General features: G+C 41.3%; 4 protein-coding genes across 5 annotated transcripts; 2 read left to right on the top strand and 2 right to left on the bottom strand.

Annotated features, from left to right (window-relative positions):
* The first annotated feature begins 27,117 nt into the window (after positions 1-27,117).
* Positions 27,118-34,976, top strand: hapln1a (hyaluronan and proteoglycan link protein 1a). Its single transcript, XM_083978237.1, has 4 exons — positions 27,118-27,384; positions 32,245-32,589; positions 33,927-34,223; positions 34,396-34,976. The coding sequence occupies exons 1-4, from the start codon at positions 27,294-27,296 to the stop codon at positions 34,680-34,682; spliced, it is 1,020 nt and encodes a 339-aa protein (XP_083834363.1). The 5' UTR covers positions 27,118-27,293; the 3' UTR covers positions 34,683-34,976.
* A 5,639-nt stretch (positions 34,977-40,615) lies between these two features.
* On the bottom strand, positions 40,616-86,769 carry LOC310991036 (versican core protein-like; the record flags this gene model as incomplete). Its single annotated transcript, XM_083978605.1, has 15 exons — positions 40,616-40,869; positions 41,005-41,187; positions 41,278-41,422; positions 43,366-43,448; positions 43,766-43,924; positions 45,916-46,029; positions 46,157-46,270; positions 46,377-51,973; positions 52,161-52,224; positions 78,054-79,220; positions 81,979-82,272; positions 84,216-84,343; positions 84,513-84,687; positions 85,848-86,231; positions 86,763-86,769. The coding sequence occupies 15 exons, from the start codon at positions 86,767-86,769 to the stop codon at positions 40,712-40,714; spliced, it is 8,772 nt and encodes a 2,923-aa protein (XP_083834731.1). The 3' UTR covers positions 40,616-40,711.
* Positions 86,770-96,939: 10,170 nt separating this feature from the next.
* On the bottom strand, positions 96,940-119,278 carry LOC310990895 (DNA repair protein XRCC4-like). Of its 2 annotated transcripts, none has more exons than XM_083978436.1 (8): positions 119,185-119,278; positions 115,044-115,207; positions 113,675-113,868; positions 105,762-105,928; positions 105,008-105,172; positions 103,916-104,016; positions 100,371-100,497; positions 96,940-98,094 (listed from the first exon to the last, which is right to left on the bottom strand). In XM_083978436.1, the coding sequence occupies exons 2-8, from the start codon at positions 115,180-115,182 to the stop codon at positions 98,088-98,090; spliced, it is 900 nt and encodes a 299-aa protein (XP_083834562.1). In that variant the 5' UTR covers positions 115,183-115,207; positions 119,185-119,278; the 3' UTR covers positions 96,940-98,087. The 2 variants fall into 2 exon arrangements, with proteins under 2 accessions (XP_083834562.1, XP_083834561.1); XM_083978435.1 differs by having other exon boundaries at positions 96,940-97,630.
* Positions 119,279-119,407: 129 nt separating this feature from the next.
* tmem167a (transmembrane protein 167A) lies at positions 119,408-122,664 on the top strand. The gene is made up of 4 exons (XM_083979506.1): positions 119,408-119,459; positions 120,683-120,792; positions 122,413-122,447; positions 122,550-122,664. The coding sequence occupies exons 1-4, from the start codon at positions 119,457-119,459 to the stop codon at positions 122,618-122,620; spliced, it is 219 nt and encodes a 72-aa protein (XP_083835632.1). The 5' UTR covers positions 119,408-119,456; the 3' UTR covers positions 122,621-122,664.
* The last annotated feature ends 21,515 nt before the right edge of the window (positions 122,665-144,179 follow it).

The raw sequence follows: 144,179 nt of genomic DNA, 5'->3' as shown, positions 1-144,179 counted from the left end.
CTGACGAAATTAGATCCAGCCAAGAGCCGCATATATAACACGAGTCTATCAGGCACTGGAATACAGCCTCTAAGTAACACATTATCTGCCGTGAAACTCGTTCATTTCACCAATGTTTTGTTATGATATGCTAGTGCTATTCCCCTCTGAGTCTGGGGTTAGCTGTTATCAACATCCGTGGTCTGTAGGTTGACCTATAACCTCTGACCTGGATGATATCATCTCCGACCGCCGCGTGGCACGGCTTGTTGCTACCGCTAATGCTATGGTTCGTTTCTGCGTGTTTCCGACTTGTCAGAACAATAATCCATTTGAAATTGAAAAATCACTCCTTAACTCATCATTAACTCAACAGTGTTACTGTGTTAGAGGAATTGATAGATTTTTTTTAACTATTTACAGAATAACAACACACTGCTGTGCATTAACTGTAAGTTTTGCTATGGACAATATTAGCAATATTAATATTTCCTTACCAGTCTAGTGTAAGGGCAGTCAGTGGTGGAGAACAATCTTCTTGCTTTGTTTCTTTATTTTCTTACTCTAAAATTAGCATGCTAACCATCTTGCACCAGCTCATTTGGCCTGTCTCGGCTCTTTCGAAAACTCAGTCATGGTAGCATCCAGTCTGACCTGAGAAGGTGTTGCTCAAAGAGTGTAATTATAACACATTGTAAATGCAATGATGGCTTAACTGGTAAATAAACAGCCATTCATGCTTAAACTGTAGCAATAGAAAAACATACAAATATCTGTTTTAAATTATAGAAAGAAAAATATATTGCACATAATAATTTTCATATTTTTGGACAGAAACAATTTTCAACATTTCAATCTACAACATTTGTCAAATATCATAAATACTATGATTTAGTGTAGATGGCCGTTATCAGATGCACGCTGCATCAAATTGTTGGTTCCCTGCTAGTGACAGTGCTGGCTGCACTGTGCGAATTGCTTTTTCAGAGCCAAACATACAATGAATCCAAATTGCTAAATTCTCACAGCCTAAGGCCATGGATAATATGTGTCAACAAATGAGACCGTAAAGACACTGGCTTATCATGGCTCTCAGCATCTGCAATTGTAAAAACTTCAGTACAGTTGTCTTGCATCCAACCCGTTATTTTATGGTTTGAGGGGGCTGCAGTATAGGGTTTTTCATTGAAGCCGTACCTAATTCTTGAGCACTTAAGACATTCAATTTTGTATCGTTCCATTCGCCAAAATCCTAATTCGGCTGTAGTACACTGGAAAAACTCTCTTTAAGACCAAAGACTTGTCAAAACACTTTCCCTAAACAATGAGAAAATCTCTGCTTGAATCCTGGTCGTATAATTTTCTGCAACAAACCAAGTGTAGCTGAAATTTCTCAAACTCTTTATTTCTTTGGAGACAGACGCCAACCAGAATTTGGAGCAGTGTGGCTGTCAAAGAGGTTGTCGAAGTGCACACATATGCTGTCAAAACACCTGGAAGAGAGAAAAGGGAGGATATCAAACACCAGGTCTTAACTCTTCCTCCAGCTGCTCTTCTAAACAGACTGAACTGCTCAGTTACTGCTGCTGGCATTATCGCACATAGAAACACTCCCGCTCACTTATCGTACCCACTTTCCAGCTCAGTGTCTCCCAGTGCATCACACTAAACCCCTCATCATCGAGTGCATTGGTGTGTGGCAGTGATTGGATAATGACTCAATTGTAAATACTTGAATATTTAAGCTTATGTTTTTTTTCCCTCTTCAGACTGTAGTACATGCTGCAGAAGTTCGCACACTGGCTTCTCAGAGCCAGAGTTTCCAGTACAACGTAACACAATGCGACCCATTTTTTGTGTCTGCTCTTGAATAGAGGCCAGTCATCCAAGCTCTGCAGATGGCACATTTATATTCATTTCACAAATGGTACACAATTTGAAGGATCTGTTGTGTTGTGTTGTGTTATGGGAGGTTTTCATTTGCATCATTTTGAATCCAAAATTGAATTAAACCAAAAAAGAAAAAGTTACAAAAGTAGAATGTGGCAAAATAATAGAGAGCTACTTGTAACAATAAGAGAAAGACGAAAACTGTATGGATTACAGTACAGTCCGTTTATAGTTTTCTCTTAAATTTCTGCTTCATTTTCCTTTGAAGCCATGAAATTCTGCCCATGTATGTCTCCCTGTGACCTAGAGGAGGTCACAAGATTAATTGCCTTGGCATTTCTGGTGATCCCTCTTCCACCTTAGGGTTCTTTAAGTATGGACTTCGCACAACCGACTGGAAAGTCGTGGTCTCAAAAGAGTGACCCCCCTGATATAAAACACCAAGATGAAAGAAAGAAGTAAGAGAAATTAGACATAAGGAAAGCTACAGGGTGACATTAGATGGCCTGTGCAGTGCAGATACTTCAGAATTCTGCCCCATGCAGGATATTGGATGGTTTGTCTACTCATGTGTGAAAGCATTGAAGGGCTCTGGGGGCTTTAGGAGAAAATGCTTGATGATCCACGTCTTGTAGGCCCATAGTTTAGCCTGGCAGCAGCACTGATAAAACAGGTGTTTTTTTCCTGGATTTTCATTGTCCTTGCCCGAAAATACAACACTAAGAGAAATCAATAGAATTATTAGAATCATGTCTTTTTTTGGGAAACCAAACACTCAATGAAGTGATGACCCAACATGGTTTTTGTTTCAATTTTTGTTTTTTGGGTGTATGTGTTTTCATTATCAGTGCTCATTTAACAGAACACCTTTACTTCATCGTCATCATTTCAGCCTCAAGAGACGAGTGCTAAGAGTGCTACACTGTGGTGCCCCACTCAAATACACAGGGTAGCCTACATTACTTTCCTCTTTTTGCAGATATAAAATAGATAATTTAGACAAAAAGTCAGCTAAAACGCTGTCACATCACAGCAAGAAGGTTCTGGGTTGGATGCCTGAGCTTGGGGCCTTTCTGTTTGCATGTTAATTTTTTCACCTATAGCATTTTTTTAAAAACTGTTTTTACAGATGAAAAAGAAATACTGTAATATCCTGGCTGTAAAAAAACACAACCAAAAAAACAAAACAATACACTTTCATCTGTTCTTGACTGTTAAACTCAGGCAAAGAAACCGATTTAGATCGAACTTTTTTCACTTTTCAGTTTCACTTTTCCCACTTGTCTTTTGGGGGTTTTGCACATAAAGGCTTCAGTATCGGTGTTTGATTTAAGACAAACAAAACAAACTGCAATAACTCTTTAATCTGGGTTTGTTGATTTGCAATGCATTTTCCCATTAACTCTTGTTGATGGGGATTAGGGCCCCTGAACTCAACATCAATGGTGTTAAAGGCAGACAGGATCCATTCAAAGATGATTAACAAATGGAAATGTGCTGCCTACTTGTCTCAGAACAGCCCTGACCCCGATTTAAATATAGCTTGTCCACTACAACTGATCCTGATTCTTTGACTGTGACCAGGTGCCTTGCCTTCTGTCCGTGCTGCAGCATGTTCAATAATGCAGGGCTAGAAAGCAGTGGTGGTGGAGTTAAGAGCCTTCTTCAGTACCACTTCACTCCTTCTTCAGCAAACAGAATAAAAGGTGAAAGGACCAGGCTGGAAGTGGGATCTCAACAAACACAAGACAAAAGACAACATGGGTATTGGGGAAGCTTCGATGTCCAAATATGTGGAGGGTAGCAAAAAAACAAAAAATGTTGACTTAAATCACCACAATAGATTTTCTCCCATGTGCATTTACTCCACAGTCCTCTGGAGAGAGTCTGAAAGGTTGCCATAAAGACCAAATCAACCGTGTACATTTGATTTCATGGTAAAAAAGAAAAAGAAAAAAAGAAGTAATTTCCTCTTACGACGCCATCTGAGATTTTGCTGGAGCCTACTGACCTCTCAGCTGTACTGTACTGAGCAGCGGGGTGATTTCAGTGGAGGAGCGCGCCGCGAGCACTGAGCATTGCTCCGTGTGCTCCAAACTGACCAGAGACCCACTGAGCCTAATTACTACCCTTACGTAGGATTTTAACAGCGAATGATGCAGTAATAGAATTCATAGTCACATTGTTTAAAAGCTGGAGATGTTGTTTTGGGTAAAAAACATTTATCAGATTGGCGCAAAGGTTTGCTTACAAAAAAAGACACCACCATGGATGAATAGAATGGCTTGTTGGGAAGAAAAAGAGACACCTCAGCTATAGCTCAACAAACCCTCACTGGAAACATCTCATGAGAGGAACATTTCCATACTTTAAATGTTTAAATCCCATTTTTTCATCTGTCCAGCATTCAATTTACAAGCTCCATTGGAAGAGGATTTTTACTTTCAAGCACAGATGACTTCTTCCCAAAGCCACTATTCATGCTCTTTTTCCTATTCATCCATTCACTATTATTAAGCCAATTTCCATTCAGCTTATTTTTTATTTTTTGCCTTTTCAAATAAACTCATTAACTGTATCTTTTGTTGTGTGGTCTCCTCAGAGAGGACATAAAAGCAAGGATATACCGTAGTTCCAGACACCACTGTTGCACTTCCAGGACGGCAGATTGAACAACACAATATTTCGCTCCCAAGTGTATCTGAATATCCAGAATTATCAAAAAGAAAAATATAAAGCCAGCTTCGGTACCGCACTCAGCAGTCACAATTCAGCAACACTCATCTCAAAAGACTTCACACAGATAAAGAGTTAGGGCCACATTCTTTGTGCATATAATGACATTAATTCAGGTAAAAAGCCATTATCTCTCAATGATTTTACAAGATGAAGACAGAAGTGTGAAGAAATTTTAGAAATGATGCTTTACAGTATGAAACAGCTGATACAAATTGTGGAAATTAATCTCTTTTAACTGATGTTTCATGACAGAGCCTCCCATACTCCAGACATAATAGTGGTACCTCACTGCCCCTATGGTGTTTGGCATGAGTCTGTGAAAAACAGCAAACCAAAAATCAGCATTTCTGAGTTTGCACCACACAAAACACAGAGCCTCTGTTAAACCCACTCAATTAAAAAAACATGTTAAGATCTGTTGGATTACATCTTTAGAGTGTATGCCATCATACTCTGACTTTCTTGCTGCATTGTTACAACACACATGTATTTATGTAATGAGTCATCCCAGTGCAATATTATGCAATGCACCACACAGTGGGTGTTTTTCAGTACACAGCCTAAGATGCAGTAAGTGTACATCCCCCATACCTACCCAACCCGCTTTTGTTTTTGTGCCTCTTTGATGTATTGTAAATTGTATTCCTGTGAGGACGCACATGAACTGCAGGTATCAAAGGCGCCGTTCGGACCATACATATCCATTTAGTATTATCAAAAAATTGGAAATTTAAATGCAATGTTAAGGTACAAAGGGTCAGGAGAGAGACTAGTGCATACATTATGAGCATACAAATATCATTGATTGGATCCAGCTTCCCTTTACCCTGCCTCCTTGCTCAGGCTCATTTGTATAAAAAAGGGAAAAGAGAGTATGAGTCCAATGGTGCTATCTGCTGTTCACTGCGTTAAACTGCACCAAATCACATCCTGCGCTCGGATGTTAGAAAGCATGTGGGTGGGAAATGGAAGCAAACATCCTCCCAAAATGCAGCATAATTTAACCTTCAGTGTCACAATGATCTTTTTGCTAATTTTTCAGATTTAATCAGCTGTCTTGCTGAGGATATAATTTTAGCCAGAGAGCTCCAGAGCCTCAGTTGCTTCTTATCCTGTTTCACAAGTTATTTAAGAGATTTCACAGAGGATCAGTTGAATTTCATGATCTATTTGTATTTTATGTGATCTACCGGTATTTTTTTAAAATCTCTATCCATGTTTCATGTATTTAATGCAATGTAATATTTTCTGTATACAGATATGCTCAAAGTTAAGTTCAAGTTCAAACAAGGGCAATTTATAAGCGCATGCACTGTGACTTCAATTTTCAGAAGAAAAAAGCCTGGTTCTTGGCCTGTTACCTGTACAGACAGCTCCACCTGCTGTTTAGACTTTATTTATTTCCTAGAGCAGCTCTGCTGGGGCCGAATAGATATCTTGATTTAAATGAATCTACTGCATCTATCTTCTTTAAATCCAGCATCCTTTGGTGGGCGATAAAGGAGTTGGATACAATCATCTTCAGCATAGAACAGCGCCTTTTGCAGCGAGCAGGCTGATAAATATCTTACTCAGTAGAGAGCAACAGTCCCTGATGTAACATAACACATACATCCCTAAATGGTCTGTTGTTTAATCCCCCCTGCTCTCCTTCTTGTTCTTGCATGTTCTTTATGTTCTCTCGTGTCTCACTACCTGAATGTGGGGGTGGTCCCACCCCATTACTGGCCCCCGTAGAGATGAACGATATCCCTATGGTGATATCCATCACGGCTTTGGCCCTTCAGAGACTAATAAGGGGAGAAAAACTGGGGCACCTGGAGGCGGCAGTGATTGATGATGTGCTGAGGTCAATGTGACCAGCCAATCATAGCTCAATAAGGCCTATACTGAGCACGATCGTCTCAGGCCTGTTGCTGTGCGGGTGAAAAAGAGAGGTTGTCAGGGTGTAACAGTTTAATTTGAATGTGGTTACTTTCATGTTTGGATATCCAGCAAGTGAAAACGGTGCCAAAAGGAATCAAATGCCCCGTGGCAGATCGGGTAGACAAAGGAACGAATGTTTACCTGCATTCACATAGCTATTCAGTCTATTTCCTGCTGCTATGCAGTGTCAGGATGTCTTTGATTTCCTTGTGCTGTCATTGTCTCTTCAAGAATATAAAAGACACACCTGTGTCTATTTGGGTATATGTGTGCAATATGTGTGTTTTTTCCCTGTCCTTTCTGGTGGACAAAGGCTTACTCATTCCTTTTTTCCACCTTTCAAGTTGTTCGGTTTTCTTTACTGCATAAGTCTCTTCAGTCCTCCCTCCTTTCATTAATACTCTTGACGATATACACAGAGACGAAAGGTCCAGAGAAAATCTGCTGTGCTGTTCTTGTATTGTCAGCCTCAGGTCTCCCAGTAGGAGGAATGTACGTACATAGAGAAAGTCAATATTGACCTGAGTCTGCTTTGTCACCTTCACAGAATGATGCTGGCTTTCTTTGACCTTTGACCTGTCTCTAGCTAGCTGCAGAATTTAACTTTCTCAGATGCCTGTGCCTGTGTGCGTACGTGACTGGGCTTGTCTGCTGATGTCAAGAATTGATTGCAAATGTAAATGGGGATTGGAAGAGAGTGCAAGAGGGGTGACTAGATTATATAACCAAAAACTTTTCACAAACAAAACCTGTCACACAGAGAGAGTATTTCCAAGTCTAAGTGTTGTCAATGAATGGACAAAACAGGTCTAGCATGCTGATATATTATATTCCTTACAAAGCAACATACATGATAAAAGATAAAAACTGTGAATTTTAGAAATCCAGCAGCTGTCAAAGAAAACTTCTAGAGAATATATAAATAGTCTTAAACACATTAACGTGACTAAAGTTAAAGTGACTGTATTTATATAATTTTTTGTATTATTGAGAAAAAGTTTATCTATCTATATCTATATATCTCTCTCTATATATATATAGATATATATAGATATATATATACGTATATATGTAGGATATTCACAGCGAATGATGCACTAATAGAATTCAGTCATATTATTTATATATATATATATATATATATATATATATATATATATATATATATATATATATATATATATATATATATATATATATAAACTGCTTATTGAGAGCAATTAACCACAATTTCCTCCCACTCATTACTATTATGTCTAATTGTCACACACCACTTTGCTTGGATGAAAGTTAAAAATGTTGGTGTTTGACCTTTGACCCTGACCAAGTATGAAGAGAATGGACTCATTCATGGACGTTGTCCCAAGTGTAGGCCTGGTGTTTCTCTTTTGCTCGAGTACCTCACACATGGACAGATATAAGTTAGTCCGGGGCCCAAAGTGGTAGTTCAAAGGAGGTTTATAGGATTCTAACGCCAGGTCATTTACAGCAGCTTCTGTGCCCAGAGCATTTCTCCATGTGATGAGGGTGGGGTAGACCTGAAGGGGGGGGATTGCTAAACAGTCTTTCAACTGCAAATTTCTTGTCAGCAGAAAACTTGTTCTAGTTATGGTTGAGCTTTGATCATGTTGGAAAACCATTGTATGATTGTCACGTATATACGGAAACAGCTTCAAAATAATCTCCACAGCCTGGACAGGCTCATTCATTGTCACAGTTAAACTGGTCTATGAGACATTAAAGACACTGCTGCTGTATGTTCTCTTTTTAATATTCCTCTCTTGTACATTTGCTATTTCTTTGCTGTCTTGTGACAGTAGCTCTATATATCTCAGCACAGGGGATTATTCCAGGCTTTGATGATAGCAGACAGTGTCCTATGTTAGGAGAGAAAACAAGTTGGTGCTGTTCAATCGACCTGTCAACAAACAGAAGCATAACCATAGATAATAATTCTCTTGTATCCCTTTCCTTTTCCCAAATCGTCTGTGGAGAGAGAAGAAGCAGAGGGGCAAAAAGGAGGGGAAAAAAATAAAGGAATAGTATGTTCCAGATCCTTTTTTAAACCAACATACGAGATGTACTTTTTGTCTGCTTTTTTTCCCAGAGAGAGTTAATTTCACCTTGTGAAGCTGTTTTGAGGAAACTACACTTCTATAATCCAGGAAAACTTATCAAAACCAGACCTATCATCAGGTGTACACATGGGAAATCAAATGCTACCATCCATTCCAGCTGCTTCCTCCCTCTGTTTGAAAAATGTGTCCAGGAGCCTCTCAACAGTGTGAAATTACTCCCCTGGGTGGGCAGAGAAAAGGCATTGAGCCAAAGAATGACACCTGGATTCCACTCAATGTCCCTTCATTTGTCATGACTCTGCTGCACAGCGCAGGCACAACTTACAAAAATGTCATTTTTTGTGGAGCACCATAAACTGTTGTTGCTGATGCTGTTTTTCGTCATGTTGAGAAACAATCTTGTAGTCTTCGGGGTTGTTTTGTCAAGGTTTCATGTCCATGCTTTCAGTTCCGCTAACAGTTTAGCAGTGTTTGGGAATACTTTTTACATTCACTTTTAACAGTGATGTGAGCTTTTTTCACCAACCTTACTAGGTAAACAGGATATGCATGTTCTTATTAGTTATTTCCTTTCGGACAGAAAATGTTGTTCTGTATGTGCACAGCATTACAATGAGTCTTTTGTCCTCGAAATAATACAAAATAAAATGCAAAGGGGGGTATGGCAGAAATGGGAAAAAGAGCAAAACAGTGGAAGTGGTTTTATAGCGTACTGAGTCTGATTGGTATGAAAGTCACATTTGCCTGAGGGGTGTGAAAGAGAGTCATTACATCCACAGAGGAAGCATGGGGAGGTTCTTTTTTTTTCTTTTTTCTTTTTTTTTAACCCTGTGCATTTGTTTTGAAGTTTGCTTCCAATTATCGTTACTAAGTCACTTCCTCAGGCTAACATTTGGTATTTAATGTGAACATGTCACACACATTTCCCAAACTGGTGCTCGCTTGTCCTGGCCTATCCTTCCATTTTTTATTTATCTATTTTAATAATGAATTTTGCTCCTATCTAATCTAATCTAATATTGTGTATCCATTCAGCCATTTTAAGACCTGATGTACGGAACCCATGTTAGTATTTTAGTATTCAAACATTATGTTGATCATCTACAAAAACAAAAACAAAACAAAAAAACAGGACACGTGCCGTTTCTGCGTGATGGGCGTTACGTAAAGTCTCTCATTACTAATAAAACCACACCGTATGTCTTTTGCCTTGAGTTAAAGAACAGCTGAGTCCACACAGCCTTTATGGGCTGTGCTTGCATCACCGTTGAACTCTACACATACGTATGTGCTCTGTGCATGTGTGTATGGTGGGCCAGAAAGATCAACACAAAACACATGCAAAACAGGAATGGCTGAAAAAAAATCACAACACATGCATCACACAGCATTGTGTCATTGTGCACGTGTTATAGTTGCAGTGAGTTGAGCTTTCAAGTCCACCATATGGGCATTAGTTTGACAAGGCCAGTTTTCTGTTATAGTAATAAACACTGTAAACTTACCAGTTCGCAGCCCTTAACCAGCTGAAGTCGCAGGTCCTCTCTTAACAAATTTAGACAATTTACGCAAAAGCACTTTTGCACTTTTGATGAAATCAAAATGATGTTTTTCAAAACTAACTGGGCATAGGAATGTGCGTGTGTGTTTGTGCGCACATCACAGACCACACATGTAAGGTTCATGCATGATGCCGTGTGTAAGTCTATGATTGTAGTGCAGCCTGTCTGTGCAGCCATGTAGCCTTGCTGAGTGTTTTGCAGGCTGTCACTCTGGGAATCCGTCCTGTCTCTTTACCTTGCTGCTGATTTGTCAAAAGCTACACAGAGTTTGCTGAAGAAATGACACAGGGGTTTAAGCCTAAATCTGACATGAAAATATCATATTTTGTTTGTTTTTTTTGTCATTGACTACACTTTCATGAAAAGCATTGTACTGCATCATTTTTGCTCTGTAAGTTATTGCTGTATGTCAGTCATTAGTGCAGACTTCTCTCTAAAACCACCTTGCATGTTTTGAAGATTACTTGGTTGAGCTCTGAGATACATTTTTAATATCTCTGAGGGAAAGTGCTGCAAAGATCTTTAGAAGTTTCCACCTCTAGTTTGGCAAAGAACCTAAAGTCTATGGTGAAATAAAGGGTGGTCATTGCCATACCATATGTTGTACATTACTTTGTACTCTCATACTGCAGCTATGCTTTCATAGGATGACTTCTAAAGCAGATTTTGCTGCTCAGAAACTCTTATAACTCCAGTAGCTAACATTTTATGTTAAGTTTTTATTTTCTACGTGTTTATGGATTCTCAGTTATTCGGAAATGTACTGTATATATAGTGTATATGGTCCTTACTATATTTTATCATACATTTACCACATGTTTCTAGTAGAAGAAGGCAGCAAGCTATAAGTCTAGGCAACGCCTGTGTTAGTTATGGTGTTGGCATCATGACAGAGGATGTGGAACAGAAGAAGACATGGCTACGTGCACAGCTGCACACACATAACCACCAAATACATGGTGCTCATGTTCTGCACATACTGTGGGACCATTGACCAAGAGCAATATAAACTGATCATTTCATTGTTCTGCTTCATTTGTCATCATTTCCCCACAATGCACATTGTTGATCCCATGGCCAGGATTTATTTGAACATGTGTTTTCAATCAGTACATTGAGTCATTCGACTCTCAGCAATAAATATTACATTGATTACATAATATTACACCATCCACACTATGTCATATCAACAGCCTACAGTCTCTCTGTGCAGTAATCAGTATCATTGTTAATCCTCTTGACACAATGTTAGTTGTATTAATGAGCAATGGTAGTTTAATGACATCAGCCATGACTGCATTGTATAGTATACTGTACATATAAATGTATACATAATATACATTAATACTACTAATAATAGCAAAACTAGAAGAACAAGAACAAGTAGAAGCAGTACGTTAGACCCACTCTCTTTGTAAGTAGAAGCTAATATGTTTCATCGGTGCTGTGACACTCTAGTTGACCTGGCCACTTGAGATCATATGGGCCATTCAGAGACCTAGAGAATATACAATAGAGACACAAAATAAATAATTCACAGACTATTACCCACAGACACAGCAAAATGTATGAGGAACCCCCTGAGTGAGGCAATTTGAGGGAATTACTACACATTGTAAAAGGGTCATTTTGTCATTTATTGCACATTCAGGGCCAGTTGACTGCATGAAGCGAGAACTACTATGCTAGTAATTTTTTGAAAAATATGAATGTATTTATCTCTAATATACAAACATATTAATACATTTAGTTATGTGGCAGCACAGGCTGGGGAATCTTTGGAAATCAACGAGCATTATATTGATTATTTGCGTTTCATTATATAGTAGTCTGTGTTTTAAATCTGACTTAAGTTTTAAAATATGAATATAGCTACATGTTTGTATTGAATGGCTGTTCTATAATCAGGGTCAGCTTCTATTTGAGACATTAGCAACTCTAGAAGCAGATCTACCTTCAGATGAACATGTATACATAAACGAAAAAACATACTTGTCGTACAGAGGTGCTTTCATTTTCTCTGTAGTGGGAATATGATCAGCACGGATATTTGACATTTTAAAATTAAGCAGCATATTCTACTCACATTGACAGTATGCTATACCATTCATACAATTTCAGATACTGTGTCAGTTAGGGGGATGACTATACAGTAATATACAATGTGTCCAAAAGATGATTGTGTCTTTAATCTTCCTGTCTGTTGCTGTTACAATTCAATAATTTTCTGACTTCTTTTCTCTGGCAGGGAACCAGCTAGGATAAAGATGAAATTAGTTGCATTCTAGACATGGAATCATATGAGATGAACATATATGTCTTTATTTACTATTTATGTGCATCTCATAAGTGTTTTATATTTATTTCACTGCTTTATATTCATATAGCTTGAGAAAAATAAACTATGGGTCAAAGGAGAAAAAAATAACATTTGCCGTTCTCTGTTTTCAATCAGGCAACATGCTGTTAATGCTGTTAACATGCTGCAGGATTAGTAAACCTACGTGGGATCTCTATTAGCCATGCTGAAGCTGTGTCATTGACACCACTGGAAATATAGTCATAGTCTACATAATAATATTTTACCCAGTTGTCCACTGATGATGTAAATTAGATGCCCAGTCTGTGAGTGAGCGCAACCACTTAAGTGCTGTGCTCCAATTAGGCCAGTAGAGGCCAGGGCACATTAATAGTTGTTTCTTGCTTGTACAAAGAAGTATTCTGGTAGATTCAGTTGAATGTATGGTTACTATAGTGTCAATACAGTTTCAGGTGCTAACTTGTGAAATAAGCATGTCCTGGTTCTTTATCTAAATGTTTTTTATTTCATGTGCATCTCTTAAATGTAATTAATTATGACTTTAGGTTGTGTGTTGGTTGGCATCCTTACCTCAAGAATCCTCCATGTGGAGCTTTGGTTTACATATTGTCCCTGTGTGTAGGAGGGTTATGTAATTGAATTAAATGTGTGAATATTAGACTGAATAGTTTCCTGTCTACAGTCTGTACTGGTTGTGCCCTACCTCTTGCACATGGGATAAAGTGGGTTCAGACGACAAATGGGATATTTATCATTTCTTCAGTAGGCTAATAAAAAACCACCCTTGGTTTTGGAGTTAACATTATGAGAGGTCTATAAATGAGAAATATTTGGCAACTACCCCAACAAAGCAGTGTGCCTTTACCAAATCCTGCAGCACAATATCTGCAGGCTGTCATTAGATGAACAATACACGTCCTGGTCTCTGTACCTGAATGACTAAGAAAACAGCAGCCTTCTCCAAACTGAGAGTTCAGAGCCCCTGCTGTGAAAAGAAGAGTTTGAATTTTCTATTTGTGTGTCACATGCAAAGTAAATATGGGATGCCCTGAATGACTGGAATCCTCCACACTGAGAAATTCCTCCCTGCCAAGTTTAGTTTTACTTTCCATTATATGGGTCCTGCCAGCATGTGAGTATGCACAGTAGACTCCATCCAAAAAAAAGCTCAGTACTGTATGTCAGCAACCACAATAATTAAAGTTTACTATAAACCCAGTTAGTTCAATATACCATACACATTCACGTGTGTGTGTGTGTGTGTGTGTGTGTGTGTGTGTGTGTGTGTGTGTGTGTGTGTGTGTGTGTGTGTGTGTGTGTGTGTGTGTGTGTGTGTGTGTGTGTGTGTGTGTGTGTGTGTGTGTGTGTGTGTGTGTGTGTGTGTGTGTGTGTGTGTGTGTGTGTGTGTGCGCGCGCGCCAGGCAATGAGCCAGGAAGAGCTGTTGTTGGATTGTAGGATTTGAGTTGTTGGAGCACATAAGAACCACTGCAGACTGGTTATGATTCAGGCTTGAGGATGAATTGGTACAACATTTTTGTCCAACTCTGTTCTAAAACCCCATCAGATACACTGTAAATATTCCCACAGAACATTATCAGATAAGGACAAATCTCAGGTGTCTCTCCTTCAAGCCTCAAATTATTGAGGAAGCATATGGTACCCCTCAGAAATAAGTGGGACCAAATGTTTCCTCCCCATTAACAATAGGTCAGTGTTGAGCCGAATCATTTGCAGCAGAGCAGCAGAGCAGAGGCTGTTTCTAAAGTCAAAGCCAACAAATCTTAGAACATTAAAAAGCCCCTTCATCATCAGAGGGCTGCATCAATAGGCTTTCAAGACTATCACAAATCATACAAAATACATATTGTACAGAAAATCTTCTGTCTGTCCTTTTTTTTGTATACAGATTGATACCCAGTGCTATGAAAGGATGAAACATCGATCTAAGGGCTTAAAACACTGGCCATCTGTCATTACCTTTCATTTGAAGTAGAGATTTGTCATATTCATTCTGCTCAACACAGTATAGAGATTTTGTCCTTTCTGTATTTTTAACCATATGTTACCTGTTAAGGTTCCATTTGGTCTGCTAACTGGAACCAGGAGACATACATTATAATCCTGACAGTGTAAATGGCTGGGTTACTGGGTGACATACATCTTGCTAAGGCCTGCTGGGATCCACTTGTTACTGAAAGCAGTGCATGCCCCCCCTTAAAGCGAGCTCCCGCAGAGCATGTGACAGGACAGACTTAACACAGCTTTGACTTCTGTGTCTGCTGAATCAGCATTATGCTACAGATAGGATACCTTGATCCAGGTCCTGCTGGCTTCTGCTGAGCAAACTCTCCTCAGTGTTGTAGACGGGTCATTAATCAAAACATCCATGGGGTGGTAAATGTGTAGAGTTTCTGTTTGACTTAAGCCGGTTGAGGATCTGAGTTACTGTTTCTTTACATTTTAGTGGAGCACATATGGCAAAGAGAAATAATTTAAGACCAGAGGATAGCTAACACTGTGACTGGCTGTTTTCAGTGGAGTTTTGTGTTTACGTATAGAATTCTGAACTGCTACATTGTGCTGTTGTGTAAGTGATGGGGTCAAGTTTGGGGCTGACATTAAGCCGTGAGAAGGAGCCCACACACGTGTGGGTGAAGCTTTTGAAATGGCAGAGGAGGGCCAAACTAAGTTGTGTCAAGACTCCAAAATGAATAAATCTGTCCATACTGCAACTGCAACGACTCAATACATCCTGCACAACACAGGGAATTGCTGGTCTTGATGTTTCATAATTTCATACTTCTTGTGACATGTTGCCACAAACTCAAAGTTTACAGCGTTTAACATACATCATGTCAAACCAGCCCTCCATAGTGCAGCGCTCACATGTGGAGCTGTTGAAATACAGTAGGTTGGTTGTAAAAACTATGCACAGTTCAAGTGCTGGCATAAGAAAGAATAAAAATTATATATTCTTACATAGATGGAGGGAAGACTGGGCGAAGAGTCACTCACCACACTTCAGTTTACTGCCAGATTTAAAACATTATGCTGCATTTTTTTTTTTTTGAGATATTGATAGTAACCAAGGGTACATTCAAAGTTTCCATATTGCATCATAAGGCTCTTAAAGTAAAAGCACCTCAGCATTGCTAAGTTGACAGACTCTTACCAAAACTTACAATGAAACAAGACAGATGACAATACCAGATTTGAATATTTCGCCTTTTTCTATTTCTCTCAGCTGACAATTTTGAGGCTGCACAGGTTTTCCAGGATTTCTGTGTTTCTGTCACAGTAATGCCGGCTGGTGGGAAAGACAAAGGAAATGATTGAAACCAGCTTGATGTTCAGTAGCCAAAGAGCTTTATTACCCAGCAGGGAACATGGCAAGCACATGGTGCAGTTCAGGGGAAAAGTATAGACCCCATGGAGGAGAATAATCATGTCAAGGTGAATGTTTTTACTTTCAGCCTGTTAAAGGCTAAAATGAACCACTGTAGATGAGGAATATCTTATGAATTCCCTTAGGTAAATTCAACCTATAGCAGACTCTGTGGTCATTTTGGTGTATCCTGTTTTCTTCTGCCGCAGCATCTGGTTTATTATACAAAACAGATGAGAGATTGTTAATATGAACTCTCTGTGCACAAATCCAATCTCCACCCATCTTTACACATAACAAAAGTTATGGTTTCACAGCGATTCTTTGAAGTGAACTGTGTGCTGTACACAACAGCAGCTTTAAAGAACAAAGAACTCTACTGTTTGAAAGTATTGATTGGCTTTACAGTTTTTCCCATAAAACAATAAGGATGGGGGAGGTGGTGGGTGTGTGTGGGGTGCGGGGGACTGCGTCACTGCTGCATGAGGACAGACACACATTGGTTTCCCCAATTCTGATTACAGTATACTTTTTTTTGCCATTAAATGAGTGAAAGCTGTGATGCATGCACTAATCAGACTTAACAATGCACTAATGATTGTTGTGATAAGTTTGAAGAGCCCTGATGATGCTGTGTTTTTCTTTTAAGAAGATAATTAGCACACATGTGGTTTGTCTGCATTCACTTACATTTGTTGCTGAAGCAGCTGACGCAAATGTAGTGTTCGGCCATATGCTAGAGGAAATATGATTATTTGGAACATGCTGAGCGTACAGATGGGCAGAAAAGAGGTGGAAGAGTGGAACTTGAGTGGATGTCAAGATACTTTCTACTACTGGACACAACTGTAGCACTAATTCAAGATGACTGCGCTCTATGAAAGACAAAACAACACTTTTTAAAGTATTTTCTTGGAGGAGATTTTTTACTTCAGTCCCCTTTGAATACATCTTGTCCTCAGTGTGGTCCCAGAGTTAGTACACCACATGTCTTATTAGTTATTATGTTATTAAATCAAAAACACAAATAAGCATGGACCAAAAGAAGATTCTAAAGGCAATCGTACTGAAATGATTCTTTTCCACTCTTAATCCCTCTATTGTTCTCGTTGCCCTCTTCTGTAGACAACATATGGAAGCTATTCCCATGTAGACTCCAGAGCTGGGAAGCAGCTAGAGGCAGCTGCACATCACTGTTGTGATGGCAGCACAGTTTGACAGGCTGATTTAGAGCAGAGATACACAAGAAGGAGCTGTAAAATGATTTCATTTGGTGGACAGCAGTGGATGAAAAGACTGTTTTATTCAAGACCTCATGAGACATACTATGCCCGATTTTCATCTCCTTTTCCACCCTTGCATGTTTTCTGTATGATGACCTTGGCAGTTTTGATAAAGTGAGACTTTTTGAATTGTAATATTCATCTAATGAGCAAGCAAGGAGGAGCAGTGCAGCGCTAATAGTGGAGAAGAAAGGAGGTGTTAGGGGCCGAGGGTAGACATGAAACAGACTGAGGAGAATTAAAGAGAATGGGCATGAAGAGACCATTACACAGTCCAGCTATAAAACAGAGCTGTTACATTGCCCAGAACACACCAGTGTTGGACTAAGCTGTGTCTGAAATCTGATCCGTCTTGGATCTGATTGCAGAACAAATCCTGGATCATAGCTTCTGTGCTTTAGATTTCGCTACACTTTGGGAAAATATATCTTTCTTGTCAGAAAAAAAACAAAACAAAAAAAACATATGCTAAGCGTTGCAAAGACGAATACGTCTGGGATCTTTACCTTGGCAGAAAATACAGCAACAGTCAATTCCAACTGACAGACATTTATAATTTGTCGCATTTTGAAATGAAACAAGTGGGCATTATGGAGAAGGTTAGGTCACTGCTACAGAATGCAGGAGAGAACAGAACTGTGACCCACTTTAAAGTCTCCATTAAACCCACATGTTTCCTCAGTTGTTGAAAATCTAGGGAACCACATAAACAGGAGCAGCTGGGCGCTATACCATAACGCTGTCCCTGTACCCATTTGAGGTTTGGAGGAGTGGCCTACAAGTCTGTACTGGTGTTTTAGAAATGTAGGGTGGTCCTGAAAACTTGAGCTAGCCCACCTCTGGTCCCTTCACTGGGACTTAAAGGCACTAAATGCAGTGTTTACATAGCAGCATCAGGAGAAAACAAGATATATATCTTGCTCTGTCAGTGCACACATGGAAAGTTTATAGATACACCCAAAACACTGAGGAAATGTGGGGGTTTGTTCCCACCAAAAGGATTCATTCCCCCATTTCCTACTTAGTCATTCATTTGGGTGGGTGCCGGGTGGAGTGTATGAAGACGCCCTTGTAAAGAGTCAAATAATTGTTCTTTTGTTGAACGTTGATACTTCAAAAACGGCTGAAAATTTTCATTAGCATTTTACACTCTGTCATGTTGTGTAACGTACGTCAGCGTCTCCATGACTCATTGACCTTAAATCATCATACTTAACCTTGGAGTGTGATCACAGCCACTCTGACTTTGCCACAAATATAAAACTGCAGTTCCTGTGCCTCCTAAAGTGTTGGGAAAAAGCATTTCTCTAGTGGTGAGAGAAAGAATCTGAATGTTTAACAATAACTGTCTTGTGGTTGTGAGACTTTTTCTTCTTCTTCTCGTCATTGTCATTATCACATTTTTTCTGTTATTATGGATAACCATTCATCCTGATTCTTTTTGAAATTTCTACACCACATATTTCCTTCCACATTTTCCCCAGAGGGAAACACAGAAGTGGTAAAAGATTTACAGTAAAAAGAGTGAGAGCAGAGTGTATGAAGCAGGCAGCTAAACTCTAATCCCCTAGCCCATTGGAATATTAATCAACATCTAATAACAGGTGGACAAGAGAGAGATCATTGTAATGATCACTCTAGCACCGCTGGGAGATTAACAGTGTTTACAGGCATCACTCCATCCAAGGATTATTTCCTGTCAGAGATCTGTTCAGCAGGATCAAGAAAAGAAGACGGTGGAACAAATTCACTCCTCTCCCATTTATTCCCTCTTTTCACACTGCTTCCTTTTACACAAAGGATCCTCTGTGAGTGGAGATGGTGTGTGTGGCAGGGGTGGTGAGAGGGGGTGGGTGATGGGTTTCTGGGGAGAGGGGCAGGCGCAAAAGGGGGAACCTCATTGGATACTATTACAATCTAAACATATTGTTTATTATTTTTGACCTTCTTCCTAGATAGATAAATAACTGACAGAGGGAGCAAATGTTGAATACATTTTTACTGAAGCTTTGACTTGTAAAACTAAGTTAAAGTTCTTATACCAAGATATATATCATGTCCCCTTGCCTAAAAAAGTTTTTAATGTCAATGATGATAACAAAGAAATAAAAAAAAATATATATATCTTTAATTATGATTCACATTTTGATCTTGTTCGTAATGTAGAAGTTATGTAATTGTTTTTGCTTGCCTGGGAAATAATAGAGACGTACAGTAGAGTTTGATTACTGCCAATTAATTCCAGATTGACAAGTCTGGGACAAATCACAATTAAAGAGATTTATTGAAAACGTTGTATTGCCTTAAAACAGATCACTTTGGACATGGTTCTCACTTCATATACTGTATAGAAACACACATAAGTCTATTTTTGCACAGTCATAATACTACGATCTAAAATTCAGATTACAACTGATGCAGTAACTGATATAACCACATGTAGCATAGAGGAGCTCTTATTCCAAACAAATTGTTGTTGAAAGTTTAATGTCACTAACCTTCCAGCTGAAGTGCACTTGTATCAAACATGTGGAAAAATCTCTTTTTTATTGTACCAAAGGCTCTGCCATGGTGCAAATGATCGGTGTGATGATTGAGTTTTTGTTATTATTGCATGAAAATGTGTTCGTGTGATGAATGTAAAGTGGCATTATTAAATAAATCTCTGCAAATTCTTAACAACATTGCTCTCATACACATGATTTTTCCATTTGATATCAGGTAATTAAAGCGTGAAGTTCTGTCCATGTTTTTGGCATTTTTATGAGTGCTAATGAGTGAGAGACTTCCCCAAACATCTGCAGAGGCAGTTTTCATCAGAGAGCTTGGGACATGTTCATCAGTTTTTCCTCTGCGTTTGGCTCACCAAGTGGGTTTTATGTCTAATCGATTACAAATGAAGAGCTGCTCTGGAGTAATTAGTTACACAGGCCTTGAAACTGTTTATCTGGAAGCTTGTTCTCAACATGGTCTAAGTGTGTGATCGTTCGTTCAGTTTTTTACTGGTAGAAATCTTTACATTGTGCTTTTTGGTAAATTAACCATATCAGTGAGGGAGCTTGTGTCACTTGAAGTCTTAAAGCCACCGAGCCTTGAAATTGTCCTCTAAAGACATTTATTGTGTAAGCATCATATAGTTTTGATCAGGTTGGACTTTGATTTTGGATTCCGTCTGTTTTCACTTTGCAAATGAATGATAACAGCCTGCTTTTTTCAACTGGAAACAGATAACCACAGAACTCCATGCTGTGCTAGTTTATTCACTTTAACAAAAAAGCATGTTCCAAATTAAATGTAAACACTGTGCCAGAGAACTGATTGAAGTTGATAACCGTCTTTTGTTAACATTGCCAGGTGGCTGACTGACCCCGCCAGTGTCCTTGGCCGGAGCTCCGGTTGGGACCGTGAAGTCTGCATGGATTGTATGACATTTTATGGCGTCTTAAATCAATCATGAATAAAAAGCACATGTGGCTGTAGCGCTGTCTCCTGGGTTATTCATCAAATCGGTAAGGGTGCAATAATTTGACATAAATCCATCCAAACTATCTCCCTACACTCCAGCCCTTAATATCTCAATTGTCATTCGATACTGATTTTTTCCTCAGTTAAAGTAGCGTTCAACCACATCCTGGCGTTCAGCCTCAGCAAGGCAATTCACAATTCAATGTTTCTCTCAACTTCAACTCCAGTTATAGATCTCTTTAACTACAATGAAGTCGGTGATGATTATTTTGTAGGAATAAAAATAAATTGAATGAAGACACTCAAGACTGTATTACTGTAACATAAGGACAACATGCGTTTTTCCATCCATACTTACTCATACATATGGTCCTTTTTAACTACACAGGATCTCCATACTACTTACACGTCTATCAGTGAGTCTGACTTATAGTTCAGGAAGTGTGGTTTCATTTACTGATGAGTAATAATGAAGAACATAGCCTGCAGGATCTGGGACCAGGGGAAACCAATTAATGTTATGGATGGTGACACACCACCAGTCACAGCATTAGTGTCAACTCTTTTGTTGTTGTTGTTGTATTTTTAATAGAAGAAACTCAAATGCAGATTGGTTTCCCATAAATGATGTCTCTACTGAATATCACTCATTTCCCAGAGTGTCAGTAAATTCTTCTCCAACTCTGCCAAGTGCCAATGCGGTCTATGAATGCATCCCAGAAAAACCTAAAGAGAAATGTGCGAGCTTGGACAACATACTATAATTACATCGAAGTTTCCATGGCTCCCTTTTGTTTATCTTTACACTGCTCCATCAGTGTGGAATTTATAGCTTTCCATTCAAAACATTTAAGGAGACACATTGTTATTCTTTTAAAGGACCACAGCAGTGGTTTTAGGTTTACAATATATTTTATCAGAGACCATGTTACTGCTAATATTTTATTCAGAAAATGATAATAAATGATGCCTCTGACTTTCTTGGTAGTCACTGAGTTGCGCTAACTTGGGTTTAAGAATCTATTCTCCATGAATGGCTTTGGAAAAGAAATGGAAACTCCAAACCTTTATTATGTCTCACTGATATGATGATGGCCCAAAGACAGTGGAGCATAGTGGCTCAACTCCTAATGTGGTCACTGCCTAGGGGACAGCTAAGGATGAACAGAAAGCACATTAGAACACCTTATAACCAAGATTGTGATAAAAGTGACCCAGGAATGGCCAGGGACACCCCCCTCCCACCCCCCTGTAAGGCCTTTATAAGGCATGCATAGGACACCTTCCATAACATAAATGCGGACTCTATTCGTAAAAGCTTTGTCATCTTTCCCAATTCCTGGAAATGATGGAGACTTAGAGTTTTGCCCTGTATGACTGCAGGATGGCAATCTCTATGTGTTACTCACTTTGTTATGGCTACCAAGACTCCATTAGGTCACCTCAAACATAGGTCAAATTAATCTAGCTGCAGCTTCCAGTTATACCCCACTATGCATTCAGACCATGGGCCATTTGTTTTGTGAGATGTGACTCAGACATACTATATACGTATGCTGCTCTGAGTCATAAGTACAGTGTAGCGGGACTAAGTGTACTTTTGGTGTCTATTCTGCACCATTTACTTTTTCTTTTGTGTGTGTGTGTATGTGTGCCAGCAACTTGTATAACAGTCTACTTACACTGCTTCACTCTCTCACTTGTGAAGTTTTTTTTTTTTTTTTTTTTTTACAACGGATGACGTTTTAAGAAAATTTAAGACAAACTGTTTCCATTACAAGCCATCTGCATTTTCACCAATATAGTTAAAAGAAAGATGGCTTCAAGAGAAGTCAGGAATAAATATCACATGGGTGGTTCTACTGATGAAAATCATCACTTGTTTTCCATAGAAACCAATCCCATATTGATACAATGAATTTGATCGATTCTGTTAGAAACGTGTGGCCAATTATTGAAAGTGTAATCATCTTGCCAATATCCAGGCACAGTGAACAACCGCTCTTGACAATATGATTTAATATTATGGTGACATAACTGGTGTGATTGCACAAGTTATGTTACTGTTGTGATTCTCCCACACTTCTCTGCAGCTGCAACATACAGCCATACACCCACATACCCCCCTGTTGAGAGCTTGGCAGCCAAGCCCTAGAGCAAGGCCAACCATCAGATGGAAAATGGAGAGGACGCAGGCACAAACAAATGACTGCCTGTGTCATAATTTGCTCAAGATGCAAATCTATCCAAGGTGTTTTGATCAATGGTTTCAGAGATGACTTTTGCTTCATACCAAGGAAAAACAGCTGTATGAAGTCTGTAAAGTTGTTTTTTGTTTTTTGTTTTTTTGTCATGTGCAAGACATGTTGAGAACTTTTATTTACATTTTCACTTAAACATAACCATGAACCTATACATCTCCAACATTCTGCTTCTTCACTTAAACTTACAGTAAGTTTTACATACTGAACCATATCATTACAGGTAAAAGCACTCAGTCAAAGTGTTAATTTTGCTGCCGATTGGCTCATTTTAGTGCCATCGTTATTATTTTCACTTATGCATGGACCGCCCTGGTAATGTTTGCAACCTCAGTGAGATTTTTGATTGTAACTCAACATTAGCAATGCACACAATCTTGGTGATTCTTACTTTACAGTATGTCTATTTTTGGGATTAAACATCTCTGTCTGTTGATAATCGTGTAGCAATGATAAAGAAAAATATGTATGCATGTAGGAAATTCTCTTGCACTGCCACCAATGTAACCTATGCCACAGGCTGCCTCTGTGTCATTGTGTAAGCACCATTTCAGTGTTTTCACTGGGCAAAATCGGGCTCCCTTTAACTACCTTGGTTTATTCCTGTATTGTATATTTTAATCTATAAAAAACATCACTCCCTACTCATTTAAAAGCTTGATCTTCATAGTGACCATATGTGTATGTTCCACAGCTGGATGCCAAAGTCAACAGAGAAAGAAAATAATAAATTCCCATCACCCCAGAAAAGAAAATTGCTAAATAATGTTAAAACATGTAGCCAGGTCCCAGTATAAGTCATCAAACACAAGTTAGATTACATAAATGACAAGTGATATCTCAGTGCTTTCATTTTCTCATTTATTATTAATTTATTTTTTGTTGCTTGAACATACTGGGTTACTTAACTGCTGCTGCATTGATGTTTGTGTGTTTCCATGTTGAAAGCCAACAGGATGAGTCCCAACACCCAAGCACAGTAGTCATTGCACTTAGTCATCGCACACAGATGGCACACAAAACGTCCAGAGAAGCTGAGCAAAGGCCACCATGTGTGGAGCCAATTCTGATCAGAATCTGATAACAAAGAGGATAAGTTACAAAACGCATGTTTTGTTCCTCCCTTGATTCGATATGGAGGGGATGAGACTATGACACACCAGCTGTGTGGCGTCAGACCTGCTCCGCTCACGCACATACCCATTCAGCACATTTACTTTCTCATCCCACCCAAACCCTTTAAAGCCCCAGTTTCTCCCTTTTTGTTTCATCACTGCTTTATTACCAGGAGCCAACTGTGTATTATCCCCATGTCATCTTCAGAGATGTTTCCAAGTCTAATCACGTGTTGTATTGGGGCAGATAACGAGAAACACATGTTTGGCGATGGCTAATGGGAATATGGCTAACATGGGATTGCCCGTGCTTGTTCAGCGTCAACCTTTTCCTGTCTAGCCTTATGAGGACATTTATATAATAGACTCTCAGAGGTCCTGATAGTCACTTCTTGCATGCTACGTACCCAAAGAGCTATTATGTTAAAAGGTATACCAGCCAGTCAAGAGCCGTGAGCTTATCCTGAAGTGAGCCAGCTGTGAATGTGCTCATGGCCCAGAGACTTGGCCTTGACGCAGCAGACTTGAAGGAGTCTCTGGGTGGGTCTCCAAACCCTCTCAGCCTTGAGACATTCAATATACACCTAAACAGGCCAGTACATTCTGTACTCCCACATGTGCAGATGCACAGATGCATACAGTATTGAAATGTGCAATAATGGTTATGCACGTGTTTGCTACAGTGAAGTGAAAATGTATGATTTGTATGAACAGACTGACTTACTTACTGACAATGATGGTGCCAGAAAGTAGAAATTATTCTAATGCTCTTTACTAAGCTCAACCGCTCCTTGATTTGCAACAGAGATTTGGGCAAGCTAAAGTTTAGTTTCCATAATTCACTTTCTCATCACTAAGAAGTTAACCCTTTGACATCACATGTAAGAGAATATCTATCTATCTATCTATCTATCTATCTATCTATCTATCTATCTATCTATCTATCTATCTATCTATCTATCTATCTATCTATCTATCTATCTATCTATCTATCTATCTATCTATCTATCTATCTATCTATCTATCTATCTATCCTCCATTGATTCTTAGGAATTAGTCACACCATTGTATGTATTTCCTTGCCATTATATAACATTTCATCAGTGAAACTCTTCAGTGCCCTATTCAGCAGGGAACTCAAGAGTTTCTTTTTGCTGATCTGAAATCCCACAAAATGCACAAGGCCTTTCTCCAAACCCATAGTTGCACACTAGCTCTCACATGAGCGGCCAGGCTCTTTCTCATACAATTATGTTGACTTCACAAATATTTACAGTTATATTTGGATGAATTGTCAGCCTGCATTAAACCAAGCAACACTTTTTGCTGATTGTATTGTATTGTATTGTATTGTATTGTATTATACACCTCAAGCATTCATGCAAGCTGAGTCTACCCTGTAGAAAACTTGCCAGTGCTGCTTCAACCTATTCTTCTTTGTATTTGTTTGTCACTTATGACTGAATAAGCATATTGGGCAAAATCGAAACACATGTTTGCCAGGCTATTGTGTTCTCAGAAATGACTGGTTACTCAGAGGGGAGGAAGTTATTTTGCTTTTATGTAACTATTTTGCCATGAACAGTACATTTGAGGAGTATAAGTTGGCCCTGACCTCCACACATCATCTCACAGTTGTTACCATGGTGCAGGAGGCGATGACATCTCTGGTTTGACCTCTGTCTGTGTCAGGAGTAAATGTGCCTTTACTCTGGAGCCGTGTATGTTTATGATTTCACAGTTTACTGGGCCTTTGGCCGTGTTACATAAGAGTTCCTCAGATCCCCAGAGGATCGGAGGATCCACCACAGGGTGGATGTGCCCAGGGCAAGTTAGGACTTTAGAATAGACAATAGACCTGGCTACCACATTATCTGTTGTCATCTCTGTGGGACTTGAAGAATTGACAGACAGGGCAGAGGATAGGAAGAGAGAGACTGAAAAAGAAAACAGTTTAGGTTGTTCCAGCTGTAATAACTCTAGTGATGGAGTGGTCCAGAGCAGCATCTGCAGCCTGTTGCTCCCCTCCCGGCCTCACCATCATTCAAAGAGAGTCTGGACGGCTGAGAAAACATTTAGGAGAGACCACACAGGTCCCCTATGCTCATGGCTGGTCACAAATCCATGTCCACCCTCCCAAGAGCTATGCTCTGCTGTCTCCTCTCTCCTGCAAAATCAGAATTACAACCTGAGCGAAACATGCTCAGTTAAAAGTAACCGTGAAAGAGTCCAAATGTAGGGAGGGTGGGTATTAGCTGACTTGATTCCTTACCTTCTTAGTTACAGATGTTTAACACAAATGTAAACACATTTAAACAGGAAGAGAGACTGAGAAGAAATGTAGCCTTGGATAAACGTACAGAGTAAACTCTATGGGGGAACGAAAAAGACAGATGGGGGAGAGGGAGAACAATAAATAAACGAAGCAAAGGATGATAAAGCAAAGTATGACTTGTAGAAAGACCTTCTGTCTACATCATTTAATGACCCTTTTACACTTAATGGTCTTCCATCAAAAGTAAGTACATCATACCTCTTCACAAGTTTGCATGTGTGTGTGTGTGTGCGTGCGTGTGTGTGTGTGTGTGTGTGTGTGTGTGTGTGTGTGTGTGTGTGTGTGCGTACGTGTATGTGTGTGTGTGCTTGTATGTCAGGATGTGGGAAGTATTCAGGTCCTTTACAGACTTCAGAGTTGATACATTACTTGAACTACAGAACTAAGAATATGAACATCATTGAAACTTGATACAGAGATTGTAAAAGTAGAAATAATAACAGAGTGAAAACATACCAAGGCTGCAAGACATGAGATGATGCATGTAATGCAAGAAGAAAAGTTTCACTCATTGAGGTTTTTAGTGATACTTATCTAATTACTGTACAGGATTCATAATAGCTCCACTTATACATCTATCCCAGGATGATTATCTGCAGGTTAATTGTCTGGAGTTTTGCTTCTCCCAAAGGAGAATAATGTGGCAAAGAGGAGCCAGTATAGAGCTGTGCGTGGTGATGGGCTGATGGGAGGGGGAGTGGTCTTAACCATGCAAGGATACAATAAAAGCCACTTGTCTGGACCTCTGAGGAGCCCAAACTTTCCAGTAGCACCACAGGCGGCTGCTGCACAAAGACAGGAAGCGGGACTGCCAGATGAATAAAAATTAAAAGAGAAGAAATATTGTTTGGGCTCTCTTCAAATATTTAAAGTTTAGATAACTTAGTGCAGTTTTACTTCAAAGTTCAATATTTATATTTTTACTGAAGAGGGTTATTTGTGAAAATAGAGAAAATGACGAGCCTGCTGTGCATCACAATAATCTCCCTGAGCCTGGCTGCCAGTGTGTACAGTCAGGGGACGAGCCCTCCCTTTCAAGCAACAGGTAAGAATACATTTCTGTAAAAAAGAAATGATACCACCCACTAATTTATATTATAAATTGTGTGCACTTGTTACTTTTTTTGTGAATGCATGTTTGTGTGTGTGCTTGAGTGTGCATGTAGGAAAAAAAAGACCAAGAAGGAGGATGAGCTGTGTAAGAGACCTAAGTAAAGTGGTACCACAGCTCAGGCTTCTCTAACAACAGGGTCATTGTAGGAGTAGGTAACAGAGTCGTCTCTGGGGCAACACATACACTGCCACAGTGTGACTCACCATTGACTCATTGACTCGCTGCAAACTGGCCACCACAGCATGGACCGGCTGCTGAATAAATCACCCTGTCATTCACAGAGGCTCTCTGCCCACGCTACTGAATGAGGACCACATCACTGATACTACTGGCTGTTCTCTTAAAATGGGTCACAGGTGTCTTAGTGGCTGAAACAAGCCTAGTAGTAGTCTTTACAAGAGTGTGAAAATAATCCACTTTCCCACGGTTAAATCTTGAACTTTTGATCTTTTTTGTTTTGCTTTTCTGTTTTGTCATTTCATAGTTTTTCTATCTTCTTTTTTCCTCATTGTCAACAGAAGATAAAAACCTAGAAAGAAGTCTTATCAGAGAGCGCCTGCACTTCTTTATGATGCTGTTATAATTCAAATTCACACCTGCCCACAGAATGGCACACTGAGGGAGTTGCTGCAACTGCAAGCTTGGAAATACTAGAATAGATCTATTGCTGTGGTGGGGGGAAAAATGGTAGCTAGAAGCCTTTGTGTAATAATATGTGCTGAGTGATATTTAATGTGCTTTCAGCAGCCCCTGCGAGCTGACTCAGTGAATGTCAAATTAGGGATGTGTCAGCTCTTCTCTTTTCCAAGATGGGAGGAAATAGCTCGTCTGTAGGGAGAACAGTTTCACTCTGGGACGAAATTATGCTTTTTTATCCAAACATTGAAATAACCACTGGCCAGTGATGTGAGCATATGTGTGTATCGTGCACATGTGTTTTATACTGCATATGACCTCACTGTCTGCATCATGTGAAAGCTCACTGGCGCAGCTCTGGCCAGCTCAATTGCAGTTCCATACAGTATAGCTTTTATTGGCAACGTGAGCAGTGTGTTCTCTGTCTGTTCACGGGGCGTTGCCTGTCCATATACCAACTGACTCACTCTGGCACTGAGGATTTTTGGAAACCCGCTACGGTTACAGGCAGTCTGACAGGAGCAGAGTTAAGATTAATGATCCGCAGCCAAACGTATAGAGCCCTATGCTGAACAGCAGCCAAATGACTCTGCCTTTCCCTGTGAGGTAATAGCCTGTTAAGTCTAATGCTTACTGTGGTTGTTGGTTACTGAGGCTTGGCCCCTGTTGCTAGGGCTGGGTGGGGAAAAGGGGCCTGGCTGGAGATGGGATGACGATGGGGGCTGCAGAGAAAATATGTTTAGGCTAGGGGGACATTGACGGAGTCACGTTCAGTCCCATTGCACATATGTTAATTCAATCTGAGAGAACTTTAACAAATGACTCCGTTGACAGCCCACTGTACATGTGGGCTGTAAGGGACTGCATATACATTTTCCCATGTGAGCACTACACACCTGCGCTTTGTGTTTGTGCCTGTTCTGCATGAGAGACAACAGGAAGCAGTTTATTGGAATTAGTGTGTCGGAGTTGGCTCGCTCTGTTTGTCGCAGCTGTGCTTGTTAATTCTTTCTACATATTGACACATGTGGGCCAGCAGCGGAGGAGAGCAAAGCAGCGGGATGTTGTAAAGCTTCACATGTCTAGTTGCTTTGTCAGAGGGTGTGGCACATTGTGCAGACACACTGATTTAAACACGTAGCAGCTGCTCTCTGTAGATTTCAATCCTTTCCATCCTTTCATATGACAGATTTGAGCAAATTAAGCATTTGGTTCATTTAATAAATTAAAGCGCAAAATGTGCTTTGGGGTTTCACACCGCAATTACACTCTGGTAATTCCAGAATATGTGGGTCACTGAGCAGATCTGGACCACTGTAATGCTGTTAATTTACAGTTTGGTGTTACAAAGAAGCAGATGGTTCCAATCACTTGCTAATACAAGCTTTTACAGAGTGAGAGAGAATTGTGCTCGGTCATAAAATGGCAGTAGGTCTTGGCTGCAGCTGCACAGCGCTTTTATTGTCATGCGCACGTGTTCATTTACGTCTTTGCTGTAGTTCCATTCCCAGTTGCACTCTTAACAGAATCTTCAGATAGGAACCATTGAGAATTTGTCGACGGCACATTTTTATGCTAAACATGACCATTTGGCACCACCTTCGACCCCGGAGGGGTTCTTGTATAAATAGGATGTTGTTTGCGGTATGACAAAGAAAAGAAAGACTTCCTTGTTTTCCTGAAAGGCTAAGTACACACAACAGGCTGTTGCTTTATGAGCGTAGTGTGCCCCACATGGTCGGGGCCACATTCTCCTGTGGGACCTGAGTCTGCTGGCAACTGCAGGAACAGGAAAGAGTATGGAATTGCTTTCACCATGCCTGTCTCTCTGTCTGCTACCACTGGCACTCAGTCATCATTATCCTCACGGCTGTGCCTGAGTGTATGGGACAGAGTTCTTCATTATGCTTAAGGTATTAGGTTGGTATGTCTACAGTAATGAATTCAAAGCTCCTTTCTCAGCACTTTGTTGGCACACTGATGTTTAATCTACCCCCTCCTTCTGTTTCAAATTTCAGGGATTTAAACCACATCAAGTGGTCGGTATTCAGTCTGTGGACAGAACAATGTTTCCACAGGACAGTACAATGAAACTGTTTATCGTAACTACTCTATAAGCTTTTGGAATTTGGAAAAGTTTCGGCATAAATGTTGGGTGGCATCACATCTGCTGAGGTGATGTTGACGTCACCATCTCCTTCACCTTCGCCAGGGCTTTTGATGACCAGTTTCGTCATTCTGGATACTTTGGTCGCACTTGCAAACTGCTACCCATGCAGAGAATTTATGAGGCTATGAGTCATTTCTCACTGACAGAACGGTCAAAGCAGAATCTTGTCCAGACAGCTTTTAAACTCTGCACTGCTTTTAATGACATTAGTAATTAGCAACAGCAAAGGGTGTTACTCAGCTTGTAAAGTACCTGGCATCTTCCTGATCAGACAAGGGACGAGTAAGGCTGCTGGATGGAGAGACTCTTTTATGGAAGGATTCTCTGGGGTCTGCAGCTGTATGAAAGAAATGTAAAAATGAAGAGTAGAGTGGCACGAGATGGGTCTGAAGGGTAGATTAGTTCTGTCTGCAGTGCTTCTGCTAATTAAATCCTTCTGCAGGAGAGCTCAATACTAATGATCTGAGCACCACTGAACAAAGTCCAGACACACGTCTTCTGTGTAGTTAGAATGGAGAACTGTGACAGTTTAGGCATGGTGTTGATTAGAAGTCGTTTTAGTGTGACTCTTCTATGTATGTGTGTGTGTTTGTGTGTGTTGAAGGCAGGCTATGGGTTGAATAGAATATAAGGCAGCAAGCCATTGGCTCCTATTATTTCCTGCATTGCCCATGTGGGAAACATTTTCGCTCACAAAGAGCCAGTGACACAGTGCTTCAGTCACGGCTCTGATGTGGCTGCTTGAAGTAAGGCAGTCTCAACACAAATGTTGGCATCCTCAGTCAGAAAGCAGAGACAAACTGGCTCAGACACAGAACATACATCTTTAGTAAGTGGGGAGAAAAATAAATCAGAAACAGAGGATCTTAGGTTTGTCTCAGTGACTCACAGACATGGCACCAGACACTTGAAGGACAATGTTTAAGCTCTGACCCTGGATTCGGCCAAAAACCTGCATGGTTGCATAACAGTTATAGTTGCAGACTTCTTACAGCCAAAAGGTTGTTACTTTAGGAGTTCATTCAGTTATGTAATTGCCATATCATATGACGAGTCCTGTGTGGCACATAGTTGGACTCCACTGAAGGTTGGTTGTTCAAGGCTGTACCTGTGTGGGTGGAGGTTAGAGCTACTGTGCATCTCTCCATCTGGTACTTGTTATTGCCTGGCACAGGCCACCCCTCACTGGTTAGGGTCTTTTCAAATAAGCAAGCCCCCTGTGAGGTCTGAACATGGATGTTGAGGATATTTTAGGAACCCATGGTGAGAAACAAGCCATTTTGACTTAAAGTTATAAAATGGACAGGGAGGGTGCAGATATAACATACAAAAGAAAAAGTGATGATGACAGCTAGATTGTGTGTAATGGACTATATTATCAGCTTACTTGTATTGTATTGTAATGTTACTGACATTGTGCCTGATGTGTTTTACACAAATCAGATGGAACAGATGAAAGATAAGCACTTTGAGGGTTAATGCAGAGGAGCCAAAGGTTTATAAGAGCCAGGACTGACAAGAACAGGAAGGAGACTGAAGAGGATAACTGGCTCCAGAGGCTGAAGTTTGGCTGGTGTCCAATACTGTATCTAATAAACCCAACAGAATACTCCAAGACTTTGTTTTCTGTGAGAAAACACTTTTAACAGAAAGCCTTTGTGTATGTATGAGTATAGCTCAATAATAAATACACAGGACAGACATGCCAAAACAGGCGGCAGAGTTATATACAAAACAACAACGAGAACAATAAAGACGGAAGAATTGGGAAAAGCAGTTATCAGGCATTTTTCGTTTTTCATTTGGAGTTCTCAAACAGACCTTTCCTACATCAGCAAGCACAAAAGCAAAGCAACGACTTCTGTATGCAATCTTTATAATCAATGCAAAATATATATGAGGTGCTGATTTATGTAAACCTATATAAACACAATATTGCACAACTTCCGATGAGGTTATACCTTTATTTCCCCCCTCTTTTCCAGCCAAGGTTTTTGCTGGCTTAGGTGCCAACGTCACCCTGCCGTGTAGGCTCAAGCCCGCAGACTCCTTTTCCTTTGGCAGCACTGGCATTCGGATAAAATGGACCAAGGTGGCAGATGACGAGTCACTGAATGAGGATGTGCTGATGTCAATGGGATTCCTCAAGAAGACCTATGGAAGCTTTGAGAATCGTGCCTTCCTGGCAGGAACAGACGAAGAAGATGCCACTATCGTAATTACTGACGTCGCTGTGGAAGACACAGGAAGATACCGCTGTGAGATCATCAACGGGATGGAGGACAGCATGCAAGAGGTCTTCTTGGAGGTGCAAGGTGTTCTCATTGATGGTAAATCCTGTTTATTATATCTATTTAGAAAAGCTCAGAGACATTTTGCATCTCATCTCATGTAATTTCATATAATCTGTCGAAATTTTAATTCACTTGGCTTTATGCACAGCTCCACAACTTCCTGAAATAACCCAGCAACTAATTAATCCAGGTGTGCCTGACCACTGTTGTGAGGTCAGACACACCTGGATTAATCACTTGGTCCAATAATGTAAGACAGGAAATAAACGAGCTGGCTTATTTCAGGAAGTTGTGGAGCTGTGCATAAAGCCAATTGGCAAGACATATTGTGTATATTAAATGTTCCATGGTCATTTCACATATTTCATTGTTGAAAAAAAAATCATAATTTAGAATCAACAATTTTGCTTAACATTGCCTTTGTTTTTCTTCTCTTTTCTTGTGGAAAAGGAAAAACAAAAGAACAGACAGCTTGTGCTGATTTATACAAACCTCTGTAATGAGTCAGCCATGATTACATTTGAATACTGTTCAACAGCAGTAAACAGAAACACATTTTGTCTTTTTCCAATTCATATCCTCACACATTTGATTTACTCATCAGTTTTTTCAACAGAGGGACAATAATGTCTTTTTTGGAATACAAAAAGCAACAGCTTCTCATGCAAGCGTGATCATTTGCGTGTTTACTCATGCATTGTATTTCTAAAATCTTGCGTTGTGACACATTAGATATTTGCAAAATGTCACAGCACTTCTGTAGTAAAAGGCAGCTCCCACACAAATTCTGTTGATAGTTTTACATGCACAAATGATCAAACTGGGTGGATGTGGAATAGGCACATGAAATTTTAGACCAAAGAAGCATGAACACAATAATATCAACCTTCAGATGTTTTGATATCTGTTAAAAATTGTGTTTGGTAATCATGAAAAACAGTTGATATTGAAAAGGAAATTGTAATGAGACACCAAGATCAGTAAAATGTTTTACCACTAAGTTTGCACCACTGTCTACACTTGCTTAAACTGTAATAACATGGATATTTACTTCCAAATTATGATTTTTACAATTTCTTTGTTTGATCTTTAATGCAGCAAAGCTTAAGACCTAGTTTTCTAAAGACGAGGCAAGCACAATGTCTGGCTTCTGCAGACATTTATGCAAGCTGCTGGACCTGAAAGACTATTAGGCCTACATTCACTAACATAAAAAACAAAACATCCCATTGCATGCCAGCTAAGGCAACCTCCCTGGAGAATGGACTCCAAGACCACACACATTTTAAAGAAAGACATAACCTCTCACATCCCTTTTTTACTAGCTGGGTTGACATATTTATAACTCATTTAATCTCTTCCTCTTCTCACAGGCGTTGTGTTCCCATACTCGTCCAGTATGGGCCGCTACAGCCTGACCTTTGCCGAAGCTGTACAGGCCTGTGCAGAGCAGGATGCTGTGGTCGCCTCCTATGACCAGCTGTTTGAAGCCTGGAAGGGTGGTCTTGACTGGTGCAATGCGGGCTGGCTGAGTGATGGCACAGTGAAGTATCCAATCACCAAACCCAGAGAGCCTTGTGGTGGCTCCAGTACCCCTGGCCTCATAAGCTATGGTCATCAGAACAAACAGACCCGTTTTGATGTGTTTTGCTACGCTTCTGCATTCACAGGTGAGGTTTTAATTTGTACATCCACTGTACTGATATGTTCATTAGGGTGACAGTTGTTCAGGTGGTGTGCTTGCACCAAGAAACAAGTAACGGAAAATAGTGTATCATCTATTAATAATAGAATAAGGCCATCAAGTGCTTCTCTTGATCACCTGTTGCTTTCTGCCACCAGGAGATTTCTATTGGCTTGTCCAACCCAACAGCTTGACTTTTGATGAGGCTGTCCAGGCATGCTTAGATGACGGTGCCGAGATCGCCAAAGTGGGCCACATGTACGCCGCTTGGAAGCTCGAAGGCTACGATCGCTGTGATGCTGGCTGGCTGGCTGATGGAAGTGTCCGCTACCCCATCTCCAGGCCCCGTAAGAACTGCAGCCCCACAGAATCTGCAGTGCGGTTCGTTGAATTCCCAGACAAGATGCAAAAGGCTCATGGCGTCTACTGCTTCAAGCCACAGTGAAAGGGTAGACAGGGGTAGAGAAACCATAACCACCAAAGAGCTGCAACAACCACAACAAATAAAATCAACAATAAAGCAGATAAGCTTTGGATTTAAACTAGCATGAACTCAGTTTCAGAAGCTGTGATAACCCCTTTTTAACTCCTTAAAAAATACTGTACATCTTACATCCATATGCAATAAATGGCAAAATATTTTGTAGTCATTACATTTTGTTTTACTCTAACTGTGGGTTCATTATTTTTATACAGACTGTGGGGGAAATGGCAACAGTGTCAATGTATGAGTGATGTGACAGAGACAAGAACTTAATGGTCGTGAAACATCATCTAAGTTTGGTTTGTCTTCCACAGAAGGTTTAGATGTGTGAAGTTCAAGATTTAGAGCATTTCTGCACATGTGCAGATTATATTTGCTGCTTTAAAAATGTGTGGAAAGAACAAAAACATTTGATAGTTTATTTTATTTTATCAAGTACCACACCAGTGATAGACCCCTAAATTGGTGAAAGTAATGAACATGACTTGTCTACTACTGTTGAGCGACCGACATCAACATGTTATATTGCAGTAAGTAAGTAACTGGAATCCTTTTTCACGCTCTGAGATTTTTTGACCTATCAAACATTGAGCTGTGATCCAATTTACTGTTTAATACAAAATGAATGTATATGTTTTTGACTGTGATCTTCTCTACATTGATATTTCCCATTAGTCCAACTCCCATCCCAGCATTTCTTTTTTTTCTCTTTTTTTTTTTTTTTTTTTTTTTTTTTTTTTACATTTTTTGTAACCTTTTGATTATGTTTGTTTAACATTTGTGGGACTTTTTTAATGTTTGTCACTTTTTCGTTTTTTTTTTTTTTTTTGATGTCCGCTCTAAATAAAAATTCAGATTCAGTTTGACACATGCTGAGTTTTTGTGAAGTGTAATTTGTAAACAATTTATATGCATCACATGGAAAACAACATTTTTTTTAGCAGGTTAGAGAAGAAGTAGGTTAACATTTTTCATATTTGCCATAACACCGTTTCACATTTTGTCACGGAGGTTATGAGCTGTACATTTTTAATGGCACCTGTACTATGGTTTCATTGGTAAATACCCATTGAGTTGTTGAAATACTGTAGTGACACGATGCGAGTGAATACTGCATGTATTTGACAATGAAGTAGAAATCAAATCCAGTAAATCTTTTTTTTTGATTCACAAAGACAAGAAGAAGAAGAAAACACATAATTTAGGTATCACTTGTAAAATTTTGACATTTGATATTATCTCTTTTTTATTTTTTCTAACCATGGGCACTGATATGTGGTACTTACTGCAGGTTACATGTGGTATTATGGTGATGCATTCTTTGTCAACACTTGTGCATTTGTACACACTTGCGCATGAGTAATGGTGGAGGTGGAGGTGTTTTGTTTTTTATATATATATCTTATCGCCATGTACCTTTTTCAACAAACTGCTCAAAATAAAGACCATAACTTTTAAAAACAATATTTGAACCTGCTCCTTTTTCCAACAATAAACATTTTAATTTCCACTGGAACCAAATCAGCGTGCATTATGTGCTGATACTGAGGTTTAAGCAGAGATTTAAGCAGCATTGTTTAAGATGCCAAATTAGGGGCCATGTATCTGGCATGAACCCATGCCGTTGAGAGGATTTAAGATTAGACTCTCCTCAATTTGTTCTTTGGCATGTTTTTAATTCAGTGCCAGCCTGCCAGCCCACCACTAAGTTAGACAAAGGAAACAGTAAGACAGTCTGTAAGAGCGTTGTGGGAGTGCATGGGAATGGGGTCAGATTTAGGTAGATACAGCAGTGAAACACCAGACAAATGTAGATGTGTGTTATGGTGAAAGCTTTTTGTTTGGTGGATGCTGCAGAGAGCAGAGAGCAACAGAGAACAGAGAGAGAATGTACAAAAATGTTCACCAGTTTTTCAGCATATAAAATGTGAATAATGATAAAAGAAACCTTAATTTGAATCCGTGGACTATTAAGCACTTGCAGTAAATTAACAAAACATTTATGTTTCTGCACACTTGGAGAGTTTTTCTTTTTCTTTTTTCTCCAGGTTTATTTATGCTGAAAATTGAGAGTTTAATTGATCAGCGGTTGCTGTTGTAACTAACTGTCCTTGGCTGATCCTGCAGGAGTAAGGCTGAACATTTAATTTGTTTGCTTTCTATGGTTTCAACCTATCAAAAGTTTTGCTGACACTCAGTACTAACATCCCAAGTTGTCACTCACAGGTATCCAGATTAAGTTACACGTGGTAGGAAAATAGCAGGGCAATAAGTGGATGATAGACACACTGCTTCAGGGTAGACAGAGTCTCAGGCGCCTGTCAACCTAAGAAATCAGCAAGAGCCAGGATGCATTTCCTTTCTGAAACAAACCTAGAAAACCTGTGAAATACCTCAACAGGCAGAGAGGTTGAGGTTTTTCCACTGATCACCCATGAGGCATCTGCATTTCATGAGGTGTGATTGTAGACTTTACTCTCGCTGGGGAATCTAGGGTCAGCCTTTGATCACATAACTTAAGTTTTCTCTAATGACAGAGCAGGCACTCACAGTGAAAATGCAAGGCAAATTTAGACAAAAATTACATCAAACAACTTGATGTTATTATCTATGTAATGGTGTTTTGTGCTACTAAGGAGTGTCAGTGTGAACTTCAAGGCACTGCTGTGTAAAGGGGTGCTCTGGGAACAGTGGTTAAGGGTAATGTACTCAAAAAGCTTCTGTTTTCACACCAAGGGAATTAATCTTCTTACTTTATGCACCACCATGTAGGCATAAGAAGTGTTTGACATTCAAGAAGAGCCACCTTCAGCCACGCTATTGACTACAAATGCAGTGCTATGCAATTATATGCTGATCCAGTTGAGCAGCATCAGCCATTTCATCATGAGTGTCACTTATGATCCCTTATCCACTTCTTAATATGTTTGCTATAATTCACATGCACTGCTTCCTGCCTGTTCCCCCTCAAAATGTAATCTGTCTACCAACAGTTTTTTGCAGAGCATGTCTGATAGGCTCTTCAGTTTGATGTATATGAAAGACACTTTGAAATGAGACGATGTTCTACAGTGCGATTCAGGGAATTCAGTTTAAAAGGATTCACATTATGTTCAGTGTTTGCATGAATTGTGTGGGTGCTATAAGGACAGAAATGAATATCTACCCTTTCCATGAGCAGACAGAAACCATGACTTAGTCTGACAGCACTACCTGCTGGTGAAACCACAACATTATTTACTCTGTACACAATTTACTCGAGTGCAAAAGGACCTAATTTTTCATTTATGCATGCTCTTTACCAGCATTCTCCACTTCTGAGGCACTTTGCAGGCATGAAACTGAAATCCTGTTAAAAGTTTGCTACATCATTGAAGCAGAAAGACAAACCATACACAGTTTACACCATCCACTACACAGTAAAATGTAAGTTTGATCCTTAGGAATGATGTTAACTAATGTGTTTTTAATTGTTTTTGACTCTCCTAGCTTGCACTTAGTTAATACAACGTCCTGGAGCAGAAAGCAATTAAACTCATCAGGCTAAAGTAAACTTAGCTGAAAAGTATGCGTGAGAATTAACCATCCTCAAAGAAAGATGGTGGCCTTTAAAACTGGTTGCCACCATGGCTGCTAAGCACCAAAAAAACAGAAAAAAGAAGAAGAAGAAGAAAAAGAAGATGATGAAGGAGAGGAAGGAAGAAGAACCATCCTCTGGAGAAACTTGACAGAAATCGTGATTCACTCGGCAGCATTTTGCACTTTCTACATGAGGCAATATTGGATACCCTTAATTATTTGTAATTATGTTTTTAATTATTTATGTGTGTGTGTGTGTGTGTGAATGTGACTTTGTTAATATGAGTATAGTTTTAAGAGGCTGCAAAAGTACATTTCGTTGTGTACTGTACAATGACAATAAAGTCTGAACTTGAATTTGAATTAAATTTAACTGGCTGCTAAGTTTTTTTAAGGAGTAATTATAATTTACATTTTTCAGTTTACATCGAAACACCAAATCTGGGGAAAACCTACACAAACACAGAAAAAACATGCACAGCACTCAAAAACATATTTCCAAACATTTCTTTAAAAATTCAAAATGTCCTTAGTATATAATATCATTATATTTATTTTATTTCTTTGGAGATTCAAAGCAGGAAAAAATGGTTTGATTTTCTTAAAAAAAAATATTTAAAAAAAAATTCACAAACATCCCGGACATTCACATTGTAAAACAAAAAATAAAATAAACTGTTATAAATATAAAATGATATTATGTGCACATTAAGGCTGAAACACACACACAGACATTCACAGGCAGACAAAACAAAACAACATTTCTCCGTAAAATAAAAATGGCTTGAGACACACATAGCCATCCACATGTACAAATATTTTGTTAAAGTTAAAGAACAACATTATTGCAGCCGATGGGGCCCTCCTTATTTTTTGGTCCACTGTTTGCATTAAAGATGTAAAAAGACGTGTAAATCCATCATATTGTTAGAAAGTCTTTCATCCTCAGTGCATCCCATTTAGACAGTCTGTAAATTGTGGCTCCTTTGGACGTACAATAAAAATACATGAAGAGCACTGCTGGGATATGTGACAGCATCATATTACAGAAGTAAGGAGATCCAAGAGCAGCTTGAGAATAAATTGTATTTCTGCCTAAAAAGCCATTATGTTCAAGTCTTTTTGAGTGTCTCACAAAATACATTCTCTCAATGGTTGATTTCAATTGACCACAATGACAGAAAGAAGAAGCAAAGAGAGAGCTGACTCTTTGATGTGTGATTATGAACAGCATTAAAATTATTGTAAACATGCTGCAGCAACTATTGTATGTTATGAACTATCGTAAGTTATTGTAAGTATTGTAACACGCATTAGCACAAAATACATGTTACTGGAGCCACACTTCCCTTCTTTCATTTTAAAGCAGATGATGGACATTGATTTCCATTGTGGATAAAGGCATCGTCGATACTGGGTAGACCCATCTCTCATAATAAATTGCAAAAAAAAAAAATCAAAAGAAATGTCAGTAAGTTTTTTTTTTTTCATTCTCTATAGAAAACTATCAATAGACATTTATCTGGACAAGACAGTGATGACATCCAGTGAAGGCTGCCACCACAGAACAGGTCTCCAGTAGCTGACTGAACAATCTGGCGCATTTTCCCCAGTCTGGGGTGTGTCATTAACCTGGAATCTGGACAACTACCTCTTGCAAAGCTATGCAACTCTGGTTCAAAACATGATTTGTATCTCTGCTGATTATATTTGAAAACTGAAATTTGATTCTTCATAAAAGTTTATAGTTGTACACATGTGAAATAATAGTCTACCAATATAGGAGCTACTGATGCTTCCATTTGTGTTTTGAGAAACCAAACCTGGATCTCCTAACTAATAATTAATATAGTTAAGGGTTGAGGGTCTAAATATATATGCATATGTATGCATGCTCATTAAAATGAAGTCCAGCTTAAAACAGCACAACAACATAATCGATTCCTTTACATAACATAAGCGCTATAATTTCACAACAGTTTTTTTCTTTGAAAGGATTTATGGTGATTTTTAAATAGCACAGTTGGTGTAAAAAGGTATAAGACAACAGTCATGGTTGTATTATCTGATATGTGATGGACAAAGACAAAATGTCCTCAGTTTAAAAAGGACTGATCAGATTTTTTTTTTTTTTTTGCTTTTCCAGTAGCCAGCTGAAAGTATTTTATCCACATTGGCATTGGTACAAAACAATGCCTCTTGATAAGAAAAGTCATGTGTCAACATCTCTTTAAAAGGCACTGTGTGAGATTCCATTGTCGTCCAAAAGGCAAGAAAACTGCAGATTATCCTCTTGGATTCTTTGATGTGTTTTCTCTTGTGCTTCTCCTTTGAGAATATTTTCCCACTTTCCTCACAAGCCCCAGCCATGTGTTCTTGTCTTAGGTAAGATGTGCCATGTTGCACGATAATCACTGTCTCTTCTGCCTATGTTCAGTCCTGTCTCTTCTTCCCCGGAAGCGCTGGTGGAAAACAGGGATGGCCTCATCCGGCCATCTTTGGAAGTTGTTGACGCTATAGAGACTAGTATGTTGATGTCTTCTCATAAAAGTCCTCCGATAGCTAGATGCTGTCAGAGAAAAAGTATATGTTGCAATAAATCACTCATATATTAGTAACGCGTAACTGTCAAAATAAAATCCAGTTCAGTGTGAGACAAGCAAAGGAATGTATGTATATCTTGAGATGCACTAGCTGTACTTACGGTTCATGCAGGTGATTTTAGGGACATCCCATTGTCCATTCCCGCGACAACGGATGATTGGGACGTGCCTCTGAATAAAGCCTGTCTGGCACTGGTACCTCACCAGCGAGTTGATCTCATACCTCTCACGCCTCTTACCAAAGGTTCGTGCATTCTCCACCAGAGGGGGCTGGCTACAGGCCACTGAGAAACAAGTGACAATATAATATTACTCTCCAGAGTTCTGTATTTTCTCAGTAAAGTAAGAAATGATTTGTGCCTGCATCTTATTACCTGTGCCTTTCTTGCAGGTGAAAGTGAGGTGATAGTTGCAAGGAACATCGTTCCACTGGCCATCCTCATGCCAGATCATCACAACACAATCCTCGCCAGAAGAGAAGAAGCTGTCAGGCTGGTTTGGCCTCCAATTTTCATATTGCTGAAAAAGAGATAAAAAGGCAGAGACATGATGATAAATTTAGGGTAATCTTTATTTGAATGTACCTTACTAAACCCATCACAAAGTGTGTTAGTGAAACCCCTGGCATACAGATGTTTATTTCCTATTTTAGAAGTAGTGGAAACTATTTATGTATATCTATTGCCTGATAAACTGAATGCCAGATTACTTAATGAGAACATGTGTTGTTACCACCTATCTTCTTCCACAGGCTGAAAAGGGAGATGCTGTTCTGTTTTGGCAGCAGCTTCATGTCACTGTAATTTTAATTAATGGCCACAAGAGGGAACAACTGTTTCTTTCAAGGAGCCAACATTAACTCAGCAGCTATTACATCATCATAGTTCAGCTGTGAGGGACAGTTGCAGGCTCCATATGATTTACACAAGACACAAAATGGGCTTATAAACAATGTCACATGCAGCTACATTACTGTGCTGCAAATCTCACAGCAAGCCACAATATGTCTAAATATAATAGTACAGTATACTGAGTAGGATTTCTTAAAGTGTTCTGAACACACCACAGAGCAGTGGCTTATATCAGACAGTGATATGTAATAAGATAGTTGGCATGCTCGGCATCCATGTTCCAGGTACTGTGTGTTTAGGAATAAACAGCTTTGTGATAATAGACAAACATACGTTTTCGTCATTTCATCACACAGTCTGCATACCTGGCGTTACACGTGTAATTCTGCAGGCACAGGATTCCATACACACAGCTGTACATCGTCACACTTGTACAGTATACACACAGCTGTAGCACAGGAATTGATGCTACCTGCAGTCTTTCAGCGCACTCTAGGTTCAAACGGTTTCTTCAAAGCTGTGAACCCCCCACTCCTCCAATCACGCCCCGAGGCTCTGCTACTCTGTCATTATGGTTAACAAACACACACACCGGCTTCCTGCTTTGCTCACTTCACGTTAACAAATATGTGACCCATCAATTGCACAGCGGGCCTACATCTTCCTCAAAATAATCAAACAAACTTTGATCACCCACAGACACACACACGCACACTCAATCCAAAGACACGTCAGATTGGGGGTTTCAGTGTCCTACTGCTGAAATAAATCTTTTTTTTTTTTTAAGTAGTCTTATTATTATTCTTAAATCCACTGAAGGTGACCACCCACCCAGACCCCCTGGGCTCTCTTTCTGCAGCTGAACACAGGTGCTGTCCATCTGTGTCTAGCTGCCTGTCTGATGGCCCTTCCCCCGGGTAGCTTCCTGCTGGCTGGCCCCCCTGATGTGTATAGGGGTTAAAGGGGGTCCATACCTGTCCACGCCTGCCAAACTCCCCTCCACACAACTTCACTCACACCCTCCTCACCCCTTAATCTCTCAGCTGAGGAAGGGTCCCCAAAGGCGGTCCGTGCTTATCTTTTAACCCTGAGGCTCTCTCTATACTTCCTCTATCTTTGGTCCTGGAGAATTATCTTTGAAGTGAGGACATCAGTCTGTGCAACACAGATGCACATGGTAATTAGCCACTTTCCTGTCTTGTGAGGGGGATCTTCAGCAGCTACACACACTATAGCAATCACAGACTTTTGTGCTGCTTCATAAACACTACAGTTTGCATTTGTCTCCCGGGCATAACACTGGACTGTCATCGTCTTTGCTTTGTTGCAGCTACTTCCTTTCCTGTGCTGGACTCACACTGAATAAAAGGATTCAGTGGTGCCTTGACAGCATGGTCCACATCAGATTTATGACCACAGCAGTCACCCAGCAGGGTGTAGCGATATGAGGTGGAGGAGAGTACGTCATGAGAAAGTCACCACAGCCCCTGAAAAGAACGACTCTCCCTCCTAGATGACTGTATCTGTCACCAGCATCTAACCCAAATATTTACACTGTCTCTGTGCCATGTTTGTTGAGACGGAAATATGTGAGAAAGGAACCTATCTTACCATAAGGCTGCCATCAGTCCAGCGGAAGTCACTGTCAAACATCTTATCATTCAGGCCGATCCACTGGTAGTCCTGTCCAAGACCTGCCATACAGGGTAGAGTGAGACACAGCAAATTACATTTCACTGTTGCCATATGTCCTTTTTAGGACTGCTCAGTTACACAAAGTGTGAGTGGAAACAAGAGATAGTGGTGGCATTTTTCTTGCCTGATTCATTTTCTTGCAGTTACAGTACATAGTTTACTCTACAACTACCTTTGTATACTGTATCTGATGTGGCTTCAACAAAAGTACTTTAATTTTTTCAATCTTATCATGTAGGTTTTCTAAATCAGGGTTTGATTCTGTTCTTGCGCTTATGGACATTTATCTACAATTACAGTAGGATCTTTAACTTACGATTGACAAACTGTTGCTCCTCGTGGGAGAGGACGCTGGTGAGATGAGCCCCCTGCATGCGGCACTCTCTCTCTGCTGTGTCCCAGTTTCTTCTGTGAGGGAAGTACTTGTAGCAGTGGCCTTGAAATTTATGCCAGCCGTAGTCACATACTTCTGTATCTGATGGTAGAGAGAACAAGAGCGAGAGTGAGGTGTACAGGAAGAACCACGGGTCAGCAGATGTGAAAAGCAAACATTTTCAAAGGAGGGTAAACTTCTAGCTGTTACTTACATCCGTGGATCTGTTTACCTCACCATCATGACATAATCTAATCTACTGCATCTCCAGTGCTCTTCACACCTGAGTATGCCAACCCTCAGGCCTGCTGTTATCTATTGCTGTCTATTGTCTCCAATAAAGATGAAAGGGTAACAAAGTGATGGATTAGTTCCTACAGCCCGTAACAATAGTGAAACAAAACAAGAAGAAATTCTATTAAGTACCATCTATTCAACGTGTCATTGTAATGCTAATGCTTCTTCTCAGATTGATAATTTATATGTATTCAAAAAGCAACATGAAATACTGATTATTTATTATGAAATCATTATTATTATTATTACAAATTACTGAGAAGACCAGGGTCCTTCAACATCTACAAAAAAAACTGCTAAGACTGGGAGGAAATAGCAAAAAGAGGGACTCAGCATGATTGGACAGACTGGTGAGGAGGGCTGGCTCTGTGATGGGAGAGCTGGACTAACTAGTAACAGTGGCAGAGAGGAGGACCCTGGAGGAACTTCTCTCCATTCTCCCACCATCCTCTACACAACACATTCACCAGGTATCAGTAGTGTGTTCAGTGACAGGCTCCTGTCACTATCCTGCTCCACACACAGACTTGAGAACTCTTTTGTCCCCCTGGCCATAAGACTGCACAACACTGCCCAGCTACGACATTGGAAACAATAATAACACATGTTTTTTCTGCACAGCCACATTTGCACAGTTTTCCTCCACAGGCACAGTTTACAATAATAATACATAATGCATATTTATATGGGAACAGATTATTTTCTATTTCAGTTGGCTTTCTATTTTCTCAATTCATTCTATTTTAGTATTTGATACCTAACATAGATGTACATGGTGTATATATATTTTACATTTTTTGTATATTTTCTTTTCTCTGTATTATAGTGCTATTTAATTTCTATTGGGATCAATAAAGTATCTTTAAGTCTAAGTATAAGTCTAAGACCCCTGAGAAATTTATGAAACATGCAGCTATAAAGAGGTCATGTACAACTCAAACTCTATAGCATTTCACTTTCATTTCCTAGATGTGCCCTACTTCCATCTCAAGTGTGTTGAACTTAGGGCATCATCTCCCTTGGCTGATTTTTACTGACCAGTGTCTACACCCTAAATTTTGTCAGAATCACTGAATCACAGTGAATCACACCCAGTTTGTGTACTCAGACACAGCTGCTTTCTCAGAAATGTCAGCCAAAGAAAAGGGAAAAAAGTAACTTTAAGAGGATCAACCCAGAAAAAAAAGCTTAGAATTCTGGGGCTAGATTGTGAATTCACACATACAATCACATCAAAGGGTAAAGATGACAGTGTTATCAAACACGACTAGGAAAAGCTACAGGGTATAGGAACTTCAGACCCTTTACTTCAGAAATACCTTTAGATAACCTTAACTTCTGAGTAACAGAAGGAACGTATGTCACGTACAATCTGCTAGTCTACTCCCATATGAAAATGTCAAGAAGTGACTGGCATACAGTGTAAACCACATTTGAGCTGGCAATAAAAAGTGGTTCATGGATGTTTGTATGATTATGGTGATGAGATAAAGACCATGTTTATTTCATTTGTACTTAGTAGCAATGGGAATCACAAAACACTACTTAATACAGCTGCACTGACAGTAATGATGTCTAATGTTTGCATGACACATGGTCTTTTTATTCTGGTTTATCTCTCCAAGGCAATTGATTAAATTACAAGTCCAATCATGTCATATAAAAATCATCTGAGCTAGACAGCTTATATGGGTACCTGGCACCCCTTACAACAATACTGAAATGGCACATTTTCATTAGTCTGAAAAAGAATATTTAGAGAAAAGTTAGGAGGAGAATCCATCACATCAACTTACCCTCCTCACAATACAGCCCAGAGTAGCTTGGTAGGCACACACATGTGAAGGAAGCCAGCCTGTCAATACATGTACCTCCATTGCGGCAAGGGTTTGACTGGCACTCATCAATATCTGTGTAAGAAACAGAAGCAATTAGTAATAGGGAATAGCCTAAATGAATTGTAGTCCCCTAGACCATGGATCTCATTTAAGATAAATGTTAGTGAAGTGAGATATTGCGAAAAGAAGTCTTTCCTACCTGTCTCACAGCGATCACCACTGTAACCAGGAGGACAGCTGCAGGTATGGAGGCTGCCAGTTTTATAGCAAGAGCCTCCATTCAGACAAATGTCCTCAGTGCATGTGTAAGTTCCTATTGTGAGATTAAAATTAAAGCAGAACAAAAGTTGTGTTTAACCAAAGATTATTCTGACTTCATCATTTGTTGTATTAAAGTTAAAGCCTTTAAAGAAACATACCTGGAATTTCAACAGTTTCACCAACAACGGTGTGGCCCAAATCCAGTCCTGTATCTGGCTGGGCAGTGGAGTTACTGTCTACTTTCTCATCCGCACCAGAGAAAGATGATGGAGTGGTAGCTTCAGATTCAACTGACACTGGCAGGCTTGGTGTCTGTGTTGGTAACATTGTTGTGAACTCTATTTGGGTCGTTGTGGGCATTTCAGTGTCAGGTGAGACATCTCGGTTAATTTTGTCTATGTCGTCCTCTTTTATAGAAGTGCTATCAACACTGGCAGACTCCACCTTTGAAGGTGTGGTAGCGTCTGCCTTGAAGATTGTCTGGATGTCATCAAAGGACAGAGATTGTTGCTCCATATTGGGGATCTTTGGTTTCTTTGTAGTCATCGACTCTCCAGACCCACTTCCAGAGCTGGCAGACCCAGTGTCGGAGGGGGACTTAGTCACAGAGGTGATTTTCTCAGTCTCATCACCACTCATCTTAACAGTGCTTGCGATGGTCATACTTTCCTCTGAGCTGCTGCTGCTTTCTGAACTACTCTCAGAACTAGAGGGTGATGATGCACTGACAGATGGCATAACAGTGATCGCTTCTGCTGCTCTAGGTGACTGGGTGACCTTGTCTTTTGAACTACTTTCAGTTCCACTCACTGAATCAACAGGCTTACTCTCAGATGTCTGCAAAACAGCTGGTGCTGCAGTTATTAACTGTGCTACTTTTTCTGGTGCTGTACTACCATTATATTTTGGAGCGGAGTAAACCATGTTGGTGTCACCGCCATCATAATCTGGGATTGAATAGTCATCATCTGGTATTGTTTCAACAGTTGCACCTGGAGATAGTTCAGTCTTTGTACTACTTGAAACCTGGTCAAGAGTGGGTTCAACTGTCCCATTTTCCACTGAAGCAGATACAGTTACAGTTGCTGATTCTGTAATCTGACTTGTTGCATGACCTGCATAACTAGGCTGAATTGTGGTCGATGGTGAATCCTGAGAGGAAAGATCTGTGTCAGGGCGGTGTGTAAGTGCTATCTCTGATTTGATTTGTTCAAATGATTCTTTGGGAGTTGTTAGGTCCTGTACAGTGGAAGATGTTGTGGCAAACTGGACTAAAACATCAGGATGTGAGGATGCTGATGTTAAAAGAACAGCTGGGACTGTAGTGGCTACTACTTCAGTGTCTGAGTTTGTAGATGTTTCTGTTGCATGTGAAATGCCAGAGGACTGATCGCTACTTAATGGGTCTGAATCTTGTTTCAAAAAATCTGAAGAATCAGAATCTGTTGATCCTGACTCATGAGAAGGCGATCTCTCAGTTGGATTGATCGTGCTGGACACAGCAGAGGATTGTGTTGCATATGTTTCAGTAATAAAGGTCTCTGGTGACTTCTGCCCTGAAGTTTGTTCATATGTAGATGATTCTGGTTCATCCGTTTGTGTGTGCGTTAAAGTACTGGTGATACTATCCATCTTAGCCGTACTAGACAAGGGTGAATCAGTTGCAGTGATAGATTCAGAAAGAACCGATGGCTCATCACCTGAACCTTCAGGCGAAATGATAATAACTGTTTCTGTTGATGCAGAGATCTCCCCTGACTCTGATGATGTTTTTTCGTAACTTGAGCCCTCTTTATCTGTTGAAGTGTCTGTTACAAGTGACACTGTAGTTGATTTCTCAGTGGCAGAGGTAGAAGTGACAGTTTGTTCACTCTCTTCTGACACAGTTTTGGGTGATGCTGTTGATGTCTCTCCAGAACCCTCTTGGCCAGTAAGATCTGAAGTTAGCAATGGTGTTTCAGTGCTGAACAGTGATGACACAGTTGGGGTCAGATTCTGTTTTGTTTCCTCTAGCGTGTGGTCAGTTGAAGTCTCCGATGTTTCCACTGAGCTTGACTCTGTTGAGGTCATTGGATGAACAGTTGTTGTTTCTGCTTCAGGCTTTACAGATTGGACGGTTTCTGATTTTTGGGTTATGGATTCATCCCCAGTCAACTCTGTAATTTTAGTGTCTTCTGTAACAGGGGAGGTCACTGTAGAAAAGGTAGTTGTTTCCTGAACTTCATCGTCTTTGTTTGAACTTCCCTCACCATCAGTTGGAACATCTATTGTTAGAGATGCTTGCCTTGGTGCTTCACTTGTCTTATCTTCCAGTGATGTGGCTGTAACTCCAGCCTGCAGAGTTTTGTCACTGGGTTCAAAATGCTGGCTTGATTCCTCAGTGGGCAATATTGGGCTGGTTGTGGCCAGTACAGTTTTCTCAGTGGAGATGTCAGTGTGGGGATGATGAGTGATTGCAATCTCAGACCTTGCTTGTTGGAAGGACACATCAGGTTGCGTCATCTCCGGTTCTGGGTCAAAAGTGGTGACAAACTGAACCATTATGTCAGGCTTAGAAGTTTCATCCTCTTGGGTCACTGTGGCTGGTTTCTCTGAACTGAACACAGGGAGCAATGGAGTAGCTACAGTATTTTTAGTCTCAGATGTTACTGTCAAAGGTGGCGCACTTGCGGTATCTTCTATCTCAACCCCAGAGCTCACCACTTCTGTAACATCTATGATACTTGCCACTGAATATGTATCTGTGCTTTTGGGAGGAGCTAATGTTGTCTGCATCAAGGGCTCTGTCACAAAAGTGTCTTGGGTGTCAGGAGAAGGTGTGGAAGTTGGCTTCTCAGTGCTGTAAAAACCTGAAACAGAAGATGAAGCTGAAGCTACAGCCGTTTCAGCCTCATCATCTCCAGTTACAGGTAAAGTTGGTTTCTCTGTGCTGAATAGTGAGGAGGCTGTGGATTTAACTAACTTGTCAGATGCTGTCCATCCATCCACAGAAGATGTTGTGTCTAATGTATCCACTGCAGAGCCTTCGTCAGAGTCATCACCACTGCTATCAGTATCTCCATCATCAGTTGCTTCACTGGTTTGTTTCATTGTGCTGGGTTTGGTGGACACTGTTGCATGTAGCGTGGCAGTGACAGAAGGCACAGGAGCTTGTGTGGAAACTACGGTCTCATCAGCTGTGTCGGGACTTGTGGTTGTTACAGCTGGTGGTGATGTGGTCATAGGTTTTTCTGCTTCATCCGTGGTCACCAAAAATTCCTCGCTGGACACTCGAGACACAGAGCTGGATTTGGTTGTTTCAGTTGAGACTTGAGAAGGCAAAGACGAGGATGTGGAGATCTCAGTGACTGACTCAGTGACTTGCCAAGAAACATCAGCAGGAGATGTGACAGTTGGCTTTTCAGTGCTATAAAGACTGGAAGCAGAACTTGGTATTGTTGTTTCAGTATCCCCAGTGGCAGCTTCAGGTGATGTAACTGACAATGGTTGGTTGGTTGGTTGCTCTGTGCTGAACAGAGAGGAGGCTGTAGATTTGATCAACTTTTCAGATGGAGTCCATCCATCCACAGGGAACCCTGAAGGTGTCTCTGAGATATCTAGTGCAGAGCCTTCCTCAATGTCACCGCTACCTGAATATCCCTCATCAGTTGCTTCACTGCTTGGTTTCACTATACCAGATTCAGTGGACACTGTTGTGTCTGGTGTTGCAGTGAATGACAGCACAGTACTTTGCGTGGAACTTAAGGTGTCATCACTTGTGTCATCTGTTGTGTCAGAACTTGTGGACGTTACGGCTGTGGGTGATGAGGTCACAGACTTTTCCGCTTCATCAGTGCTCACAAAATATTCCTCACTTGTCACTGTGGTGACCGCTGGGGTGGCATGTGGGGATAATGAAACCATCTCCTCAGTTGAAACACCTGCCGCTGGTGACGGCTGTGAGGTGGACAATGAATATTCAGAAGATGTTGAAGCTGGTGACAAATCAGTGATTGAAGCAGCTTGAAATGTCACTGGTGTTGGAGTAAAGAAGGTGGCATCGTCAGTCCCCGAACCTTCTGTGACTTCTGTCACCTCCAACTTTTGTGTCATGGTAACTGCTGTGATACCTCCAGCCTCCTCTGTCTGAATGGTTGGGTAAAATGAAGAGGACGGAACAATGGAGGTAACATCTGCATCAATGATTGTGTCATCTTTGGTGATAAGAACAGGAGTGTGGCTTTCCTTCATACTGTCTGTAACTGTTGAAAACAATTCATCGTCTTCTGTTACATCCTCTGTGAATATGGCAGTTGTGCTGCTTGATGTTTTTGAAACATGCAAGACCATGGTAGGTGTTTGTTCACTCAGGTCAGTTTTGGGTTGGCTGCCACTGGGGGTAATGATCACTACCTGTTGGTCAGTAACACTATGATATATAATGGAGGGAACTGGGGTGGACATTGATGTGAATTCATCTTGCTCATGTTCACTGATGGAGCTTACAGTAGTGTAGTCAACTGTAGCATGATCACCAACTGAGGCTCCAGCTCTATGAGAGGGAAACGTTGTATCAGAGGACTGTGTTATACGCTCAGATACAGATACTTCATCTTTCCCAGTACTTGAAACAGGAGGCTTTGTTGCTTCGGAAGTGATGGGGGTATCTGGAGTAGTTTCGCCCCCCTGTGAGGAAATCTGTTCATCAGAGGTTGGTGTAAGTGAAACAAATGTTTCAGTTTCACCTGTCACTTCTACAAATATTATGCTCTTAGTGGTCTGGTCACCAGAACTCTCCTCCTCTGTAAAAGTAAAATCTGGACTTTGTTTTGATATATCAGTTGTCGAGAGAGACATGTCAACTGACTGGGCAGGTGTAATAGTATATGCTGTTGTGATTTTTGCCTTCTCTGTGCTGTAGAGAGAAGAAGCAGCAGTAGATGTTGCAAAATCTGATGTTTCACTTTCATGTGGTGCTGGTGTCATTGTAGGTTTCTCTGTGGGTGTACTCAATGGCCCCTCAGGATACTCTGTGTTATAAGCATCTGAAGATGACGCTGAAGATGTGTGAGAGAACGTAACAGCTGAGCTCCCTGGGGGTGCTGAAGTAAGGACTTTGATAGACGCTGCAGTTGGTTTTTCAGTGCTATAAAGAGAAGAGGCTGTGGTATCCGAAGGTTTTCGAGTAATAACATCATCAGTAGACTTATCTGTTGTTTGGCCACTTGAGCTGTCCTCTGTGCCAGCAACAGCACTAGAAGAAAGTGTAATTTGTTCTGTGGCTGCGACTGTAGTTGGCATCATAGGAGGACTTGTGACTGGTACAACTGTACTTGATCCATCAAAAACGTAAGCCCCTGCACTACCATCCTCTGTCCCAGAGTCATCTGTGAGGACCCCACTACCCTCTGTATTGTAAATCTCAGTGCTTGTTATGTGTGTGTGTGGAGATCCGGTTGATGACATAAATTCCTTGCTAGGCTGTGTGCCGGAGGGACCCATGGATGTAGCACTCAACATGTCAGATGTACTCTCAGTCTCATCTGTTTCAGTCTCATCTGTGGCCACAGTAAATTTAACCTGTGGTTTTGTGGTAGTCTCAGTGGATGGCTGTGCACCAGACCCATCTGGACTTGATTCCAAGTCATCCTCTTCAGGTAAGCCACCAGAACTCTCCATATCAATGTAAGTAGAGGTTTCCTTTGAGGTAAACACAGAGACACTGGGTTGAGACGTTTCAAGTGTGTAGGGACTTCTTGTGATAGTTGTAGAGTCTCTGTCAGTTTTTTCATAAACAGTGGATGTAATTGATGGTCTAAATGATGTAGTTATTGCTGAGGCTGTTGGTTCCACAGAGGGCCATCCAGCTGCTGTTGGTGTTTCCAGGGGAATTTCATCTATAGATGGAGATTTGCCATCTCCTGAGATCTCTATGTCATCCATCAGTGTTGTCATTGTCTCACTTGTAGTTGATGAGCTGGGGGAGACAGAAGATTGGATAACCTTTGTAGACTCCTCTGTCATGAACTGTGGTGAGGCAGAGGTTGATGTTTTAAAACCAGGCTCTGATGTGCTTTCAGACGGGCTTCTGGTGCTTGTCACAAGTAATGGTGTTGATACTGCTGGTGTTTTTGTGCTTAACACTGAGGAAATGGCTGTTGGTGTTTGACTAGAAACTATGTTGCTAACATCAGGAGTTTGTTGAGTAAATTCAGATTCATCTATGAAAGGAATGGATGGCCTTGCTGAACTTGTAGATGTAGGGGCTGTTTCAAGTGAGCTGCCAATCAGTGTTGCTGAGCCGGTATCTGGATCCATCTGGTCTGTAGTTGGCAACAAAGGAATGTCAGATGTTTCCTCGATGAAAATTTCAGTTGACTGTCCTGGTGAAATATAATCTTCTGTAGTGATTGGAGAACTGGTGTCTGATTCATCAATTGGAATTATTGGAATGACAGTTTTTTCTGTGCTTATATGCTTTGGGGATTGATGTGTCATTGTAGTCTCAGATGTTGACTGCTGAGTTACTGATGGCTCTCTGGTTTGACTTGTGGAAAGAGTGTCTTGTGTTTCAGGTGACACTGATGTTGGTTTCTCAGTACTGTAGAGGGATGAAGCTATGGCCCCAGCAGTTGTTGAAGAATCACTTGTTCCAAGTTCATGTGATGATGTGACTGATGGTGACTCTGTGCTGAATTTTGAAGGCAAAGTTGCTGTAGTAAAGACTGACTCCTCAGAGACGCCAGTACTGCCGTCCCCTGAACTCTCTGTAAAAGTGACAGGAAGGAAGGATGGTGTTTCAGGTTCAGCAGTTGATCCACTGATTGAAGGAACAGACTCCACCATTGTAGTCTCACTACTAGTATCTTGTTCAAAAGTTTCTGGAAGAGTGGATGATATAAGAGAAGTCGAACTTGGAATCTCTGTTATTGAACTTGTTAATGTCTCATCTGTGATGGCAGAAACTGATGGTTCTACTGAAAGATGAGGTATTCTTGTTTTGTCTGTTTCAAAACTTGATGTTTCAGTAGATGTTGCTGTTGGTGCTTCAGTGCTGAACAATGATAAAGTTGTACCTACAACAGAGGAGGTTGGAGAGAACATGTCTGGGGTTTGGTCACCTGAGCCTTCTGGATCCACTGGAACAGTAACAGGTGATTTTTCTGTCTCATCAGTAACAGGGGAAACTGAGGTCTTGTCTGTTTGCACTGTGACGGTACCATCTTGTTTCTCAAGCGGATATTCTGTTGACTTCTCAGTGCTTAACAATGAAGATGCAGTTGGAGTTGCTCTTGGTGATTTGGTGCTGAATGATGATGAAGCTGTAGCAATGACAGAAGAGGTCAGAGTGAACATGTCAGTGGTTTGGTCACCTGAGCCTTCTGGATCCACTTGGACAGTGACAGAAGATCTTTCTGTTTCATCAGTAACAGGAGAAACTGATGATTGTGAAGTGTCTTCACTGAACGTGGCAGTTGTCTGTGTACCTGTGATCTCTTCGTCTGTTGATGTGAGAGCAGAACCTTCCTCTGGTGTTACTGATGGCTCTCTGGTCTGACTTGTGGAAAGAGTGTCTTGTGTTTCAGGTGACACTGATGTTGGTTTCTCAGTACTGTAGAGGGATGAAGCTATGGCCCCAGCAGTTGGTGAAGAATCACTTGTTCCAGGTTCATGTGATGATGTGACTGATGGTGACTCTGTGCTGAATTCTGAAGGCAAAGTTGCTGTAGTAAAGACTGACTCCTCAGAGACGCCAGTACTGCCATCCCCTGAACTCTCTGTAAAAGTGACCAGAAGGAAGGATGATGCTTCAGGTTCAGCAGTTGATCCACTGATTGAAGGAACAGATTCCACCATTGTCGTTTCACTGCTAATGTCTATTTCAACAGTTTGTGGAAGAGTGGATGATGTAATAGAAGTCAGACTTGGAATCTCTGTTACTGAGCTTGTTAATGTCTCATCCGTGATGGCAGAAACTGATGGTTCGATTGAAAGCGGTGGGATTCTGGTTTTGTCTGTTTCAAGACTCATTGTTTCAGTAGATGTTGCTGTTGGTGCTACAGTGCTGAACAATGATAAAGTTGTACCTACAACCGTGGAGGTTGGAGAGAACATGTCTGGGGTTTGGTCACCTGAGCCTTCTGGATCCACTGGAACAGTAACAGGTGATTTTTCTGTCTCATCAGTAACAGGAGAAACTGAGGTCTTGTCTGTTTGCACTGTGACGGTACCATCTTGTTTCTCAAGCGGATATTCTGTTGACTTCTCAGTGCTAAACAATGAAGATGCAGTTGGAGTTGCTCTTGGTGATTCGGTGCTGATTGATGATGAAGCTGTAGCAATGACAGAAGAGGTCAGAGTGAACATGTCAGTGGTTTGGTCACCTGAGCCTTCTGGATCCACTTGGACAGTGACAGAAGATCTTTCTGTTTCATCAGTAACAGGAGAAACTGATGATTGTGAAGTGTCTTCACTGAACGTGGCAGTTGTCTGTGTACCTGCGATCTCTTCGTCTGTTGATGTGAGAGCAGAACCTTCTTCTGATGTTACTGATGGCTCTCTGGTCTGACTTGTGGAAAGAGTGTCTTGTGTTTCAGGCAACACTGATGTTGGTTTCTCAGTACTGTAGAGGGATGAAGCTATGGCTCCAGCAGTTGGTGAAGAATCACTTGTTCCAGGTTCATGTGATGATGTGACTGATGGTGACTCTGTGCTGAATTCTGAAGGCAAAGTTGCTGTAGTAAAGACTGACTCCTCAGAGACGCCAGTACTGCCGTCCCCTGAACTCTCTGTAAAAGTGACAGGAAGGAAGGATGATGCTTCAGGTTCAGCAGTTGATCCACTGATTGAAGGAACAGATTCCACCATTGTCGTTTCACTGCTAATGTCTATTTCAACAGTTTGTGGAAGAGTGGATGATGTAATAGAAGTCAGACTTGGAATCTCTGTTACTGAGCTTGTTAATGTCTCATCCGTGATGGCAGAAACTGATGGTTCTACTGAAAGATGAGGTATTCTTGTTTTGTCTGTTTCAAGACTCATTGTTTGAGTAGATGTTGCTGTTGGTGCTTCAGTGCTGAACAATGATAAAGTTGTACCTACAACAGAGGAGGTTGTAGAGAACATGTCTGGGGTTTGGTCACCTGAGCCTTCTGGATCCACTGGAACAGTAACAGGTGATTTTTCTGTCTCATCAGTAACAGGAGAAACTGAGGTCTTGTCTGTTTGCACTGTGACGGTACCATCTTGTTTCTCAAGCGGATATTCTGTTGACTTCTCAGTGCTAAACAATGAAGATGCAGAAGGAGTTGCTCTTGGTGACTCTGTGCTGAACAATGATGAAGCTGTAGCAATGACAGAAGAGGTCAGAGTGAACATGTCAGTGGTTTGGTCACCTGAGCCTTCTGGATCAACTTGGACAGTAACAGAAGATCTTTCTGTTTCATCAGTAAAAAGAGAAACTGATGATTGTGAAGTGTCTTCACTGAACATCGTAGTTGTCTGTGTACCTGAGCTCTCTCCATCTGTTGATGTGAGAGCAGAACCTTCCTCTGGTGTTACTGATGGCTCTCTGGTCTGACTTGTGGAAAGAGTGTCTTGTGTTTCAGGTGACACTGATGTTGGTTTCTCAGTACTGTAGAGGGATGAAGCTATGGCCCCAGCAGTTGTTGAAGAATCACTTGTTCCAAGTTCATGTGATGATGTGACTGATGGTGACTCTGTGCTGAATTTTGAAGGCAAAGTTGCTGTAGTAAAGACTGACTCCTCAGAGACGCCAGTACTGCCGTCCCCTGAACTCTCTGTAAAAGTGACAGGAAGGAAGGATGGTGTTTCAGGTTCAGCAGTTGATCCATTGATTGAAGGAACAGACTCCACCATTGTAGTCTCACTACTAGTATCTTGTTCAACAGTTTCTGGAAGAGTGGATGATATAAGAGAAGTCGAACTTGGAATCTCTGTTATTGAACTTGTTAATGTCTCATCCGTGATGGCAGAAACTGATGGTTCTACTGAAAGATGAGGTATTCTTGTTTTGTCTGTTTCAAGACTCGTTGTTTGAGTAGATGTTGCTGTTGGTGCTTCAGTGCTGAACAATGATAAAGTTGTACCTACAACAGAGGAGGTTGTAGAGAACATGTCTGGGGTTTGGTCACCTGAGCCTTCTGGATCCACTGGAACAGTAACAGGTGATTTTTCTGTCTCATCAGTAACAGGAGAAACTGAGGTCTTGTCTGTTTGCACTGTGACGGTACCATCTTGTTTCTCAAGCAGATATTCTGTTGACTTCTCAGTGCTAAACAATGAAGATGCAGTAGGAGTTGCTCTTGGTGATTCGGTGCTGAATGATGATGAAGCTGTAGCAATGACAGAAGAGGTCAGAGTGAACATGTCAGTGGTTTGGTCACCTGAGCCTTCTGGATCCACTTGGACAGTGACAGAAGATCTTTCTGTTTCATCAGTAACAGGAGAAACTGATGATTGTGAAGTGTCTTCACTGAACGTGGCAGTTGTCTGTGTACCTGTGATCTCTTCGTCTGTTGATGTGAGAGCAGAACCTTCCTCTGGTGTTACTGATGGCTCTCTGGTCTGACTTGTGGAAAGAGTGTCTTGTGTTTCAGGTGACACTGATGTTGGTTTCTCAGTACTGTAGAGGGATGAAGCTATGGCCCCAGCAGTTGGTGAAGAATCACTTGTTCCAGGTTCATGTGATGATGTGACTGATGGTGACTCTGTGCTGAATTCTGAAGGCAAAGTTGCTGTAGTAAAGACTGACTCCTCAGAGACGCCAGTACTGCCGTCCCCTGAACTCTCTGTAAAAGTGACCGGAAGGAAGGATGATGCTTCAGGTTCAGCAGTTGATCCACTGATTGAAGGAACAGATTCCACCATTGTCGTTTCACTGCTAATGTCTATTTCAACAGTTTGTGGAAGAGTGGATGATGTAATAGAAGTCAGACTTGGAATCTCTGTTACTGAGCTTGTTAATGTCTCATCCGTGATGGCAGAAACTGATGGTTCTACTGAAAGATGAGGTATTCTTGTTTTGTCTGTTTCAAGACTCATTGTTTGAGTAGATGTTGCTGTTGGTGCTTCAGTGCTGAACAATGATAAAGTTGTACCTACAACAGAGGAGGTTGTAGAGAACATGTCTGGGGTTTGGTCACCTGAGCCTTCTGGATCCACTGGAACAGTAACAGGTGATTTTTCTGTCTCATCAGTAACAGGAGAAACTGAGGTCTTGTCTGTTTGCACTGTGACGGTACCATCTTGTTTCTCAAGCGGATATTCTGTTGACTTCTCAGTGCTAAACAATGAAGATGCAGTTGGAGTTGCTCTTGGTGATTCAGTGCTGAATGATGATGAAGCTGTAGCAATGACAGAAGAGGTCAGAGTGAACATGTCAGTGGTTTGGTCACCTGAGCCTTCTGGATCCACTTGGACAGTGACAGAAGATCTTTCTGTTTCATCAGAAACAGGAGAAACTGATGATTGTGAAGTGTCTTCACTGAACGTGGCAGTTGTCTGTGTACCTGTGATCTCTTCGTCTGTTGATGTGAGAGCAGAACCTTCCTCTGGTGTTACTGATGGCTCACTGGTCTGACTTGTGGAAAGAGTGTCTTGTGTTTCAGGTGACACTGATGTTGGTTTCTCAGTACTGTAGAGGGATGAAGCTATGGCCCCAGCAGTTGGTGAAGAATCACTTGTTCCAGGTTCATGTGATGATGTGACTGATGGTGACTCTGTGCTGAATTCTGAAGGCAAAGTTGCTGTAGTAAAGACTGACTCCTCAGAGATGCCAGTACTGCCGTCCCCTGAACTCTCTGTAAAAGTGACAGGAAGGAAGGATGATGCTTCAGGTTCAGCAGTTGATCCACTGATTGAAGGAACAGATTCCACCATTGTCGTTTCACTGCTAATGTCTATTTCAACAGTTTGTGGAAGAGTGGATGATGTAATAGAAGTCAGACTTGGAATCTCTGTTACTGAGCTTGTTAATGTCTCATCCGTGATGGCAGAAACTGATGGTTCGATTGAAAGCGGTGGGATTCTGGTTTTGTCTGTTTCAAGACTCATTGTTTCAGTAGATGTTGCTGTTGGTGCTTCAGTGCTGAACAATGATAAAGTTGAACCTACAACAGAGGAGGTTGTAGAGAACATGTCTGGGGTTTGGTCACCTGAGCCTTCTGGATCCACTGGAACAGTAACAGGTGATTTTTCTGTCTCATCAGTAACAGGAGAAACTGAGGTCTTGTCTGTTTGCACTGTGACGGTACCATCTTGTTTCTCAAGCGGATATTCTGTTGACTTCTCAGTGCTAAACAATGAAGATGCAGTTGGAGTTGCTCTTGGTGATTCGGTGCTGAATGATGATGAAGCTGTAGCAATGACAGAAGAGATCAGAGTGAACATGTCAGTGGTTTGGTCACCTGAGCCTTCTGGATCCACTTGGACAGTGACAGAAGATCTTTCTGTTTCATCAGAAACAGGAGAAACTGATGATTGTGAAGTGTCTTCACTGAACGTGGCAGTTGTCTGTGTACCTGTGATCTCTTCGTCTGTTGATGTGAGAGCAGAACCTTCCTCTGGTGTTACTGATGGCTCTCTGGTCTGACTTGTGGAAAGAGTGTCTTGTGTTTCAGGTGACACTGATGTTGGTTTCTCAGTACTGTAGAGGGATGAAGCTATGGCCCCAGCAGTTGGTGAAGAATCACTTGTTCCAGGTTCATGTGATGATGTGACTGATGGTGACTCTGTGCTGAATTCTGAAGGCAAAGTTGCTGTAGTAAAGACTGACTCCTCAGAGACGCCAGTACTGCCGTCCCCTGAACTCTCTGTAAAAGTGACAGGAAGGAAGGATGATGCTTCAGGTTCAGCAGTTGATCCACTGATTGAAGGAACAGATTCCACCATTGTCGTTTCACTGCTAATGTCTATTTCAACAGTTTGTGGAAGAGTGGATGATGTAATAGAAGTCAGACTTGGAATCTCTGTTACTGAGCTTGTTAATGTCTCATCCGTGATGGCAGAAACTGATGGTTCGATTGAAAGCGGTGGGATTCTGGTTTTGTCTGTTTCAAGACTCATTGTTTCAGTAGATGTTGCTGTTGGTGCTTCAGTGCTGAACAATGATAAAGTTGAACCTACAACAGAGGAGGTTGTAGAGAACATGTCTGGGGTTTGGTCACCTGAGCCTTCTGGATCCACTGGAACAGTAACAGGTGATTTTTCTGTCTCATCAGTAACAGGAGAAACTGAGGTCTTGTCTGTTTGCACTGTGACGGTACCATCTTGTTTCTCAAGCGGATATTCTGTTGACTTCTCAGTGCTAAACAATGAAGATGCAGTTGGAGTTGCTCTTGGTGATTCGGTGCTGAATGATGATGAAGCTGTAGCAATGACAGAAGAGATCAGAGTGAACATGTCAGTGGTTTGGTCACCTGAGCCTTCTGGATCCACTTGGACAGTGACAGAAGATCTTTCTGTTTCATCAGTAACAGGAGAAACTGATGATTGTGAAGTGTCTTCACTGAACGTGGCAGTTGTCTGTGTACCTGCGATCTCTTCGTCTGTTGATGTGAGAGCAGAACCTTCCTCTGGTGTTACTGATGGCTCTCTGGTCTGACTTGTGGAAAGAGTGTCTTGTGTTTCAGGTGACACTGATGTTGGTTTCTCAGTACTGTAGAGGGATGAAGCTATGGCCCCAGCAGTTGGTGAAGAATCACTTGTTCCAGGTTCATGTGATGATGTGACTGATGGTGACCCTGTGCTGAATTCTGAAGGCAAAGTTGCTGTATTAAAGACTGACTCCTCAGAGACGCCAGTACTGCCGTCCCCTGAACTCTCTGTAAAAGTGACAGGAAGGAAGGATGATGCTTCAGGTTCAGCAGTTGATCCACTGATTGAAGGAACAGATTCCACCATTGTCGTTTCACTGCTAATGTCTATTTCAACAGTTTGTGGAAGAGTGGATGATGTAATAGAAGTCAGACTTGAAATCTCTGTTACTGAGCTTGTTAATGTCTCATCCGTGATGGCAGAAACTGATGGTTCGATTGAAAGCGGTGGGATTCTGGTTTTGTCTGTTTCAAGACTCATTGTTTGAGTAGATGTTGCTGTTGGTGCTTCAGTGCTGAACAATGATAAAGTTGTACCTACAACAGAGGAGGTTGTAGAGAACATGTCTGGGGTTTGGTCACCTGAGCCTTCTGGATCCACTGGAACAGTAACAGGTGATTTTTCTGTCTCATCAGTAACAGGAGAAACTGAGGTCTTGTCTGTTTGCACTGTGACGGTACCATCTTGTTTCTCAAGCGGATATTCTGTTGACTTCTCAGTGCTAAACAATGAAGATGCAGAAGGAGTTGCTCTTGGTGATTCGGTGCTGAATGATGATGAAGCTGTAGCAATGACAGAAGAGGTCAGAGTGAACATGTCAGTGGTTTGGTCACCTGAGCCTTCTGGATCCACTTGGACAGTGACAGAAGATCTTTCTGTTTCATCAGTAACAGGAGAAACTGATGATTGTGAAGTTTCTTCACTGAACGTGGCAGTTGTCTGTGTACCTGCGATCTCTTCGTCTGTTGATGTGAGAGCAGAACCTTCCTCTGGTGTTACTGATGGCTCTCTGGTCTGACTTGTGGAAAGAGTGTCTTGTGTTTCAGGTGACACTGATGTTGGTTTCTCAGTACTGTAGAGGGATGAAGCTATGGCCCCAGCAGTTGGTGAAGAATCACTTGTTCCAGGTTCATGTGATGATGTGACTGATGGTGACTCTGTGCTGAATTCTGAAGGCAAAGTTGCTGTAGTAAAGACTGACTCCTCAGAGACGCCAGTACTGCCGTCCCCTGAACTCTCTGTAAAAGTGACCGGAAGGAAGGATGATGCTTCAGGTTCAGCAGTTGATCCACTGATTGAAGGAACAGATTCCACCATTGTCGTTTCACTGCTAATGTCTATTTCAACAGTTTGTGGAAGAGTGGATGATGTAATAGAAGTCAGACTTGGAATCTCTGTTACTGAGCTTGTTAATGTCTCATCCGTGATGGCAGAAACTGATGGTTCGATTGAAAGCGGTGGGATTCTGGTTTTGTCTGTTTCAAGACTCATTGTTTGAGTAGATGTTGCTGTTGGTGCTTCAGTGCTGAACAATGATAAAGTTGTACCTACAACAGAGGAGGTTGTAGAGAACATGTCTGGGGTTTGGTCACCTGAGCCTTCTGGATCCACTGGAACAGTAACAGGTGATTTTTCTGTCTCATCAGTAACAGGAGAAACTGAGGTCTTGTCTGTTTGCACTGTGACGGTACCATCTTGTTTCTCAAGCGGATATTCTGTTGACTTCTCAGTGCTAAACAATGAAGATGCAGTTGAAGTTGCTCTTGGTGATTCGGTGCTGAATGATGATGAAGCTGTAGCAATGACAGAAGAGGTCAGAGTGAACATGTCAGTGGTTTGGTCACCTGAGCCTTCTGGATCCACTTGGACAGTGACAGAAGATCTTTCTGTTTCATCAGTTACAGGAGAAACTGATGATTGTGAAGTGTCTTCACTGAACGTGGCAGTTGTCTGTGTACCTGCGATCTCTTCGTCTGTTGATGTGAGAGCAGAACCTTCCTCTGGTGTTACTGATGGCTCTCTGGTCTGACTTGTGGAAAGAGTGTCTTGTGTTTCAGGTGACACTGATGTTGGTTTCTCAGTACTGTAGAGTGATGACGCTATGGCCCCAGCAGTTGGTGAAGAATCACTTGTTCCAGGTTCATGTGATGATGTGACTGATGGTGACTCTGTGCTGAATTCTGAAGGCAAAGTTGCTGTAGTAAAGACTGACTCCTCAGAGACGCCAGTACTGCCGTCCCCTGAACTCTCTGTAAAAGTGACAGTAAGGAAGGATGATGTTTCAGGTTCAGCAGTTGATCCACTGATTGAAGGAACAGATTCCACCATTGTCGTTTCACTGCTAATGTCTATTTCAACAGTTTGTGGAAGAGTGGATGATATAAAAGAAGTCAGACTTGGAATCTCTGTTACTGAGCTTGTTAATGTCTCATCCGTGATGGCAGAAACTGATGGTTCTACTGAAAGATGAGGTATTCTTGTTTTGTCTGTTTCAAGACTCATTGTTTGAGTAGATGTTGCTGTTGGTGCTTCAGTGCTGAACAATGATAAAGTTGTACCTACAACAGAGGAGGTTGTAGAGAACATGTCTGGGGTTTGGTCACCTGAGCCTTCTGGATCCACTGGAACAGTAACAGGTGATTTTTCTGTCTCATCAGTAACAGGAGAAACTGAGGTCTTGTCTGTTTGCACTGTGACGGTACCATCTTGTTTCTCAAGCGGATATTCTGTTGACTTCTCAGTGCTTAACAATGAAGATGCAGTTGGAGTTGCTCTTGGTGATTCGGTGCTGAATGATGATGAAGCTGTAGCAATGACAGAAGAGGTCAGAGTGAACATGTCCGTGGTTTGGTCACCTGAGCCTTCTGGATCCACTTGGACAGTGACAGAAGATCTTTCTGTTTCATCAGTAACAGGAGAAACTGATGATTGTGAAATGTCTTCACTGAACGTGGCAGTTGTCTGTGTACCTGCGATCTCTTCGTCTGTTGATGTGAGAGCAGAACCTTCCTCTGGTGTTACTGATGGCTCTCTGGTCTGACTTGTGGAAAGAGTGTCTTGTGTTTCAGGTGACACTGATGTTGGTTTCTCAGTACTGTAGAGGGATGAAGCTATGGCCCCAGCAGTTGGTGAAGAATCACTTGTTCCAGGTTCATGTGATGATGTGACTGATGGTGACTCTGTGCTGAATTCTGAAGGCAAAGTTGCTGTAGTAAAGACTGACTCCTCAGAGACGCCAGTACTGCCGTCCCCTGAACTCTCTGTAAAAGTGACAGGAAGGAAGGATGATGCTTCAGGTTCAGCAGTTGATCCACTGATTGAAGGAACAGATTCCACCATTGTCGTTTCACTGCTAATGTCTATTTCAACAGTTTGTGGAAGAGTGGATGATGTAATAGAAGTCAGACTTGGAATCTCTGTTACTGAGCTTGTTAATGTCTCATCCGTGATGGCAGAAACTGATGGTTCGATTGAAAGCGGTGGGATTCTGGTTTTGTCTGTTTCAAGACTCATTGTTTGAGTAGATGTTGCTGTTGGTGCTTCAGTGCTGAACAATGATAAAGTTGTACCTACAACAGAGGAGGTTGTAGAGAACATGTCTGGGGTTTGGTCACCTGAGCCTTCTGGATCCACTGGAACAGTAACAGGTGATTTTTCTGTCTCATCAGTAACAGGAGAAACTGAGGTCTTGTCTGTTTGCACTGTGACGGTACCATCTTGTTTCTCAAGCGGATATTCTGTTGACTTCTCAGTGCTAAACAATGAAGATGCAGTTGGAGTTGCTCTTGGTGATTCGGTGCTGAATGATGATGAAGCTGTAGCAATGACAGAAGAGGTCAGAGTGAACATGTCAGTGGTTTGGTCACCCGAGCCTTCTGGATCCACTTGGACAGTGACAGAAGATCTTTCTGTTTCATCAGTAACAGGAGAAACTGATGATTGTGAAGTGTCTTCACTGAACGTGGCAGTTGTCTGTGTACCTGCGATCTCTTCGTCTGTTGATGTGAGAGCAGAACCTTCCTCTGGTGTTACTGATGTCTCTCTGGTCTGACTTGTGGAAAGAGTGTCTTGTGTTTCAGGCGACACTGATGTTGGTTTCTCAGTACTGTAGAGGGATGAAGCTATGGCCCCAGCAGTTGGTGAAGAATCACTTGTCCCAGATTCATGTGATGATGTGACAGATGGTGACTCTGTGCCGAATTTTGAAGGCAAATATGCTGTAGTAAAGACTGACTCCTCAGAGACGCCAGTACTGCCGTCCCCTGAACTCTGTGGAAAAGTGACAGTAAGGAAGGATGATGCTTCAGGTTCAGCAGTTGATCCACTGATTGAAGGAACAGATTCCACCATTGTCGTTTCACTGCTAATGTCTATTTCAACAGTTTGTGGAAGAGTGGATGATGTAATAGAAGTCAGACTTGGAATCTCTGTTACTGAGCTTGTTAATGTCTCATCCGTGATGGCAGAAACTGATGGTTCGATTGAAAGCGGTGGGATTCTGGTTTTGTCTGTTTCAAGACTCATTGTTTCAGTAGATGTTGCTGTTGGTGCTTCAGTGCTGAACAATGATAAAGTTGTACCTACAACCGTGGAGGTTGTAGAGAACATGTCTGGGGTTTGGTCACCTGAGCCTTCTGGATCCACTGGAACAGTAACAGGTGATTTTTCTGTTTCATCAGTAACAGGAGAAACTGAGGTCTTGTCTGTCTTCACTGAAACAGTACCATCTTGTTCCTCAAGCGGATATGCCGTTGATTTCTCAGTGCTAAACAATGAAGATGCAGTAGGAGTTGCTCTTGGTGATTCAGTGCGGAATAATGATGAAGCTGTAGCAATGACAGAAGAGATCAGAGTGAACATGTCAGTGGTCTGGTCACTTGAGCTTTCTGGATCCACTTGGACAGTGACAGAAGATGATGTTTCAGGTTCAGCAGTTGACCCACTGATTGAAGGAGCAGACTCCACTATTGTAGTCTCAGTGCTAATATCTTGTTCCACAGTTTCTGGAAGTGAGAATGATGTAACAGAAGTCAGACTTGGAATCTCTGTTACTGAGCTTGTTAATGTCTCATCCGTGATGGCAGAAACTGATGGTTCGACTGAAAGCGGTGGGATTCTGGTTTTGTCTGTTTCAAGACTCATTGTTTCAGTAGATGTTGCTGTTGGTGCTTCAGTGCTGAACAATGATAAAGTTGTACCTACAACAGAGGAGGTTGTAGAGAACATGTCTGGGGTTTGGTCACCTGAGCCTTCTGGATCCACTGGAACAGTAATAGGTGATTTTTCTGTCTCATCAGTAACAGGAGAAACTGAGGTCTTGTCTGTTTGCACTGTGACGGTACCATCTTGTTTCTCAAGCGGAAATTCTGTTGACTTCTCAGTGCTAAACAATGAAGATGCAGTTGGAGTTGCTCTTGGTGATTCGGTGCTGAATGATGATGAAGCTGTAGCAATGACAGAAGAGGTCAGAGTGAACATGTCAGTGGTTTGGTCACCTGAGCCTTCTGGATCCACTTGGACAGTGACAGAAGATCTTTCTGTTTCATCAGTAAAAGGAGAAACTGATGATTGTGAAGTGTCTTCACTGAACGTGGCAGTTGTCTGTGTACCTGCGATCTCTTCGTCTGTTGATGTGAGAGCAGAACCTTCCTCTGGTGTTACTGATGGCTCTCTGGTCTGACTTGTGGAAAGAGTGTCTTGTGTTTCAGGCAACACTGATGTTGGTTTCTCAGTACTGTAGAGGGATGAAGCTATGGCTCCAGCAGTTGGTGAAGAATCACTTGTTCCAGGTTCATGTGATGATGTGACTGATGGTGACTCTGTGCTGAATTCTGAAGGCAAAGTTGCTGTAGTAAAGACTGACTCCTCAGAGACGCCAGTACTGCCGTCCCCTGAACTCTCTGTAAAAGTGACAGGAAGGAAGGATGATGCTTCAGGTTCAGCAGTTGATCCACTGATTGAAGGAACAGATTCCACCATTGTCGTTTCACTGCTAATGTCTATTTCAACAGTTTGTGGAAGAGTGGATGATGTAATAGAAGTCAGACTTGGAATCTCTGTTACTGAGCTTGTTAATGTCTCATCCGTGATGGCAGAAACTGATGGTTCGACTGAAAGCGGTGGGATTCTGGTTTTGTCTGTTTCAAGACTCATTGTTTCAGTAGATGTTGCTGTTGGTGCTTCAGTGCTGAACAATGATAAAGTTGTACCTACAACAGAGGAGGTTGTAGAGAACATGTCTGGGGTTTGGTCACCTGAGCCTTCTGGATCCACTTGAACAGTAACAGGTGATTTTTCTGTCTCATCAGTAACAGGAGAAACTGAGGTCTTGTCTGTTTGCACTGTGACGGTACCATCTTGTTTCTCAAGCGGATATTCTGTTGACTTCTCAGTGCTAAACAATGAAGATGCAGTAGGAGTTGCTCTTGGTGATTCGGTGCTGAATGATGATGAAGCTGTAGCAATGACAGAAGAGGTCAGAGTGAACATGTCAGTGGTTTGGTCACCTGAGCCTTCTGGATCCACTTGGACAGTGACAGAAGATCTTTCTGTTTCATCAGTAACAGGAGAAACTGATGATTGTGAAGTGTCTTCACTGAACGTGGCAGTTGTCTGTGTACCTGCGATCTCTTCGTCTGTTGATGTGAGAGCAGAACCTTCCTCTGGTGTTACTGATGGCTCTCTGGTCTGACTTGTGGAAAGAGTGTCTTGTGTTTCAGGCAACACTGATGTTGGTTTCTCAGTACTGTAGAGGGATGAAGCTATGGCTCCAGCAGTTGGTGAAGAATCACTTGTTCCAGGTTCATGTGATGATGTGACTGATGGTGACTCTGTGCTGAATTCTGAAGGCAAAGTTGCTGTAGTAAAGACTGACTCCTCAGAGACGCCAGTACTGCCGTCCCCTGAACTCTGTGGAAAAGTGACAGTAAGGAAGGATGATGCTTCAGGTTCAGCAGTTGATCCACTGATTGAAGGAACAGATTCCACCATTGTCGTTTCACTGCTAATGTCTATTTCAACAGTTTGTGGAAGAGTGGATGATGTAATAGAAGTCAGACTTGGAATCTCTGTTACTGAGCTTGTTAATGTCTCATCCGTGATGGCAGAAACTGATGGTTCGATTGAAAGCGGTGGGATTCTGGTTTTGTCTGTTTCAAGACTCATTGTTTGAGTAGATGTTGCTGTTGGTGCTACAGTGCTGAACAATGATAAAGTTGTACCTACAACAGAGGAGGTTGTAGAGAACATGTCTGGGGTTTGGTCACCTGAGCCTTCTGGATCCACTGGAACAGTAACAGGTGATTTTTCTGTCTCATCAGTAACAGGAGAAACTGAGGTCTTGTCTGTTTGCACTGTGACGGTACCATCTTGTTTCTCAAGCGGATATTCTGTTGACTTCTCAGTGCTAAACAATGAAGATGCAGTAGGAGTTGCTCTTGGTGATTCGGTGCTGAATGATGATGAAGCTGTAGCAATGACAGAAGAGGTCAGAGTGAACATGTCAGTGGTTTGGTCACCTGAGCCTTCTGGATCCACTTGGACAGTGACAGAAGATCTTTCTGTTTCATCAGTAACAGGAGAAACTGATGATTGTGAAGTGTCTTCACTGAACGTGGCAGTTGTCTGTGTACCTGCGATCTCTTCGTCTGTTGATGTGAGAGCAGAACCTTCCTCTGGTGTTACTGATGGCTCTCTGGTCTGACTTGTGGAAAGAGTGTCTTGTGTTTCAGGCAACACTGATGTTGGTTTCTCAGTACTGTAGAGGGATGAAGCTATGGCTCCAGCAGTTGGTGAAGAATCACTTGTTCCAGGTTCATGTGATGATGTGACTGATGGTGACTCTGTGCTGAATTCTGAAGGCAAAGTTGCTGTAGTAAAGACTGACTCCTCAGAGACGCCAGTACTGCCGTCCCCTGAACTCTGTGGAAAAGTGACAGTAAGGAAGGATGATGCTTCAGGTTCAGCAGTTGATCCACTGATTGAAGGAAAAGATTCCACCATTGTCGTTTCACTGCTAATGTCTATTTCAACAGTTTGTGGAAGAGTGGATGATGTAATAGAAGTCAGACTTGGAATCTCTGTTACTGAGCTTGTTAATGTCTCATCCGTGATGGCAGAAACTGATGGTTCGATTGAAAGCGGTGGGATTCTGGTTTTGTCTGTTTCAAGACTCATTGTTTCAGTAGATGTTGCTGTTGGTTCTACAGTGCTGAACAATGATAAAGTTGTACCTACAACAGAGGAGGTTGTAGAGAACATGTCTGGGGTTTGGTCACCTGAGCCTTCTGGATCCACTTGGACAGTGACAGAAGATCTTTCTGTTTCATCAGTAACAGGAGAAACTGATGATTGTGAAGTGTCTTCACTGAACGTGGCAGTTGTCTGTGTACCTGCGATCTCTTCGTCTGTTGATGTGAGAGCAGAACCTTCCTCTGGTGTTACTGATGGCTCTCTGGTCTGACTTGTGGAAAGAGTGTCTTGTGTTTCAGGCAACACTGATGTTGGTTTCTCAGTACTGTAGAGGGATGAAGCTATGGCTCCAGCAGTTGGTGAAGAATCACTTGTTCCAGGTTCATGTGATGATGTGACTGATGGTGACTCTGTGCTGAATACTGAAGGCAAAGTTGCTGTAGTAAAGACTGACTCCTCAGAGACGCCAGTACTGCTGTCCCCTGAACTCTGTGGAAAAGTGACAGTAAGGAAGGATGATGCTTCAGGTTCAGCAGTTGATCCACTGATTGAAGGAACAGATTCCACCATTGTCGTTTCACTGCTAATGTCTATTTCAACAGTTTGTGGAAGAGTGGATGATGTAATAGAAGTCAGACTTGGAATCTCTGTTATTGAGCTTGTTAATGTCTCATCCGTGATGGCAGAAACTGATGGTTCGATCGAAAGCGGTGGGATTCTGGTTTTGTCTGTTTCAAGACTCATTGTTTCAGTAGATGTTGCTGTTGGTGCTTCAGTGCTGAACAATGATAAAGTTGTACCTACAACAGAGGAGGTTGTAGAGAACATGTCTGGGGTTTGGTCACCTGAGCCTTCTGGATCCACTGGAACAGTAACAGGTGATTTTTCTGTCTCATCAGTAACAGGAGAAACTGAGGTCTTGTCTGTTTGCACTGTGACGGTACCATCTTGTTTCTCAAGCGGATATTCTGTTGACTTCTCAGTGCTAAACAATGAAGATGCAGTAGGAGTTGCTCTTGGTGATTCGGTGCTGAATGATGATGAAGCTGTAGCAATGACAGAAGAGGTCAGAGTGAACATGTCAGTGGTTTGGTCATCTGAGCCTTCTGGATCCACTTGGACAGTGACAGAAGATCTTTCTGTTTCATCAGTAACAGGAGAAACTGATGATTGTGAAGTTTCTTCACTGAACGTGGCAGTTGTCTGTGTACCTGCGATCTCTTCGTCTGTTGATGTGAGAGCAGAACCTTCCTCTGGTGTTACTGATGGCTCTCTGGTCTGACTTGTGGAAAGAGTGTCTTGTGTTTCAGGCAACACTGATGTTGGTTTCTCAGTACTGTAGAGGGATGAAGCTATGGCCCCAGCAGTTGGTGAAGAATCACTTGTTCCAGGTTCATGTGATGATGTGACTGATGGTGACTCTGTGCTGAATTCTGAAGGCAAAGTTGCTGTAGTAAAGACTGACTCCTCAGAGACGCCAGTACTGCCGTCCCCTGAACTCTGTGACAAAGTGACAGTAAGGAAGGATGATGCTTCAGGTTCAGCAGTTGATCCACTGATTGAAGGAACAGATTCCACCATTGTCGTTTCACTGCTATTGTCTATTTCAACAGTTTGTGGAAGAGTGGATGATGTAATAGAAGTCAGACTTGGAATCTCTGTTACTGAGCTTGTTAATGTCTCATCCGTGATGGCAGAAACTGATGGTTCGATTGAAAGCGGTGTGATTCTGGTTTTGTCTGTTTCAAGACTCATTGTTTCAGTAGATGTTGCTGTTGGTGCTACAGTGCTGAACAATGATAAAGTTGTACCTACAACTGTGGAGGTTGTAGAGAACATGTGTGGGGTTTGGTCACCTGAGCCTTCTGGATCCACTGGAACAGTAACAGGTGATTTTTCTGTTTCATCAGTAACAGGAGAAACTGAGGTCTTGTCTGTCTTCACTGAAACAGTACCATCTTGTTCCTCAAGCGGATATGCCGTTGATTTCTCAGTGCTAAACAATGAAGATGCAGTAGGAGTTGCTCTTGGTGATTCAGTGCGGAATAATGATGAAGCTGTAGCAATGACAGAAGAGATCAGAGTGAACATGTCAGTGGTCTGGTCACTTGAGCTTTCTGGATCCACTTGGACAGTGACAGAAGATGATGTTTCAGGTTCAGCAGTTGACCCACTGATTGAAGGAGCCGACTCCACTATTGTAGTCTCACTGCTAATATCTTGTTCCACAGTTTCTGGAAGTGAGAATGATGTAACAGAAGTCAGACTTGGAATCTCTGTTACTGAGCTTGTTAATGTCTCATCCGTGATGGCAGAAACTGATGGTTCGACTGAAAGCGGTGGGATTCTGGTTTTGTCTGTTTCAAGACTCGTTGTTTCAGTAGATGTTGCTGTTGGTGCTTCAGTGCTGTAAAATGATAAAGTTGTACCTACAACCGAGGAAGTTGTAGTGAACATGTCTGGGGTTTGGTCACTTACGCCTTCTGGATCCACTGGAACAGTAACAGGTGATTTTTCTGTCTCATCCGTAACAGGAGAAACTGAGGACTCTTCTGTACGATCTCTTACATCACTTTCAGGTTCCTCACCTGGCTGTGCTGTTGGCTTGTTAGTGCTGGGAAAAAATGAGGTTGTAGGGGCTGCAGTGTCTTTGCCGGGTATTAAACTTGTTAGTTCACTTGAGCTCTCTTTGTCTATTGTTGGGGAAGTCGAGTCTGTTACAGAACGCACTGATTCTATTGTTGTTGGTTTCTCAGTGCTTAACATAGAGGATGCAGAAGCTGTATTAATTGGTGTACCGGTACTAGATGTTTCAGCTGTGTCCTTTTCTGAGCTTTCTCTGTCTGTATAGGTTTTAATTGAGGTTGTCTCTGCCTCACCTATAGATGTGATTAGTTGTGATGAGGCTGATGGTTTTTGTGTGTCTTCATATAATGTTGTTGGTTTCTCTGTGCTGTAAGTGGGTTGTGTGCTTTGAGTGATGTCGCCAACTGCAGGTTCCTTAGAACTGGAAGGTATTTCCATATTTTCTTTTGTCACCTCACTGGCTGTGCTGAGTTTTGAGGATGGTAGCACAGTAGTTGATACAGCAGCTTCTGTTGATGTCATCCCAGATGTTAGGATATCTGCACTCTCTCCATCAGTTCCAGGGTGCATGGAACCTGTCTCTGGAAAAATACTTCCTGGGGTCATTTTTGAAGCTTGTGTTTGGGTTGTGTCCTCAGTTACACTGGTGATTTCCACTTTTGATATTGCAGTTGAAATCAGGTAATCAGGTGAGTCAGTCATTACTGATGCACTTTGTGTTGAGTACTGACTGAAAAATTCAGTGAATGATGACATTGTTGTCTTAATAATTTCGATAGCACTGTATATGGGGGAGGCAGTGGTTGTAATTGATTCTTGAGTAGATATTTCATCTTCGCCAACTGTTTCTACTGTTTGTGATGTTTCTTCACTCTCCCCTGTCACTTGATCTGTTGTTTGTCTAGAGCTTATGCTTGAAGATGATGTTGTAGTCCCTACAGATGTATGGGATAGAGGCCTGGTTGTAAACGTGTCCACTGTTTGGATGCCTGAACCATCCTCCTCTGATGTAGACTTTGCATCTGTTGTACCTGTCCCCTCTGAAGTTTCAGCCAAGGAAGGTGCAACAGATGATGATGACTGAGTGCTGTCTACATCTTTGGCTGGTGTTATATCAGTCTTGGCTGTCTGCTCAGAAAGGGCGGAACCACTAGATACTAAAGGAATCATTGTGCTGAAGGCAAATTCTTTTGGGGTTTGGGTCACTTTTCCTCCCTCCACATCTTGAGTAGAGCTCTGTGACTCACTAATTGTTGATGTTGGTGTTTTCCAACCAGCGTCATCAGAGGCGGGAGTGGACATAGTCTGTAACGTAGACTGAGCACTGTCTTCCACAGCTGGAGTAGCAGATGTGCTCTCTGCCTCCTCTGTGACTTCTGCTTTATCTCTGGCTGTGTGAGGTTCGGTTGAAGAAGTGACAGAGAACTGGTCCTCAGCTGTTTTTGTCTGAGTCACTATTGAGTCACTTTTCACATAAATGGGAGTCCTCTCTGACTCATCTACCTCTTTTTGCACAAATGCTGTGGAGGTTTCTTGATTATCTTTTGCTGTTTGGGTTTCTCTAGTTGCTTTGGTGGTCCATGGCTTGGCTGTTACTGAAGGAAGAAAGTCAGCAGAGGTAGCTGTGACATCGTCCATCTCCTCTGTTGCATCTGTTGCAATTGGACCTGTAGTTTTTGCCTTCACTGTTGAGGCTGGAACAGAGGTTGAGTCTCTCTGTGTGGGGCCTTTTGTAGTCAGGTCCTCTTCTATAGGGAGTATTTGAGGAGGTGTTGATTCAACTATTGGGATTAAATAAGGGTCATAGCCATCAACATCTGGGATCTCTGTAGAGATTGGTACTTTTGTCTGTTTCTCCATAGAGTCAGTGGAGTTATCAACTGGAAGATCAGTCCAACTATAATCAAACATCGTGGTTATTTCATCGCCTAATCCCAGAGTTGACACATTAGTCAAAATCTGGGTACCTTTGGCCTCTATTTCTTTCTCTGGCTCCAATGTGATCTCTTGTTTACCATTTATAAAACTAACAGCTGGAGTGAGGGTTACAGCAACCTGTGGGAAAAGCTCTGGGTCTCCACTCTGCTGGATAGGCTCACTGTCAGCTATGGAGGGGGTGTGATGGTCATCCACAACCGGTATAGCAAGAGACTGAGAATCTTGTGGCTGTAGAACCTGGCCAACTGTAAAGAAAATAATGAAGAATATAAGTGCAGGCTGTAACAATATGATTTTAAAGTAAGCAAAAGTCTAGTTAAATAATACCAGAAAAACATTACAAATAAAAGTTAGCCTTTTATTTCTAAAATCACAGTCTGTTATAGCCAGTTATAGTATCATTATAGTATTTGCATCTTTAAATGTTTTATCAAGTTTTATCAAAATCTTTATGTACAAACTTATTCAAAATGACACATTATAACCTTTACCAAGTCAGCATTAACAGTGGTATTATTAACTTGGATAGCATTGTGTTTTGGTAGTATTCATGCCCCTGTGCCTGCCTGCCTTCTGTATTTTATCTACAAAGCGGTCCACAAGTTAAGTGAATTCAGATGTCAGCAGCTGTCTGCTCATAATTTTAAGTTAACACAGAAGCAGGGATCAATTCCCTTAACAGCATGCAATGGTATCATCATCTACCTATGCACTGCTGCCTCGGATGGGTTTATGTATTCATATACAGGATGTTGCCTGGCTGGAAACAATCTACCTTCACTGGACGTGAATTACTACACAAAGCCAAACTCCAGATATTGAATGCAGCTTAATTCAGTGAACTAGAGGCCAATCATAACATTTGAAACCAAGCAAATGTCCATGCCTATACCTGTACAGAGGAACGTGTGACATTTCAAGAGTAGCCCAAACAACATCTCTGTAACTCATGTGGCTATTCTTCCCTCTACAAAAATATGCTTTCCAGTTTTATTTTGCATACCCATAATTCATTAAAAAATGTGAAGGTGGGGCTTTGGTAATCGTAAAATGAACAGTTTGATCCTACTCAGCATGAACTGTTTACTAGTGTTTGTATTAGGATTTTATACAAGCAACGAGGAGGAAAAGTTTATTCACCCACAAAGACTTGAAATCCTTATCACATCTCTCTCCCTCTGTCTGCCTCTCTCTCTCTCTCTCTCTCCCTCTTGCTGTTGCTCTACCTCTTGTCTCCTCTCCCTCTGTTTCCCACAAATGGTGATTCAGAAAGATTATTGGTTGCAACCAAGAACACCTGCATCAGCTCAGCTCTGCAGAAAGACACCTGTTTAGAAGCCAGATCAAGCCTGGGAACTCAGGCAAATGAAGCCACCTAACTGACCCACACATACAGTATGTACACACAGAACCATTTCTCTTTAATCCTCACCACCTTGTAGCCTCAACTGATTATGCTGAAGCTCCCAAAGCCAAATCTAATCTCAGAAGCACTGACCACTGTTCTCATAGTGGGGTTAGCCACAAACACAGTTGGCAGTCATCTTAAAGTTGGGTTGTTGTTGTTGTTTTTATCTCAGCCAAACTACATAACCCCTTAGTAAACACAAATAATGATTAGCGTATGTGATTAAGTATGCTGCAAAGCAGAGACAATACTTATTTATGTACTATGACCCAACTGTCACTAAAAGGTATACCATGCAAGACAGTCAATAAAAACAAATATGGTCGTCATATTGACATTGACCATTAGGTGGTCTGGTTGATTGACAACTTCAACTCAAAAGAATTATTTCACTCATCATTATCTCCTCTGATAGTTGCTTTATTTGCATTGCCAGACAGCAAGTAGCTTCTCTTTTGATACCCAAATTTATTAGATGAGCTTGACATCTGCCATAACTGCAACTACTCTCAATAGATGTTTTGAACTCAACATAATTAAGTTAATTAAATAATCAAACAATAAATTATTAACTTATATTAATCATGCTTAATGACACTCTAATTGCAACCTACATCCATGGTGTCATATTACGATGGTTTGCCAGCAACACCAACCAGCTAGCTTAGCAACTAGAAACAGAAGTGAACAACTAGCTTCTGCCAACCAGTACCTCGTTTTTTATGCTGAAAGTAGATAAACACATTTCCCAAAATCTTTTGACTATTTCATAAAGTACTTGTTTAGCAAGCATTAGCCAAGTGACTATTAAATTCATGTTTATTGCACTAAGAATCTACTATCGGTGGTTCCATGCATTGTTTTGTGACATTTGTGGTTGACACGCCTCAGAATATCAATATTTCAACAAGTCATAACATGTCATATAAACACTTGGTAAACACTTTGTTAAATTGTCTAAAATTAATCTGAAACACATGGGCTCTGGTCACATGACCACTACACTAACAAGGTTTGGACAATAAATATTTATTCATTCACTGACTTTTTGAAATATCCTGATATTACTGTATACTTTGTTGCCATGTAGCCAGACAACACACCCTCCTACTGACACAATATTTTCCACAAGCTTTTCCCATACAGACTGGGAGGCTTTTCCCATACAGACTGGGAGGGCAGCAAAAGGCGTCAAGTGCCTCAGCTGAGCCACATCACATGATGTAACAGTAAAAGTAGCTATAATCACCCACTTTGGTCATCAGCCTCCAGCTGTCCTCACAGAGGGGAGACTTTGCGTTAGCAATGACATCACCTCTTGAGGTGGTGTCCAGTCTCTGCTCAAGACAGGCATCTGTGCTTACTCAGGTAGAGTGCCAACACACCTCTGTTATTGCCAGGCTGGCTGTCAGTAAGGTACATACACACAAAAGGAGAGAATACAGCGAATGCATAGTTGTTTGTAGCATCAATACGCATAGGGTATGCAGAGGGAGATTTCATATCTTATTTACATACAAAAAGTACTGATACTGTACCGAAACTACACTTGGCACCCAAACTGACCACTGTGTGTATGACCACATAGCCTACACACCAGGAGTACAGACTGCTGCTCTCTCAGGCAGACTTAATACCTACCGCAAAGCCAGACCAAATTCCAAAAACTGCCAAATGACCAATTCATTCACTTGTATATTTTCCAGTTCACTGGATCCCTCTCCTCCAGCACGAGCTGCTCTGCAGGGACAAGGAATGAGTCACCATGGCAATGTTTGCAGCTCAGATGGAGAGCAAATTAAAGGAGTAGAAAATGATGCAGCTGCTGTTTGCATGTGAGATCATGTCCTGTTGACTTCTCAGTTTTCTTTAACCAAGTCATGTCTATACCAACATAATTGAAACAACCCAAACAGAAACATTTTAGTTATCCCACAAAAATAAAGACCATATAATGTCACTATCAAATAAAAACCAGTTGATGAAACACATGACACACTGAAATGTAGACTGTAAAACTAATAGAAATATTTAATATAATGAGAATGTTGTTTTTATGATTGCATATTTTTTATGTGAGAAAGATGCATGAAAGAAGAAAATCTGGTGTTCATGCAAGGGCTATAGCAAACTTAATAAAAAATGATAATATTTCATATAAAGTTTTAAAACTTGTGATCCAGACTCCACTCCCCCCTACTGCTACCCTTTTTTCTCTTTCTTTATCTTTCCCATCACCTCTTGCTTGTCTGCATCAAAATAATTATCAGGACATCTGTTCATTCAGACTGAGAAAGGAGGTCCTAAGCTTTCACCGTCCTCCAATTTCACAATGAGAACACACATCAAAATGAGAACAAGGGAACAGGGGAAAAAAGTCCTTGTCAATTTAGTTGATATCTCTGAATATTATGTGCAACACAAGTTACTGAAACAAAAAACATCCAAATACCTCCATACTGCTCGTCTGTAATGTCCCTCTTGTATTGAAGCCCCGACATGAGAAATTGTTCAGAAAAAAAATTAAATAAGTCTATATTTTAAGCTTGTTTGTAGCGGAAGCTCCCAGTGTCTCAGTTCACTGCTCTTCCTGTGTCAGTGCACTGACCGGCGGAACAATTTCTCATGTCGGGGCTTTAATACAAGAGGGACATTACAGACGAGCACTATGGAGGTATTTGGATGTTTTTGGTGTGTCTTTTTGGACGAAGAAAAGTGGGCACCATTCACAACCATTATGTGGACACATACTGCATACATAATCTCCTCTCCTTCAGCACTCACGTTCTCACTACAGCTGTTCTGTTGTTGGTAAACACACACCGCTGCACGTCAAATTATCCAACGTTTTATTGGGCCGTTTTTTTTATTGCTGTGTGTGTGTGGCATGTGTATGTGGTCCTGCCGCCGCTTCTTAAAACAAAACATTGTAAAGTGACGTAAAAGTTACATCAAATCAGCCTTAGCTTTTGGAACAAATCAGATCTGAATCTGATTCAGTACCACATTTGAAAGTGGCCTGAATCTGATTTGAAAATGTCAGATTCAATGTGACTTGTGCTGTTCACACTGTCAAAAGCAAAATGGATATGGGTCGCATTTGAGCGAAAACATTTGATTCAGGTCACTTGTAACTTCAGTGTGAACGTGGTCTAACTCTCTTTTGTCAGAATGTCCAAAAACTCTCTAAAGAGTCTCCAGTTGGTCCATTGCAAGTTAGTGAGAGAGAGCACATCTCTCCTATTTCAGCCTCACTCCATTCTATATCCTGTAGGATATAGAGTATCCTAATGACAAAGCTCCATCCTATCTTATAGACCTCATTGTTCCTTATTGCCCTATTGGAACACTTTGCTTACAGAATGCAGGTTTGTTAGTGGTTCCCAGTGTCTCTAAAAACTGGCAGGTAGAGCCTTTAGCTACCAGGCTCCTCTACTGTGGAACCAGCTCTCTCCATTGGTCAGAGAGGCCGACACTCCCTCCACGTTTAGATCCAGGTTAAAAACTTTCCGCCATGATAGAGATTTTAGTTATGTCTCGCTCAGGTAACCCTGAACCATTTGTATAGCTCTGCTGCCATAGGCTTAGACTGCTGGGGGACACATCAGGTTACACGGAGCCTACTTCTCTCCTCATGCACATTTTTTGAACTGTCATTGTCTGTTGTACTTTGTAGTTTGGCCTTGGTGTTTTTCATAGATTTCTTCAGAGCTCCATCCCCTCTGCACCAACTGCTGCCTGCATCACCTCCTTACTATACAAATATACTTGCCTTGCCTTGCCTATACTGTATTTGCTATACCACAGTTTTCTCCAAGCACTATACATTCTCAAAATCAGACCTTCTCTCCACTTCAGCACCTTGGACAGCAGTCTCCCCCAACTCCCAGATACTGAACAGCAAAACTTGTTATCATATATCAGCCGAAACAATGCTGGGATGCATAGTGCCACATATTTGTGGCATCAGTCTATCTTGTCGTCATTGTGGCCAATTAAAGTAATGGTGCTGCCTACTCGCACAACAAAATCTGCATTACAATATTGTCATTGAATACATATGTCAAATGAAGCATCAAAGGTATAAAGTGTATAAAGTATTGTTTGTCCATCTTACCTGACACATTCTGCATCTGGATGACTGTGGTCACTTGAATGGACTGCTCATCAGTGACCGATGTACCTGGAGTAGTGGTCGTGACGGCCACAGTCGAAGCCATGGGAGCGGATGTAAAAAACTCTCTGTCAATCTCTGTTGCTGCGTTGTCCTCTGTCAGCGTGTTACCACTGTGCTCTGGTAGCCGAGTGGCAGACTCATCAAAAACACTCACTGACGATGTAATATCCTCAGCCGAGGTCCCACTGTCAATTGGGACAGTCGCAGATGTCTCAGTTGCAGTTGTGGTCTTTGCCTTGGTGACATCAGCTGGTGTCTCTACATCCTGCGTTGTCTCTGATAATCCTGTTTCGTGGCTCACTTCTTGGCCAGGTGGGGTGTTGAAGGTGGTATCAGTGGAAACTGTTGTGGGAACTGTTGTTCCATCAGTAATACTTGTACTGTCTGCTGAGGGGGGTGTGGAGTCCTCCTGAGGCGGTCGAGTAGGTGGAAGTACCTCTAGACGAAAAGGAGTCTCTGTTTCATCCACAATAAAACCATAGTCTGGGAATAGTGTTGTTGAATGAAGCTGATCAGGTGAGGGTGTTGCTTCTGTGGAGCTGAGCACTTCCTCACTAGTGAGTTCGCTTGATTTTGTTGGCGTGTCGGTGAAGTCAGAGGTCATCGCTGTGGTGATGTCAGGATCCACAATAGTTTCCTCAGTCTTACCTTTAGCAAACATGGCCTCTGTGTTGACAGAGGCATCAGGTATGGGGACATCAGGTCGGATTGTGCTGATCTCAATAACTGAGTGATCGTCTGGCTCCTCAATAGGCTCAGACACTGATTCTGTGGTACCACTACTTTCTGTTGTGTACTGGTCAGGTGCGATTGCTGTGCCATCAGTTTCCTCATCGTCCTCTTTGATTGTTGGTGCAACTGTGGTGATGAGCACTTCTTCTTGGCCTGCTGGAGTTGGGCGAGGTGGAGCCATACTGGTAGAGAACATAGATGTGGTATCTGAAGTAACGGGAGAGTCTGGAGATTCAGCTGCCTCTGATGCAGTTTCAGATGTTGGTGCAGACGTACTACTCTCCAGTAAAGGGGTGGAGGTAGTGAAGCCACTGGTGGTGGTTTCTACCACAGACACATCAACAAAGGATGTCTGGTTGATCCCCTCTCTCCTTCCTATAAAACACACATAAAACACATAGCATACACATCATTTAGAATCAAATGTTATACATTTTTGTTCTTGTAGGTACTTGAGCCAGTGTCTCAGATCAGCCTTGTGAGTCAAATAGCAGTCACAGGGCAATATGCCAGAGCTATAACAGCAGTCTGACACAAAGCACCTAAAGTTAAAGGTTTCTGAGAAGTCTTAATATGAAGGATTTCCTCTCTTAAAGGTTCAGTGCGTAATAATTGGCAAGGTTTATTGGCAAAATCTGATTATACTACCCATGAATATATTTGTATAAGTGTATATTCGCTATAAAATTTGGTTTTTGGTAGCCTTATAATTCTTCTTTCATAGATACATAGCAAGGGTCTTGCTTTAGAGAGTGTCACCATCTTGCACAGCCATGTTTGTACGGCAGCCCGAACCAAGTTTCGTGTTCATAAATAAACAAACGAAGAAGAAGGAAGGAAAGAAAAGGCAGGAGGAAAGAAGAAGGAGTAGGAAACAGCAGTCATATTGTAAAAAGGTTTAGATCTTCACCTCATCACTCCATGCTCCTGAAATACTCGCAGTCTTTCCACTGGTAAACATGTTTTTTTGTCCTCAGAGGCCAATTTTACCCCTGTGAACTAGCTGTCCTTCAACAGTTCATGTGAGTGTTAACTTGCATTTTTTGTGTGATCATTTAAGTCCCATCCTCTCTCAGCGCATGTTCTCAAATAGTCTGTATTGAACCTGTCTACATATTCTTCAAAGTTCAGGTAATTGTAAAGTTTTATTAAGAAAATCCCTTTGCCTGTTGAATGTGCCCCTTCCTCCACCCACGCACACACACACACATACCCATAAAAAGCAGTGTGACAGCTTTAGAAAGCTTTCCTCAGTGGTGCAGACAGATTGTGGAAAGCCAGCTGTTGGCCATTACGTTCTTCAAGGAACTATCTCTGATGTAAGGTGTGACATACGTTTTTCCCTAACAGGAAAAATAGGGAGTGCATTATCTCACCAATGCATTTGAGCTGTATAGTAACATGCTGTTTGGGCCTTTGTTTTTCTCCAGGCCAATTCAGAGACCAATCAGAGACCAATTGTATCCCTTTTCCTTTTGCACCTACCTCCTTTCCCCTGTCTCACTGTGTAGTCTAACTGACATAGGTTTACATAATACATTATTTTTTGAGATATTATTAGGAGTTAGAAAGCAGGAAATGATGGACTGAGTCCCACCAAACAAGGGTACTTGAAAAGCACTTAGAGGGGGGCGTAAATACAACATGACTGAGAGAGGTGACATGGAATACACAGAGCAGGAGGTGAGAGTGGCCTGTTTGCGTGCCCTCTGAACCCCATGAGGACTTATCACTGCGAGAGTTAACATGGCTCGGGGGCAGTAAATGGCCAGGCAGAGGACGGCTTATCTATCCAGCCTCTCATTTGTAAAGATGGAAAGGCCAGGTCAGGGGTCACCAAGGATGACTGAATTTAGAAGTCCAGCAGTAGCTTTGTCCATTATCCAAATGTCTGCTCTGATAAGTACAAGTGAGAATGACGGAGGTCGAACTCTGACAGCGGAAATGAGAGGAGAAAGGTGAAAAGGGAGTTAGATAGTGAGACTTAAAAGTCTGACAAGTGTATTAGTTACTTTTGCTGCTTCTCGAAATGGCAACTGTCATCTGTCATTTGGCTTTGCCCTGGGGATACTGATTAGTTAAGAACACTTCACATTTGCAGGCATCAGCCTAATTCTGCTAAGTTCCAATGAACCATGAAATGTCACCATTTATAGCGATCATTCGTTATAATATACTGACTTCCCATGGTCGGTAATCAGCAGAGTTTGTCATTCACATGCATAACTAAGTGTGTCTTAAATGCAAGTCCAAAGAAAGTTTAAAGAATTAATGAGTTAATGACTTACATCCCTCGGTCCACACCTTAGCTACTCAGCTCTCTTATTATGGATTATCATGATTGGAATTACAGTCAATTTGGTTAATTTGGTAATGGTTTAATTTTCTATTGTTAGTTAATTCCTGTTTTAGTTCGTTTCACATCAGTGGTGAGGTTGTATAAGACTTAAGATTTAGAGGCCTTAATTGACCCAGCTGGAAATAATAAAGAAAAAACACAAAGACAGGAGCCGAGTCTTCACAAGCTCTTAAGATAACTACTGGTCATTATTCTCCCCATTACAAGAACTGGCCAGCCTATTGCTTTAAGAGTAAACAGAGCTTACCAGTATGATTTTACCCTCCTTTTGGTTAATTTTATTGCAGCAGAAATGGGTGGGAAACTAAAATGTGAGAGAGTGAGGTCAACTGGACACTGCAATCTGCGAGACCAGTCTGGCACACAGCACGCAATTCTCATGAGAACATCATTCCTCTGCTTTGCTCCGGTTGTTGTTGTCATTGAAATACATCATGAAACAGAGAGACAAAGTGAATAGAACAATGGGCAAAGGATGAGACGGCCTGTAAACATTTTAAATTGTGGGTCTGGTTTAGATGTGGGAAAGTGCACAGTGGTGCAAAGACACAGAAAATCAAAGGGTGGGGAAGCAGGAGTGAATACATACAGGAGATGAGATCATAGCTCCTTACAGTCCAGGCCTGGTTTGACAGGGATGCTTTGTGCTTTCAATCACTGTCTGTCTTTTATAAACCAAAATATAAGCATACTCCCTGTGACCCACCATATGCAGGCAACACTTTGTTCCATGACATACTGTAAATGTACTGTATAGTAACAACAATAATTTACCTCTAAAACAGTAAGCTCCAAGCTTCTTATTTGGTTCAGGGAAGCCGGTCTGGTTTCTGTAGCGATACATGGTCCTGACACCAAGCAGACCTCCCCCGCACTGCATTTTGGGTACTGCAACAGGATGTCGTACACTGCCATCAGAGAGCCAGCCATAGTCACACCTATCCAGCCCCTGTCTCCAGGCTGCGTGCAGGTGGCCAGGGGTTGCCAAAACAGCATTCATCTTCTCGCACGCTTCACGGGCCTCTTCAAAAGTCATCTTATGGGCCACAGGAGCATAGAAAACTTCACCTGAATAAAAGAGCAAAATATAATACAGATTGAGTCATAACAAATGTGATCACATCGAACCAAATCTGATTACTCTAAGAACCAGTCATTTAGGGCAGAGGGTTTAATTCACTGTTGAACCCACGCAACAAACCTTGGGACAAATCAGTGCTGTATCACTAACTGATGGGCAGCCATCTCACATTTCATTTTAAATGATTTAAAATGAAAATCCCACTAAAAAGCCTGTCAACTGGAGTAATCACAACCACAGATTTTCAGACCATTTTGACCTTTTAGAAGAGAAATAACCAAAAAAAACAAAAAAAAAAACAGCTGACCAAAGTCACAGCTGTGCAGGGCATGGACCCAAAACATCTCCCACCGATCATATTTAGGACAACAGTAGTTCATTCATTATATTAATCTGAGGTGGGATAGCAATGCAGACAATGTGCCTGTCCTGTCAATGAATGTGTCTGTGCTTCAGGACATTAGGTTTCCCCTCGGGGGTGAGTGAACTAGACTACACCCTCAATCTTTCCGTCCTTTATGTTGTTTGTACAAGGATCTTACCTTCAGAATGGTCACTGCACTAGTACAACTTTAAATATTTGTCTTTGCCAACAGGAATAAACGAAAGACTACAGCAAGACAAGCTCTCAGTTGAAACCAAACAACATTATAGGAGAAGATGACTGACTGACTGACTGACTATATGTTTTCAGTTAATCTTGGGCGAAGCTTTTCAAATGTTGGATGTTGGTTTCATACCTCTGATTTACAATGAAATTATGAGATGTTTTCAACCCAGAAATATATTCCCTCTTAAAAAAACAAACAAAATATATGGTTCTGTGGTTTTACTGGACATTTTCTCCCCATTAAAGATCATATTGTAGATTACCAGTAAATTATCAGTAGCCACAGGTTTTACATGAGAAAACCCTATACTCCATATCTACATCTCAAAAGAGAGGAGGAAAAAAATGATTTGATATACATCAACATAAATCAAACTAATCATATGATTAATGTCCATGGCACTGTGACATGCCAGAAGCCTGGGACATATACAGATAGAGCCTAAATGTCCCAAGGAGACATCTGTTGTCCTACTTTCTATTACAAATAAATACAAACACTAATGATCCAAGAGACACTCAGTAAATCAAAGCAATTATATCTTGGGTTAAGTATTTTGGAGTATGTGTCTGACACAGTTTAATAACATCATGTGCAACAAGCACAGGGGTCAAAGGTGAATATATAATTTAATGGAGAGACTAGAGAGCTAGCTGGAAGATGTACTGTATGTGTTTGTCCCTGGTGGATGTGGGATGGGGTGATGTTCCCTGGCTGACTCTACCGACTACATCTGCTGATAACCCTAACAATTCAAATTTTACAATACTGACGGCAATGGTGGCTGCATATTTACACATTATTGGATGGTATTGTGTTCGGTAACAAGACTGCACTGTCAACATCCAAGAGAAGAGAAGCAACTACAGGGAGGGCGGGTTCTGGTACTTAAGTTGAGTAAAGGGGGATCTTAAAATTGGAACAGAGAGAAAAAGAGTTTTGGCTGAGAAGTGAAACTTCCCATAAGTAATACCAAAGATACTTAAAACCCCCATTATAACATTTTTGTTACTGACCACAGTCATGGTAAATCAAGAGTCAAGTCATATTATTAGGAGCTTCTCTCTAAACGTAACTATCTTTCGGCAACCTGTGGAACTGTTTTGTGCAACTAAATATAAAACAGATAACATGTTGTCAACAATGATATTTTCAAACAAAATACTGTGGTCTATTTCCACAGCAATTTTATAAGCTGTAAAAGTAATTTGCTTTGGCACTATGATAATTTCAAGCTTCGGTAACTCCAGCATGAGGGTGTGTCAGTGCCTTCAAACACCTCATTGAACTCAAAAGGCTTCATTTTGAAACTCACTTACCATCAAGTTTATCTGCGTAACAGTATACATCATAGGTCTCCGTGGGTTTCCTGGTTCCATATGACCTAATGCCAGGTTTAGCCTGAAGGTTTCCATAGCAGCCATTCCGTGGCCTTGTAATAGGGTACCTATGCAGAAAAAGAGAGAAAAAGCCTTTTAAACTCTCAAGTTTGTAGTAAAGTCACATCAAAGCTGTCACATCAAAGCTCAAGAAGATAAACATGCATATTACTGTACATAAAAAGCAATGTTGGTTAAAAGATATAACTTTTTACAGAGGATCAATACGCAGCTAACCTCACTGTCTGATCAGCAATCCAGCCAGCATCACATTGATCAAAGCCATCCTCATAGGCTGCCTTCAGTTGGTCGAATGTAGCGATGGTGGCGCCGATATTTTGACAAGTTCTGATGGCCTTCTGATAGTCCAGGGTATACCTGTCTGTGCTTGCTCGGTAGTGGAAGACAACACCTGCCAACAAATAAAAGAAGTTAGGAAAAAGACCAACCAGAAATGAAACATGATGAGTATTTGTGTAGAAACATGAATGCGGCGATCTGGAATCGATCAACATAATTTCAGAGGCATAAATTATGGCAAATGTCTTATAGAGCACACACCATGAGTGCAATAATTGTGTCTCTGCTTGTTTGGAAAGGGGGAACTTTGCAATAAACCAAGAGGATGAGCAAAATGATCATAATAAATTTCACCACAAATGAACAAGATAACTGCTGATGATGCCATGGCCCTGAAATCCTCATATTTGTGGACAGTAAACAGACACAGAAGACATGATTGATAGTCCTAATTAACATTGCAGATAGTTTGAGAGGAGGTTGCGAAGACAGTCAACCCATGCCCCCCCCCCCCCCCCCCCCAACACACACACACACACACTCCGCCCATGTTTTCTACATGCCCCAAACACGAGTTATAATTTACTAGAAATATTCTCAAGTGAGGAAATGTAGAATGCACCAAGGAGACTACAACAACATTTGACCTTTAAGGACTGCAATAGTGTTGCATTATCCTATACATAATTTAAACCTTGTGGAAAGTTAATGAGGGATGCTAATGTGGAATTCTGTCTGTGAAGGCAAAGTAAAAAAAAAAAAAAAAAAAAAAGACTTGGTAACACCCACTGAATGCCCAGCCAAAGAGAAGAATCTCCACTGACAAGGTGGCACCCTAAATGACGAGGAAAGATGAGGTTATGTAGCTTTTGTTTTGCCCATACTAACATCTGGAACGGCATCCATATATGGACTCTGATAGGTCATTTGGATACACAGATGAACACTGGAATTAAAACATTGCAACTCTTGGTATGGACAGGGACCCAAAGTCACATCTGATTTGCCTCTAAAATAAGACCAACTGAAAACTGTGGTTTGTTCTGCGTAACTACTGGGTAGCTGCTGCTATCAGAGTAAGCAGAAGGGCGCCCATAGCTCTCTCATATGTTTACATTTCTATCATCACTCGTATTGAATTTCACTATTATTAAACCCTTGCAGCACCCCCCCCCCCCCCCTCCCTTTGATGTTCAGAGAGTTGGGAAGTTATTTTAGAGTCTTTTTGTCTGATTCCAGTTTGATACAGGAAGGATATAATAAATGCCTTACCGTCGACATTGAGGTTAACTGTATCCTGGGTGTCTTCAATGCCGTACATGACCTCACAGCGATAAGTGCCTGCATCACTGGCAAGCAGCTTGACCATCGTCAGTGAGGCATCGCCAACATCCTCGGGGTGACTGGGCACTGACACACGGTTCCTGTAGCTAGAGCCTATCTTGATGACCCCACTTTGTGCCACCAGCACTGTGGATTCAATATTTCCCTCGATTTTGGTCCATTTGATCCGCAAGTAATCTTTGACAAAAATGGCTGTTCCATTGGGGCTGATGACTGGCGCTGACGTCGGGATGGTTGAAAAGAAGCAGGGAAGTGTTACCTTCCCTGAGAGCGAACCAGTGACTGGTCTGAATATCGATAATGTGTTGGATGCTGAAAGGCAAACCACAGAAGGGTTAAATGCAGCTTCAGTTTATATTCCCTTATTAATCACTGTTTTCATTCTGTTCTTCATCTTTTTTATGTATATTTTGTATACAAATGCATATATTTACTCTGACCCCAGCAGTTGCAAGTAGACACTATAAACAGCCAGACACATTTACATTAACAGGGTGTAACAACTACACCCAGCCTAATGAAGAAAACATGCATCACAGCCTGAAAATGGGTCTTGGAAAGTCAAACCTCATCCTTAAAATGATGGGTGTGTGAACACATTTGAACTCTGACTGTAGTACGTGTGCAGCATGTTTGTTGAAAAGAAAAACGTTCAAGATAATTGGTTAAACAGGGGAATCATGGTTGCATCACTCCCTCTTGCCACTGCTGAGATCTGAGCATACAGTATCTCCTCTCGAACAAGCTCTCCTTCACCTGCAGGATGACTAACTGATGGTGGCAGGTAGAGCCACACAAAACAAAGTCAGTGTGCCACACACTGGGCAAAATTATGTATCTCACCTCTCATGACCTGCTACTATACACCTATATTTCAGTACAGAGTAAGGATATCTTGTTTAACCCAATATCCCGCCTGCTATTACACTGCTTTCAGATCAGACAAGGTTAACTGTTTCTATGCTCAACCCCCCCAAGGCTCTATTCACATTTAAAGCTGACTATATCTGAGTTCACTACATCTCTATTTGAGGTATGTGGGATCTCAGACAGGATGTCAGACACAAATGAATGGTAACAGACTGAATCACTCTTAGCCCTGTGGAGAGGAAAAGGATTTTGCTTCATTTCTTTTTCTTTTCAAAGGGGGGTAGGTGGTTTTTCACAGGTAACAATGTGGGGAATTCTCTGGAAACAATGGTGGGACAGCCCCAGAGGCATGAGTGTGTGCTTTAATTGGGGGGCTTATTAGGATGTGGGGTGAAACCAGCTGTTTTTTCCAGACTGGGAGAGGATTCTAATTGAAAGGTATCCATCCATACTCAGAGACAGAGTCAGGGTCAACTTCACCTGTGGTTAAAATCAGTACAGGGCTTAGTCTTCAACGTTAACAATTAACATCAGATAGAAACCTTACTAGTGGCAATGACTTCACATTTGACAAAACACACAGAGCTGGACAGAGAGAGCGAGGGGTTGTGACAGAGGCAGGAAGATAAATAAAAGAACAGGGGGGGTGGAGAGAAAGAGGGTGGGAAAAAGAAGCAACTGAGAAAGAGAGAGGGGTAGAGGGAGGCACATTTATTCAGTGAAGACTTACCTGTTGCAGTTGCAGCTTCACAGAGACAACATAACCACAGGATATGCTTTACATTTAGTATCATCTGTTGGGGAAATCACATAGGTGAATTAGGAGACAGCTAACACAAGACTTTATTTCATGGTGTTTCTGATTTTTCTTTGCTATGGGAGACATAACCTATAGAAGTGACTGAATTTTAATAGACATGCCTGCTTAAGATCTTTTCTGTCAGGCATGGATTCTTCAGTGCAAACATTTACGTGGGCCCAGATTTTTTTTTTTTTTTTTCATCTAAATATGGCAAGCTAATGTTTTCAGGTAATTTTGTGGGTGGCAGGGCTGAGAGGTAAAACGTCCTGTGGGGTCGAGCTGCTAAGATTTTGGAGACAGACGCATCGAGCCCCTCCTGCCCTCACTTGCACCCCACTGTATAAACACAAGTGGTGGGTCACAGTGGGAGCGTAAAAGTGCTATTCTCTATATAAGAAAATAAATAAAAACGAGACACTCACTGTGAAATGGCAATTTGCAGTGATGAAGGAGCATCATCTACAGTATTTTAGGGTGGGTATCGTCTGTGACTGTGACTTAATGCCAGGACGGTGACACAAGTCTAACCCGAGTAAAGGGACCCACCCTTACGGAAACTAAATTAAATAAGACTATAGGGAGACAAAAAAAGAGCACGAGAACCATCAAGGTCTAATACTCTTAACATCTCCGACTGCGTATTTGTTTCGGATTTACGGTAAAGTGCGCGAGTGAGTGCGTAAACTACATTACAGCAGAGGGTTTTCTAGGAAACAGAAAAAAGTCATTCAAAGAAAAATCGGCAATGAGGCATCACACAGGCGTATAAGTGGTTACAGATTTTTGGAGCTAGTGACACTTTACACACAGCTCGGAGATGCTGTCTGCTATGAAACACAATCCCTGCTAGTGGGAGTTAAAATACCTTTACTGTCATCCAGGGAGCAATTTATTGAAACTTTGACAATTGGTTTGGTGCCGCTTCCATGACTTTTTTCCTTTTTTCCTCCCTCGAAACACCTGTTGCTTGCTCTCAACAAAATTCATGACAGGGGAACATACTATTGATTATTCTAATGTCCACTTGTTAGACGAGAAAAATGTGGAGTCCTCGGTCCGCAGTGCTGATTTTGGAATTTCACATGCGCGCACTGAGAAGCGGGATAGCGCGTTGTTATAGGTTGTTTAAGGACAACCAGGCATCACTGGATGCGTTCAGGTTAACTCGGTCATTTAAACAGATTGTGTGGTTGGCTCAATATCATAATAAATAGTTACATACTAAGAAATAACTAGACTGCTTATTGTGAGTCAAATCTATGTTTAAGTGCAATTATTAAGTGCAATTTGAATTTGAATAATGGGTAAATAACAGAATATACTTACGTTTAAATGTCTTTTATTCCATAAAATGTACATATATCTTTATAAGCCCTTAAATCCAGTTAGTCCCGATGCGTAACATGCATGCGTAAAAGTGTCCAAATACGTCCACTCCAAAACGGCGCAGCAGCACTGTCTCTTCTCCTTGATGCTCCAGAGTCGAAGGGTCCCAGTCCGGGATGATCCTGATTCTGTTCAGAGCGACAGAAACAGTGAAGTGCTGGCAAGCAACAAGTTCAAATTTGCCTAACGCACACTGTTATTTCGTCAGTGCTGGAGAGGTGGGGCAGAGTGCCCATCTGAAAAGTGAATGAGACACCTTGAAGAGGAGGGAAAAAACTTAATTTGGCCCTGTGCCTGTGAGGTGCATCCTCATCCAATCAGACTCTTCCAACACAAAGCCTCCTTTTTTTGGCACTTACATATCTATCATTTTAGAGCGATTTATTACCACATTTCAACTTCAGACTTAATGTTTTCTTGATTAGTATAAACGTAATAAGATTAAAAAAAAAAAAAAAAAAACTATTTAAAATAATAGAAACAATATTAACAAAAAAAGCGTTTAGTATAACGGTGCCATGTATAGTGATTGTTGTAAGCATGTGGATATAATCCACTTCTGATCATGAAGTCTCACTGGTGCTAGAACGCACCGTCCAGGGTGCGCGATGGAAACAGGGTGGTGCAGACATGTCTGTGAGGGGATCTGAGTCACGATCAACTGTTTATTGAAACAACACATTTCTGTCAATATTGCGACTTGCAAGTTTTTCCTATTCATCCAATGAATCACTTGAGACACTTTATGTGGTTGTGCACAAAATTATCTCATCAGGTCAGGGTAGGCTAAAAGAGTGTGTTAAACACAGATTTTAACTGCAGTGACTTCTGTGTTTATATTTAGAGAGTATACAGGAGAAACTCATCCACAGAAATTGATAAATTCAAGTGGAAATGCCTTATCTTTGATAAACATGACTGAATTGGCCAGGAGTCAGTGAACAGTGGTTAACTGTGCTTGGCTTTTCCACAGGGGGGAGAGGCTGGACCACAGTTTATCAGCTGTTGCCTAATAATCACCATGATTGGCTACTGCTAGATAGGGTTGGTAATCTGCTGTCTGACAGTGATTGTAACTCCAGGCAGTATGGGATAGCACACAATTGTCTTTTCCAGTTAGTCTTAACAAAAGAGCATTGCCTTTGAATGTTTAATATGTCAGTGAGATCATAAAAAACAACAATTCAATTTTGTGTATCTGTTAAAGCCATAATGGTTTGTAGTATGTACATGCTCATTTTTGGTATATAAGTCATTGTGTTTTTTGTTTGTTTTTGTTTATTGTTCCATTTTTGTTAGTTTGTTTTTACTAATTATATTGCGCATATTTGTTCAGACCATCAATGTCTTGCTCTATAATGAACTGCACTGTAATTAAATAACAATTGAGGTCCCGCATACTGTATAAGCAGTCCTCTCTGAACTGATAAAACTTAATCTTACAAGACAAACTCTCCAAAATGAGACTTGAATACCATATAATAAATAAACAATAATATATTGGTGGATCTGTTTAAGTTTTTAAAAGGTTACAAGATTAAAGCATGTGTGTGCAATTGTGGTATAATTTTTTCTTTAACATTGTGATGTAAGCCAGTGGTTTAATAGAAAGACTTCACAGCAATAGATGCAATGTATCACTGGTACAGTATCATGTCAATAGTGTTCCCTAACAGCAGCCTCCGAGAGACAAAGTGGCATCTGCATGTGAATCCAAACTGATGGATAGGTCTGACTGCTGACTCTGTTGGGGCGGTCTGATTGTTCCAAATCATGGTGCTGTCTGAAGCAGCAGAGGGCCAGAGCAGAGGTGATAAGCCCCTGATAGAGGAGACCGCCCCTTAAAGCCTGGGGGCCCTTGTAAAAAGTCCTAGGTGCCATTTCCATACCTGTGTGCATTGTAATCATCTTAGACCTCAGCAACAGTTACCCACAGTGCATCTTTCCTCTGCAAGGCTGGACTGGTCTGGACAGCCGGACCCTGAGAACATGAGGAGGTGAGGAAGAAAAGGAGGGAAGAATTTATTTTTTTAATTCTTAACTTCCTTTGTCATGTGTACAACCTGCCACTTATCACAGAATGTCTCTAATAAAAAAAAAAGAAACAATCGAAATAGACTAAATCACCAAAAATAAGGTTTTCAGATTTTCAACACCAGCAGTCTGAGACATGTTTGAACTCCTGGCAGGAGGAAACAAAGACAGATTGCATTCTGATGATACACCTCCAGGAAACAGGTTTCATAACTGGACACAGAGCTCAAACTGATCTGATCCTGAGTGGAATTTGCCACCTGACCCCAGCATAATTAACCACTACTCTGTTTTAGAGTTACACGTATCATTTAATCATTTTACTGCTTTGCCTTCTTGCCTGAGTCATCGTTAAGCCAAAAGTTGCAAGTCATTTACAGCCATGTAAAACATCTGTACTGTAGGCCTATGGGTAACCATGGAAGTCCTGTTGCTTCTCAGCACCCATAAATCAATGAGTCAAAGAGCCAATCAAAGAGTGTTTGATCTTGGCGATCCGCTGTGCAGGCCCCAAGATGACCCACATATCACATGACCTATAAAGGTGTTCCACCTCCGGCCCCATGCCACCTCAGACAGCATAAAAGGGGCATAAAATTTCTCTGAACCCAAAGGATCTGTCCCAGTGAAACTCACATTTTTTAAGGCCAAAGCTGCTGTGATTTTAATGTGTTTTATCAATTACACCAGGATTGTTGTGTGGGTCTGTAAAAAAAAAATACATCTGATGTCTACAAGCACCACTGGAGCAAAGGAAATCTGGAATCACTGTGAAGTCACCTGATGTGTTTGACAGTGTGTTTGCTCCTGTATAAATAAACTAAACCAAAACATCCAACAACTGGCACACATCGAAAGTACAAAATTACTCTTCAGAGCAGTGCACATAGGAGAAACATAAATTAATGAAAAATGGTGTGAAACAAAGTTTAACAATTTAGGTGTCAAACAAAAGCCAAGCCTGTAACACAGAGAGAGAGAGAGAGAAAGAGAGAGAAAACAGCTTGGCGTGATTTCCAAAGGTACGGGGAAATAAGCTTGTGGTGTATGCGTGTGTGCGGGTAAGTGTGTTTTTGTGTGTGTTTGTGAGCGAGCCGCCTGTTTAGGGCAGAAAATGTGGGAAAATGAACCTTTATGCCTCTGGGTACACATGAACCTTGATCCTTTAGAGCCAAACATGGAGGGCCAGACCACCAAAGCTGATCCCCTCAGCTTTAGTGAGAGGCCAAAAATATAAGTGTCAGCATGGGAACTCATTCAGGTATCATGTATGCTTAAATTGCTTTTTTTTCCCCCGAAACTGACTGGAGAAATTAATATAACGGAAGCTAAGTGGCGGTGCACAGAGGCTATCGAGTCTGATAGTGGACTTTTGAAGCTGACACTTTTCTTTTCTTTATTTGACACATTTCTGATTCAGAGTCATCAAATATGGACATTGTTGTTGTAAACATCAACACAAATCAAAAAAAAAAATCAAAAAATGTTAAATTCAATTTAGGGTTCAAAAATTGTCAAGATAAATCAAACTGAGCCAAAGAATTGCAATTTACATTCAAATAAGTGTAAAAAATAGACAGCAATAACAATATGTTGACAATATATAATTTGTTATATTTTTAACTAGATCCAATGCTGTGGTGTTACAAACAAAATTGCATTGTGTTCTATCTATCTATCTATCTATCTATCTATCTATCTATCTATCTATCTATCTATCTATCTATCTATCTATCTATCTATCTATACTGGCCTATTATTAATCAGTCAAGTTCTACTATCACTGTGGTTTGTGGTGTATAACATTTTGCCAAGTATAATTCCAAATGTTGTGTTCATGTTACAGAAACCATGAACTGTGCTTTAATGGAAAACCAGACAGCAACAGCAGAATGCCACTTCTTCCTAGCCAAGCACACCCCCTCATTTTGACAACTTCCGAACAACATAAAAATAAATGAAAGGAGAAAAAAAAAGAAAGGGGGGGGGGGCTGCACACTGCCATTGTGAGCACGACTGCACAAGTGCCACAACTGTCTGGAATCCACGATACCAGATGTCAATCAATGGGCAGGTGTTGGTCATAGCAGTGACAGCTGGTGGACTGTCAGGTGGTCTATAGGGTGCTAGAGACACACATACAGTCATGTGAAAAATGTATGACACCCCATTTCGTTTCACTCTCACTTCAACAGTCAGGAGCACACCAAACTAAATTTCTGAGGTTTAAATAGGACAAGCCTCCTTCAAAAAGCTGAGAAAAAATGTTAAGATCATGTGCACCTAATGTGATACACATTAAAGCAGAAGTAAGCGATCCGGTCGTTTTGGCTAACTTCTTGTCAGCCGATGGAGTTAGCAGTCCCCGCCCTCGTCCCTACGTCACCACATTCACGCGCATCCCTTGGCTGCACACACAGAGAGGACCGCCCCTTTATGCCGTTCTCTCTCCTCATTGGATAAAGGTTGTAGGATACAAGGAAAGTTTTCTCCTCGGCTTACAGCAGAGCAGAGTGACTGACAGACCCGTGTTTCTGACCAAACACTCTATATAAGTGATTGCTGAAGATATAACTAGTTAAAGGGACAACGAGGAGTTTCTATTCGGTTATAAAAAAGTATCACGTTAATGTGGATGAATCTCCGCTACCCACACTTGTTAATGGGCCCATTTTCGATAAATATATCGTTCTGTCTCTATCGCTATTTTGTTATTATTAGTGGTGGCGGAGATGCTGGTCGAGCCGACCGGCATTTTTTACTTTCGGTTTCGCAACGAATCATGACAATAACGCAGCTGAATCGCCGTTTATGGTCGGAACTACGACGGTATGTGAACCTCTTTGAACCTCTGACTTTAATTCTTGATGAATGAAAACATGAGTCCGTCTTGCGCCGGTCAAAAGAATTTTACGGTGCGCGCGGAGGCTCATAAATGTAGTGTGAAAACGCTTCGCTTTTCCAAAACTCCTCGTTGTCCCTTTAAGACTTATATTAACACAAACATTCCGCTTACTTCTGCTAAATATCCATATGTCCAAATATTTTAAAAACACACAAGATTTCATAAGGTGTCCTAAGTTTTTCACATGACTGTAGACTTGAGAAATATCTTTCTCTCTCTCTCAAGTCTATTCAAGATGTACAGGTAAACTATGTAAATCATTACCTGACAAGTGACTACTTGAGGTTGATTCATACAACATCAAAGGGTATGTCTCTGAACAAAAACACAACGCGTAAACACAAATTTTCTGTGGAAATGGTGAAAGATGTTCACACAGGTGACAAGATTGCCTCAGACTGTGATTCAGCCACCCAACCCACACCTTAGCGTCAGAGTCCTTGTGAAAACATCAGGTTCGAGAGAAAAGAGAGAAGAGGAACAGACCACATGGTTTGATAACAAGTAACAGACCATATGTTGCAGATTTGTGCCAATTCTGGTTCACAAAACGCAGCACTGTAGGAACCATTCCATTCTGTTAAGTCCCCCCCCCCCCCCCCGCTGTAATTAGCCTATACATGACATACGGGGAGTTGGAATTACAATATTTCAAAATAAATTTCAGTAAATGTCTCATTTGACAGCTTAGGTATTTTAAAAAGTCTGATCTACGACATTTGCACAGACGATGTGGAAATGCATTGACTCCTTATGGTACAATTCCCAGAGGAGTCATGCTTCTCACTGTACGAAATGGATGTGTGAGACAGTCAGTTATTAAGTCAGGCAGCAATTAGGCCTACACGAGAGAGGGCGATGTGGACAGCTTGTCGATCCTTTGGTCTCGGACCAAGAGGAAGCCAAGATAATAACATAATGCATTCCCAGCCATGAGACAGAATCAAGCTCACAGTAGAAAGTCATTTTGGTTTCTTTGGTTACAATTACATTTTTAGAGGACATTTTGGTGAAGACTGCAATAAAAATCTGTCTTGGTCATCCATTAAAATGCTTGTGTGGTATACTCAACATTTTAAATTGCTTCCTGTTACTGTATAAGTTACTGTACATTTCTAAGTATTGTTCTAGTAAACAGAAACATGAAAACTATGATAGTCACACAAGAATTTGCAAACATACCTACAAGCATAAATGTAAAACAGTTCTCAAACCTATGAGTCTGTGGGCGAAAAATGTTGGGGTTGGTCTAGATTTACTATACACACACATATGGGAGAGCATACGCCACATTTCTTAACAAAGTTACACTGCTGCCTGCTTCACAATGTAAAAAAAAAGAAAAAGAAAAGAGAAAGTTTCCCTTGAGCACACACTGCAGCAGGTTGTCATTATCACACACTTAATCTTCAACTACCATCCTCTTAAAACCTGCAGAACATTTGGTTTAATTCAAATAATGAGACCAATCAGTTCTCAGAAGCATCTCAAAGGGAAACCACTCGTTATTTGTGATGATCAAAAGGCTCCTTTACTGACTGGGTGGAAACAAAACGGATACTCTTTGCCACTGGCAAAATGTGTAGACCAGTGCATAAGGGCCTCCATCAGTGGAAGACAATTCAGCTCGAAGTGTAGTGTGGAGATTTCTAATTGGTTCAGCGAATGAGCAGAGGAGCCAGAAAAGTTTTGTCTGTAATGTGCAGTGCAAGGTGGCAACATGTGGCTGTTATGGTATATACTGTGTATGTAAGCAATTATTTCTGAGCACCAAATGTGCACTTAACATGTAGTTTATGGATATTCAACAACTAGATTTCATCTGGCCATGAAAAATGACTGGTATTGCCCTTCTGCTATGCAAGAAGGTGGTTGGGGTCATCTACTGTATATGTATGGTTTTATACATTGCAAAAAAGAGCAGATGATTACACATTCAGTTAAAAGTGATCAGGTAGGAAGTTCACAGCTGGTTTTTGATTGCCATGGAATATAGTTTCAAACAGCCTGCCCACTGCGTTACTTCCTAATGTGTGCCACCCCCAGCAGAAACAGCGGTACTGCCCACTGTGAGCATAAGCAGCAACAGGTAATGGAGTTTGACACAAGAAACCCAATAAAACCAATTATATTTTTGAGTTAGAAAACACATGTGTATAAAGTGTTGTTTGTTGCTCTGCTGCTCATGAGTCAGCGCAATTTAACAGAAGCACAGAATGTGGTTAATTTGCAGTGTAATAATCAAAACAGGAAGCAGATACCAGTTGGCACATTCTATTTGAAAGGGTGACTTAAGTGTCAGCATTACTCAATATGGAGTATGTGATGATAGGATTCAGCAAAATAAAGATGTCATCTTCAGGCCGTGTTGTTTCAGACATTACAGTGTAAGTGGTGAGAACAGCCCGGCCCGAAAACAGACAAAGAGCACTCTGTCTCACTGCAGCTCTGTGCAGAGGGAAAGAAGGAGGGCTCCTGTCATTTCCCTGCTGGGAATCCTACAGGTGCATGCAGTAAGTGAAGAACGATGATAAGCAAGTGACCAAATGTTTAATTTCAGGCCGGCATAGCCATCATCGCTCTCTAACAAACATTGTTAACCCTTTCTGAGCTCGTACATAAAGCTAGCCCATTGATAACACTGCCAAAGCCAAAATGCTACTACCTAATGAATTAATGAGTCTACTCAGATGATATTTTTCACTAAAGCTGTCGTTAACAAAGTGAGTATATGAATCTATTTAACTTTAGTTTTGGTGTTCACCACTGACATGTGAAAATTTCCTTTGTGGTTTAAATCCATGCATGTTAGTGCTCCAAAATCCAAATTGTTCTCAAGTTATAAAGACATGACCACACAAGCATTTCAGATGTAGAAGTTTTTTTCTTGACAAACGACATCTTCATCATCTTTGCTTTCACTGTCAATAAACAAATTAATTTGTTGTTTATCAGTTGTTTGCATATTAGACAATGATGAATGAAAAAAAAAGTACCAAGTACAAAAACACTGCCATGTAAAATCTTTATTTCAGTCAGGCTTTAAAAAAAACTGGTCTTATTTGGTGAGACATTTCCAGTCGATTTTTACTGTGCAGACTTAAAATATTTACAGTATTTCACATTAAAATTAAAATATTAGCATCTCCATTGTGTATTTTTAATTCCTTTCAAGGAAACTTGACACTTAAATTTAGAATGAAAAAAAAAATGACATCAACTGCTTAAAATAAACAAAAGCAATCTTTTAAATGTTATTAAATATAAGGAAACATCTATATGTTTTGTTTTATAATATTCTGCATTGACATGCTAACAGTTATTTTCTGAATGAAACTACTGACTGAAATATTCAGCGCAGTCTCATCTTTCCCAATTTGTCTCATCATCCCCCATATCACGTTGTCATGCACTCGTCTGCAAATTATCCTCAGCGGCCGATCTGGACTCCTTTGTATAAAAAGTCTTATTGACGGGTCTGGCGGTGGAGAGTGTGACATTCCTGCAGGGATTACTGAACCAGCAAGCGCGTGTTGTGGGATTATCCTGGCTGCCACCCGTGGTCATCAGCAGACAATATAGGTATCATCCAAATTATAAAAGACAGCAGGAGAGTCCAGAAGCCAAAGGTAGAATAGTCAGATAAAGAGTAGATCTCCCCAGCTTCATTACTGTCAGTGAGAAGACACACTGCGATGACCTCAGGACCTAAAGCTGGTAGCAGGGTAAAGGAAGAGGTGGGGAGGTGAAGACAACACAACCCTATTAACCCTGTGCATAACACCCCTCAGGTAGTTTGGGCCACAGAATTAAAAGAGCAGATGTAAACCAGAACAAAATGGGAAGGTCAAATTATCTTTTGCAAAATGCTAGTTTAGAAAGTGGAAATGAAAGAGATGGTGTATAGTTTATTTTCATAATGAAAAGAGGGAGGAAAACATCAGCAAGACATGATGAATAAGGAGCAACAAAGCAGCTTTGGTTCCTTGGTGGTGACACCCTGTTTTCTGGGTGTAGCTTGTTGTCCCTCAGTAGTCGTTACTCTTCTCCGGTCTCACAAGGAGCCAAGGCCGAGGGGCTTGGCAGCCAAATTCGAGCTCAGGGCGAAGTCAAACTCTTGAGAAATTACTTCCATACTGGTCCACTCTCCATGACATTAGCAACAACGTCATCAGTTCCTACGGAAACACTGGAGTGGCGTTACGTGCCTGTTATCACATGACCACTAACGCATCTTTACAGAAGTGCGGAACAGAGCGAAAAATTTGCATCATTAATTCTTCATTTTCTGATTTACTGAAAATGAGAGGAAAGCGGCGAGTCACTCATGAGAGCAGTGAGCAGGTAATTATCACAGTTAAAGCAAACGAGATTGTTTGCGCAATTTTCACAAAGCTTTGTGAAAATTGCGCAAACAATCTGGGGCTTAATCTGGCATCAAATCTGGGGACACCTCCTGGACACTGTTGCCTGGTTGTCACTGTTTTAGTTGTACGGTATGTATTGAGGCGAGGGTTGACTGGCTTGCCACATAGCTGGATACAAACTGTTCATCACAACAACCTTAAATTTAGCGCTGTAATCATGTTAAAGAATCCTGAATATCCTCTGTTCAATGAAGAGGACGTCAGAGACAAGGGAGTTAGAGAGAGAGAGACGCAAAGACAAAAGGGACTACAAAGTAGACAGAAGGAAAAAGAAAAAAAACAAAGATCACATATTTAATTGAATATTTTCTCCTTCATGAAATATGGGAAATTCAATTCAATTCATTGATATAAGCCAAGATTGTACTATATTATCATCCATTCTGTCCAAGAAGCTCACGTTACTTGTTTTTCTTGAAAAGAAAAGAAAATGTCGGTAACAAATTAAATATGAAAGAATACAAAGGCTAGGGTGCAAATGAAAGTGCATGTTTTCACTGGAACTCAAAAGCTGTGTGCTGTCATTAGTCCTCTAATAAATTTTTGTACTTTGGGGAGCTTATACAGTGTTGCGAGTCCTTTCCTGTTTTTGATTGTGGCTGTCATTGCTTCACTGCAATAATTTTTAGTGTTGTTTATCTGCCAGCCAACACCTACTGTAAATGTAAGCAACCTCAGTATGTAGAGGTGAGGGTATCTTCTCAATGTACCATGACAACATCATGGCAAGTGAGAGCTGCTATTGCTATTCCAACAGAACACACACCATCAGCACATCTGGACAAGCAAGTGTTGTGTTGTAAATTATTATTTGTTGCTTTCCAGACTTTTTATGCGGCAGTAGCATAAAGATAATACTAAGACGTTAGTCTGAGCTCCTCTGTGGTTGTAAGAGGCAGCTGTCCAAGAATCTCTGCTCATTCTATTGCAGTGTCAGTGTGAGAAAACATGCAGCTGTTGAATGAGGAAAAAGACCTCACAACATTGTATGTTTGAGCCGGATTTCCAGGAGACACCTCTGTAAATCCAAACATCGACTGAAGCTGATTAATCTCTTGGACTCAGACCCACCAGTGTGTCCCTGGCATGTTGTTCACACACACACACACACACACACACACACACACACACACACACACACACACACACACACACACACACACACACACACACACACTCATCTGTTATAAGTTATGTATAACATGAAAAGTCACAGCTTGTTGTTTTTTTGTAAAGTGCATAAAAAACATAAATTGATTTCTTCCACAAATAATCCAAATTCATTAAGACTTCATTGAGACTGCAGCTGTTCTTCAGCATCTGTATATCAGCCTCACATCTAAGGACAGCGCTGTGGTCAGAGAGAAGTGGGGGGAGTCCTATATGACCTCAATGTGATGAGAAATGTGATCAGTATTGTAAGATGTAAGATGGTGAAAACCAGAACAAAAATGACGCATGGATGACATTACTGTAATGGATGCTGGGAAATGTGCGTGTGTTGGTTTTGCCTGTAACACCAGTGATGACGACAAAATAATGATTCAGACTTTATAGTGGAAGAAATCAGGGGCCAAGAAATTTCAGTAGGGCACCCCACAATTGTTACTGTGATGGTTTTTCAGAGGCTTGTTTGAGTGCCCCAAATGAAAGAAAAATGTCATGAATGAAACTTGAGGGAAAGGAGAGGAATGTTTCATAGACCTATTAAAATTAAAGCTTGAAAAGATTTCCTCGCACTGGTTTGGGGCCACATGGAACAGCTTATTCTTTAACTAAAGAAGACTTTGTGTGATTGTGTGTCATGTTGACACTATCTTAAAATGAGCTACTTGAAAATCTGCAAAATATAATCTACATTTTCCCATCCCAATTCCTCCACAGAAATGCTTTGTTTTTGTAATGCTACTGTATGTGAGGAGAGGTGTCATGCACTAAAAAATTCAAGTAATCTAGTGGGAAGTAGCGATAAGAACAACTATGATACCAAATATGGTGATATGCTGGATGCGTCAGCACTGACTAACCTGTGATTTTGTTCCTGCTCAGAAGGTTTGGGGCTGGAAGTCTGAGGCAGCCTGCGCTTGCGTCTCGGTTGTTCGACTTCGGAAAAAGTCTGGTCCACAGAGATGCCGTGGCACACAAGATCACGACCTGCATACAGCACAAACACAGAGGCATATAAGCAGACATCATTACTTTGTTGTTGCTACAACATATCTTTGATCAAGGAAGTCATTGATATCCCTAAACCTGCAGGGCGGTTCATTTAAAAAATCAATCCAGTCCTCAGTAAATCAGAGTTTAGTAGATGATTACAATATTTCTTCACGATGACCACTGAATGTTGGAGTACACTGCCTGTAAATGCCTGCACACTTATAGTGACTTGTTCCAAATTTTTGGGATTACTTGGGTGGTTTCATCACTGAAGCCCAAATTCTCCATCTTCATCAATTAAACTCACTCTCCATCAATGTCATTTGTGTCATATTGCATCAGTTAACCTCTGTTAACAATGGACATCTCCACACCCGAAGTCCTGTGACCTTTATCGGGAATAGAGATCTGGCATTCCACACAAGCCCAGTCAGACTTGGATACAATCTTTTATATGCAGACATACAAACACACCTGTTTGCCCTTTAACAGTGCTGCTAGCCTGTTCAAATGCAAAGATCGACAGATTGAGCAGTTGTGTATAGATAAAAGGAAACACTTCAAAGACGTGAGCTGAAATGTTTATAGGATTAATCTTATTAAAAAAACAATACTGTGCTCCAGCCCATTTGAGACTAAAATAAGCACTTTTTTTTACCCATTAGTCCTTTCCTTCTCTCACAGTCCTTTGTCCCTTAAGCCACACTATTCTCCTTCCTCCATCTTGATCTTTTATCTTTCGTCACACCATAGTGAGTGATATGCTTCCTGTGTTGTCACTATCAGGTGCTAAACCTGGAGGGAGCGGGTCAGGGGGAGAGTTTTTTCTTTCTTTTGTCTCCAAGTCTGCTCTATCATTACTCTTCTCTCTTATCAGGCTTCAGCAATATGAAAACACAGCCTGAGGCATGAGGGTTAACTGAGGCCACACATGTCACAGGAGTGATGTTTAGCCTACTATGTTGGTAGAGTTTGGGCAGATTTCAAAAGTACAAATAAAACATCAATCCACATTTGTGCACACGGCTTCCAATCTGGGTCAAACTCTGCATTAGCCAAATGGGTGTGGACTCAAAACAAAACACAAAGGTCAGTAAGGTCTCAAACTCACCAAAGTTTACCTCATCTACTTGTGTTTACAGATTTTTTAAACACAAAAGGTTGTACCACCTCACAATTTATGTTTCATGCCTTCAGATCATTCCGTATATATCTATGAATTAATTGGTTGCTTGGGTGACCAGACAGGGGCTGCATAATATAAACAAAAAGGAACTAACAATGCATTAGGAATCCATTAGCATATTTTAACAGCCACTGACATGAATATATGGCTTGCCTCCACCGCAGTGCTTATGGCCAAGAGAGCAACGCCTAGAGACTAATTTGTTGGACAGCTGAATAAGTGTAAATACTACTCAAATACGCTCACACACAAGCTGGGACACACACCCATAACATTCAAAAAGCAGACAATATCAGAATACAGGGACAAATTCATCTAGGCACTGAGATAAGAAATAAGTGGCAGGTGAATTTTACAGACAAGCTGAAAACACAAGAAAGCATTGTAAAACCTTCCTGGACTGAAAACACCGTAGTGCGTGAGCCAAGACCCATACTGTCCAATCTACAACCTCCATCCATCCTCACTGAAGCCAGGATTGGAGTGAAGGGCATGGTGGGGAGGGTGTGTGTGTGTTTTTATGTGATTGAGACAAAGTGCAGAGAATGAGTGCCAAGCCCCAAGAACCTGCTGAAGTCACTACAACATCAACGTGTTTTGCAAATGTATTATCCTCTCGGGTTGGCTCGCTTTGGCTCCGAACACAAACGTGGCCATTGAGAGAGCGATCAGTGGGTTATCCCAGCAGACTGCAGCCTGTGACATCACAGCTACTCTGTATGATGCAGGACGGGGAGGACCACCCCACGGCCGGCCTTGTTGAAGCAATCACAGCAGACTCCGTGGGCTGACTCACTGGGAAGTGTTTCCCAGAACTCAGCAGCTTCTCTACTTGTGTGTGCTTTCAAGTTTACATTCAAGCCCCTCACTTACACAGTCAATAACATGCAACTGTCAAGTTTATTGGACAGTAAAACCAGTTTGAGGAAAGCTTAACCATGAAACTTTAACTTAAGTCTTAGAGTCTGCATCATCACTGAATCATATTGTGACCTATGACATCACAAAGAGGAGCGGGAATGGGCAAAAACATTGCCAGGATAAAGGGATACTTCACCCAAAATTGATAATTAACCAATTTTCTAATCACCATCATGCCAAGGAAGGGTTTGGAGAACTTTTGGAGTCATCAAAACGCTTTTGGAGTTCCAGGGGGGATCCAGCTAGTAACGGGAACTCCAAAAGTGTTTTGATGACTCGCACACCCTGTTCGATCAAGACATGTTGAATGTGTAAGTGCTGTAACTGGAAGATACTGGAGCATAATTTATAACTGATATGTGAGAGTAAATTCTGATAAAGGTGCCCTGTGAAGCCAAAATGGATTACATCGAGAGACCGAGCCTGTTTTAAAAGGACCTACAGTATTTGTGGGTGTTGCTGTTGAGACATAGTCAATAAGCAATAAGCAATAACTGTTTTAATGACCAATCTTGCCAAAACTTTAAGCAACACTGCATTTACAAAGAAGAGGTAATAATACCTGCATACGAGGAGCTCTTACTATGCACCTTAGATGCAAAGTGACAGAACAGAAGCAAAATAAGTAGATTGATTTCTATTGCTTTACTTGACAGCTCTTGTCAAGTAAAGGAATGAAATTTGACGCTGAGCTCACAGTGTTTCTTTCCTGATTGGTATGTGAAGGGCTCAAAATGCTAACATTGACTATGTAGCAATGGTAAAGCTTGCAAATGGATCCTATATGTTTAAGTGTTTAACTCATTCAGTCTAATTCCTCCACCCTTCAATCTCCACCCTGACCGAATGATATACAGTAGCTACGCAAACGCAATACATGTATTTAGTAGTTTGCTGTTTGTCTGTTTACCCTTTAATAGGCAGCATTACAACCATTAGCCTGGCACCTACATTACATTGTAATCAAACTCACACATGGTGCACATTGACTCACAAACACACAACTCACTGCCACAATTAATTCTGCTCTGTATTACAATGTCTGGTTCTCCCCTAATCCTTGAAAGCCTTTGTTATTCTTCTCTGAGTAATTAGAGGGCGGAGAGATGCTTGAATCTGGTTATTATCATGAGCACTAGTGTTGCAACATATAGCAGAGGCCAAGATGAAAACACTCTCACTTTTATTACCCCATTATTCATCCTGCATTGGCAGATAATAGTTTATTTAAGGGCCTCAGGGACCGTGTTTCTTCTGGTGACATTCACCAAACACACACACACACACACGCACACATGCACACACCTGTGATGAGGATAGTTGGCTCCTGGGATGGATGGATGCTCTCAGCTGTCTCCTCTCTTCTGTCCTGACTGCCATCTTCTCCCTGAGTTGTGTCATTGTCACTGGAGAAAATTACAGTTAGAGAGAACAAAAAGTGGTAAAATGTTTCATGTGGACAGATCAGTGAGAGGGGCAATGTGACACGCTTTAGGAAATACAGCATCTCATTTTACTGTGCTGGCAAACACTTTCGGTAATCATCCGTCAATATTTAATATTACTGACCGCAAGGGATACTGGCAAAGCCAAACATATGATCCGCAATTATGAGTAAAATCTTCCATCCAAACTCTGTGGCGATGACGAAAGGTATAATACAGGCTTGTAAAAAAAACAAATTAGCCATTGTCTGTGTTCTGCAGAAGCCAGAAGTGTAGCAAACATCTGACAGTGTTGTACTCACCCGCTTGGCAACAAAATTTGTAAGTGTGTTACTAAAGCAATGATCTGAATAAGTTAATTTATTCTACATTAAATGCTAAATTAACTATCACACAATAAAGTGCATCACATGAAACATAAATCCCCCAGTTACACCCATTGGCACTGTGAAGGCTCTAAATAACCAAAAGACCATTCACAACTGTTGCTGTGCAACAAGTAATCTAACATGTTTGTACCAACAAGAAACATGACTAGAAATGCAGAAAAGAAGTTGGTCAGCAGTTATTCTGATGAATTCTTTATATCCATTTCAATATAAAAATGGTAAGCATTTAATCATTGCAGCTTCTGAGATGTTTCTGAGAATTTGTGTTTTCTTTGTCTGAATATTTTGGGGTTCAGGGCATTCACAAAAAATTTTCATGTTCTTCAGAATATATAATACCTCCATTATTGTAAATAAAATAGCTATGACAATATTTGATATGTATTATACTACATATTGTTCTGATTAGTTGGTCATGGTAACAGTGATAAAAACACTGATACATCAGTAGTGTTTATACTTAAACCCTGTGTGTATTTCACTGGTTCCTGTATATTAAAGTGCCAAAGTAGGCAAGGCTTGCCAAAGCATCAGAGGAAGTCATGTAACACCAGCCTGCTGACCTTTGTCTCTCCTTCACATCTCTCTGCTGCTCCGTGGTTCCTTGGAGCTGGCGGACAGTGTCCTGCAGGCCTCTGATCTTTGCCTTCTTCTCGTTCAGCACCATGCCAAAACGTGAGTACAGCTTCCTCTCCAACTTCTCCTTATCCTGAACTCGCTGCTCCAGTCTGGTGAGGAAACACACATACATCAATATACTTTTCAAAAAGTTCACATACATGCGCATTTGCGCATGTACACATGGCTGACAGAGAATAACACATGTTGTAAAAGCCAAGAATTAGTGTTTGTCTTCCTCCTGAGACAATTTGTGTGCAAGAATAATGCTGTCAAAGTCCTGAGCCTCTATCTCTGGATTGGAGATAATCAATCACACCAAAAATGCAATTTGAAAAGAACTCAAGCGCCAGGGATATATGACATTAAAGACAAATATTTCATCAGAGTTAATTCCCAGAAATCATGAGCCCTGTAAACTGGGTGTAGCCCCCAAAACTCCTACATGGGCGACCGGTGATGATGTCATAGATGATTGTTGTGGACATAAACAGCTGGCAGCGTGACTAGAAGCAAGGGGAGTTTGCATGCAAACAACACGATCAACAAACAAATGCCAGCAGCTAACATCTAAAGAATATAATTAGATTCTGACGGGGTGTTTTCCATCTGAACATGCCATTTGCTGTCCATCGAACATTCTTTCATAAACACACATGTTTCATCCACCGGCAGAGCTGCTTCCGTCTTTATTCTTACTCTCTGAGTATCCTGTGGTGCTGCTGTTTCAGCCTACGGTTTTCCTCCAACAGCTGGCAGTTTTCTGACTCTAGATCTGTGCTGCGCTTTAGGGACTGGCCAATCATCTCCCTGTTCAGCTCTAGAGGGTCTGGAGCTGGCTGGAGCTCCACAGAGCCCAAGCACACCTGAAGGACGGTGGGAAAGAGAAGACAGAAAAGAAGAAAAATGAGAGAAGGATCAAATAGCAATGGACTATTTAATTCAAAATTATATAACATTAAGGCAAAGTTCTGTCTTCAGGAGCTCAGCAATGTGGGAGGATCTCGCTGCACTGACAGGTGACAGTTAAGTTAGTTCATGGCACATGGTAAGCATAACCTCTGGGTGCTTCCCTTTGAGCATGCCAGACTGGGAGGAGGCAGGATGACAGATTTAAGGCTACATCTCCCAGCTGCCCCGGGAGGACCTGGGGATCCTCGAGGAAATGCTGCAGGACGTTACCTGGAAAAAGGATGGCAAGCACCATAAGCCAGATTTAATGCAAGAACCTAAAAGTCTCATCCAGAGCAGCTTCCCAAATCTACTTACGGGGAAAAAAAATGAGCAGCACCTCACTGTTATCCCAAGAAGCTGTGCAATACAGAAGTGCAACAAACCATTACATCACATTTTATTTGAAGTGGGACATTTTTTAAGATGATGATGTGTTTTCTTCTGTCTGTGAGAAAAACAGGATGAATTCAGTGGTCAGAAGTAAATGATCCAAGAGCACGGACACAGTTTCCTCCCTCTCCTCTGTTGATTTTTGTCGGTGACTCTTTGGAATCACAGGCAGGCTTCAGAAGTAATAAAACATTCCTCATTCAGTTTGTACACTGGCGCTTAGTCATAGAGCAGGGCCGGGGCGTTGCAGCATTTTCTAACATTTAACAGTCAATGTGTAGAATTTTCTAAATTCCACTGTAGCTCTCCAAATTTGGCCAAAAGGGACTCAATTTACAGCAAATGACAATACTCAAATACAGAAAGGCAAATTCAACTTGCAAGAGTCTGCTCATCAAAGCTGCTTCACAAAACTTTTTTTTTCAAACAGCAGCAGACTCTATTTGCTTGTTGCCTTGGAGATTCACACACACATACACACAGTTGATGTGCACTCAGACAGAAAGGTACTGCTCATGATGTACTGGGAAACCAGAAGGTGATGAGGTGCTAAATCTTCACTGGGCTGCGTGGAGGTTGCAGACCCACTATAATAAAGCTTCCATCTTCAAAAGCTCTCATAAAATACTTGTCATTTTTGTCCCAGGTTGAGACTGTCCTGGCAGGCAACACAGCTGTTTTCCCCTCCACCAGTGAACCTCAACATGTTTCAGTGAGTGGACACTCGCTTCACGTCGCTCCCACAGCTTCATAGCCTTATTCTACCCATCTATCTCTGTTAACCCTCTGATGTGTGGCAGTCTCTTTCTGTCAAGTCTTTTTTCTTTCTTTCTCTCTCTATATTTTTCTCCCCTATCACTTGCTGTAATGAATATTGATATTTTGCAAAAACACACAGTATATATCTTTGCATTTAAGTTTTCTATAACCTTCTAGCTGTCTTGCATCTGCACAGGCTATTCAGCACAAATGCTACCAGTTCCTATCCTGATCACAATGATCAGCAATTCAACAAAACTCATTTTATAGGACTGGGACACAGAGAAGACCACCTAGGATCTAAAGGAGGATGATGTTCCCAGGAAGCCATAAAAATATAGAGCAACATCAGGATGTCACAGTGATCCAGTGCAGGCTCCTCTCAGGGATTACGAGGGAGTTTGTGTGACACTGAGCTTTGTCATCCACATATCAACATAGCTGTGATTCAGTGTTTGTGTCAGATGGTCCACAATTAATGTGAAACTGTGAGACTAGTGTAGGGACATTGGGCGATGTTGGGCTGTTTAAGTAATGAGAAAGTGATCGTGTCCATACATTGCTAACTGTGCGCTCACAATGAAACATGTCAGCCATGTGACAAAGTATAATGTGAAGGCTTTGAACACTGACATAATGAGTACACTATGTGAAGTCTCACTCCATAATAATAACTGGGACTTTGTCAAACTTTGCCATCAAAGTTTCACACACTAACACAGTTTAAAACCACAAATCTTCCTGACCAGCATGGCAACATAGTATTACCAGTTTAAGACACCAGATACAGTGATCTAAACTGCTGGAATCACAACCCTTATTTACTGGATTAACACTGAAAATAGAACTCAGCCGCTGTTTATTTTCGGCTTCTCCTTCCTTTAAATACCAAATCTTGCGTCTTTCACTGTCTTTACTTTCAACGTTTGGGAGACCTAAGTAAACATGGAAATTCCACATAACCAAAAGTTTACCTTTAGCCTATTGCCTTGCATGGAAAGAGGAAGGATGCACTAAACAAGATGTAAATCTGAAAATGTAGGCACGCAGCAAGCTAATTTTTACACATCAGATAAGCAGTGATGAATCTTTGTTTTTATTGGTTCAAGCTCCTTGTTGAAAGACAGAGAAACTCTAAAAAGCTATCTTTATTTTCTTGAGCTTTGGCATCTCTCTTGAGACACTGAGATAAAGTTAAAGGTCAGCCTGTACACTGTTGGCAACTTTGGCCAAGGTGTGGGAGGTCAGACTGTTCATCTGTGATACACAGCCCACTGCCACATTTCTCTGCTGTTTTCTCAACTAAAAACACACAAAAAACATAAATGGTTCTTAGTAGTGTTGTTTCAATCTCTAATAGCAAAAGACATTCTAAATTTTAACTAATAAAGATAGGCTAGTTTCTGACCGTCAAAGGCAATGAACTTCTTGACCTTGCAGACACTGAAAAATCCCCTCCATATGACACTCTTGACACCCACATTCAGTAAAATATGTGAATATAAAATCCTCTTCCCAGGATGAAATTGTCCTCAGATAATGTGGTCCAGTGTGTGTGTGGTCCACTGTTTGTTTGCATGTGTGTCTCCAGACAGCTAGCCAGACCATAAGGTCAAACCCGTGGAGAAGGGGGGGTGTAGGTGTGGAGGACAAAGACAAAGGAACACAGCCCTAGTGAAAATGATACCACAACACACTGTGGGCACAGTGGACACAAAGCTTTCCTTATCACACTGTCCAACACGCCGCTGCAGATCTAACCCACCATTTATTCCCAAGAATCAGAGGACAATAACTCCTTTAATCAATAATCAGTAATCAATAAAGCTGACATTATCACAAAATTCAGTCATCTTCATTTAGCTAATTTGCCAACATAGAGTCCAGCCCCAGTGTCCTATAATTTAAAACATAACCCAAGTGAACATGTCAGTGATCAAACGCCAGATTTCCCACTGCCTCTCAATCTGAAACACCTATTAAGGAACACGGAAGTGAGTGGGTGAGAGCTGATGACAAAAGAGACAGTGTTCAAGGGTGGGCATGGGTGCTCAGTATGGGAAGAGTGGGCATCAAGCAGAGATCAGCTTGTCCCATCAACTCCCTCATCCGCTGTGCAGAGGCGGCGAGGCTAGATAAAGAGCAGGAAGTGTAGGGAGGGGGCGACAGCAGTCTGTCCATCACTGATAGCACAAATGTTCTCATAGAGAGAACAGCGTAGAGTGCAGGGGGAAAATACTTAAAGTACTTCATCTTGCTTCGATATCTGTCTACAATATTGGGTTCAGTGATGTTTGTGTGATGCAGGCAGTGCCAGGCACACATGGTCTTGAAAACCTTGTGAGGTGGACCTTGCTGGTGAAGACTGTAGGAGAAATGTGTTGGTGGATCAGACTCTTGAATGTGGTCAGGATTTACATCTGACTGCGCCAAGTTCCCAGATACTAAAAGAAAACTTGTAAACAATATGTCTTCATTCATTTTGAATTTTTTTTCTGAAACCACCACCATAAAAGCATTCTGGCCACTTCAAGGGGGTGAAAATTTGCATCATCAGCAATCTAGTGGCTACTCCTCCTGTCGTACATCCAAACAGTTAACATGAACTAATGTCATTAAAAAAATCAATCTCACATGTAGGTAGATGGCACTCTGGTTTAAGCGGACAGACGACCCAGTGTGCCTACATATTATTATCAGTTTTACAAAGACCACGAGTCATCCTAGTAGCACTAAAACATTACTACAGCTCCAACAATTAAAAATCAGAGGCTGAATATCATTACACTAGCGAAGCGTTTGCAGTTTTTCTAGTTTTTTTAACAAAATATTATTTCTGTGAATTTTAGGCATAGTGAAACTACATGTTTGGTTTGAGACACAAAACCAAAAAAAATAAAAATTCGAATAAATCAGCTTGGAGAATTACCACCAAGCACAAAGGAAGACAGACACAGAACAGATAAACAACATTAAAAACTTATGACGAAAATTATGATTGGTCTGGTCAAACTGAATTTCATCTAACGTCCAAGAAACTTTGGAAATTGGAAATGATTGTGCACATGATTTACATTATTTGTAAATAATGTTGACAAACTCAGTCTTTCTACAAACACATAAAAAATGTGTAATTTCACAGAATGTAGGATGATTGAACCGACATGAGAGATAAGAAAACATGGGTGTCTCCAGTTAAATTGGTGGCTGGTGTCACACTGTACAGCTTTATCGCCAGCGAATAACAATATAGAATCTGTTTGAAAAACCAAAAATGTGGAATAATCAGAGTCACATTTCTTCCACATGGACTCATCCAGTATCCTGGGGTTTTGATTATCACAAGTGTCAAGAAGAAGAGTCACCAATCTCTCCAGATCAAATCTGGTCTGTAGTTTAAAGCAGAAGTGAGTGATATATTTGTGTTAATATAAGTCTTAAATAGTTATATCTTCCGACAGCAATCACTTACATAGAGTGTTTGGACTGAAACACGGGTCTCTCAGTCCCTCTGCTCTGCTCTGAGCCGAAGAGAAAACATTTATCGTATCCTACAGTTTTTATCCAATGAGGAGAGAGAACGGCATGCAGGGCTGTGTGTGCAGCCAAGGAACGCCGTGAATGTGGTGACGTAGCGACGAGGACTGTTATGGTGCGTTCAAGGAAACTCGTATTTTTCCGACCGTGAAGTGGTACCAGTTCGATCTGGTACGAGTTCACGGGTCGGAAGTTACGAGTGGCCGTTATAGTGACTTTCACCGGTAAAACAGGTCGGAAAAACACGAGTGGGTTGCCTGGAACGCTACAAAGTCGTAAGTTGTGACTTGAAGCTGTAATTTACGATTTCAAAAGCCTGCCTGGAACGCAGCATTAGCGAAAACGACCGGATCACTCACTTCTGCTTTAAGATAAAGTAATACTTACACGGAAATGACCTCTGAACAATTGCTGTTTGTCACAGTATGACTATAGTATATAAAATAATTCTGTAGTTTTCACAAAACAAAATAAGATGCAATAACTGCAAACCGATAAAGTAAGGAGAAAAAACAGCAAAAAAGCAACAAAATTTTTTTTTTCAATTTGCTTTGGTAGCCTAATTAATCTCCAGCTCCGCTTAAATCCTCAATCTCCAAGAATATTCAGTGTCAGCAAAGTGTTAGTGCTAGCCCCCCCCCCCCCCCCCCCCCCCCCCCAATGACAGATTGGTACTTTAACAGACATTAAGGAGGAGATAATGTCTGACTTAGCCATCTAAAACACCTGCATAGTAGTAGTTTTACAACAAAGACCCAAATTACATTCATCATTACAACTTCTGGGGTCATATTCATAAAATATTAATGTCAGGTTAAGTTCACCACCTGGTTTGCCTCTGCCCTCCTTTCTTCTATTCCCAAAGGAAACTTGGCTCATTTTTGGTCATTTCTGCACCCTCAAATTATCTGGCTGGGAAAATATGTTCTAGTTTTTAACCTCTGGCGTGCTGAAAAAAAAGGCAAACCAGGAAGAGCAAGAAAAAAAAGGAAAGAAGCAGGTGTTAGACAAGAGTGGTAGTTTGCACTTAATGCAAATAGCCCCCCAGGATTCATAGATTTGTGTCAACCACACACAGTGATGATTACTGTCAGCAACAATGTGTGCATGGATTCAGTTTTTAAAAGCACACTTGAGGCTGATTTGTCAATCATTTTGTGTGGTCTAGTTGCTCCTTTTGGCAACAACATTTCCCTGAGCAAAAAAAAGAAAGAAAAGAAACAGAGAGGAGAAAAATGAAGCGAAAACTACCACCCACACAAATTAGAGAACTCATACATTTGTGTCAAAACCAGCACAGTTGTTTAATTGGGGAATATATGAGGTCAAATCAATTGTTTGTCTCTCTGTTGCAAAGTGGCAATCATCTGGGTGTCCAAAATGCATTGTGAATTATCACAATATCAATAATTTATTATTTCATTTAAAAAGCCTTGACTAGTTGCAGGTGGCACAATCACACACATTAGAAATAACTGATTTTCCAAATATGATACTGAAAGGCTGATGGCCTGGCAGCCTCATCTAAAACCTACAGAATTTCTGCATGTCTGGACACATACACATGCACACATAGGCACACTTGTATATGTGGCCCACACTAAAAAAAGGCTCTAATCAACTGTTGTTTTGGGAACGACCCTGGCCATAAATCAGGGATTTGCAGTTTCTACAGTCTAACTTGCCCCCCCTGGCCTTCTCCTTCTGGTCTTCTCTGCCAGCACAGCAGTCCCAGGACCCCAAGTGAAATGTTCCCTGAAGGCAACAGCATCCTCTCACAGTGGAAGAATTGCACCTAAATCCACTGAAAGCACCATGACCTGTACTCCGTCAAACCTGTCACTTTCTGTGGAAGAACCACCTTAGCGCGGTCTACAGTGCAAGCCTCTGAACATTTTCAGTTGTTGTCAGTGCAGAAAGTTAGAGAAATGTGAGGGAGATGTGCTTTCATGTGGGGAGGTGACTGTTTACATTAGCCATTAGACATCCGGCTCAGACTGTTGCTATCAAATGACTGCTAACAAAGCAAATGATTCCTATCTGTGGCTTTTTCCACAGTGGCCCAAAGGCAACCAAGCCTTTCTAATTCTGCTATAATGTTGAAAGACTATAAACCTTATCTCCTTTACAGCCCCCCCTGTAAAAAATAAGACTTCCTTTCTATTTTGTTGTATGTCGTTAGATGCATTTATCCCCAGGGAATAGTGACAAGAGGAAAGTGCACACTGTTGTGGAATCCAAGGGTGAACCACATCGATTCAACACTTGGCTTTCAAACTTCTCCACTCCAGCTAATGAGTCTGTTCTATCTCCTTTAGATGGTTATTGTGATGTATGATGTATAATGTCCCTAAATAAGAACATTCTGTGCCAGAGAAAAAAAGCATCCAAAACCAGTTCCAGAAAATATCATCCAACTATAGACACAAGGCACCAAGTTTGAGTCCCAGTCCAGCTTTATGTCGGCACGAGAGGTTAGATGTTAAAAACTGCAGACATATCAATGTGCTCCATCTACAGTACAGGCAAGGCAAGTATTAAGTACTGTCAATTTTGATACTTGTGCCCCCTGCAGGTAATGTTAGTGAGGACGATGGTCACTGCCATCACTGAATATGGCATTCATATTGCAAAGTTATGTGCTAGACATACGTGATTGCATGTATTTGATTGGACAACATGCCGGATGATATAGAACTGTGCTGCAACAGAAGCTGAGTCAGGATCAACTTTTTTTTCCTGCACAACTGTAAATTTTTAATGATCTCTGCAGTGGCCTTAGAGCTGTGCCAGTGCAGCAGTCCGAGTGGAAAAAATGAGGCGGTTGCATTTTTTGTTTTGTTTTTTATGCACTGCCATTGTACAAAGCTTTAAAACTGTAACTTGTACCACTTCGAAAATGATCAATTTTAGACCTAAGAATGTAAAGATTTTGTTCACCAGCCAACTAATAAATATCTACCAGAGCTTACCGAGACATCATTAGAGATCTTCTGATATGAGAGATGACAGTGATCTGGAGAAAGGTGGAAAGAATACACCTTGTTGCATCCTCTTCGTCCTCCTCCCTTCTCACTTCTTGTTAGTGCTTGAAGAAGATCATCAACATATCTTTCCCTTGAGACTCCTACTTCAATGGCTTCCTTCGACACTTCATCCTCTGAAACTGAACAGAGAGATGTTTATGAAACATTTTACTCATTTCCATGTCATGTTAAAGTCATGCAATTGCCAGCAACTATACAGAGTTCAAATAGGTGGCAAGTGAACTGCAGAGAAATACTATAAATATAAATTACATTGATGCATGGATGCATGTGAAAGCTGATTTGAAGAGAAGCATGCAGAGAAACCGAGGGGAATGTCATCAGCTGTTGCACAGCTGCTCACACACAGCTGAGGGTCCCAATTAACACATCAAACACAGAAACGCTGACGACCCAGAAGCCCGCACATAGCTGTCACAACCCCATCTCTGCCTGTCAACTCTGCAGATGGACAGCAATAGAAAACTAGGGAGCAGTTATGTTCCAGGTGTCCTTCCACAGTATACTTACTCATGTGCATATGTAACCACACACACACACACACTGAACACACATACAAAGACAAGCCTTGTAGAGTTTAATCTACTTCATACACCTGTAAGCTGCAGACCAGGAGTGAATGGGGATGATGAAACAAGGTCATTGCAGTCACATTGGTTAAAGAACCAACAGTTATAATATTATGAGATGGGGTTCAGCCAGGTGCCTACAATGTTTGGACTGCCAACCAAATGGTAGTGGCCCAGTACAGTCACTGATCAGAAGATCTAAGTCCCTATAAGCCCAAATTTGTAGGTCCCAACAAACATGGGAATTCTGAGGCCGGTGCCAGTACTGATATTAAGGAGCAAAAACAGATAACTGAATAAATAGCCAATATTGTAAATAAAGTAAATATATCTACAGAAAAAGCCTGTAAAAAACTAATACACACTTTCTTTTTACAACTTGCCCCTGTCCTTTAGTGGTGGTGTGTGGGGCAAACCTAAATACATGAGACAGCCACAGAAAAAAAACACAAAGTGGACAACCAATGCAAGGATGCCATTTTTAAATTAAACCAAGCAAGTCTGTAGTTCACCTGCAAAGTTTGAATGCACAAAAAAAGTGCTTACGCTTGGTTTTTAACGTCCAATGCAAACGGCGATACTGATATGTTTGAGAAAGGCTCAAATCATAAATGACAATTAATCGGTCCAGCCCTACAAATTTGTGGATAAAAACACAACAAGAGAATGTGATCCTCTGAATACTTTGAATAATCCTCAATTTCTGATAAGTTTCTGAAATTTACCTTCTCCAAGCCACGCTGAGCTGCCATCTGTGAGAGCTAGTGTAAACCCAGCACCCAGGTCCACAGCCCAGTCAACTCGCAGGAAGTAGGGGGTACCTGGATCAGTATCTACTGTTATCTGGCGGACTGTACCAACCATGATGGTTCTCGGGTAGCCTCCAGACCTGCACAAAATCAGAGATGGTCATTTAGAAACTCTAAACAAGATGCTATTAGGATTCTGTTTTACAACAATGATTTGCATTAATGTTAAAATGTTGTTTTTATCCTCTAGTCTACATCAGGTGTCTTCGACGTTTTTCAGGCCGAGGACCCCTAAACTGACGGAGAGATGGAGCAGGGACCCCCTACTATATTAAAAAAAGTGTATTGCATTAAACTGGACCCAATACCATAAACGTAGCTTGTTATTGTGCATTCAATACTAAGCTATTCAAATAATACACAGGTTCATATATTCATGTTTTTTTCTGAACGAGTACAAGGCACAGTGAGTAGGTTGGCTGTGCCACTGCCATTTATAAACAGACCTTGTTCACTGATACCAATGCCACTACCAACAAGTCATGATAATCATGCAGACAAGCTATTCAAATCAACGTTTTTATTTGAAACTAAAAGATATAAAACATTTTCTAATCAACCAAAAATTCCACGACCCCCCCGCAGCACCTCCACGGACCCCCTAAGGGTCACGAACCCCCTGTTTAAGAACTCTGCTCTAGATGCGTCAATGCACCTCATTGTTCCACTGCTTGGATGTGGCAATAAAAATATCCATGTGTGTCTTCAGTGGGGGTTGCTCTGAGTCAGTGGAACCACATTGGAGATTAACAGGTTTTAAAGAGTTTGCTTGTGGGAGTTCGGGCTCCCTGACCACCAGCAAGGTAATTACATGCTGTTAAAGATAAATAGAAGAATATTACCCAGAAACGTGCATTAAGTTGGTGTCTGATTTTATTCATGCAGTCTTCAGCGAGGACAGTGAAGGAGAGAACTGTTAATCAACTTAACAGATCTCAAGCTTATTCAACCATTGTCAAGCCAGACCACAACAAGCAAAGCAAAACCTGTGGGATCCACAATCTCAGATTTACTGTACACGAGGAAACAAAATCAATACTTGCACTGCACTGTTTAATGTGTATGAACAAACTTGTTTGGTAATGTAATCTTGCCCTGAGGTGAATGTCTTGATAAACTGACTCATTACAGCAACTGCATGTCTGCCGGTAACAGCCTGTGTTCAACAGAAGATCTAAGGATTACCATATGATCCCTGTTACTGTCCTTGCCCTTTTGGTTTACTCAGTGCACATCGTTTTTCTTCTTCTCAAAAAGCTTGAGAAACTTTTACTTGATTGCTGGTGAATGTCCAGCCCTGAACATGTGATTACTGCTTCCACGTGAAGTGAGAGGTGAGTTGGACATCTTCCCTGCTTAAATACAGGGCAAAGTGTGTGGAGACGGAGGGAAAAGGACAGCTAAAGTGGCAGTTAGCCAAGCTGGACATGTTTAAAAAATGAAAATAAGCGCCTTCGGACACTGCGCTATAAGTTATGACGTGACAGCACGTTTTTGCTTCACTTTTTTTTTTCTTTCTTTACATCCCCCATCATGTGTTCTGACAGAGCAGTTGGTCAAGGTTATTCGAAATGAGACACACTGGTTTGCCCTGTCCACACACACACACTCATACCAGCACGTGCGTATGTGTGTGCACATACATACGCACAGAAATGTGCAGCAAATTAAAGTTGACCCTTTGAGCTTCAAGAAGGGGTGTGACTGGATGAACAAGATGAGGGGGCTGAGTGTTCAACTTTAACCCCATGAAGTGAGCTCAGCTACTCATTAGTTACTGTAACATCTGTTCTGCAGGGACGATGACCCTGTGTTAATGACAGAAGGACAGTCCAATTAAATAAACAGCGCTGTCTGTCAGGAATGGAGAGAAGCTCAATGCCTTCAAAGTCTATCCTGAAGTTTTCCTGTCAGCATCTGTTCAGTCACTTGATCAGCAAACACAATCACTGAAATACCTAAATCACCAAGCAAAGCGGCAGTTTTGACACACAGCCTTCATCCTCTTTTCATAACCCCTCTGTAATCTTTTTTCCTCAACCTTTTCATTGTCATTTCTTCTGCACTGCCGCATATGAAAACTGCAAGACATAACTCTGTGTGCAGGAAGTAGTAGGCAAATGAGTCACATACAGAGCCTCTAATTATGCATCTTGTGTCTTAAATAAGGAATTTGTGTCGAGCAGAAAGAAAACCAGGGCAGTAAACTGTCTCTTTAATGGATGCTGACGATCAGGTCAGTCTTCTCACTTTCCTTTCACTGGACTTTCGCTTAATGCTTTCTCCAATTCAAGATGAAAAGAACAACTCGTTGGCCAGTCCTCTGTTATCATCTTCAGCCAAAGATTAAAGCAGCGTTGCTCTAGGCTCAGCCATAGCCTTTTTAGTTTGTATTCTGTCCAGCTATTGGATTAAGCCACTTGACAAGTAGAAACAGAATTTGCAAATATAACATGCACTACAATAAGTAATAAATTGGAACTGGCTTATACCATAATCATGTCAGAGGCAGAATTACTGAGGTCAAAATAGCTTGACTGATGCATGGTTGACCATAAAGTTTGAAAAACTTCTGTAATGTATCCAAGTTATTATATTCTTGCTTCTTGCAAAAGAGACAGCAGGGCTATACTGTGCCTCGTGACATGACAAGAAGTTCCTTCTCTTGCATTATAAACTCCTAGCAAAAGCATTTGAGAATGATGACAAACTTGACCCCTACAGTGTATCTAGCATAAAAGTGTTGTCTTAATATGGTCAGAGCATGTCTGCCACACAACATGTTTTATCCTGCAATTGCTTGGACAGAAAATGCTCCCTTGACATCGTCTGGAATAACAATTGTACCTAATATGTAGAAACATTTAAAATACCATGTGGAAAATTTAAAGTGAGCATGGAAGCTGGACAACTATAGAGCATGACTCCTGGCAGTATAATAATAACATAACAAAATAATAATTACAATAATAATAGTAGCTATAACACCACATCACATGAGTCAGATCACTGAAGATGTGACTAGGGTATAAACTGCAAACACACAATTTGACCATGATCACTGCAGAGTTTGAATTAATGTCTTGCCTCTAAACTGCACAAACTGGGACTATAGCCTACATCAAGCCTTGATTTGACTGCAGCAGCCTGGGATGCGTGCTGCACATAGACTGTAAAAAGAAGCCTAGACTGTACAGTGCACTGTTAACATAAAACTTTGTCACATTAACGACGTGAATGTGAGTCTGCTTCACAATTTCACTTCTTATTTAGCTCTTGGAAACAAGACTCTCTATTTGACAACGTTTTAGCCCCATTTTTTCACCAAGTTTCATTTAAACATGTAAGAAAACATTTAAATTTATATTTATGTGTGGTTAACAATCTGACAGATTTCTTATAGGCTACATGAATTGCCCTGGGGGGTGAGGGGGTCTAGGGGGATGCAAAACATGGTTTAAATGTTATCAAGATGTGGGGCTGATTGAAGGGAGGGGACTTCATTGTGAAAACTTTGAGAGAAAAGTGGACCACAGACACGTCAAAACTCTTGCACCATCACCGAAACAAAATAGGATCTGTAAGACTGTCGAACCATAGCCTATATACCAGTCACCTTTTCCTCAATATTACAGCTCCTTTATTTCCTGTCTTACATTATTGGACAAACTGATTAATCCAGGTGTGTCTGACCGTTGTTGTGAGGTCAGACACACCTGGATTAATCATTGTCCAATAATGTAAGACAGGAAATAAAGGAGCTGGCTAAAGTTCAGGAAGTAGTGGAGCTGTCCATAAAGCCAATTCTCTAATATAATACAATAACAACTGCCTGCATCATGCTAGTTTTGTCTAATTAGCCCTATTACATTCTTCACCTGTGCATGGCTGTGTTATCGGTCCAGGTGATAGCCTACTCCATTATTTATAACAACGCGCGGACGTTTTAACGTTCCGCTAAAATAGTACAGTTGTTTTCAATCACTCTGACCTATTTCACATGATATTTTGTCGAGGATAAAACCCCTGACCTACAAACTGTCCTCATTAGACTTACGGTGCTGTGTTGCTTACTACTGCGGTGTCCAAAGCAGAGTCATTTTAGTGTGAGACTGAAGCAGACTGTAAAGGACTGAAGTCACTGCTGTGCGCGCTCCGTTGACAGTTTATGACAGACGGTTCAACTTTCAACTCTTGATTTCTCACCCAATCAGCAAACGAGGTTTTGTGACGCAGTGCGTAGTTACGCCGTTACGCTACGTCTTTGGATACGCTACGTATTTTCAGAGAGAGCAGGAAGTGTGATGTGGCTTTGACTCCCAGCAAAAAATGGTAAGTTTGTTTTTGGTAAACGACAGCCTTTTCTCGCATGCTTAATCCTCCATGCATCACCTATAACACACGTCCTGCGTCTAAACTGTGTCGGAAATACACCGTGACCACAACTGAGGCTTGTAGTCGGTGGAAAGCAACAGGACGTATGGGAAATGCTAACACCCGAGATAGCATTGACTAGCTAAGAAAGGCTAACAGCCTTTAGCCAACCAATTATGTTTTTCTTCTTAAATTATATTGTATAGATGGGTTTTATCACGCACGCTGCGATGATGTGACAAATTGATATGTTCGATAAGAAAGACTAAAGGTATCACAGACCAATGATCACAGCGCGTGCCAGCGTCGGAATGTTTGGAAGTGTTTTGCCACGTAGCTGTCCACAGTTCAGCAGTACACAGTGCGAGACGAGTGTGTGTTTTGATGGTTGGTCCTGCAGTAACGCATGTACTTAAAAAGCTTATTGGAAAGTCACTTAGTTATTCCCTGAAGTGTCCCCTATTAAACTGAGATCTCAAAGATAAGCAAATGCAAATCAGATTTTTTGTTTCACCTTTACAAAACATACAGCATCAACAAGCACATCCAGGGAAGATTAATGATAGTCACAGAGAGAAATCACTATGTGCTAAATTATGAAACAAAACATCAACATGTAAATTAAATGCCTAAAATGTAATGATATTTGCCAATAATAAGCCTTTGAAAACATGTATTCCTAGAAAACCGATGGATGAGAACATCATGCACAAACATATGTTTCTCTGTCTCTTGACACATTTGTGTAGACTGAGACAGATGTTTCCTAAAGAAATTGCACTAAAACATCTTGATTCATAGGAACTTTGTAGCTTACATGTATTGTAACTCATGATGATTCAGCTTCCTTTTCATTTTTATGAAAAAATGGCAAGTTATGCCTTTTGTATGAAAAGCAATACCAAATCCCAAACCTCTCAAGCCGACGTGTCATGAAATACTGTATGTGATGTTTTTTTAAAATATCATTTAAAACAGCATGACATTAGGAACTGTGTCGGGTTGCTTTTCCAGGCAGAATGTATATATATATCCTTGTGTGTAGTGTGTGTAATATATATAGGTGACTCTGAGTCCATATATACAGCCAGCTCACTTTTTGTCTTTTGTCTGCCAGAATGAATAACTGGTATAACTGGATTGTGTCAGTATTAAACATGTTGTTCTCTTTCAACTTGCAGTCAGCCATTTTCAACTTCCAGTCGCTGCTAACAGTGATTCTCCTCCTCATCTGTACCTGTGCCTACATCAGAGCGATGGCTCCCAGCTTGCTGGACAAGAACAAGACCGGGTATGATCAGATATCACATGACACATATCATACAGTAATCCAATTAATGTCTTAAATGCACGTCTTTGTCTTTGAGTTCTGTTTTTTATCCTACTAATATTTGTTGCTAAGTTTATATTGTTACTCTGTAAGGAGTGGCATGCACAGCTTCCCTGTCAAATGAGCACTGTCAGAGTTCATTGTTTTTTTTTTTACACTGAGTTTAATGAAAGTACTATAGAGTTAAGAAAGAAAATCCTGATATACATTGAAGCTGTTCAAAATAAAGCACATACGTTGAATAAAGTACTAAGGCTAAAGCTCAGGGTGGAGTCGCAACACTGAAAATATCTTATTCTCATACCCTCAGGAATTTCTATTGTGACATGCTACCGCAATCACTGACAATGTAAAGGCAGTTAAGGCATAAAATGATTTATGTTGTCTAATAAAAAATCCTCTGCAATCTGGTTCCATTCTTCAAGAGCCTACCACCAATCACCTTCCTCAATTTGACAATTATCAATGTCAACTTAAATTTAAACTGTTTGTTTTCTGTCTGTGGTTGACAACCTTATATTTACACCCAACAAATGATCTGTGATGAAGCTGATTCTACTTTAAGTAGGCTATCAGTTGATTATGTGCACATAAAGCCCTATGTTTTTAAAATGAACTGTAACTCACTGGTGCTACAAAGGACACTTGCTTATTTTTTCAGCTAATAAGAAAGCTCTTCTTTGAGGCGAGTAAAGTAGCAGAAAGCCGTAATTTTTCATCATTACCAGATCATTATTATCCTTGGACGTACAAACTCAATGATTCACCTTTTTAATGAGTCTGGCACAGAGCAGGAACAGCCACACACTCACCCACTCATACACTCGCACACTCGCACACACCATTGGAGCAGGGAGGGACATCATCTCCAGACAAACACATGAGTCTGACAGTGGCAGATGGGATGATTTAATAGTTTTCCCTCTTGATTGATATGTTGACTATAAGGCATGAGCTATTATTTGTATTGATTTGGTGCCACACATTATGCAGATATTTCTTGTGCTGACGGGATTGGCGAGAGTAACATCTTCTTGCAAAGGGTTAGGGTTAATTTGTGTTTTGAACAGAAATGCATGTTTTACATTAGAAAAAACACAAAGAAACCTAGATTATAGAAAATGTAGCATTTACATCAGATCTGTTTTTAGTTGGTAAAAGAAAATTTTACAATGGGATGCTGACACCATCTGGTCAGTATGAAAGTTAAGAAAGTTGGGTTTTAAACATGGATGGAAAAACACATGTCAATGCAGATGTGCCATTTGCCTCAGCTGTCACAAGAGATTAAGACTGGCCTGCTATCCCACCGTATTCCCCTGTGCACACTCCTTACATGAAAATTAACATTTGATGGCTGCAGGTGGGGTTTGTAGAAGGCTCAGGAGGTCTGAGTTGTAGTTTCTCAATGTGGTACCTTTGTATCAAGTCAGTATCACAACATCAGAGTCATTTCTGCCTTTACGTTTTAATGCAGTAAAGAAATGTACATTATACAAAAGTCCAAGTTTGTCAAACTGGTATCATACATGGAGGCCATAAATACTCCTAATAGTTTTTTGTCATTTCATTTTTTTTTAGGCTTCTAGGAATTTTCTGGAAGTGCGCCAGAATAGGTAAGCCTGTGATTGCTTCACAATTTGTTTTTCATAGTCATTTTTTTCATAAATATTGTGTAAAGATGTAGCCTTGAACTTAACATTATTTCTCTTCTCCAGGCGAGCGGAAGAGTCCATGGGTGGCCTGTTGCTGTGTCATCATGGCGTTTAGTATACTGTTTCAACAGTAGCAGTCCAAAGAAAACCACAAATGGGAACATTGGGGAAACGGATAGACAGACACAAGCCATGGACAATACGATCCTAGAAGCACAACAGGTCCTCCTGTGGTTGTCACGTAGATAATGTAAAAACGGAGACCAGTCACCGTAACCACACAGAGAGAGTGTATGTCTGTGTTGGAGGAAGGGTGAGCTGATAGCCCCAGAGTGTGTCTAGATCCCTCCACTGACTTCCAGGTCTGTCCTTGTGCTTGCTTACATGGAACATTTTCTCTGGATGGATGGATGAGAGTGAGTGTGTGTATGTGTCTTGAGGCGGCAGTGCTTTCTGTTACCTGCCATTTAGCTTAAAGGAAAAAAAATAAATCACAACGGTCGACCAAAAGATGCATTGTTTGTCCAAACATTTCAAATGGATTATTTTTCCGCTTTTGGGTAAATCACAATTGCAGCGACCTGTAGCCGCAGTCCTCTCCTTGTATAAATGTTCTTAACTGTTGAGCGATTCACATGAAATCTTTTGTTCGTTGTATCTGAACTTGGTGATCATATTCCACAACAAACAAGATGCTATTGTTGCTCTTTTGGTGTCAAATTGCCCCACATATTTGTCACAAAGAGCTACTGATGGTTTTACAGTCAGTTTGTCGCTATTTATTAAAGAACCTTTTTGGAAATCTGGTTTGAGAAGGCTGATTTTTGTGTTTGCCATCAATTTTAAGTCTTGTCATAGTGCCACACTGTACGATGAGTTATGATGCAAAACATGCAAAAAACCAAACAAACAAAAAACATGATGTTGATGATGACCTTTAAAACATTTGTCAGTGTTCTCCAAGAACATAGGCACATTTCCATGTCAGATTGAAGCAGCTGAGCAGTTTGTCTCTTTGAGTAGTTTTGGCGAAGAGGAAACTATGACTAAGATTTTCTGCACAAGAGCACGGACGTGAAGTGCATTTAAAGTGCAGTGCTCAGAATTCTGCTCAGAGTGAGATGGACAGTGAAGAGTTTGCGATAACCTCCTCTATAACCTTCCAGTCAACACTCATCTCCACAGGGTTTGCTGCAAAGAGCTGTTGGTTGATTGTACCACACAACATGACATCGCTAGATATCTGTCTAGTATTTAATTCCAGATATTTGGCAGCGAGGTGAATTAGAATGGAAAGCAGAATTTTAGTTTTTTCCATCCTTGCAGAGAAAGTCTCAAAAGTACAGTCCTAAAGTATACTGGAGGATATCCAGAATGTTTTTTAGAAAAGTTATGATAATGTGTGACAGCTCATTTACATGGGAAATCCTCTTAATTCCATCCTTCAAATGTAGCCAAACAAAAGCCTAATAATATGTCAAAGTATTGTTCCAAATACTGCTTGTGACAAGCTGAAATTATATGATTCCAATAAACGTGTTATGGCAAGTTGAAGTTCAGGACATTGTGCGTCATTTAATTTTTGTTGTCGGTTTTTAAATTTAACCTATTACAGTACAAAATTGTTGCAATGACATTTCGCTGCTGTTGTACTTGTACAGTCTAGTATGTGACTGTGAAATCCTTCTTGATCTATTTATCAAATACTCAGATCACATAATTGTAACATGGCCTTTTTCCTGGAAAATTTTAAAAGAAGGGAGGGAATCTAAATCATTAAAGTAAATGCTAAAAGTTATAATGAACAGAAACAAATCCCGCACATGTCCTCTCTCCTGTGTGGCACAGAGGGTTTAAAATAAAGAAGGATACTTGTTGACACACTCACCAGTGATAGACTGATCACTGATGAGTGTCCAGATCCCAACACCTCACACACAGTCCCTTGTTAGGGAACAAGGATACCCATATTGGTGCGCATCCGTTTTGGCGCTCCCCAGCTGAGATAAAGCATCAAGTGAAGCCTGCCGGTAAAGTCATGATTATCAGCCAGTGACGCAGATACAGGAGAGACAGAGGAGCAGGAAGCTCTCAGTCATCTGTTTCTATCTTGGGGCGCAGAGATACTGGTTGGCTGGCGGGACATCTCTGAGTCAATGAACCGAGCTAATGTCTTAGGTGATGCTGAAAGGAAAATGATACGGCGGACCTGCAGTCACTTAACCCCAGCTCATGATAGCAGCTATATCGATGGTCACATGTTACATGTGGAAAGACTGATTGTTATGGTAAACAAATAGTCCCAGAGTTGTATATACAGTATATCCCTTCGTTAGGGGCCATTTGGGGACAAAATCATACTAAATCTTTTTCCTTTTTTTTTTTACTTTTCAGGTCATAGTGATTACTGTTAAACTCCCTTAAATGGTGGGCACGGTTACTAAACAATAACAGTGAAGAATATTGGCAGCACCTCCGTGACTGGATGCCTAAGACAACAACTGCAGTTTCTAAAGGGGCTAAATGCATGTCCTGATTTCTGTGTTTGACTTGGCTGATCAAAATTTACACAAGTGGATGCCATATGGCCAAAGGCACAAGAAAATAGACCCTTTTTTCTCTCTTTTTAGTGTGTCAGAATTCTGTTTTACATGACATCTGCTGAAAATCACTCCTGTCACCTCCAGGGCAAGGCTGCCCGCAAACCCACCTCAACTTCATAGTGTGGTTTTCTTCAGGGAGAGTAATGTCGTAAAAAAGAAAGTCTCTCACAGCTGTCCTTCAACATGGTTACCATCACACAAACGTCGATTCTCCTAGCAATTAGTGTATTGCACAGACCACATTGAAATGCTCTTTTAAATGAATACCAACTGATATTGTTATTGACAATAACAATATCAGTTGGTATTCATTTAAAAGAGCATTTGAACAATAATTGTTCAATCTGATTATTTTACATTTTGCAACTAAAACAGGAGATGTTTTTGACCTTATTTTTTATACCCATAGATTTGTATCTCAATATTAAGTAGCTTTTAGATCCCAATTTAGAAACATTTATTTGAATTTTCATACAGAAATAATTGCATAGTTAAAGCAGAAGTAAGCGATCCGGTCGTTTTGGCTAACTTCTTGTCAGCCGATGGAGTTAGCAGTCCCCGCCCTCGTCATGGATCTATTGGTCCTCGTCCCTACGTCACCACATTCACGTGCATCCCTTGGCTGCACACACAGAGAGGACCGCCCCTTCATGCCGTTCTCTCTCCTCATTGGATAAAGGTTGTAGGATACAAGGAAAGTTTTCTCCTCGGCTCACAGCAGAGCAGAGTGACTGACAGACCCGTGTTTCGGACCAAACACTCTATAAGTGATTGCTGTCGGAAGATATAACTATTTAAGACTTATATAACACAAATATTCCGCTTACTTCTGCTTTAATGGGATAAATAAAATGTCAAATGTTATAATTTTGTTGTTGTTTTTTTATGTTATTTCTCATACTTATGCAAGTGTCCCACTTCACTTATCAAACAGAAGTCTTACTTTTTATTTGTCACTAGCCAGTAATGTGACAGCATGCAGAGGCATGGAATTTAGACATCTAAGCCACCACACCTCATTTAATATGGTGTGGTGTATCATTAATTTACTTGGATATCTAAGTCAAATGCCACTTGTGTCATTATGAACCATGAGTCATTCCCCTTCTACAAAGAGGTGAATATAATTGATACAGATAGGAATCATGTCAACCTCACTGATAACATCAGTGAGCTCATTGAGTTTATTAGAGAATATCATTATTATTATTACTATTATTATTTTCTTAACTATTTTTTCCCACAGTGGCTGTGGAAACTATTCTCAGATGAGCAATGAGGACATTTCTATTAAGGATAAATCATGTCATTTCATTCCCCCGAATTCACGCAGCTGATAAGTGAGAGATTTGTAATGTTCCCAGATATGATAGCAACTGCAGTAACTCCAAAACCTTAATACATCATCATCCGTAAGGCTCCAGTAGAAGAACATTCAAACCACATTATTCTAATTTCCCGGTCTCTTTCCTCCTTTGATCATATTGAGGAGTTTCTCGCTGTCATTTTGAGGACTTCAAAGGCAATCAGGCTAATAAAGTCTCTTCCATCTCCCGCTGCTCGAACCAGAAGTGTCCAAACAGACCTTGACCCTTTAAATTTTTGGCAAAGCCTGTTTCAATCATTGCACTGCCTCTGCTTAAGAATGAAAGATGGACAGAGGAAAAGAAAACTGCAAAGAGAAGCATGGATAGTGAGAATGTGAGGGAGATAATGACAGGGATACGAATATATAGGAGAGGAGAGAGGCATGTAATACATGAGTAGATTAGTCCTCATTATCCCAGTGGTGTATCTCAGTGATCAACCTCCCAATGACCCCATATTTTCTTTTTTCTTTTTTGGTTTATTCTTAATTTGAAGCCTTGTGGTGTCTTGGTTTACTGATACCTGGGAGGGCACGCTCTCTCTTGTGGATGTTTGCAGTTTCAGCCACAAACCCAAACTCCCCTTTATACATAGATGATTACAAAGGCTACAGTATGATAGGTTAAAATGCTTGACATTACATTCATACTGTAAAGCCTTTGTTCTGTCCTCACTTCCTCATTAGGAACATGCAACCTTTGTTTTCTGTCCCTGAAGGAACAAACGACAAGACTAATGCCACCAGCTGAAAGACACCAATATCCTCCATGTAGGGCAAATCTGGGTCGGTGGTAAACCTGATGACACTGTGTGAATGACCCATTAATGGACACTGGATAGTTTAAACAGCTATACTGTACGCTAGCAGCTTATGTGCTCTCATCCTGGGATCCAGGCCTTCGAGGTCACTCTAACGTCTTCCACATGTAATCTTTTACCAGAAATTTTATGGTAACAAGAGAAAAATATTAACTCAGTCCTGTTAGACAGCTCCCTGTGGCCACAGAAACTGGGGCGCTGCTTGTCTCCTTTGAAGGTGGCATTCACAGTGTGCTCAGAGGACATCTCACTCTGTGCTCATTAGCCCGAGGCAGGAGTTGTCTCCACGTAACAAGGTAGTTCCACAAAGCTCAAGAGCTTGGGGTCAACACTACTGAAGATTTGTCAGAGTGTAGAAATAGATTTGAAGTTAATAATGACACAGTTTTAAAAAGTAGACACTGAAATTTAACCGTAGTATAATTAAACAAATGAGACAATGGGGAGGTTAAAGCTGAGTCACGAATTGTGTTCATATCATCTGATGAAAGTAGTCAAACTGAAGTTATCAGTAAAGACTTGCAGGTCAAACTTAGCAACAAAATAGAAACAGGCTTAGAGCCCAGGCCGCTGTCTTTAACATTTACAAAAACCTCATTCATATAGATGCATCTCTCAAGTTATCTGGGAAAATTCCCATATAAAAGGAGGAGCTGTCGTTGTTACACCCATGAGTATTTAGACTTGTAATGGCGATTGACTATAATCACTAATTATGGCTGCTGAAATTGCAAACACACATGCATTTGGCACAGAAACCCATGTAAAAGTCTGGCAACCTTAAGACTTTGTCATCGTTCTCTTAACCAGTAATGATGACATTTATGATTTCACAATGATGTGTTTTTAAAAGCTCAAAACCAGTTTTGCCACTAAGGTATCAAAGTCTGCATTTACGTTTTAGATTTTTTTTTTTTTAATGACCTACTTGGGTTAAGCACTTAACACAATCTTGTGCATCTGTTTTGTGTCATTTCCAGTTATCTTGCTTTCACCCTGCCCAACAACAACACAAAGGATCCGTGGTGGAAAACAGTCACAGCATATAGCACAGGAATCTCCGTATTCTTAGTGCTCACAGTGAAAGCAACGCTGTTTGTGTCTGCAACAGTTAAAAATGTTTAACCTACACTTGAGTGAAAGTTCTGCTCTTACACAAAGTTAAAATACCACAATTTATGGACGCACTGAAAGGGGGAAATGAACACGATGCTAGCTAGCTACAGCTAATGTCTGTCATGTCATGATTTCTGGAAAATAAATAAAGGTTGCGTGTTGGCGGCGGAGGAAAAACAGATTGCAAAATGTTAAAAATTTGTGTGAATTAATCAAGATAAAAATGTTCTTTTGATTTTTGACTCAGAGACTCATAATTCCTCCTGTAGAAGTTTTACAACATTGCAACACTGTTATTTTATGTATGATTCACAAAGTGCATGACCTTTTTCCCCTGTAAGGATTCTACTTTCAGCGTGACGTGTCTGTGACTACCATAATGTTAAGGTCCTCCATCACTTCCAGGAAGACCCAGGACCAATTCCATTTTGGCAGTGGAGATACTCACCCATGTCCAGCAGGCGGGTTTCCAGACAACAACTGGGACGTGTGGTCCTCTACTTCATCTTTCAGAGCTGCTATAGGAACTGTGCAGTTGGTGGAACAACAGGCATACTGTAACAGCTTGCAATTGTACAGCTGAATGAAGCCTGCTGATGAAGAACAGCAATTGCAGACATCAGCAGTGCAGAACCAGGCACTGTACAGATGATAGAGCTTGAACACAATTCACACACACCACATGTACTCTCATACAGACATGTTGCCAACATATACATCCAGAGTCCCGTTTACAATCACACACATGCAGTCATGCACACAGATTGCTTCGCTATGCCTTCAGTCTGGGCTTCAGCTCTGGGAAACCAACAATCCTCCTTTTTCCAAAGCAGACATAGATAAAGACATAAATAGAGACATATTCTCAATAAAATAATAGTGTGAAAGATACAGGATACATTGAAAACCAAAGTTTAGTAGACCATGGGGATAAATGTGTGTTGATTTTGTGCCTAAATTCACTCAACTGACCATTCAACCTTTTATAGAGTGAAATCAGATAAACCGGTCCTCTCTTTCAGACATTAATCGGGGGATGTCAAAGGAAAAAGCTCTTTCAGAAAATGTGAATCTGCAGTTGTCCAAATGACAATAGATTCTTAAACACCCTATTGTTTTTACTGGCGGCTTTCTTTCTTTCTTTTTTTAAGTATATTTTGGGGCTTTTTCACCTTTATTGGATAGGAGAGTCGAGCGAGATACAGGAAATGGGAGGCAGAGAGGTGGGGAATGGCACGCAGGATAGGACCGCTCGGCATGGGATTTGGACCGGGGTCGCTTGCAGTGAGGACTATAGCCTCAACACATGCTCAGTTGCTCTACCAACTGAGCTAAACACCGCCCCATTTCTTTCTTTCTTTCTGGAAATTAGATTATGATAATTTAATTATCACCCAGAAATCTTGCGCTGTGTATCAGAGAAATCCTCACTAAACTTATTCTGTCACAATCAAGCTTTGAAAATTAGGGATTGCACAGTGCAATGTGAAAGGCAATTGGCCTTGTTCCACGAAAACATATTTGATTTATCATGACTCACCCACATAACCATTACTAACATTCTTGGTCTATAATCCTCTTCTTGGGGACACATTGCTCACAGTCTACTACTGACTTTGAGTGACTTGTGGAGTTTAATCTGTTACTGGTATCCATAACAACATAGGAAGCATATGTTCCATATCAATATTAGAGGAAAGCATAGTGCACTTGTAGACAACACTATGCACAGTCACACTTATGAGGGCATCTCTAATCTTAGAGCTGTGATATATCTGTCCAATGTCAACATACCAATTAGCGTGAAATGCTTAGTTAAATTTTGTCAGATGCCCATCTCACAATCACATGGTTGTAACCTCAAATTGATAAATAACGATATAAATAATTTGTTATACCCGAAAGTGTACACAATGCAGTGGGCCTGCAAAGATTTAGAGCGTTAGCTTAAACAGAAAAGAAATGTTTCCAATTAGACTACAAGTGTATCAAGTGTGTCATAAATTGCAGCGCTGCAACAACACAGTGACATTGTCGTGGGCCACTAACACCACCGTTTTCGCACTTAACCGACCACAGCTGCGTAATGAAAATAACTCCCCTCTCTGTTGAGTAACAATAGTCCTGCTTTGTGGAGGCTGTTTGTTTTCGGTAGAATTGTGAAATAAGGTTGCACAAAACAGTAGATGATAGAGGGTCACTGTACTCAATGCTTGATTGGCCTCCTCAATGGCTTCGATGATCTCATCTATGTCCAGAGTGTTGTTCAAACATGCCTGTGTGGGTTCTGATAACTTGACTTTCTCACCCCTTCTGAAGGCAATTGTGAAGATATGGCCCCATAAACCTCCATTACATCTGCAAGGCCCAAGAATCAGCATTGTAACGGTAGACAGTATCTTTCTAAACCTCTCTCTTGGGCTACCCTCAGGCGTAGATGAAGTACACAACTCCATTACTTGAGTTAATGTATTTGCTTTTAAAATTACCGACGTTTTAATACTGTCCACCCCTGGTTACACTGTTACAGTCACAAAACAGTTCAACTAAGGAGAATCAATGACGAAGGTTTCGGGGGAGGGGGATGTTTATCAGACAGTGAGTCAACTCACTGCCTGCGAGTCACTAGCTGGGCCCGCAAGAGATGAAAATGAAATATTGCACGCTGACAAAAGTGTCCTTCTCTGCCCAGCTTAACATGTTTCATGAATTAGTGAAATGAAACAAGAGCTCCAGGTTTGAGTAATTCAATTATGAAGCTGAAACCGCGGGAGTATTGTGTCACATTGGTGATGAAGTGCCTCGCATACACAAAGCACAGATCTTGCTGTCACTTATTGGCTGTGACTTTGATTTTTTTTTTCTTCTAATATTCCAGAAGTGTTCCACTTGGACACTGATTGTCTGTGTTTATCTTTCTCTTCCTCTCACTGTTGCAGAATTAAAGCAAGCTATTCTCATTTATTGTTGTCTCTCAACTTTTGATCTCACAGTTGCTAAAATCTACAAATCTGTTGACAATGATCCTTGACAAAAATTTTGCCACATTTAGGTAATCATCGTGGGCTTCATATAGTCAGAACATTACACTTGTATCTCACACACTGTATCTCTAAGTAGGCGTTCAGAAACACAGTGTTTGGATTCTGTGCACAGAAAAGGGATTTCCAAATATCAGTGACAGTCTGACAGCTTAACTTCCTCACACTGTTTATCTACTCAGAAAAAATTACACACAAAATGAATCTTCTCTACAGGACCTTTCAACAAGTGCCTGTCAGATCACACAAGCAGGAGGATGAAAAATCCTCTTGTAAATGTAAACTGCTTTTGTTTTTTATTTATTTATCTTCTCAACATAATCGTCCAGCACATGCAATGCAGACTGACCTCCCTCCATGCTGAAACATGTTCATACAGTGGGAAATGGATAGAAAGGGCTTCAGTAACACAGCTGCAGTGAGGAAACTGAGGTGGAATACAGTACATAGAAGATATTGAACTGTTTTGTATCCTAATCTTTAGAGACACTTAATAGTGCTAAAATAATAAAATGTCTTTCAGACATGTGATTAAGAACCATGGCATTACCTCTCATGAAAGTGATTTTACAAACAATAATTTAAAAGAGACAGATGTGCGGTATCACAGGTCAATCTGCATATTTCCATATCCAAAACACTTACACAGAGAAGCTTGTGTGAGAAATATGATGACTTTCTGTTATGATCCAACACTATTTAATTCCCTCTGATGGTGTACTTAGTCTAAATTATTCAGTTCCACATTGTTAACAACTTGTTTTTGTCTTTTATTCCAGTTGCTTCGTCTAGCTGCTCTCAACCACCTCTGTGTTTTTCTGTAAACGGGTGCAAGACGAGTGTATGATGTAACAACAAATAAAGAGGTTCAAATTGCTGAGTGAGGAAATGGAAGAAAATCCACAGCAAATCATATTGTGTCACAGTGGTCTCTTAGATATATGTTGTTTGAATTTACAAGTACAAAAGCTCACATTTTCTGTGTTATTATTATTTTTTTTTTTTATCAGTTGACAGATAACCAAACAAATTTCGTTGTTTGTGTCTATGGGTATCACTCACTGTAACACTGTTTATGCTTCAAGTGAAGAGAAAAAATTTCTATCCAGATGACACAAGACTTTCAGATGTGGGAACGGAGAGTGCTACAAAGGCTCCTCTGTCCCGTCCTGGCCCTTCAGACATGACTCAGGCTGAGAAAGGGCCATGATGTCTCGTAGTAACAGGCCTCCCTGCTCTTGGCGTTGACTCCACAACAGCAACAGTCAGGAAAAAAATCTCTACATACATTGAAAGAGTAGCAATGCTTCTCATCTGATTTGTCTCTTGTTGTTGTTGTCCTGAGATGGGCCTTTTCCACGCTTTGCCGCCATGTTGTAGAAAATAAAACAAACACCCCTGACTTGTCAATTCAGTTAATTAGAATTTTTTTGCCTGTATTTAGTGTAGTGTGGAGAGACATGAATGCAGGGAGAGAGACTGGGGGGGATGACATGCACTAAAGATGGCTTGGTCAGGAGTCAAACCGGCGATCAGCACTTCAGGCATTTGCCAACATGGGACGCGCTCTTTAACCACTTGACCAATAAGCACCACCAAGTCTGTACGTTTTTATGACCTGAGAAGCAATATGAAAAACACTCTACATTGTCATTTATCTCTCATGGAAGTGTTGCTTAACAGTTAGAAACAAACAGTGTCACATGCAGATGTATTATTCACCCCTTAACTACTCCGAGTCTTAAATTGTTGCACTTGTGATAACTGCTGAAAATAATCAGCTACAGAGAGCTCGGAGAATAGTTTGTGTTGAATCCAAACACTTGCAGAGGGATATGAGGCTCCTCAATTTTTTCACATTTTCTTTCTTTCTTTTTTCTTTTTTTGTTGGCTGAAGTCATAAGAATGTTATAGGTTTAGATTAAGAAATCTGTTCATTAATTATTCCCATTTAAAAGACTGGCCATTTGACTTAAGGCATCTGTTTTTAAAAGGCTGGCAGCAATACAAACCTTTTCAATCTTCCCTCCCACCAAGTTTAGGCAACACAAGGTACTAAACAGTTATGAAAAAAAGAAGAAAAAAAGAGAGAGAGAGATTATTTTGTCTGTGAACATCAAATATAACAGCTGTGGCCACACCAATTACAGTGGTAAGTACCTAGCGATATGACTTCAGAAGAGTGGTAGTGGTTGTGCAGCAGGATTACAGACATTTGATGCACGTCCCTCTCACACACACATGCGCCACCCCACACACTCCCTCGTTCTGTGACCTGAAGTGTGCATCAAGGGATGGTAACAAGGTCCATATGTGGTCACTTCCTTCCTCCACTGCCCTAACATGAGGGGGTAGTATTAACAGGACTGCAGAATCTATTGATTTACTCCCCAAAGGGAGAAGAAAGACACAAGGAGAGAAACAGAGACTTACAATCCTCCTAGAGTAATAACTTTCTTTGACATCGGGTTGTGTGTTGTGCAGCAGTTCAGGGAGCTTTTTACTTCCCATCCCAGATCACACAACTGGTCATTGGCATTTGGTAAGACCGATGTCAAATTAAGTCTGTAAATCTTTCTGAGCAAAGCAAGGATACCCCGCACTGAGGCAGCTGTGATTTAACTGGTTTTCAAGAGAAAGAACAATTAGACAGTGTGTCATCTCACCACGCTGGAGGATCTGATGACTGTTTCACAACGATGAGTTTATGTATCTGATTGCAATCGAGCTCCAACATGTCAGTTTTGAATGAATGAATGAATGAATGAATGAATGAAGACCTTTAAAACAACTGAACCAAAGGCTTACGTAGGATATTGTGTCATATGGGCCCTGTGGTGAGAAACAAATTTGTCAAATTTCACTGTTGAAATTCAAGGGAAATCAGTTTCCCTTTATGACTCAAATTACAGCTAATCATTAACATTTAAACGATTACTCACTGGTGCTGCGTGTGTCAACACATGATACTGATAATACTGAGAGAAACATAACCCGATGGAGTTCAAGCGTGAGAAAAATTCTATTATGACTCTTGACAGAAACAGGTATTCGCCATTGTGTTAACAGACAGTTGACATTTAGGCTTGGCTTTGTGTAGTTTAAAGTTGTCCGTTAATAACTGCTGTCAATAATATATTGATGACAAGTTGGTACAAAACACTGTTGATCTACTATGTGAGATGCAGTCATCTTCTAGTGAAATGAAATGCATTGTTTTTTTTTTTGTTTTTTTTTTACAACACTGACAAATTACTGTGTACAACACCCACAAACCATGTGTTGATATTTCCCCATCCATCCATTTGGATTCAATTAAAAGCAACATGTAAACAGGTCCTGTAGTCTAGCAGACTCTGATGCAAACAGATGATTTACTGTTAATAATAAAACACAGCAGACTATTAGAGTGTAAGGGATACCACAATGATCAACACTATGCACCAACTGGCCCCCATACAGAGCATTAATTACATTTCAAACCAACTGTACTGCTCAGTTTCCCATGGACACATACAAATTACTGACATATGTTAGTGGATTAGTGACACATTCTCCAAAACAATTGTTATTTGTTTATTCCTGTCTGGAAAAAGGGGTTTCCGGGCCATCTCTGTGTGTAGCACACGGATCACTTCTGCACAATCCTCATGTGCCATATTTTGTGGTCTTTGATGCATCATTGAGGGAGTCTGTTGCTCAGTGTTGTGTCACATGACTGCAAAGACAACACCCAAAAGTAGATGGAAAGTGGAGATCCCCCAGTAAATTACAATTGGAGAGTACAAATTGGACAATTTCCCCCAGACTCCCAATTTTCTCTCCAATTGATACTTACCAGTTGTCTTTCTTTCGAAGGACATTTTCATATGCATATTAATACAAAAGGACAATCGGCAAAATTGTCACATGAAACTATTTATCAAAATACCATCCCTTAAATCTGGTCAGTAGCAGAAACAAATCAGTGAAGGGAAGTATATGTGTATGGACAGTTTAAACAGTATTTGTGAACAAAAATAAAGATGACCTGCAGTACACTAAAAATAGTTTTGTTGTGCATCTTTTAAGCACTTAAAATCTGTCCCATCCACTGTCTCTTTCAGCAGCTGCTCATGGCTTCATTTGTCTGCAGGGAATGTAAAAAGGATGAGTGGTTTCCTTCAAGGTGGTCCGTAGCCATCTGAATCAAACAGAAGTGTGCTAACATATCATGATAATAGCAATTTAATTGTACATCCATTCAAGGGTGGACTCATGAAAAAAAATAGGCACGTTAACAAAGGGCAATTCATGCTGAAACATGCAGTAACTGGTCTCATATTCAACAGAGATATACAACTGTCTTGTACTTTTCACAATAATGAACTCATCTACCTTACCTCACTTTTTCCTAGAGTCATACACAATAGCCTTAAATGGCAGCTAATATAACCTTATAATGTATACAAAAAGATTTGTGATATTCAGGAAACCTCACATATTGGATTTAGCTTTGACTAGGACCAGCAGAGGCCCTGAGAATGAGCCAAGACCAAAGCCAGAGCCTCACTGACCAGGTCTCTTAGTCGTGGTCCAACACAACAGGCGTAATGAGGAACACATGGTCCAACAACCAAGAGCCAAGTCAGATCCTGGATCTGAATGTGAGACACAGAGATACACTTGCATTAAAACTTTTATATGCACTGCTCTGGTAACATAACTTCTTACAGATTCAAAGCATAAAACATGATGCTCAGTATGATTAAACAATTCCTCCTGCCCCTGTACTCTGTCTTCTACCACCATCTAGTGGTTATATTCAAATAGTAATAAGTTCTCCAGCACCTTTATTTTGCTCTGTAGAATAACCTGTTGCCCATCACTAAGTAGCTATTTATTCATCTCTGATACAGAGAGTAGAACGTTTTGTTATATATGAGTGAAAATACACACAGTATTTCTGCCAATAGAATTAAACACACACAAGGAAACACTGTCCTTACACAACTTTGCTGGTGAATAGTTCTCCCTAACGACCACCAGAGGGCAGTGTACCACTTTTGCCTACCAGGAGGGGGCAACCAGGTGAGTGTTTCTCAAGGTCAGTATTACCCGTCACATTGATTATTTGTGGTAGGTAATAGAGCTGTCAAAATGAACAGCAAGATGGAGTAAAAGACCAGTTCATGGCCAGTCAACCCTTCAGCAGAGGAGAAGACAGAGATGTCATTTTAAAGTCCTGAGAAAATGTGATACTGCAGTTCAAGAGCAGTCATGGCCGTGCACAAAAGCAGTCATGGCCATGCTGAAAATGCATGAAATTCTACTTTAAATCAGTTTTGCCAGTTGTGAGAAGGTTTGTCATTTCTCCTTGGTTTTAAGTGAGTTGCTCACTAACACATGCACTACACTGCTTATAATTTGCTCCCCCAATTCCAATCACATCAGCTGAGACTGAGGATGCCGTTGGCGGTGGAAGAAAACATCACTATTAATAAGCCCCTCACCAGTACACACACACACACACACACACACACACACACACACACACACACACACACACACACACACACACACACACACGCACACACAGTACACTGTCAGGGAATGACAGAGAAGGGTTGGTCTGTCTTTAGAAGAGGCTGCAGTGGTTGCACCATTTGCTCGCATGCTGGCAGATGCATGCACACACACACATACACACACACACGCATGCAGAAACCATCTCTGAACTCATCCACAAGAGAAGGATCTGAGCTGAGCTGTGGAGGAGCTGAGTTAGCCGCACAGACACACATATGCAGATAACCACACACACACTGAACGCCTGAGCCCCCATTGGTCGGCGTCTCTCCACCCCACCGCGGGAGTCTCTGAGGGGTCTGCTGCAGTACTCTGCTCCAGGGGCCTGGAAACGCTGGAGTGAGCCATTTTTTTTCCCTTACTTCTATTTTTGGGCTGGATATTGGAGGTCCACAGCCTCTCTCATTTTCCACTGTTTCTTAACATACTGGTTCCCAGTGTAGGCTACTTGCGCACAGCTTCAGTTCCTTCTCTGCAGAAAGAAGCAGCAGCAAGGCCCTTAGCTCAGACAAGCAATATGATACCACTGAGAATCTGTGCAATAAGCTAGTGAGGAAGGACGCATAAATCGTGCCTCCGCTGCAGGGCCCAGGGGCAGCAACCCAGTGCTCAGTCAGCCATGTAGACTCAGGCCACAGCTAAAAGAATTTGGAAAGGACCCTTCCTGCAGCCCATCCCCCCCACCCCATACAAGAAGACATGATTTTACTAGTCTCCTCCCAAGCCAGCAAGGAATCCATGAGCAGAGTGTAGTTGTTTTTAAGTCAAACTCAAAGGTCTTATTTAACATCTCCTGCCCTATCATGTAGTCAAACTGATGCAGTTTATCTGAGGTCAATAATGCTTTATCAAACAAAAGACAAAATGCATAATATTGAATTTGATTTGCATTACAGTGAGTGTGGGAAAATGAAAAAAAAAGGGAAGAAAAACCATTAATCCTGAATTTGAAGAGGAAAATCCAATCTATGTTGTCTCACATCACTTATCACAAAGGCTATAGAGTCTATACTCATCATAGGGGAGTTACACCTGAGGGATAACACTGCAACATGAAGGCAGTGGGTGTTGTGGGTTGTTTATTCTGCCATTAATTATTAAACATAGGTAGCTATGACTGTGGGTCATGAGCAGAGCTAAACAATGTTACTGGATTTTGCAGGGTGGGCTTGGGATGATCAACACAGCTTGAGTTGTACAGATCTTAAAGGATCATTGTTTTAGGCGTATCTGGTAATGTCATGCACTTCCATGTTAGTATTTAAACAGACAGCCATAATTGAAAATAGGCTGTAATATTAAGAGCTGGAGCATATGGGCAGAACCTACAGCAGATCAATCAATCTCATCAGGGACAGATCAGATTCAACCCCAGATCTGGAGTAAAACACAAGAGTATCTGCCCACATTCATAAAATAGAGGGAGGTCCCTAATTCCACAATAGCCTATAGGGCTTCAGATTCATGTAGGAACCTGTCAGAGGGAAGAAGCATGTTTATGAATGAACAAGCTGCTTCTCTGCCGAGTTCAGTGTGTAGTCTGTTTGGGAAACGGGTAAATTAGGAGTCCTGTGTGACGTGGAAACCTCCATCATTGCATTTTGACCACAGTGTACGTTTTTACACATTTCCTGTGAATATCTGATTTATTAAAGTCTTCAAAAACTTTCAAAACACAAAAACATTTGTGCGAAAGGGGGGCATATGCAGTTTGTGAGCTGTACACAGTGGCTATAAGAAAGTTTCCACATTCTCCAAATGTTAGGTGATACAATTGATTGACAGTTTATGGTTTTTTGATGTTTGGATTTTACGCAGTGGTTTCTCTGTCTCCGCGGCCTCAGAGATGGGTATCCGGCATATTGATAGTGGTGAATGCCAGCGGGCATTAGAACAGCAAGCGGCCATCTGCCAGCCTAGCGAACTAGCAACCCCACCAGCTGCAGTCGCAAAACGCCCTACAAAGCAGGACATGCATGCAGCTTCTGACGTCTGCGGCCACACTGCGCTACAAAGCCCAGAAAAACCAGGAGCGGAAACAATGAGAATCAAGCTTATAGACGCCGCATAGGTCCGCGACCAGCAAGTTTTTGAGAAGAGGCTGCAGTTAAGTGCACATCAGATCATTTCGAATGACCGGTTTGTGCGATTATTTTTCCACGTTGAGAAAAAATATACATAAAAAGACTCATGCAGGGGCACTTTAATACCCCGACATGGCGACGGCAAGAAAAGGGAGAGAGCTTTTTACTATTTTGGAAACTAGCGCGGACACAGAAAGTAGCACCGTGTGCGACAGTCAAGACTCTCCGCTTAATCTTTCAGCCGATGTGAAGTGGTTTGAAATTCCGTACAGAAAGCCAGACTCGGACGAGGAAGACGAAGTGCGGGAGGAGGAGGAGGAGGACGACGGCGGCGGCGAGGGGGAGAATGGATTCACGAGCACAGCAGCAGCCGCGGCGGAGACTGCAGACGCGGCCAGCTTCATCGCGGGAGGAGGCTGCAACATAATTTTGGTCACTGGCAGTAATGGGATCAAGCACGACGAAGAGGAGTACGCAGAGGACTGTTATTATTCTACCTCCACCAACTGCTCTGATACCACCTCAAACGATTCGGATATTGATTTCTCCGATTTGGAGGAGGAGGAGCGCAGGAGTTTTTTCAGCTTTGAAGATGACTTGGACGAGGACTGCACTTCTCCAGACTTCTGGGGCGAACCTGACCAGGTAATTTCTATCGAACCATTCTCCGCCGTAAGCGGCCCACAGCACTCGCTGGGGGATGATGCTGACACCCGTGACTATTTCCGGATACTCTTCCCAGATTCTCTTTTTGAACACATGGTAGAACAAACAAACAATTACGCCCTCTATCGGCAAAGGAGGAGTGGAAAATCAGACCCCCACTGGCACCCTACTGATGTCAGGGAGATGAAAGCTTATGTAGGTCTGAACATTCTTATGGGCATCAATCAGCTTCCAGACACCGGCATGTACTGGGCCAGTGATATTTTCATAGGCAACGCAGGCTTTAAAAAAACTATGACAGCCAGGCGCTTTGAAAAACTCACCCAGTATCTCCAGCTGTGTGACCGGGAGTCTGAGCCCGTGCAGGGGGAGCGTGGATATGATGGTCTCTTCAAAATCAGGGCTCTCCTTGATGTGGTGGAGAATACCATGTGGGATGCATACATGCCCAACCGCTGTTTGACCATAGACAAGTGTGCTATTGTCATGAAGGGACGCTTCTCCCCCACCCAGTACATGCCGTCCAAGCCCCTGAGGAAGGGGCTGACAGTGTGGATGCTGTGTGACTCACGCTCAGGCTACTGCCACCGGGCCAAGATCTGCGTCGGCAAGCCCGGCGAAGACGAGGCCGTGGTCTCCCTGGGCTACAGGGTGGTGACCTCTCTGGTGCGCGGCCTGGAGGGTCAGTACCACCATCTCTTCATGGACAGCCTCTTCACCTCAGTGTCCCTCCTGCAGAGGCTGCTGAGGGACGGACTGTATGCCTGCGGCCCCACACAGCCGGGGCGCAAAGGTTACCCAGAGGTCCTCCGCCCCCGTAACATTGGAAAGCTGGCCCAGGGCGAGTTCTACCAGTGTCAGCGTGGCAACCTGGTCGCCACAGTGACACGGGATGCCAAGATGGTCAGCTGTCTCTCCACCAACTCTGCTCCAGGGATCGTGGGTATCAGTCCGGGCCGGCAGCAGCGTGAGGCAGACGGGGAGGGGGAGAGCGACAGCATGGATAACTCGAGCTTGTCGTACGGCGTGCCCCGACCTCTGCCCCTGCTGCTGTACCAGGAGAACATGAGGGGCGTGAACCTGTGCGACCAGCTGAGGGAGTGCTACCAGGTCGGCAGGCCGTGCAAGAAGTGGTGGCGCTACTTCCTGTGGTTCTACGTCAACCTTTGCATCGTCAACGCCTACATCATTCTGAGGGAGAGCCGGGGGGGCACCCCGCCCGCGGGCTTCAACGGCAAGCAGTTCACCCAGCGCCACTTCCGTGTGCGCCTGGCACAGCAGCTGATCGGAGACTACCAGGGGGCGAGGGGCATGGAGAGGGCAGCACGCAAGAGACACGCAGATTCACCCATAGAGTACGGACACCGCTTGGAGCGCATGTCAGAACGCTCTCGTCGATGCAGGAACTGCACCAACAAAGGACTGCGACATGAAAGTGTTTTCGGCTGCAAGATATGCAATGTCCACCTATGCAGGGGAGGGTGCTTCTCTGAGTTTCATAAATAAAACTTAAGTGTTTTTTTGTTTTGGTTTTTTTTTGTCGTTTTTATATCCTTTGTGTAATCAAACAAACTCGTGTCAAGGGATTTTTTAAACAGTAAAACAATTTGTAATTCCAAAGGTTACCACTACAAGTGCACAATATAGTCACACACTTTACGTAGAGATAGTTTTAGGATAGAAGTATTATTGCACGTACATTAGAGAAAATAAACGGAGAAACTGTAGATTATTTGAATAAGTATAGAATGTTTTGGCAACTTGCCTTCTGTAACACTGACGGAACTGCCTTGTGTCACTTTTTTATACGTTTAAAAATATGTTAAGGATTTTATATGAAAAAGAAGAAATCAAACTTTTCTGCACTTCCAATAGATCAGAAAATGTTTACTATGGGAAGTTTATCTCTCTCCTTTTCCAAAATAAAAAAACTTCATTATGATGAATTTGACTGAATCACCTCTTTCTTTTACACAGAGCAACATCACCAGGAAAAACTGTGTTAATGTATTCAATGAATTTACACTGGTTTAAAGTGGGTTCGGCTTTTGGTTTCTCCTTTTCCTCCGCACACATGAAAATCTGTGTTTCTGGGCCTTCAAAGGGACACAGCTTGGAGCAATTAGAGAGCAGAAAAAGCCCCTCAGTACTCTCCAGCCAACGGACCTAGTGATGCCATTTCTTTCTCCAACCGCACTACAGACACAGAGCCATCTGTGGCCCTATTACACAGACCAAACCTAAAAAGTGGTACTTGTACTCACTGACATGATTGGAAAATGGAAGAAAGATGACAGAAACACAGTTTTTGGTAGAATGATCTTTGTGACTGACGGGTTAGACAAGAGCTCAATGGGTGACTGAGGGCGTTCATTTGAAGGTGGGCTGATCCTGACCCTGCCATCCCAAGAGAGGAGGAGAAAAGAATTTAATAAAATATATAGATTTGTAACTATTGGGAAATATGCTCTTGTGTGTTTTTTCTCAAAGCTTATCTATCCACTCTGTTTTCAGGCAGAGAAGCTAAAGGCTGTATGTAGGCAGAGATGGGCAGCTTCAGCAGGTCAGACTGGCCGTCTCCTGTGTCTCCTTCTGAAGTCTCTCGCCTTCCTCTCTCCTCCCTCTCTTTGCATGCACACAGACTGCCTATCTCTCTCTCTCTCTCCCTCTCTCTCTCTCTCTTTCTCTCTCCTCAGGCTCTGCTGTGCCATCCTACACATTCACATACACACACACACACACACACACACACACACACACACACACACACACACGCACCCTCCCTTCCCCTTCACTCCTCTCCCTCGCTCTCCCTCAGCCGTTCCCCAGCTGGGAGAGGGTTAGTCAACTGGACGCCCATCCCGCTGATCTGCGGGAGCCCCGTGGGGAGTTACCATGGCAACCGCGGCCGATGAAGACAGGGAGTCGCCAGCAGGCCCGCATGGTTGTCATGGTACTGGCTCTGGCTATGGAGGTGGGGGGTGCCAGAGGCCACACCTCCCTACTCCTAAACCAGGCAAGGCTGCGGTGTGTGTGTGTGTGTGTGTGTGTGTGTGTGTGTGTGTGTGTGTGTGTGTGTGTGTGTGTGTGTGTGTGTGTGTGTGTGTGTGTGTGTGTGTAGGGAGCTGGCTGGCTGACAGCCTGCTCACTGTACACGGAGCCAGACTGGTTACCAGGCAGGCTCTGCTACAGCGCAGCCAAGGCCGTGACAGCAGCCAAAAATGAACCAAACTGCTGCTCTGGAGATGTCTTCATGCAGGTGTAGGATTCAGGGATTAGAGGAATCTGTCGCACTGTGTTCTCCATCGTACCAAACCTCAAACACTCAATGTGCCTATCCCATTTTATTGAAGACATAAGACACTGCTGCTTTGCGGGTATGTTCACGCAGATGCAGAGGCATGGATTAGTTAAATCTGCACTGGGTGCTGTGCTACATAAAACCACACTGAGAATTTCTTTTCTGCTCGGTTCAATCACATAACATTCACGCAAGTTTTGTTTTTCATTCATCCAACATTTGCCGAGTTGTGTCAGGAGCTGTCAGTCCTCCTTTAACCAAACGGTGATTATTCAGACAAAGTTGCTGCCGTTACTTACAATAATGTAAGTCATAGTAAGTCATGTAGTAAGAGCTATTTGAGCCATTTCTGGCATGTTATTTCAATTACATTTGATGTTTCCACTTAAATATTGATAAATTCTCCAGTAGACTTAAGTGATACATGATGACAAGTCAATTGTGAGCTGAAATATGAGTTTAATTTTCAATTCCCAGAATAGCAGTGCAGGGACCATGTTCACCAGGCCAGTGGAATCCAAAGCCTGTGTTGGTCTCTTGTGTTTTTATAGTATTCATGGTGAAAGTGGAGCATTGATGGTTTTCTTCTCTGTTTTGTGGGATTAACATGAAATCATCAAGATCTGTTTGTGCTGAGTCAGAACCAAACACTATTCTCTCTCTCTCTCTCTCTCTCTCTCTCTGGGTAGGTGGGTGTGCTGTATGTGGTGTCACAATAACCAGATCTAATGTTTCCAGGATGGATCCTGACCATAAAATGCTCCACTCACAACATGTTTCCCCTCCTGGGCAGGGAAAGATCTCTGAGTCTCTGTCAAGAACATGGGCCTGGTTTCACTTAAGAACCACTGGTTGGGCAACACATGTACTGTTAGAATCATGAATGTGCCTTTGTTCGGTACTTTCCTCTGTTGCAAAATGAGTCCATGGACAAGGACGAGTTTCCCTAATGTTTAATCATTGTTTGTCTCTGCTGTGGTGGATGTATGTTAGGGTTAGGGTTAGCAGCCATGATTGTGAGGACACAATGGATGACTTCTCAATAATAAACATTACCTGTTCACATAACAAGTGCCCAATAGAGAAGAAACTTTTATTTACCTGAGCAAGTTTATCTAATTTTAATT

Source organism: Trachurus trachurus (genome assembly GCF_905171665.1).
Source record: "Trachurus trachurus genome assembly, chromosome: 9".
Classification (NCBI taxonomy): Eukaryota; Metazoa; Chordata; class Actinopteri; order Carangiformes; family Carangidae; genus Trachurus; species Trachurus trachurus.
Note: the sequence above shows the minus strand (reverse complement) of the source record. Positions and strands in the feature narration are given on the sequence as shown.

Bases quoted from the DNA above. Each gene is read 5' to 3' on its own strand.
- hapln1a (XM_083978237.1), top strand. From the start codon at position 27,294: ATGACGAGCCTGCTGTGCATCACAATAATCTCCCTGAGCCTGGCTGCC. The intron at 27,385-32,244 runs GTAAGAATACAT...CCTCTTTTCCAG, and splicing joins CCCTCCCTTTCAAGCAACAG to CCAAGGTTTTTGCTGGCTTA. The intron at 34,224-34,395 runs GTGAGGTTTTAA...TTCTGCCACCAG, and splicing joins CTACGCTTCTGCATTCACAG to GAGATTTCTATTGGCTTGTC.
- LOC310990895 (XM_083978435.1), bottom strand. From the start codon at position 115,182: ATGGTTGGTACAGTCCGCCAGATAACAGTAGATACTGATCCAGGTACC. The intron at 104,017-105,007 runs GTCAGCAGGCTG...AATTTTCTCCAG, and splicing joins GATGTGAAGGAGAGACAAAG to TGACAATGACACAACTCAGG. The intron at 100,498-103,915 runs GTGTGTGCATGT...TGCTGTATGCAG, and splicing joins GCCAACTATCCTCATCACAG to GTCGTGATCTTGTGTGCCAC.
- tmem167a (XM_083979506.1), top strand. The intron at 120,793-122,412 runs GTATGATCAGAT...ATTTTTTTTTAG, and splicing joins CTGGACAAGAACAAGACCGG to GCTTCTAGGAATTTTCTGGA. The intron at 122,448-122,549 runs GTAAGCCTGTGA...TCTCTTCTCCAG, and splicing joins CTGGAAGTGCGCCAGAATAG to GCGAGCGGAAGAGTCCATGG.